The 144179-nt window shown below is 40.6% G+C and overlaps 1 non-coding gene across 1 annotated transcript; it reads left to right on the top strand.

Moving 5' to 3' along the window:
- Positions 1-134339: 134339 nt before the first annotated feature.
- Positions 134340-134412, top strand: TRNAR-UCU (transfer RNA arginine (anticodon UCU)). The gene has a single exon. It is a non-coding gene; the product is annotated as a tRNA-Arg (tRNA).
- The last annotated feature ends 9767 nt before the right edge of the window (positions 134413-144179 follow it).

The raw sequence follows: 144179 nt of genomic DNA, 5'->3' as shown, positions 1-144179 counted from the left end.
CACATGACCCTATTATTCCCCCATTTGTTATCCTTACTTATATTTTTATGTTTTTAACTACAGGATAACTGTTTTACAATATCGTGTTGGTTTCTACCATTCAACAATGCAAACCAGTCGTATCCTTACTTATTTTTAAGTAAAAGATTACTGCTTGGTGCTAGACTAATTAAGATTTTTAAATATCTTAAGAACTGGCTTCTAATTGCCATTATTTATAGGAAGATGAAAGTTGGGTTTTTTTCTTATAAGAAGTGTAAGATAATGTTGGGAGAGTCACAAAAGAAATGAGAGAGTCAGTTCATTGGGAGAAATAAGGAAGAACGGTACAAGAAACAGAGGATTTGGGGGGAGGTTTTTGGGAAAGCAAAGTTCACAGATATATTGAGAGGCCTGAAGTTCTGAAATGACAGAGGGGATGTTCATTACCCTTAAAATGTCTAGTTGCCAGTACTGGCTGAGGCAGCCTACCTCAAGTCAGCATTTGTGAGCAGCACACACATAATGGATCGTTACACAAATATGTTTCCAAGGTACTCGTGGAGTAACATAAAAGTACTCCTCTGAGCAACAGCTATTGCCATTTGTTAATAATCAATCAGTCATTAGACTGCTCCGAAAAAATTATCATAACATACAGTGTGAAGAAATGCCCTGTTTAAAAAATAATAGCTCACAGAAATGCTCTGATAATTTACTCTTGGCAAAACAGAGCAGGTTTGCTACTGCTAAAACTTCAAAATAGTTTTGTCTTAAATCACATGTGATCTTAAATGGGGGAATGGGACCAGGGAGCCACACCCAAGCAGATTTTGTGAAGGTGCTCTGCTTTCTTTTTCCAATATTTCTCTAGAATTTTCAACCTCATTGTATGTGATAATTCCTACCTGACTGTATTGTACTAAACCATGTTCTTTTCTTGCCTCCAGCTGTGGTAATGGGAAATAAACAAGGCTGATATTTACAATTCCATTTTCTTACTTACTGAAAAATTCTGTGATTTTGTTCCCTGATTGGATTCACACAATTACTGGTTTGCTATTTTCCAGGCTATTGAGCTCAGGTTGCAACGAGATCAGAAATTCGACAGCCAGGGTTGCTCACTGGAACGATGCCTTCCTGTGGCATAATTCCCACATTATCATCACTGATTTCCAATCACAAAGGGCAACCTAATTTTTAGATTTTAGAGCTCACTTACATATTTTATTATACCTAATGTGGAAGACTTATTTGAAAAATAACTACAGAGGAACAAGCGAATATTTGTTCATCCATGTGTCATCCAAATTGTCCCTTGGGATGTATTTGCTTCTTCCAAAAATGGGAAAACTATATGAATCCCCATATATTTCATTCTGAGGCTTTGGTATGATAATTTTAGGCAGAGAGATGATTTAGCAGTAATGTTGAGCTTCAAAATACCATTATGTCATCCTGTAATATACAGAAAACTTTTGTATTAAGTGCCAGAGACCAGGGCCTGTTATAATATTTGCAAAGATGGCTGTTGTCAAATTGCAGTAAAAGGGTGCTATTTTTCAAACTTACCATTTACTTTGGTATTAAGAGAGAAACTTTGGGAAGACTTATAGGTGGCAAGAGTTATGGGGCACTACTCTGTGTGTGTGTGTGTGTGTACACGTGCACACATGCATGACTGTATGAAAGTCTGCTGTTGCTACTGCTGCTAAGTCACTTCAGTCGTGTCTGACTCTGTGCGACCGACCCCATAGATGGCAGCCCACCAGGCTCCTCCATCCATGGAATTTTCCAGGCAAGAGTACTGGAGTGGGGCGCCATTGCCTTCTCCAGTATGAAAGTCTAGAGATCACTAAATGAGTTCATGTTGCTGAACTATATATACATCTCTGCCAGCAGATTTACATTAAAATCTGGAAAAAAATAAACTTAAAACTAGAGGCTGTTACAAATAGAAATGAAGTCAAGTTGTGATCTCCAGGACTCAGAATTGTCATATTGTGTTGTTTGGTCCATGAGACACTGGAGAACACGGTGCACTTTTGTTGGTGTTACTAGGCTGCTTTGTTTGAGGATTCTGAGAATTTGTTCAGTATTCTTTGAAGTATTGAGCAACATCGGTTCATCTCAAAGATCACTTGTGTCTAGTAGCAAAAGGTCCAGAAGTCAGCCTCTGATATTTGTAACTTTAAACTTGCAAAAGAAGTGAAATGTGTCCATTCTGGGGCTCACCTTAGGATATATAAATGTTCTCCTATGTTCTTGAATCAGCATGATTTTACAAAGTTTTCAGTGACTAGACTGAGAAAACCACCAAAAATGATACAGAAAATATTTAACACTCACCTTTTTACTTTATTTAGTGTGCCATAGTGTGAACTCTGAAATGCATTTAATGTATGTTAAGAGCTGTCTGATACATTTAGAATCCTCACTTCTTATTTAGAGCTTTCATGACTTGAGCTCTTCTTACCACATTTTTCTGAACCCCATTCCTCTTTCCGCATATCCAACACTTAAAATTTAAATCTTAAGCTACTTCTTTTTACAAAGTTCAAGACTTTAAAAATCTTACATTCTTCAGTAAAAACACTACTATCCAAAATGGTTATGTCACTTACACACATTAAGTCTCCTAAAAATCAGTATTTCCCCAAATGCAAGATTGAAAGCCAGAATTTCTGAATTGGTGGCATTCCCTTCAGCTCTCAAAGTTTTGAATTTGTTGCTAACTCTGCATTTGCAAAGCTTTCGGTTCAGTTGCCCAAAAATGCATTGAAAAAATAAATCCTTTTTATAAGTCCCATTAGGCTCCATTATGAGTCTCTCGAAACAGAGTCAGATTTCCCTGAGAGTGCATTTTTCCATTGTTTTAGGGAGAAATGGATAAAATAAGAAATTGGAGGGGAAAATCAAAATAACTAAAATTAGCTTTATGAAACCATAATTTTTAGAATGCATTTCCAAAAACTTTGCAAGAAACATTAATTCTTCACTTTTCAATTTAATGAGAAAGAGTAAATCTAATATAGTCTTCACAATTTGAAGGTGTCATTAATGATACTGTTTACTAAGGCAGACTTTCTGCCATCCAGATTCTGTACTTTGTGTTCATTGTGGGATGATGGTGTATCTTGAATGAAGAAGACTTAGAATCTGCAGTTAACCACTTATATTGAAAAATTAGGTCTGTATTTGTGAGATCTGACAAGTAGCTTTAAGAATAAACATCTCCTTGGAGCAAGAACTGTGCTTTATTCATAACTGTGTCCCTATCCTTAACTTCTAGTCCAGGATCAGACTCAGAGCAGGCCCTCAATAGCTATTTGTTGAGTGAATGAATCAGTCTTGTTTTTATTTATAACTGTATATCAGACATCTAAACCTAATTATTAGAGCTACCCTCTTACTTGAGGATATATGGATATATTTTTCCTTTAACATTTTACACAAATTTCACATTTTCTTGGCTTGGGATTAAACTCAAAAGTCTAAAAATTGTTAGAAAATACTATGGTTTTAAGGGAAGACTTCTCCTCAGGCAATTTCCCAAGTCTTTAGAGTAAAACTTTTCATCCAGACATTACCAGACCTTTTAAAACCCTGACATGACACTCTCCTGTGTCAATTTTCATGCTTCATCATGAGAACAAGATGGGTGATGTTATTAAAGGACTTTCTGTTAATTCATAAGCTTTGAAAGCCATTGGGTCCCAAGGATAATGATATTACCTCTAAATTTTATTTTTTGATCTACAGTACATTTATCATGAATTTGCACAGAATGAAAGATGAGCATTAAGATCAAATCATTTTTGCATATTAAAAAACTAAATAAGTTGAAATAAGATAATCTAACATTTTTCTTTGGATCAACTATTAGCCAAATGCAAATTGTGGCAGTCACAGGATCAAACTCTCAATTAAAATTTTAAATCTCAATATGTTAACTCTCTTAGTGTTAACATATTTTTAACACTAAGCATAGTGAGATAGAATCATGGAAAACTTAAATAATTGTTTCAATAAGGAAAGGGATTTTGATAAATAACAAACAAACAAACAAAAACTCTGTTGCATAACAAAGGCTTTAAGGTTGATTTGGGTTTGTTTTTCTTTTTTTTTTCTACTCTCATGTATTAGAGTCCCTGAATAACAAAACTAATATCTTATTAATATGAAACCACTAATGCCATAATGAGTGTTATGAAGTATTAAAATCATTATCCACTGAGATAATGCTAGATAATCACTAAGCTGAGTGAATGCTTCAGTCTGAATCAACAGTGTGCTCAGTACATCCATTTGGGAAGATTGGTCCCAAGTGGTTAGGGCTGATTTTTTTAGTATGTTTCCATGACAAAATCTCTAAATAGGAAGAAATGACCATCTTTATTTTATCTCTTAAGGAAATGATATGCAAAAAGCATGATCCATTTACCAGGGCTTCATGGTACCAGAAGAATACTCAAATTCAGTTAGGATGGTTTATTTGGTTCAAGAAAATTGGCAGTTTATTTTTTTCCTTTATGTTTTAGTCTTGTAGCTATGTAGACAATTTAAGGCAGAGTATTGCCACTTGAATTCAGAAATTAGGTAACACAATGTAAGCCCACAGAAATGCTAAGAGCTACATCCATGTCAAGCATAATTAATGCCGTTTATTATGACTAATAATTTGTTTAGTATCACTGATATCTCTCAACAGACCTGATGTACACTTTCAGGTCAGTAGAAGAGCATGTAAGAGCCAGCTCAGCCCTGTCCTCCTGGTACCTCCATTTCTTCAGGTGAAATGATCCTTTGCTCCACTTAGCCCTAAAATCTTGGATCCAGGAAGTCAGAAAGTAAGGGACAGCCATGACCTTCAAAATCAGTAAATTTCACCTGTATACAAATTTTGGAGGATAACTGCTCCTGATACTGCCTTAAATATTGTATATGTGCATATGAAAGTGAAAGTTGCTCAGTCATGTCAAACTCTTTGAGACCCCATGGACTATACAGTCCATGAAATTCTCCAGGCCAGAACACTGGAGTGGGTAGCCGTTCCCTTCTTCAAGGGATCTCCGAACCCAGGGATCAAATCCAGGTCTCCCTCTTTGCAAGTGGATTCTTCACCAGCTGAGACACCAGGGAAGCCCATGTGTGTGTGTATAGTTAGTTCAGTCGCTCAGTCATGTCTGACTCTTTGCGACCCCATGAATCGCAGCACGCCAGGCCTCCCTGTCCATCACCAACTCCCAGAGTTCACTCAGACTCATGTCCATCGAGTCAGTGATGCCATCCAGCCATCTCATCCTCTGTCGTCCCCTTCTCCTCCTGCCCCCAATCTCTCCCAGCATCAGGGTCTTTTCCAGTGAGTCAACTCTTCACATGAGATGGTCAAAGTACTGGAGTTTCAGCTTTAGCATCATTCCTTCCAAAGAAATCCCAGGGCTGATCTCCTTCAGAATGGACTGGTTGGATCTCCTTGCAGTCCAAGGGACTCTCAAGAGTCTTCTCCAACACCACAGTTCAAAAGCATCAATTCTTCGGCGCTCACCTTTCTTCACAGTCCAACTCTGACATCCACACATGACCACTGGAAAAACCATAGCCTTGACTAAACAGACCTTTGTCGGCAAAGTAATGTCTCTGCTTTTGAAAATGCTATCTAGGTTGGTCATAACTTTCCTTCCAAGGAGTAAGCGTCTTTTAATTTCATGGCTGCAGTCACCATCTGCAGTGATTTTGGAGCCCAAAAAAATAAAGTCTGACACTGTTCCCACTGTTTCCCCATCTATTTACCATGAAGTGATGGGACCGGATGCCATGATCTTCGTTTCCTGAACGTTGAGCTTTAAGCCAACTTTTTCACTCTCCACTTTCACTTTCATCAAGAGGCTTTTTAGTTCCTCTTCACTTTCTGCCATAAGGGTGGTGTCATCTGCATATCTGAGGTTATTGATATTTCTCTTGGCAATCTTGATTCCAGCTTGTGTTTCTTCCAGTCCAGCGTTTCTCATAATGTACTCTGCATATAAGTTAAATAAGCAGGGTGACAATATTCAGCCTTGATGTACTCCTTTTCCTATTTGGAACCAGTCTGTTGTTCCATGTCCAGTTCTAACTGTTGCTTCCTGACCTGCATACAAATTTCTCAAAAGGCAGGTCAGGTGGTCTGGTATTCCCATCTCTTTCAGAATTTTCCACAGTTTATTGTGATCCACACAGTCAAAGGCTTTGGCATAGTCAATAAAGCAGAAATAGATGTTTTTCTGGAACTCTCTTGCTTTTTTGATGATCCAGCAGATGTTGGCAATTTGATCTCTGGTTCCTCTGCCTTTTCTAAAACCAGCTTGAACATCAGGAAGTTCATGGTTCACATATTGCTGAAGCCTGGCTTGGAGAATTTTGAGCATTACTTTACTAGCCTGTGAGATGAGTGCAATTGTGCGGTAGTTTGAGCATTCTTTGGCATTGCCTTTCTTTGGGATTGAAATGAAAACTGACCTTTTCCCATCCCATGGCCACTGCTGAATTTTCCAAATTTGCTGGCATATGGATTGCAGTACTTTCACAGCATCATCTTTTAGGATTTGAAATAGCTCAACTGGAATTCCATCACCTCCACTAGGTTTTGTTCGTAGTGATGCTTTCTAAGGCCCACTTGACTTCACATTCCAGGATGTCTGGCTCTAGGTGAGTGATCACAGCATCGTATTATCTTGGTTGTGAAGATCTTTTTTGTACAGTTCTGCTGTGTATTCTTGCCACCTCTTAATATCTTCTGCTTCTGTTAGGTCCATCCCATTTCTGTCCTTTATTGAGCCCATCTTTGCATGAAATGTTCCCTTGGTATCTCTAATTTTCTTGAAGAGATCTCTAGTCTTTCCCATTCTGTTGTTTTCCTCTATGTCTTTTCATTGGTCACTGAGGAAGGCTTTCTTATCTCTTCTTGCTATTCTTTGGAACTCTGCATTCAGATGCTTATATCTTTCCTTTTCTCCTTTGCTTTTCGCTTCTCTTCTTTTCACAGCTATTTGTAAGGCCTCCTCAGACAGCCATTTTGCTTTTTTGCATTTCTTTTCCATGGGGATGGTCTTGATCCCTGTCTCCTGTACAATGTCACGAACCTCAGTCCATAATTCATCAGGCACTCTATCTATCAGATCTAGGCCCTTAAATCTATTTCTCACTTCCACTGTATAATCATAAGGGATTTGATTTAGGTCATACCTGAATGGTCTAGTGGTTTTCCCTACTTTCTTCAATTTCAGTCTGAATTTGGCAATAAGGAGTTCATGATCTGAGCCACGGTCAGCTCCTGGTCTTGTTTTTGTTGACTGTATAGAGCTTCTCCATCTTTGGCTGCAAAGAATATAATCAATCTGATTTCAGTGTTGACCATCTGGTGATGTCCATGTGTAGAGTCTTCTTTTGTGTTGTTGGAAGAGGGTGTTTGCTATCACCAGTGCATTTTCTTGGCAAAACTCTATTAGTCTTTGCCCGGCTTCATTCCGTATTCCAAGGCCAAATTTGCCTGTTACTCCAGGTGTTTCTTGACTTGCTACTTTTGCATTCCAGTCCCCTATAATGAAAAGGACATCTTTTTTCGGTGTTAGTTCTAAAAGGTCCTGTAAGTCTTCATAGAACCGTTCAACTTCAGCTTCTTCAGCGTTACTGGTTGGACCATAGACGTGGATTACTGTGATACTGAATGGTTTGCCTTGGAAACGAACAGAGATCATTCTGTCATTTTTGAGATTGCATCCAAGTACTGCATTTTGGACTCTTTTGTTGACCATGATGGCTACTCCATTTTTTCTAAGGGATTCCTGCCTGCAGTAGTAGATATAATGGTCATCTGAGTTAAATTCACCCATTCCAGTCCATTTTAGTTTGCTGATTCCTAGAATGTCGATGTTCACTCTTGCCATCTCCTGTTGGACCACTTCCAATTTGCCTTGACTCATGGACCTGACATTCCAGGTACCTATGCAATATTGCTCTTTACAGCATCAGACCTTGCTTCTATCACCAGTCATATCTACAACTGGGTATTGTTTTTGCTTTGGCTCCATCCCTTCATTCTTTCTGGAGTTATTTCTCCACTGATCTCCAGTAGCATATTGGGCACCTACTAACCTGGGGAGTTCCTCTTTCAGTATCCTATCATTTTGCCTTTTCTACTGTTCATGGGGTTCTCAAGGCAAGAATACTGAAGTGGTTTGCCATTCCCTTCTCCAGTGGACCACATTCTGTCAGACCTCTCCACCATGACCCACCCATCTTGGGTGGTCCCATGGGCATGGCTTAGTTTCATTGAGTTAGACAAGGCTGTGGTCCTAGTGTGATTAGATTGAATAGTTTTCTGTGAGTATGGTTTCGGTGTGTCTGCCCTCTGATGCCCTCTTGCAACACCTACCATCTTACTTGGGTTTCTCTTACCTTGGAGGTGGGGTATCTCTTCACAGCTGCTCCAGTAAAGCGCAGCTGCTGCTCCTTACCTTGGATGAGGGTTATCTCCTTACCACCACCCCTCCTGCCTTTGAAAGTGGAATAGCTCCTCTACGCCCTCCTGCATCCACGCAGCCACCGCTCCTTGGATGTGGGGTTGCTCATCTAGGCCGCCGTCCCTGGCCTCGGGCATGGGGTAGCTCCTCTGGGCTACCCTATGTCCGAGGTTAGTATATACAGTGTTAAAAGTGGCTTAACAAAAAGTAACTTAATGTTATTCCTCTCTTTATACTCAGAAGTTATTAATATTATATTTTGTTTAAATATTCTAAAAATTCTAAGACATTTAAACTTTTTAAAGAGTATCATAAAAATTAGATTTCAACTTCTCTTTTGAGATTATTTATACTGCAATGAAAATGTACCTGTTTCTCCCCTCAAATTTAAAGCTGTATGAGATTACAGAGGGAGAATAATGACATAATTGAACCAGTTATCTTGAAAAGTTCAGGCCAAAGTTGCTTTTCTCTCAATTCTTGGAACTTTTCCCATTATGCATATATTCAATCTAGAAAAACCTTTTTTCCTTATTATTATATGTCACAGAGCCTCTCCTAAATATATAGATAAAATGTATACATTCATTAGGTATTTCTTGAATGTCATTCAGAAAAATCTTAAGTTCAGTGCAGTTCAGTTGCTCAGTCGTGTCCGACTCTTTGTGACATCATGGACTGCAGCACCCCAGACCTCTCTGTCCATCAACAACTTCTGGAGTTTACTCAAACTCATGTCCATTGAGTTAGTGATGCCATCCAACCATCACTGTTGTCCCCTTCTCCTCCTGCTCTCAACCTTTCCCAGCATCAGGGTCTTTTCAAATGAGTCAGGTCTTTGTATCAGGTGGCCAAAGTATTGGAATTTCAGCTTCAACATCAGTCCTTCCAATGAATATTCAGGACTTATTACCTTTAGGATGGACTGGTTGGATCTCCTTGCAGTCCAAGGGACTCTCAAGAGCCTTCTCCAACACCACAGTTTAAAAGCATCAATTCTGTGGCACTCAGCTTTTTCTTGGTGGCTCAGAGGTTAAAGCATCTGCCTGTAATGTGGGAGACCTGGGTTCGATCCCTGGGTCAAGAAGATCCCCTGGAGAAGAAAATGGCAATCCACTCCAGTATTCTTGCCTGGAGAATCCCATGGATGGAGGAGGCTGGTGGGCTACAGTCCATGCGGTCGCAAAGAGTTGGACACAACTGAGCGACTTCACTTCAGCTTTTTCTATAGTCCAACTTTCACAGCCATACATGACTACTGGAAAAACCATAGCTTTGACTAGATGGACCTTTGTTGGCAAAGTCATGTCTCTGCTTTTTAATATGCTGTCTAGGTTGGTCATTGGAGAAGGAAATGGAAACCCACTCCAGTGTTCTTGCCTGGAGAATCCCAGGGACAGGGAAGCCTGGTGGGCTGCAGTCCATGGGGTCACACAGAGTTGGACACGACTGAAGTGACTTAGCAGCAGCAGGTTGGTCATAACTTTTCTTCCAAGGAGCAAGTGTCTTTTAATTTCATGGCTGCAGCCACCATCTTCAGTGATTTTGGAGCCCCAAAAATAAAGTCTGTTCTGTCACTGCTTCCTTTGTTGCCCCATCTATTTGCCATGAAGTGATGGGACCAGATGCCATGATCTTAGTTTTTTGAATGTTGAGTTTTAAGCCAACTTTTTCACTCTCCTCTTTCACTTTCATCAAGTTGTTCTTCACTTTCTGCCATACAGGTGGTGTCATCTGCATATCTGAGATTATTGATATTTCTCCCGGCAATCTTGATTCCAGCTTGTGCTTCTTCCAGCCCAGCATTTCTCATGATGTTCTCTGCATATAAGTTAAATAAGCAGCGTGACAATATACAGCCTTGATGTACTCCTTTCCCCACTTGGAATCAGTCTGTTGTTCCATGTCTAGTTCTAACTGTTGCTTCCTGACCTGCATACAAATTTCTCAAGAGGCAGATCAGGTGGTCTGGTCTTCCCATCTCTTTCAGAATTTTCCACAGTTTGTTGTGATCCACACAGTCAAAGGCTTTGGCATAGTAAATAGAGCAGAAGTAGATATTTTTCTGGAACTCTCTTCCTTTTTCAATGATCCAACGGATGTTGGCAATTTGATCTCTGGTCCCCTCTGCCTTTTCTAAATCCAGCTTGAACATCTGGAAGTTCACAGTTCACATACTGCTAAAGCCTGGCTTGGAGAATTTTGAGCATTACTTTACTAGCATGTGAGATGAGTGCAATTGTGCGGTAGTTTGAATATTTTTGGCATTGCCTTTCCTTGGGATTGGAATGAAAACTGATCTTTTCCCCTTCTGTGGCCACTGCTGAGTTTTCCAAATTTGCTGGCGTACAGCACTTTCACAGCAACATCTTTCAGGATTTGAAATAGCTCAACTGGAATTCCATCACCTCCACTAGGCTTTGTTCGTAGTGATGCTTTCTAAGGCCCACTTGACTTTACATTCCAGGACATCTGGCTCTAGGTGAGTGATCACACCATCGTGATTATCTGGGTCATGAAGATCTTTTTTGTATAGTTCTGTGTATTCTTGCCACTTCTTCTTAATATCTTCTGCTTCTGTTGTGCCCATCTTTGCATGAAATGTTCCCTTGGTTTCTCTAATTATCTTTAAGAGATCTCTAGTCTTTCCCATTCTGTTGTTTTCCTCTGTTTCTTTGCATTGATCACTGAGGAAGGCTTTCTTATCTCTCCTTGCTATTCTTTGAAACTCTGCATTCAAATGGGTATATCATTCCTTTTCTCCTTTGCCTTTTGCTTCTCTTCTTTTCAGCTATTTGTAAGGCCTCCTCAGACAGCCATTTTGCCTCTTTGCACTTCTTTCTCTTGTGAATGGTCTTGATCACTGCCTCCTGTACAATGTTACAAACCTCAGCCCATAGTTCTTATGTTGAAAAGAACATAGTTCTTATACTGAAATTGGTGCTTCATTCTGATGGTAAACACCTTTAATCAACCTCATAAAATACTGTTGATCTGAAAATGGATTCTGGAATGTAAACATTTCAGGGTTTTTCCCCCAGTAGAATGTGTTCTCTGCAATTGCTCAGAAATCAGAACTGAGAAAAAGGCTAAGCTCCTTGTTGAATACTTCCAAGTATTGGATTAACAGGTAAAATGAGAATCACACTTTAAATAACTGTTGAGCATGTGGGAACACGTGGATACATCTCCAATGCTTTGAGTGATGTAGGTTTTACCACTTCCTTTTACAGTGTAACTTTATGTTTTTGACACAAGAAAAATAAACCCCTAACAAAAACCATTTGCTTTTAAGCAAATCCAGTCTATTTTGAGAGATTTGTGCTGGGCTCTAACATCTGACTTTCTGTAAATGACAATAACAACTTTGGTTAATTTCCTTCTCCCTCCCAAGATTCTGTCATGAAGCTCACAAATTCTGAAGGCATTTGAATGTACTGTGATATCACATTTTTAGCTGCCAACCTAGATTTAACTGAGTGCACATTTTGTGTAGACTGGCTGAAAGTACTTGGCTCAGGCACCTATCATGTTAACATTTTTTCTTTCTCCTTCCTCCCTCCCTTACTTTCTTTTCTCCTTCCTTCTTTCCTCTCCTCCCTCCCTCCTCCATTTTTTTGCAAGTCTAAGTAAAAGGTCATTATCCCTGTCTAGACTCTTCTCATAATCAACTGTGCTTTTCAGAACAAATGTTATGTTGAAGAACTGTGCCCAACAGTGTTCACCTTGGTCTCTGATTTCTCTGCTTTGTGGCACTCAGCCTGCATGTGAAAAATTTTAAATAAATACATGCTTTCATACATTCTTTTTGTGAGGTGACTTTGGGGCCACTTGAACTTGGATTTAAAATATCCTTGGCAGAGAGGGAAGTGGGTGGAGGGAGGAAAGACATAGGTAAGGAAGATTAGGCACAAACTTCCAGTTGCAAAATAAATGAGTCACAGGTATGAAATGTACAGTGTGGGGAATGTAGTCAGTAACTGTGCAATATCTTAGCATGCTGACATATTGTAACTCGGCTCACTGTGGTAATCATTTTGAAATGCCCAGAAATATCAAATCATTATATTGTTTAACAGGAACTAACATAGTGTAGTAGGTCATTGATATCTCAAAAACAAACTCATAGAAAAAGAGATCTGTGTTCATCAGAAGCAGGAGTGAAGAAATGAGGGCAGTCAAAAGACACAAACTTCCAGGTATAAGATAAAGAAGTACTAGAGATGTGATGTACAGCATGATAAATATAATTAATACTGTTGTATGTGATGTTACATATGAAATTAAGAGAGTTCTAATCACAAGGAAATTTTCTGTTTCTTGGACTTTATATCTCTATAAGATGATGAATGTTCACTAATCTTATTGTGATAATCATTTCATGATGTATGTAGGCAAATCATTATGCTGTACATCTCAAACTTATACAGTCTTGTTATATCAGTTGTATCTCAATAAAACTAGAAGTAAAAGCAGACAATCAAATAGCCTTGGCATGAATTTATTTTTTCAGATGGAGCTAGCTAACCAGATCAAGTAGAACGGGTTTCCAGGATGTTTCATCCAGGAATGGGGAATGGGAGAACTTTGCCCAGAGAGCAGAGTCCACAGGTGGTGATGCAGAGGAGCTAGAGACAGCATGTTTTCAGCAACTGTAGCCACCTTGTGGCTCTAGCAGTTTCTCTGTTCTGCTCACATTGTTCATTGTGTGTGCGCACGTGTGTGTGTGTTATCATTTTCCCATTACCAGGTTTCTCTCACACACTGCCATTAAAACCAATCTCAACATTCTTCAAGAAGCCAGAGGGATGCCTCAACCTGTCAAAAGGTCTTGGAGGGCAGATGTACATGCATGTCTGCTAAGTCACTTCAGTCATGTCTGACTCTGTGGGACCCTATGGACTGTAGCCCAGGCTCTTCTATTCATGGGATCATCCTGAAAAGAATACTGGAGTGGGTTGCCGTGCCCTCCTCCAGGGCATCTTCTCGACCCAGCGATCCAACCCACATCTTTTACGTTTTCTGCACTGGCAGGTGGGTTCTTTGCCACTAACGCCACCCAGGAAGCCCAGAGGGTAGATGGAGATTGACTAAAGATCAGAGTCACTTGATCCATATTGGTGTTTTAAGTGGTGCTTACATTCTTTTGCTGTATAAAAGGAGAGAGTCATCTAGATAGTCAGAATACCCTTAACCACCCACCCCCGCGAGGCAGCTGTCAGGGCCCAGGGACTGCAGTACCATTTTTTTATGTTGTGCGTCTTGTAATTAGGGTGACCAGCATTCCATACTGTCTGATAGTTCCAATTTAAAATATTTTATTCTGTGTCTCCATAAGTACATTTATGATTAATATTTCAAAACACAAAAAATAGGCACCCTTTAGCTCTTGAAATTGAATAGAGTTCTAACATGAAAAAGTCCTCTCCCTAGAGGAGTGACTTAGGACTTGTCCCCTGGCCTTCTGGGGTTGGGGGGAGCGGTCCTGCTGTTCCCCGTGGGACAAGGAAGCCCAAATAGAAGCAAAGATAATCACATAACACTTAGGGGCATCATAAAAACATCTTAGAATTGGACAGAAAGACCTGGGTTCAAATCCCCACTTTTCCACTTACTACTATGTGAACTTGGCCTTGTTACTTACTCTCTGAGCCTTAGTTTGTGGGTCTCTTAATTGGGAATACCTACCCATGCCTCAGGGGGTTACTATGAACACTGAATAAGAAAATGGATGTAAAGAACAGTGTCTCTCATACAGTCAGTGCAAACTTAGAGCTATATTTCACTTGCTGGGATGAAAGAATTTCAAATTTATGAAGAATTTAAAAGGCCTATTCAAAAATAATATGACAGAACTTTTCAGTCAGCTTTATGCAATCTCACTACAAAAATGGAGCCTCTTCCCAACTCCGTCTTCACCTGCTACATCAGAAGAAATTGAATGTCTTAACCCCATTTAGTCTTCTGCCCTTTCTATGCCAGTACTAACACAAGTGACCACTTTATACAAACACGAAAGTTGAGCCATAGGGTTCAGTGGTGGTTAGCAGACTCAGAAGTAATATTCTGTTTCTCTAGAGGGTTAAATCCTCAATATCCTATTAATCTCACCTCCCCCATACATACAATCTTGTAACGAATCCCAACTCCCTGTAGTCACAGACATATCCTATCTGAAACTCTTTATGAATTCAGACCTGGGCAGCTAGACTCACCCCGCACTGAAACCTCGTCCATGGATGCCTTCCATGCTGAAGCAAAGACTTTACAGAGTGTTTCAATAGCCGAAGGGCTCACTGTCATGCTTGTTAGCGTCTTGCTCCAGTACACAGAAAAATTGATTCTTTTAACAGGCCAAATTATTTTTGTATTTTTCTTTTTTCATGCACAGTAACTCCATTCTTTTACCTGGTCAGTTCCTTTAAGAAAGACTCGGTTAAGAGAGCTGCATCTTATTATCTTCTGCCACCAATGCATGGTGCAAAGACAGTTTAATTCTTAAGGAGAGAATCATTTAAGTGTGACCTATTGTGTTAGTCTGGATGCTTTTCATATTAAGCACTGTGAGTTAAAGAGGACTTTAATTTGTTTAAACCACATTGAAAATTTACATTGAACTTGAAGTGCCCACTGCCTTTTTCCAATCAGCTCAACTATTCCCAGATCTTCTAAGGTGAATTTTAAATAATACAAAACCTTTAGCTAATGTTACTAAAAGGGATACCCAAACCAGTACAATGGCTCATAGGAAGATTGTTATATGGCTGAAAAGACTTCTCCAAAGTGTATACTAGTTGCCTGAAAAACATTTCACTAAACTGAAACTCTTGGAACTTAACTTCAGCATTGATCCATGTTCATGCATTAACAGCATTATTGAGGCCCAAATGCACAGTAACAGTATAATCCCAGAACTCTGGCTTATAGAGAACATACTATAGTCTCATGCTGGCTCAATTTGTTATTAATAGCTGCAAAAAGAAAACCATGAAACCCATATAGAGAAGGAGTGTTAGAGATGCAACTGATAATGGATGTAGACTCTACCTGCCCACAAGCCATAGTAGTAATTGTACTGTTAGTCGCTCAGTTGTATCCAACTCTTTGTGATCCCGTGGACAGAAGCCCTCCAGGCTCCTCTGTCCATGGGATTCTCCAGGCAAGAATATTGGAGTGGATTGCCATTCCCTTCTCCAGAGGAACTTCCTGACCCAGGGGTCAAACCCGGGTCTCCTGCATTGCAGGCAGATTCTTTACCATTTGAGCTACAGGGAAGACCTTGCCCACAAGCCATACCTGACTCTGAAATGTAGAAAGGTGAACAGTGCTGTGCTCGGTCACTCAGTTGTGCCTGACTCTCTGCAATCATTTGGACTGTAGCCTACCAGACTCCTCTGTTCATGAGATTTTCTCAGGCAAGAATACTGGAGTGAGCGGACATTTCCTTCTCCCGGGGATCTTCCCTATCCAGGAATCAAAACTGCATCTCTGAGTCTCCTGAATTCACAGGCAGATTCTTTATCACTGTGCTACCTGGGAAGTTTGATTAATAATATTATATAAAAAACAATCGGAGAAGGCAATGGCACCCCACTCCAGTACTCTTGCCTGGAAAATCCCACGGACAGAGGAGCCTGGTGGGCTGCAGTCCATGGGGTTGCTAAGAGTCGGACACGACTGAGCAACTTCACTTTCACTTTTCACTTTCAAGCATTGAAGAAGGAAATGGCAACCCACTCCATTGTTCTTGCCTGGAGAATCCCAGGGACGGGGGAGCCTGGTGGGCTGCTGTCTATGGGGTCGCATAGAGTCGGACACGACTGAAGCGACTGAGCAGCATAACAAACAATAAAAATAACAAATATTTTCTGAGCACTTACTATGAAAGATGTTTTCTCAACATTATCTTATTGAATCCTCAACGAGCTTAGAAAGTACACATTATTTTTATTCCCATTGGAAAGAGAGTCTCTGACATGTACACGTTGCTATATTGAAAATAATTAAACAAGGACCTACTGTACACAGAGGGAACTCTGCTTAATATTCTGTAATAACCTAAATGGGAATGGAATCTGAAAAAGAATAGATATATGTATGTGTATAACTGAATCACTTTGCTGTAGACCTAAAACTAACACAGCATTGTTAATCAACTATACTCAAATATAAAATAAAAATTAAAAAAGAAATATTTGCTTTGTATCCACTGAGATACATTGCTATCTTATTTCTGTTTACATGCATACTCTGAATTTAAAGAATGACCATGTATATCATCTAATTTAAAAATCAATTAAAAAAAAAAAAAAAACAGAGTCTCAGACAGATGCAAATTACCCAGGATTCTAGAGACAGGAAACAGCAAAGCTAAGATTCAGATCCATTTGACGTCAATGTCCATGGCTAGAACCACGATGCCGGACGGCCAGGGTTCTGGAGAGAGTGAGCTCCGGGATGGATGCGGTAGTAACCTGGGTTTCTGTTTGCAAACACTGGCAGCAGTGGGCTAGATCAAAAGAGGTACATGGCCCTAAGTCATATATCTAATAACCACAATGAGGCTTCATCCAGCATGATCCTGCAGCAATTTGTCAAGTATGTTTCTTGGCCAAGAAGCACCCTGTCGCGAGCATTGTGCTTTACAGTAATTTTCCATAGGGCGCTCCTTTGATTCTGATCATCTATTGTGATGGAGATTAACATAAAAACCATATTTAAAGCAAAATTGTTTGGGGGAGTTTGTGGGCTTCTGGGTTTCCTTTTAAAGCCTCTGTGGGCCTAAACGTGCCTGTGCCAGCTGCTCAGGTGTTGTATTGTATTATCCTTCTGCTTGTTCTGATACAGGTGGGGTGAATGGGAAGGGATACACATTCACGAGGGACCCCGCAATGTCTCTGCTTTCAGCGATCCGTTTGTAAAGCCCTCTCGTGTAAAGGACACTTCTGCTAGACTTCAGACAAAAGGATTCTGAGCTAGGATTTGATGGAGATACTTTACTGTATCTTTTACTCTCCCACAAACTAAGGGTGGCTTACCTCTCTCCATTCAGGTCTATGCTTACTTAGAGAGACTGAATATTGGAAGAATGGTTTCTATTGCTCTGAGCCAAAAATAATGAAACAATTAAAGTAAGAGCATTTTTTTTTAAATCAACTAAAAACAAACTCAGAAACCAACACAATTAGGGTAAGCCTGCCCTGTGTCCAGTGATCCTGTTGGATATGAAAGAGATTTTAAAGGTATGGAGTGACACAAAAATCTAGGAAAAGGCTGACCTGGAATAGATAGCCAGGAAGCTGGCCATGAAGTTTAATTTCCATTTCCCATCTTCTAATCTCCTTCACCCAGTCCTCAGCTGGTTCCATGAAGACCTGGAACAGAGTGAGAGGAGCAGATAATCCTCCATTGTTTTCTCTTCAGCCCCCCTGCACAGGGCTTGATTTATTTTTTGGCAAATTTCAAGGCTACCACATTGTGGAGCGGGGGGTGGGGAGGAGTTGGGGGGGCTGGGGCAGTGAGACGGGGTTGGGGGAGGCTTTTTGGATCCTCAGATGCATCTTAAGCCCTGCAAATACTATCTCTCTGGTTGCTTCTTTCAGGTGCCACACCTCTAGCTGAAGGTCAATAGACAATTTTCCCTGAATGGGAAGCACAATGAACACACTTTATAATGTCTGAGACAATGACTAACAGTAAGCATCACAGGCTAGCCATGCTCCTTCGGGCTTTTACAATAGTTTGGTGTTTTGCAGAGTTCAGCCTATGAGCGCCACCAAACTGTTCAGCAGGGATCCCTGGCCCAGTGTGGTCTGAGTCTCATCATGTGACTGTCCGTCTTGTTCTTCAGATCTCACCTGATAAGTTGAATGCTGAGAGGGCATTTCATAATCCTCCTATTAGCTTCAGCACCTATTTCTCTCCATCAGAGGATGCTGTTTTTTCTTACATGGAAACAAAACAATTTCATAATTATTCTACTTTTTATGGCCTCTTTTCGGTTTTTTTCTGCTAGAAGATAAAGTCTAAAGGCAGGACCATGTCCATCTTGCTCGCTACTGTTTCCCAGGGCATGGGATATGGCAGGTGTCCAGGAAATATTTTCCTCAAAATAATTTGAAAATGACACTTATGAATTATATTTCTATGTTCTTTCATGTCTGATTTTTATATACACTGTGCCATGTGAGTCTCACAATAATATCATGAGACAAACCAGGAAAATGTTACCTTACATTTATAAATAGAGAAACGAAGTGAGATAAGGCTCCTAGAATCCCCATCCTGGTGTAGTCTCCTCCACCACTACTGAGTGCTGATATGTATAACCAATGGGGTGATGGAAAAATGATGAGTGTAACTTGTGAGGCCAGATCATAAAGATATTTAGGTTCTGCCTCACATTCTTGAATTACCCACATTGAAGGAAACCAATTGCTGCTTAAGAAGGACACTTGAGCCTATGAATTGCATGGGAGGAATTGAGGCCACCTGCCACCAACCCAGTCCAACATATAAGCCATGGAAGTGAGAAGTCTTTAAAGCTGATTCTCCAGCCCCAATCAATCCTTCAGATGACAGCAGTCCTGGCCAACATCTTGGCTACAGCCTCATAAGAGACCAACCAGATAAGCTGTTCCTGAATTCTGGACTCACAGATACCCTGATATAAATATGTATCATTTCAAGCTGCTACGTTTGGAGGGGCGGGGGGTGCAATTTGTTTTGCAGCAATAGATAGCTAATATTTCAAGACTCAGAGACAAACAGCAATTCTTCATCTTCTTTCTCATCTTTCTCCTTTAACTCTAATCCCAACCTTCCTGCCTCTGAGAAAGAAATTTGGGGTATGTGCATAGTTAATAGATTACAATGTGTAATTATATTATTCCAGTTTCTCTCATTACAGCCACTTCTAGCAGGTAAATAATGACCATTCATATCACTTGAAGAGAAGAAAACCAAAGAAGGCTACTCAAGAAACTAGGCAGCTTATTTTGGTCAAAGTCAACTGTCCAACCTTTGTCAAGACCTCAACAACTCTGAACCAAGACTAGATGACCCAGGGAATCCTTCTAAATGTATTAATATATAATATTTTAAAACCTATTTAAAGGCATTGATTAAAACCTATTTAAAGGGGTGTTGTGTAAGTTAGAAGGATACCATTTAATTTGCAAACAGAGCTTTTAAAGAAAACACATGCATAATGGAGTTGATAAAATATCATTCAACTATTTACATATTGGGAGTCTGAACAAAGTCATATTTATTAATCAATATGCTTGACAAGATAATCTATCATGACACGTATCTGAATATATACCTCCAGGCAACATCCCACCAGTTACTCCCTGATGATGCTCTCCAAACAAAAGAGCTCACGAACAGTCCTTGAAAGTAAAGCCCCCTTGAGATCACTTGATCTCTCTATGCCCTTTCTGCACAAATCTGCCTCGTGACAGCCCCTAAAGAGATCATCCAGGCCCAGCTTATACTTTCTCATCTGCCTAGAAGAGAAGATGGCGAAGTTGTGTGCGTTTATGGAGAACTGCTCTGGAGTGATTCCCAGTGATAATGGCTAAGAGACGTGGAATTTTTTACAGTTATATCTTTTCTGATCACAAACATATTTGCCACTATTGAGAGATGAATTATATCAAAGACATGAATTTACTCTTTATAGTCATGCTCCTTCTGTCCTAGTGACACAGGTTCTTCCTGATGAGTGGGTGAGGTTGTCTCTGTAAGTGTTGAGGGGAGAGGGTGCCTCAGGGCCCTGGTTACTGTGTCTGGTTTCACTCTATCAGTGCCATTCTTACTGGTACCCCATGAATTCCAGATACCTTTGCTCATCCACAGGGAGATCTAGTGGCTAAGAGAAGAATCCCATCTACCACTGGTAAACTGTGCTATCTGATACACATTATTTAATTTCTCTGAACCTCAATTTCTCACCACCAGAATTATATCATGACCACAACGCAGGGTCTTGTATATGTGAAAGAATTTTTTTTTATGAGAGGTAGATGTACGAAGTATATCATAGCAGTTGCATGTCTCAGTGAAGTTCTCAGCAAGAGGTATTCATGAATAAATGGTAGACTCTGTTGCAATAACCATGGGAATGTTTGTTAATTCTGAGATTGCTATACTTGTATACTAAGACTGAATAAGTAAGTAAATGGTTAGTGCATGATGGGGACCAGATTTCTCATAGATGGAGTAGGAAGTTACAAATAAACAAAGAGGAAAAGCTAGAAAGAATCATGTGGTACTGGTCAGATTCAGAGACATCAGTATAAACTTATCTTCAGCACACAAAGATATAGATGGATATATACAGAAATAATTACAGATACGTGTATCCAGAGGTTAGTATAGACACATTTCCTCACTCTATCCACTGAGAGGACCTAGAAGCAATTACACCCCAGAAGCAATGAGAACACTAGTACTCATATCTTGATTTTTTTTCTTTTTAAATATTTATTTGGCTGTGTTGGGTCTTAGTTGTATCATGCGGGATCTTTAGTTGCAGCATGTGGGATCTAGTTCCCTGACCAGGGATTGAACCTGGGCTCCCTGCACTGGGAGATGGTCTTAGTCGCTGGATCACCAGGGAAGTCCCCACTTCTAAAAGTGGTATTAGAAGTGAGTTCTAATACCACTTTTCAATTAAAGGAACCAGGGCTCCTTGGAGAAATGATTGATTTTAGGGCTGGGACAGGAAATAACACAAATATACAAGAAGGCCTATCTATTCATAATTCTATATTTAGAAAGAAGGCCCTAAAAGCCATGGTTAAGAGATATCTTTGGTAGACAGTGGTAGAAATGAATTAAAAACAATTTTGGTTACAATAAAAACAATTCCTCTAGTTTACTCTAACCTGGCTAAACTGTAATTTCTTCGAAGAATTTGGGGGTGGGATGAAAGGGTTAAGTCCATGAAACACCTCAGTTTTCAGCCACTAACTGTGGTATCCTGGGTAATTACTGCGGCTTACTTGAGACCACACCTTAGATAAACCTGTAGCACTGGAGTTTTCTGCAAACATTTTCTTTCCTGCAAGCTGTGGCTTGTCCCTTTCATATATTTGTCCTAGGTTTTCAACTTGATTTTCCAGTGGCTAGTTTATACTTGGTTGAGCCAACAAATCAGGGTCTGTTGATTTAGCTTCATATCTTCTTGGTGCTTGCGTGAGACAACCATGCCAGCTATGTGGTAATGAACACAGTCAGACTGGATGAATTATTTTCCTATGAGGGGAATTAAGTTAAAAAAAAAAAAAAGGAGGAACTGGTTCAGGTAAAGGTTATGATTTAATTTCCCTTGTTTTATCCATTGCTTTTAAAAATAATAAAGATTTTCCTTGTGACTGAAATTTTATTCTCATTTCACTTTTTAAATGAGCATTTGATTTTCTCTCATTTTAAGAGCCCAGTACAAGAACAGTAGAGTCAAAGGACAAAGTAGGTACTTGATGTGACAAAGAAAGAGTGTTCTTGAGGAGGCCAATTCTCCATCATAGTGTTCTACAAAAAGTGGAATTATACTAAGAGAACCATCTTGAGGTCATACCAGTCTATAAAGAGTACAAAGCAAAGTAATTTGTGTTTTAGGTTTTAGTGGGTATAAACTACAAGGTACTTCTTGAACCTGCATATCCATTTAAGAAAAAATAGTCATGATATCTAGTCAATGGGGACACATCTTTGCCCCATTGCGGGGTGGGGTGGAAATTATATTCCCTTCTCACCATTTTCCTGCACATCATTGCCGCCGCCACCATTGCCATCAGACCTAGGAGAAAATGTAGTGAGCAATTGCATTCTAAGTACATTTTGAAAGTTTCAAAAACTTTCAGAGTCTTATGAGGTTAGCAAGAGTGGTAGTATTGTTTTCTTAGTTTTGCATGTAAGATAAAGAATTGGGGCCAAGATACAGACATTTGAAATGACATGCTCAAAGTCCTGAATGAAGCTAACAGTGATAGCAGGATTACCACCCAGGCCAACTGCTCTTCAAATGCCCTGCAGCCACTTTTTGGGTAATCATCAATGTCAACATCACCCAACAACACTTCTCACACACACATTAGTGGAATTACTTTAGCCAACTAGTTTGATCATTATCTTGCTGAGGAGGCAAGTATTTGGGAAATAGAAATTTTTACTGGGCTGGAATGGAAGGAACCAGAAGACTTGGCGGAGGGGAGCAGTAGGGGAAAGAAAATGTGTTTATCAACTTTTTATTTTTCATTTCAAAAGGAGTAAATACTTATAGCAACAAGCAATATAATCCAAAAATATACAGAGATTTTAAAGTGAATAATATCCTGCCCACTCCCTCCTAGACTAGCCAGTATTAACAGCCTGGCCCATATCTTTTGTCTTTTTAAAGTCACAAAAGAAATAGAATGGTGGAACTGGAGGAAGTGAGGCAGGAAGGAAGGGAAGGTTCAGGAAAAGGGGTGCAAAAGTCACACCTACCAACATGCTCTCAGCCTCAGCCTGAGGCTGTAGCCAGGATGCTGAATACTCCTCTGGAAGGCTGCAATATCAGTCTCCCCTAGGTCACTGGTCTTGGTTTATAGTCATGAAATCCATGCTCTCCATTTAAGCTCATTTTCTCCATGTCTAATCTCTGTTCTCCCACCCCCACTCCCCATTTGCAACCCCATGCCACACACACTCACCTACGCCTGCCCTGTGGCAACCCGTGAAGACAGAAAACCAAACATACAGATGACAGTTGGTTCTCTTGCTGCTATTCTCTGAAGAGACTGTTGGGGGCATCTGGCTTCCTAAGACCTTGAAATAGGGGTCCTGGAATTTCACAGTTTGCTGTTTGCTAAAATCAGAATGGCCACAAATGTGAGGTGGATGGCTGCTCACTGAGTTTGCAGACCAAATGCCTCTGGAGATGTTTCAGACCCTAATGGGACCTGATATTGCTGCTAAGTCCTCAAGGTCAGCTTGAGGTTGTTGGCTATTGGAGCTCACTTTTGGAAAAGTTATTGACAGTCTAGGATATGGGCCAGCTTCAGGCTGGGCAGCCATATTACTGCCTCCTCTACCTATTCCTTCCAACACACAAGTTTGAACAATGTGCCTCCCCAATGAGGCTTCTGTAATATAAATCCAGCCACAGCAAGAACTGCCTTCTTGTAAAACATCATTTCAGAGTTTAGCCCATCTGCCAGTCTAGGGCAACCACTGGAACCTGTGGTTCTTAAGAAGAGAGTCAGGGCAGTGAAGTGAGTTGTGAACTATGACAATATCTTGGAAAACCTTAAGCCTGGATGGAGGGAAGCCATCAGCAAGACTGCTCTGGATTTTGGGGGGACCAAAATGATGACATACCCCCAGAATTCACCCTTCTGTCAGTGCATGCATGCTCAGTTGCTCAGTCATTTGCAACCCCATGGACGGCAGCCCACCAAGCTCCTCTGTCCATGGGATTCTCCAGGGAAGAATACTAGAATGGGTTGCTGTTTCTTCCTCCAAGGGATCTTACCTACCCAGGGGTCGAACCTGAGTCTCCCATGTCTCCTGCATTGCCAGGCAGATTCTTTACCACTGAGCCACCAGGGAAGCCTTTAAGCTCACACAATTCTTATTGGCATATGGTTGGTGAACAAGGCAAGTCAATGGCCTCTGAGAAGTACTGTGTTAGACCATCCCTCCACAGTAAATGTGAGTAGTAAGGAGGGAGAACTTTCCCTAGTGATTCAAGCAGTTCCAGAGTAATATGCATCGCACACTGGAACACAGCAAAAAAGCTATGGGGGCAGTGGTTGACACCGTCTTCAACTTCTCCCTCCTTTTGATCAGGATGAAACCCAGAGGATTGTTTTAACACTGTTATAACTGTTTTTATTTGTTATTTTTGTGTCCAACTCTTTGTGACCCCATTTGTGCGACTCTTTGTGTGACTGTAGCCCACCAGATTTCTCTGTCCATGACATTTCCCAGGCAAGAATACTGGAATGGGTTGCCATTTCTTCCACCAAAGGATCTTCCCAACCCAGGGATTGCACCCACATCTCCTACTTGGCAGGGATTCTTTACCACTGAGCCACCTGGGAAGCCTCTTGGGCTTCCTGTGTGCCAGACTAATTCAGCACTTACAGATGTTATCTCATATAATCCCATAAACCTGATGAAAAGCTCACAATTCATCCATGAAGTCAAGGACAGATTCATTGATCCTACTTTTGCAAATTTGGGTGAATGCCTTGCAAGAATAAAACTATTCTTCTCATATTAAAATTGCTTATTTATCCAACCTTTACTCTGACTAATTACCTGAGTACTGGTTATTAGTATAAACATTGTACTCATTACTTTTAAAACTCTTGACCATTGAAAATAAACTCTCCCAAAGTTAACCTGGAAGAATAAAGTATATGTTGAGTATAGTGATTCAGTTCAGGAAGGCAAGCAGATCAAAGTGTGAATAATACACAGTGATTTTTTACTTTTATTTAAAAAATAATAATAATTAGAATTATTAAAAGTTAAAAGGCTGAGGAAGGTGAGATAAAGTGAAACATACAACATAAACATTTTCATTGTAGAGTGACTTTCAAAAAGCAGCAAAAAGTATTTTCTGAAAACATTGCAAATATCTAAAAATACCTATAAACAACAGATGGTTCCCATTTAGATGGTAATTTGTTTCTGGCATTTTTATTTCATATGAGAGTATAATGACATTTTTTAAGGTAACTTTTGGGCATTTGTCATATCAGATCATGGTAGTGGGGCCACTGGTGGTGGGACTCTTATTCTGGGTACCAAGCAGAATCTTCTGCCTTCAGAAATCATCTCTTGAAACCACCTCCTTCCTTCTTGAACTCACCAACCAATCAGAGGGCAACCTAGGCAGTGTCCACCTTTGTGACTGTTAGTTCAGTTCAGTCACTCAGTCATGTCCAACCCTTTGTGACCCCATGGACTGCAGCACTCCAGGCCTCCCTGTCCATCACCAACTCTTGGAGTTCACTCAAACTCATGTCCATTGAGTTGATGATGCCATCCAACCATCTCATCCTCTGTTGTCCCCTTCTCCTCCTGCCTTCAATCTTTCCCAGCATCAGGGTCTTTTCAAATGAGTCAGTTCTTCGCATCGGGTAGCCAAGGTATTGGAGTTTCAGCTTCAACATCAGTCCTTCCAATGAATATTCAGGACTGATTTCCTTTAGGATGGACTTCTTGTAGTCCTTGGATCTCCTTGGATCTCCTTGTAGTCCAAGGGACTCTCAGAGTTTTCTCCAACACCACAGTTCAAAATCAGCAATTCTTCAGTGCTCAGCTTTCTTTATAGTCCAACTCTCACATCCATACATGACTCCTGGAAAAACCATAGCTTTGACTAGATGGACCTTTGTTGAAAGTGAAAGTGAAGTTACTCAGTCGTGTCCGACTCTTTGCGACCCCATGGACTATAGCTTACCAGGCTCCTCTGTCCATGGGATTTTCCAGGCCAGAGTACTGGAATGGGTTGTCATTTCCTTCTCCAGGGAATCTTCCTGACCCAGGGGTTGAATCCATGTTTCCCACATTGCAGGCAGACACTTTACTGTCTGAGCCACACTTTGTTGGAAAAGTAATATCTCTGCTTTTTAATATGCTGTCTAGGTTGGTCATAACTTTCCTACCAAGGAGCAAGTGTCTTTTAATTTCATGGCTGCAGTCACCATCTGCAGTGATTTTGGAGCCCAAAAAAATAAAGTCTGTCACTGTTTCCACTATTTTCCCATCTATTTGCCATGAAGTGATAGACCAGAAGCCATGATCTTAGTTTTCTGAATGTTGAGCTTTAAGCCAACTTTTTCACTCTCCTCTTTCACTTTCAGCAAGAGGCTCTTGTGATTGTTAAGGTATCTCCAAAATGGCATTTTAACCTGCCCCATGAAGAATATGAATGGAACTTGTTAAAGATCTGTACTTACCAAGCAGTCAGTCCACTCTTCTTTTCCATATAGCCTGCAATCCAAACTCTCAAAAACTTGAATTGGCCTCTTTCCTTTTCTCTCAATCCAAATGTGTGGAGTTTTAGCATAAAACTAAAATGAGGAGAGCAGAATTCAATCTGGTGAAGAAAATATTGTCAGTTCTATGTGTTCTGAAGAGAATTCTGACTTCCAGGGATGTATTAATAATGTATGTGTATTAGTTGTTCTGTCATGTCTGACTCTTGCAACCCTGTGGACTGTAGCCCGCCAGGCTCCTCTGTCCATGGGATTCTCCAGGAAAGAATACTGGAGTGGGTTGCCATTTCCTCCTCCAGGGGATCTTCCCAACCCGGATCAAATCTGGGTCTTCTGTATGGCAGGAGGATTCTTTAACATCTGAGCTACCAAAAGCCAGTATTAATAATAGAGGCATCTAAAATGGCATTTGATGGAGAGTGATTCAAAACCAGGTTGGAGAGTTGAAGAGGGAGGTCCAAGAATGTGTCTGGGCAAGGGAGGGCTGGGCTCCGGGATGCTCCTGAGCGACATTCACAGGCCTTGGCCTGCTGCCTCCCCACTGGGGTATGAGTATGCACATGTATGGGGTGATGCCTGCTGGAAGGCGGCTGAAGGCCCAGTGATCCCAAGGTGATAAAGTCAACAGGTCAGGCTGCCAAAATGTGCTGCCTGAAACAGACGGACTTTTCACCACACACATGAGGATACCATTCCTGTTCAAATATTTATTTGAGCTTATATTCCAGAAAGACTTATTCCTCTGTTAGGTTTATGCACTTCCCCATTCCTTTCTCTCTCTTTTGAAGGTTAGATGAGGAGTTCCTTGTCATTTGTTCTAAAGGACTGGTGTTTTCTTCCTTGAAATAGTAGCTGGAGCCTGAAAATGGTGGATTCAGAGACACACAAATTAAACATAAAAGTTTAAGTCATGAAACAAACCATATCTTACAGTCATACCCTCAGCTCACCATTCTGCAACCTTATCTTTTTTTTTAACTTACCATTTTTAAAAAAGCAATAATAAAATACCCAATCAGATTTTGTATCACTGAAATCTTTCTCAACAGGAACATTTGCAATGAACTTTTTTCCCCCTTAAGATTAAATTCTTTAAAAACAAATTCACTTTTAATATGAATGTTATGATTCACAGCACAAAAAAACTATAGGCACGTTATAGTTGTGGAAATTATTCAAGAATGAACTATTCTTAGAAACATAGAAGTGATGCAAACCTGAGCTTTTAGAAAATCTGTAACAGCACTTTGGCAGGGATCTCTAGTGGATTCTACTGACCAAAGAGGATAAATAAAGGTCATATTTCTGCCCAGTTCATTAGAATTTACCTTTAATTTTATAGCAAACTATAAAATTGTTTGCTATAAAAACTAGGTGTGTAGTGGCTACCAGATTACAGGGACTCTGTCATAAACTCTGGTCATTTAATCCTTAGAGTAAATCTATAAGGAAGGTATTATTATTCTCAGTTTATAAATGGAAATACTGAGGCTGAATGATTTGTCAGAGTTTTACTACCATGAAAGTTTCAGAGGATGTAAAATCAGGTTTTCTACCTCTAAATTTGGCATTCTTTTCACTACTTAACACCTCTTAAGCTTGAATATTAAGTATTCAGTGGTTGTTCTGGAAATGAGAATTAATTTAAATTTGTTCTTTCTCATATTCCACTCCAAATAAAAGTGTTAAGGACCAAAGTGCAATATACATAATTTATATACATATAAATACATATAAAGTATGTATTTTCCTTCTTAAAGGAGTCTGCCCTAAATCTTTTTTTAAAAATAAAAATGCACATACATAAAAAACATAGAAATAAAAACTGAAAAAAAAAAGTTTAAGTTTGTGAATTGTCTCAAAACAAAATGGAACTGCACATTATCTGTGAATCATTAGAATGCTAGCAGAGGTTCCCAGAATGGTATCATGAATGAAATATCACATTAAAGCTTTACCAAGAATCCTAATTCAAAAAACTTTGGAGAGACCTTGTCGCTTTAGTTTTAACATGTGAAATAAATATGCCAGTGCAATAAATGCTGATCAAGACATTCTGGCTTTGCAGTTATAGTTTGCTATAGAATTAAAGGTAAATTCTAATGAACTCTGCAAAAATATGACCTCATAGCTAGATAAGTAATGATACCCTCAACTATAAAACAGCCCTCAACAAGAGCTCAAACTTAAAGTCTGATATTTTATTCTTTTCTATATGTTTACTTTTTTTAAATGTCTTAAAGACTATTAGAGGAAGTAAGTTAATATCCTTAAATATTCACTGGCTCAAAGCAGTGGCCATTTATATTCCACTAATGTGTTTAGTTTGCTTCAAATAATACAAATAAAAAGCAGAATGTTCTGCCCTGTCAGCCACAGCAGTTTGTGTGTTGTCTGTAGGCGTATGTAAATGCACATGCAAAGGGTAACTGAGAATAATTGATAACTCTTTAGAATATTTGTCAAGGTAGATTAGCTGGGTTTATGGGGAAAATATGTCCAGGAAAAAAAATGTCACTATGGGTAGTGACAAAGCAAAATGTGGTGCTAGTGCTGTGACATTTCAAACATTTCAGAAGGCAGTTGAAACCGTTAAGCCGGGACTCAAGTGTAACTAATATAGTTTTTGATGAGATTGATTTCTCAGCTGTCTTGTTGCCCTAGGTCTTTACTCCTCCCACAGATTTCACAGTTTGTGCATATCAGGTTTAGTCATTTATCTCATGAAGTAGTTATCATATTCCACTATTCCATGGCTAATCATGGCATAAGCAGTTAGCTCTTTTCATCTTCCAAGCTCTTAATAGCAGTTAATGAATATAAACAACCCCCTTAGGAGATAAATTAATCACACTGTAACAGTTTCCTTTTCACCAATTGAGAAGCTGAGGTATAGAGACTAAGTAATTGGCCCAAAGTCATTGAGAAAACAATATTTGAAGATGGTGGTGACCCAAGGAGCTCTGAGATTTCAAACTTGAATAAAACATTTGCTTTTCCATTTGTCTCTTGTACATCATGGCCTAGTGGTAAAGAACCTGCCTGCCAACGTAGAAGAAGTAAGAGATGTGGGTTTGATCCATGAGTCAGGAAGATCCCCTGGAGGAGGAAATAGCAACCCACTCCAGTATTCTTGCCTGGAAAATCCTACGGACAGAGGAGCCTGGCAGGCCATAGTCCCTGGGATTGCAAAGAGCTGAACATGAGTGACTAACACTACTACTTATATCATATATAAAACCATTGACTAACACTACTACTTATATCATATATAAAACCATTAAACCAATAGCCCAGTGGGAAATATGCTTGTTCTGCTACCTACACTAAGAGCACTGGCATGATTCTCCATGGTTTTAAAGAAGCTGAAAGTATTTTATCACCCCCAAATTTCAGTCTTCAGGTAGCATGCTACCTTCTGTTACCTGATTCTATCGAATCAGTCCACAGATCTCTATGTTGTTGTTGTTGCTTAGTTGCTAACTTTTGTCAGACTCTCGGCAATCCCACGGACAGTGGTCCACCAGTTTCCTCTGTCCATGGGATTTTCCAGGCAAAAATACTGTAGTAGGTTGCCTTTTCCTTCTCCAGGGGATCTTCCAGACCCAGAGATTGAATGCATTTCCTGCATTGGCAAGTGGATTCTTCACCACTGAGCCACCAGGAAAGCCAGATCTATATGGTGATGAGTTTTGACCTCAGAAATCAAATAAAAATGAATGTCAAACCTATTGATCATTTGCCCACACCACCAAATGCCTGAAATTGAATGGACTTTAGGCTTACTTATCTGAACCCATAGATGTACTGACATTGTTTAGACTTTGGATCAAATCACATTGGATAATTTTCAATAAACAATATGTAACCAATTCAGTATGTTTGATGTGTAATTCTATGGCACATCATGGGTTTAGTAAATGGGATACCCAAGCTGTCACATTTCTCAGTGTACACTGACTCACAAAATGAATTCATTGCTTTCAATCTTTTCTTCTGATAAAAATCTTAAAGTATCCCAAGCTGTTCTTTTTTCTAAATCATTATTGAAGTACCTACAATATCATGTTAATTTCTGTTGTAACCCAAGCTGTTCTTAAGGGTACATGAAAGAAAATCTAGTCTATGGAAGTATATTGGCAAGGTAAAAAGTAAATTTGGAGAATTATCAAAAATTACTAGAACTCTTACCCATATTGTCAGTCTTGATTCTTTCCAGGTGTTGTTTCAACTGGAAACATGTGAATCCATGCTTGTTAGCAGTCAGTTCATTTGTTATCCACAATCACAGTCCTCTTCTCCCTCTTTGCTTTAGAAAAGTAGTATATAGATAATGGAGATCTTGTTTTAAATAACAAAAAAAAAATACAACATAGGCTTTTTTCAACATATTTTGTTCTAGAAATAAATATCATATCCAACCTTATTAGCAATTGAAATAAAATTGCTGAGAAAAAAAAGCATGTAAAAAAGTCATCTTAGGGAAACTTGGAGAAGAGTATATGGAAACATTCTGTACTACTTCTGAATCATGTCCTAAATCTAAAAGTATTCCAAAGTAAAACACTCTTAAAAGAAAAAGCAATAAAGAATGAGTGTCGTAGACTGAGAAATGGCTCTCCAAAAGATATCCACAGCCTAATCTTTGAAATTTGTGAATATTATTTTATTTTTGGGGGGGAGGGGGAACCTCTTGGAAGGCAAGAATAAATTTAAGGATATTGAGATGGGGAGATTATTCAGGACTATCTGAATGGTCCCTAGATGCACTCACATGTATCCTTACAAAAAGAAGGCAAAGGAATTTTACAGGCAGAGAGAAAATAAGATAATATGAAGATAGAGCAGAGAGCTATCTGAAGAAGATGATCCTGAAGGTCAGAATGATCCACCTGGTGCCATAGAAACTTGAAGAGGCAAGGAATATTTTTACCCTTAGAATCTCCAGAGGGAGGGCATCCCTGCTGACTCCTTGATTTCTGTCCAATGACACTGATTTTTAACTTCTGGCCTCCAGAATGTGAGAGAATAAATTTCTGTTGTTCTAAACCACCAAGTTTATGGTCATTTGTTACAGCAGCCACAGGAAACTGATGCAATTGTTAGAGAAAATAAAAGCATCAATGACAGAAGAAGAAATATAAATAGCCAATAAGCACATGAAAGATGTTCAATGTTAGTAATTTTAAAAACTGTCAATTTTAAAAAGTAGTTACCTTATTCATTGCCTACAAGATCACAGAAATTAAAGAGATGGAGAATTTTTTTAAAGTCCCTTGTTGCAATTTTCATTGAAGACATTAAGGTTCCCAGTCAACCATCATTGCAGCCTGGCCAAGGTCTTACCATCTAACACATTTCATTTGCTTCAGAAAAAATATGGATATATTAAAAATAAAACTCAAGGAATGAGTAAATAATGGAAAACTTTAGCAACTCTTTGGTGCTTTATAAAATATTGTTTATTAACTAAGATTTCAAATATATGCAAACATGAAAAGGACTCATGATCAATCTTGTTTCATCTGTGTTCTTTTCAATCTCTCACAACCTAGATTATTTTTTTTAAAATCCACACAAATCATATTTTATTATGTATCTTGGCCCATAGAGATTCATGCCTATGGATACATATTTTATATATATAATATATAATGTATATTTATTTATGAATCACATATATAACCATAAGTATTCATATATTTTATATATGTGCATGTATCTATTTATCTGTTCTGCTTGGTGCTTTTAATGGAAATCTTTTTTTCCAGAATTAATAATTTTATACAAGGAAGTTTTGAGAAACAGAAGCAAGAGATAAGACTTTCCTGTGAGGGTCAAAAGGAGTCTAATGCTCTTCCTTTACATGGTAAAGAGACTCATATGTCTGTTGAGGGGGTGGGAAAGTGTGTGTGTGTGTCCTATGTTGTTCCTATTGGATCCCAATCTGTCAACACTCCTTCCTTATCTTCAAGCTCTCTCCCACCTCTTTGCTATTCCTATAAACACATTTAGGACACTGCCAAAACACCCACCTCATCTAATTCCACAGTTTCTCTAGCCATCACCCCATCCTCACTCAACCCAAGTTCTTGAAAGAAAAGCCCACATTTGTCTTCATCTTTTCAATTCCCATTTACTTTGCAACTCAAAGCAAGTGGAGCAAAAATGTTTGTCTAAAACCACTCTCACTGATGAGCATTCATCAAGTGAAGTGATCGTGATGGGAAGCAAAACAGACATGGCCCTGCCCTCACGGCTCTGAGACCGTAAGTCTGGATCTCCTGGCTGGATATGGGGGCAAGAGAGTGAAAGACTCAGCACTCTCTTCCTGCTGCCCATCACTGTCTCCTTCATTCACTCAGCTCTACTCCTGCAAGGACAGGTGAGCCATGGCTTGAACGAGGTTGAAAAACATGGGCCTTGTCCACTGTTCTTCCTGAAATGAAACCTCTGACAGGTCATTGAGATAATAACTGAAAATGGCTATTTTTTTTTCAGATCCCTTAATGACTGATATGGAAGGCTCACTTAGGACTCTGGGGGTTCCTATGCTTCCCAGGACTATTCATGTCATGTTTATTCATGTTGCAGGCACAGACAGAGCCAGGTTTCCTAACAAGTCATTCAAATGTTCAGCAAGGGCTGATTTCTTAGCATGTCTGAGTCTTCAAGCTCTAAGAAGAGTAAGCAAAAGCATAAAGGAAATAAAACTAAAAAAAGACTCTAGCGGGAATGTTTGAATTTTTGACTTAAACTAAAATAAACTGGAAATGTCTAGGCCGTTTCCAACAAGAAAGTTTAAGATAATTAGAAGAATGGATTAGTTGACAGAAAAGCAATGCTGAGCAATTACATGATAATGTTACATATTAAAATCAATGTTTTGCACAGCCAGGGAGAGATTCTTTACTGTGAATGAGAGAAAATAGATCAAAAGTTGAATCCTTGAATGCTGACTTTTTAAAAACAAGCTTATGAGTGTTTGAAACTAGTCAATAATGGCAAAGTAAGAAAATGTCTTCATAGATAAAGATCAATCAGAGAAACATCATATAAAATATGATGATGGTAATATAAATATAACACTGATCATGCATGTGCACTGAGAAAACACCAGTCTTAGAGGTCAAAAAGTGCTGTTAGAGAATTATATGAATTGTATTTTGATACTGAAAAGCAAGGTTATTACTTTAACTGTTGTGTTTCAGAAGTTCATATGTGTAAAAGGTCATATTATTGACCTATAGTGTATATAGTAAAATAGAATTTTATTTTTGAGTGAGATGATTATGTACTCATAACTGAGGGAGAGAGACAGAGGAAATCCAGGAAGTGAGAAGGAGATTTAGTCATTCACCTCAAACAAGCAGGCACAAGATACCATAAGTTCTGTGAGGACAGGAGTCATGTTTGTCTTGATAACTTTCATGCCCTCAGCAGTTGATGAATATAAATTCTTTCCCATCTCACCATAAGGTTCGCTTTTTCAGAGGATAGATGATAAGAGCAAGAAATGATGCAATGAAGGTAAGAACGAAGAGGAAAGATGGGAATTGAGAAATATCATCAGCAACTAGTCTTAGCTGAGAAGGAGTGTGTTGTGGAGTGAATGTGAGAATATGGACTCAATGCGAGTAGTCAATTCTTTTAAAAACTATAGATTTGAAGGAAAGAAAAGGAAAAAGCTGAGGTAGTGGCTGGAGGGGGCTGCTGGATCAGGGGAGACTTTGTTTCAAGGCAAAATGGGAGTAGACAAAAGGGCAAAAATAAAGGAGAGGATTCCTGAGGAGCTAGGGGTGGGTCCTATCCGCACACAGTTGGATTGGCTTAGAGGCCACGTGACTTGACCGAAAGAGCAATACAAGGAGAATCAAAGGTGCTTGCCCGGCCTTTGGTCCTCATTCATTTCCTTAGCGAGCTTGGGGAGGTGGCTTGAGTGCTTCGAACGTCAATTTTACCATCTCTGCAGTAAAAACATATAAAAATATGTGGGTTTTTTTAAATCAAAAATTAAACAAGATGAAAGAGCTTTAAGAAAACACAGCATTGGAAGACATAGGAGGCTCTGTTAAAACACACTTAGAGAAGTTTTTGTGAGCTATCACCAGTGACTGTGTCCCTAGGGTGAGCAAGCAATTACCAAGCTGGATAGACCCAACTTCTCTTAGTAGCCCCATTATTTATTTCATCATTGTCCTTTTCTGCACTAATTCAGCTGAGCAGGCCTCTCTGGGAACTCTGGTTTTTAAGCCAGAAAGAACAAACTGAGTAACTACTATTGGTCCTTTTGTATCAAGATTTAGCAATCAGCAAATTAATCATGTCTCGAAGATTAGCATCGGTTTGAAAGGCAAAATTCACACAAAACAATTAATTAAGAGCATTAAAACAAATGCATTGCTGAGGGTGGAATTGGATCCAGGAGACAAAATGGGTTAAAAAATTTTTTTCTTAGAGGAATGCTCTAATTGAAAACTGGCAGCGGCAGAAGACACAGTATAGTTAAAACAGTATCTTATCAGAAAATTAGCAAAATGTAATTTTTATTGGATTTTACAGATGTTATTTTTAACCACATCAAAAATCCCACCTCATGGCTATTGGTACAAATTGTCATAATTACTATAATTTGAAGTCTGAGCGATGGAATGGCTGAGATAGTTATCTCAACCCCAGACTAAGTCTGCATTAGTTGAGCAGCCAGGAGAAGGAGCTCATGTTTTTGTACTTGGTCTGGACTTCATTTGTGTCCTTTATCCAATCTCATTCTTAGGAATATTGAAGAATAATTTTTTTTTCCTACCTGAAACACTGGAGAAAATCAGGAGGTTAATATTAAGAGTGCTGAGGTCACCTTTAATTAACATACCAATCACCTTACCTCCAATCTGCAAGTAAAGTGTTGTATTTTATTCTATTTTTACATTTCCTGGTGAACTCTATCATATTTAATGCATATACTAAATTCTGGGCATAATATATTCCACCACGTATATAAGCATGGCTGATAATGCTGAACTAAGGAAAAAAGGAGCTTTTATATCCCTCCTGATATCCAAGTTAAAATATTTCCTTGCTACTCAGGGAGTAAAACTATGACAAAACATGTCTAAAATATGTCTAACCTATAAATCAGAAAGAGAGATCAAAAAATGCCTTAGAAGAAGTTCTGTAGATAACTCTTACCCACAGATTCACAGTGATATCAAATAATGAAAACAATTATGACTGGGTCATACTTTAGCATTGGGGTTAGATTGGCAGAGAGCCCAGCTTAGAGACTGTAGAAAGACTCAGTCAGTATGAGGGAAGGAGTCTCCAAAAGAGAATAAAGCTCATCAGACTTAAGGAAGCACTTTCCAACAAGAGAAGAATGGCTAATGTGCAGTTTTAGTGATCATCCAGCACTGAGCCATCTGACTGTCATTTTAGGTCATGGAAAATTTTCACCATGGTTTCTTTCAAACTCTCAACATTTGCTTAACTGAAGGATCAAATGAAGAAGAGGCCTAGATTAAATTTATTCATTCAACAGATACTATGTGCTGGTGCTGCTCTAGGCACTGGAGAACAGTAGTGAACAGAAGTGGTACGTCCAGTAGAAGAACACAGACAGGAAGAATGCAGATAACAAACACGTCAAAAATAATTCGGTAATACTATAATGCCAGGTAGTATGTACACTTTGAAGAAAAGTCACACAGAGTAAAGAAATAGGAGTTGATGGAAAGGTGGCTGTTTGGATATGAATGCCCCTCAATTAAGATGGCATGTGGGCAGAGACCTGAAAGAAGTGATGGAGAAATTCAGGTGGATATGTAGGATATTTCATTCCAGACAGAAATTGCATCAATCATAGATATGAAGTTAGGAACATTCTAGGACAGAGTGGAAGGAGGTAAGGTGGGAAAAGGAGGCAGACTACATCATGCAAGCCTTGTAGGCTATGGTATAAATCTTAGATTTTGTTTTAAGTATGACCAGGAGCCCTTGGTGGGTAGGGAGAGGAAGGTTGAGTAGTAGCATAATGCAATCTGACTAAAGTTACAAAAAAGTGACTCTGCTATAGGTGGAGGGTAGGAGCAAAAACCACAGGAAGAGGGATGAGGCTGATATAGAACTAACCAAGAGATAACTGTGGCTTGGACCACTGGTAGTAGTGAAGGGAATGAGAAGTGGTCAGATTCAAGATATATATTAAATGGGGTATCAACAGGACTTGTCAAGGGATTAGATACAATGGAAGACAGAAAGAGAAGAATATGAAATGAAAGAGAAGAATATGAAATGTAATGCCACTCACTGGAATGGGGAAGACTTGAAGAGTATGTGTTTTGGATGTTGGGATGGAAATCAAAAATTAAATTTCAGTCATGCTCAATTTGAGATGCCCATTAGATGTTCAAATGGGGATGACAAAAAGGTAGTTGGATAACAGATCTGAATCCAAAGGAGAGGTCAGGCGAGAGTTGTAAATTTTTAATTTGGAAGCTACCAACTTATATAAACCCATGAGACTAGGTGCATCTATCCAGAGAAAATATGGAGAGAAAAGAGACTCCAAACTGAGATTTGAAAAGAGAATTCCTCAAAAGTAACCGAGAAATATTACTTGACTGTATAAGGCTGTTTCAATACAACAACTCATAGTCAAACAGACTGACTTTGGACAGGTAAGAGGGTAAAATCAGGGGCTTAGAGTAGACCACAATCTAAATTTAATTATTAATAGAATACTAATATGCTACTGGATTTCAGTGGAGAAATAACTCCAGAAAGAATGAAGGGATGGAGCCAAAGCAAAAACAACACCCAGTTGTGAATGGGACTGGTGATGGAAGCAGGGTATGATGCTGTAAAGAGCAATATTGCATAGGAACTTGGAATGTTAGGTCCATGAATCAAGACAAATTGGAAGTGGTCAAACAGGAGATGGCAAGAGTGAACATTGACATTCTAGAAATCAGTGAACTAAGATGGACTGGAATGGATGAATTTAACTCAGATGACCATTATATCTACTACTGCAGGCAGGAATCCCTTAGCAGAAATGGAGTAGCCATCATAGTCAACAAAACAGTCCAAAATGCAGTACTTGGATGCAATCTCAAAAATGACAGAATGATCTCTGTTTGTTCCCGAGGCAAACCATTCAATATCACAGTAATCCAAGCCTGTGCCCCAACCAGTAATGCTGAAGAAGCTGAAGTTGAATGGTTCTATGAAGACCGACAAGACCTTCTAGAACTAACACCCTAAAAAGATGTCCATTTCATTATAGGAGACTGGAATGCAAAAGTAGGAAGTAAAGAAACACCTGGAGTAACAAGCAAATTTGGTCTTGGAGTACAGAATGAAGCAGGGCAAAGGCTAATAGAGTTCTTCCAAGAGAATGCACTGGTCATAGCAAACACCCTCTTCCAACAACACAAGACAAGACTCTACACATGGACATCACCAGATGGTCGACACTGAAATCAGATTGATTATATTCTTTGCAGCCAAAGATGGAGAAGCTCTATACAGTCAGCAAAAACAAGACTGGGAGCGGACTGTAGCTCAGATCATGAACTCCTTATCACCAAATTCAGACTGAAATTGAAGAAAGTGGAGAAAACCCTTAGACCATCCAGGTATGACCTAAATCAAATCCCTTATGACTATACAGTGGAAGTGAGAAATAGATTTAAGGGCCTAGATCTGATAGATAGAGTGCCTGATGAACTATGGATGGAGGTTTGTGACACTGTACAGGAGATAGGAATCAAGACCATCCCCAAGAAAAAGAAATGCAAAAAAGCAAAATAGCTGTCTGAGGAGGCTTTACAAATAGCTGTGAAAAGAAGGGAAGCGAAAAGCAAAGGAGAAAAGGAAAGATATACCCATTTGAATGCAGTTCCAAAGAATAGCAAGGAAAGATAAGAAAGCCTTCCTCAGCAATCAATTCAAAGAAATAGAAGAAAACAATAGAATGGAAAAGACTAGAGATATCTTCAAGAAAATTAGAGATACCAAGGGAACATTTCATACAAAGATGGGCTCAATAAAGGACAGAAATGGGATGGACCTAACAGAAGCAGAAGATATTAAGAGGTGGCAAGAATACACAGAAGAACTGTACAAAAAAGATCTTCACGACCCAGATAATCACTATGGTGTGGTCACTCACCTAGAACCAGACATCCTGGAATGTGAAGTCAAGTGGACCTTAGGAAGCATCACTATGAACAAAACTAGTGGAGGTGATGGAATTCCAGTTGAGCTATTTCAAATCCTGAAAGATGATGCTGTCAAAGTGCTACACTCAATATGCCAGCAAATTTGGAAAATTCAGCAGTGGCCATAGGACTGGAAAAGGTCAGTTTTCATTCCTATCCCAAACAAAGGAAATGCTAAAGAATGCTCAAATGACCACACAATTGCACTCATCTCACACGCTAGTAAAGTAATGCTCAAAATTCTCCAAGCCAGGCTTCAGCAATATGTGAACCATGAACTTCCTGATGTTCAAGCTGGTTTTAGAAAAGGCAGAGGAACCAGAGATCAAATTGCCAAAATCTGCTGGATTATTGAAAAAACAGGAGAGTTCCAGAAAAACATCTATTTCTGATTTATTGACTATGCCAAAGCCTTTGACTGTGTGGATCACAATAAACTGTAGAAAATTCTGAAAGAGATGAGAAATCCAGACCACCTGACCTGCCTCTTGAGAAACCTGTATGCAGGTCAGGAAGCAACAGTTAGAACTGGATATGGAGCAACAGACTGGTTCCAAATAGGAAAAGGAGTACGTCAAGGCTGTATATTGTCACCCTGCTTATTTTACTTCTATGCAGAGTACATCATGAGAAACGCTGGGCTGGATGAAGCACAAGCTGGAATCAAGATTGCTGGGAGAAATATCAATAATCTCAGATATGGCAGAAAGTGAAGAAGAACTAAAGAGCCTCTTGAAGAAAGTGAAAGAGGAGAGTGAAAAAGTTGGCTTAAAGCTCAACATTCAGAAAAATAAGATCATGGCATCCAGTCCCATCACTTCATGGCAAATAGATGGGGAAACAGTGGCTGATTTTATTTTTCTGGGCTCCAAAATCATGGCAGATGGTGATTGCAGCCATGAAATTAAAAGATGCTTACTCCTTGGAAGGAAAGTTATGACCAACCTAGATAGCATAATAAAAAGCAGAGACATTACTTTGCCAACAAAGGTCCGTCTAGTCAAGGCTATGGTTTTTCCAGTGGTCATGTATGGATGTGAGAGTTGGACTATAAGGAAAGCTGAGCGCTGAAGAATTGATGCTTTTGAACTGTGGTGTTGGAGAAGACTCTTGAGCATCCCTTGGACTGCAAGGAGATCCAACCAGTCCATCCTAAAGGAGATCAGTCCTGGGTGTTCATTGGAAGGACTGATGTTGAAGCTGAAACTCCAATACTTTGGCCACCTGATGCAAAGAGCTGACTCATTGGAAAAGACCCTGATACTGGGAAAGATTGAGGGCAGGAGGAGAAGGGCATGACAGGGGATGAGATGGTTGGATGGCATCACCAACTCAATGGACATGGGTTTGGGTGGACTCCAGGAGTTGGTGATAGACAGGGAGGCCTGGCGTGCTGCGGTTCATGGGGTTGCAAAGAGTCAGACATGACTGAGTGACTGAATTGAACTGAACTGAACACCTTATTATTGATGTTACTTTTATTTGTTATACAAAGTGAGATACTATATAATGAATATATGAAGTACAATTTTGAGTCACTTCCCTTTTTCAGTAAATACTGGATAAGTCAGTTCTAATGCATGTGGTCCAAGAATCTTTCTATAAGAAAGGCTTCTCTAATGTGTATCTTGGAAAGGAGCAACAATTAAAGGGAAAAAATAGCAGGTTAGTATATAAGTTCCAAACGTGAAGGTTAAAACACTAATGAGGTTTTTTTTTTTTTTTTTTTTTTTTAGCTCAAAAAAGAATAGACTACAGGAGTCACCAAGTTTTTAAGGTGATGAACTATAATTGGTATTAATGAGGAATCTTCATTTTTCACTGCAAATTGTGCAATTAAGAAGAGGCAAAAATAGGAAACTGTGTTAACTTTCAGAAGCATGTTCTAATGTAAGAGTCATGAGAAATTAAAATAAAAATCACTGAGACTCTTGGAAGAACTTAAAGGAAATGGACAAAGATCTCATCCTAGGATTATTTAAAGCAAAAAAAAAAAAAAATTATAGAATTACTTAGTTCATAGAATCTCATACCTTTAAAACGTTGTATTTTTCCCTTTGCAAAATTGAACTATATTTAGTTTTCCTTTTCAGTTCAGTTCAGTTGCTGAGTCATGTCTGACTCTTTGAGACCCCATGAACTGCAGCATGCCAGGCCTCCCTGTCCATCACCAACTCCTGGAGTCCACCTAAACCCATGTCCATTGAGTTGGTGATGCCATCCAACCATCTCATCCTCTGTCATCCCCTTCTCCTCCTGCCCTCAATCTTTCCCAGCATCAGGGTCTTTTCCAATGAGTCAGCTCTTCCCATCAGGTGGCCAAAGTATTGGAGTTTCAGCTTCAACATCAGTCCTTCCAGTGAACACCCAGGACTGATCTCCTTTAGGATGGACTGATTGAATCTCCTTGCAGTCCAAGGGACGCTCAAGAGTCTTCTCCAACACCACAGTTCAAAAACATCAATTCTTCGGTGCTCAGCTTTCTTTATAGTCCAACTCTCACATCCATACATGACCACTGGAAAAACCATAGCCTTGACTAGACGGACCTTTGTTGGCAAAGTAGTCTCTGCTTTTTATTATGCTATCTAGGTTGGTCATAACTTTCCTCCCAAGGAGTAGGCATCTTTTAATTTCATGGCTTCAGTCATCATCTGCAGTGATTTTGGACCCTAAAGAAATAAAATCAGCCACTTTTTCCACTGTTTCCCCATCTATTTGCCATGAAGTGATGGGACTGGATGCCATGATCTTAGTTTTCTGAATGTTGAGCTTTAAGCCAACTTTTTTACTCTCCTCTTTCACTTTCATCAAGGGGCTCTTTAGTTCTTCCCTTTCTGTCATAAGGATGGTGTCATCTGTATATCTAAGGTTACTGATATTTCTCCCAGCAATCTTGATTCCAGCTTGTGCTTCCTCCAGCCCAATGTTTCTCAAAATTAAATTTTAAGGAATCATTTGACATGAGAATCAATTACAGCAACATGTCCATCTTCTAGAAAGTGGTTTTTAGTAAACATTAAACATTCAGAGTGAAATTGAGTCTATGGTTTTTATTTATTGTTTATTTGTGTTTTTTTTTTAAATTAAGACTTTCCTGTCAGTAGAGAGAAAAAAAGGAAGGAAATAATTGAACAGGGAAAAAAAAAACAGTAATGTAACTAGTCAAAAAGATGCCATAATATGTGTTGGGAGCAGTTGGCTTATGTATTGGGAAAGAAGATGGTATTAGCTCAGAAAATCAGGCATTTGGTTTAAGTTCCTTAAACTAAAAGGAAAAGAGAAGAGAAAAGGAATGGAGACCATTGGAAGTGGCAGAGTTTAGTGCAAGTGCCAGCTACTAGCAAAGGAACCAGATAAGGAGTTAAACTGCCCCCACCCATGAAGATGTCTCTTTCATCTGAGTAACCTAGATAATAGATGACTTAAGTGACCACTCTTCTCCCTTCCTGTGCCCTAATTCCATTCTTATGCTTTAAACTAACAATAAAGAGTGAAGCGTGAAACCCTAGACACCCCACCCTCTGACCATAAATGGAGAGCCCCAGACCTGATATTTCTCTCTCTCTACCCACAAACTGGCTCTGTGGCCCTCGGGTATGCCTTGTTCCCTCCAGGATCTGTAAATAATAAACCCTGTTGCTCAAAATTCCCTGATGGATTTTGCTGAAGAACTTCATGCAGTCATAATAGGAATCATGGGGTCAGTCCAGCCACAATATTGACCCATTGTGGAAATGTTTGCAAGGCTCACTACAAGTAATGTGGAATTGGGGAATGCCCCAGACATTTCTTGCTGATAGCATCACTATTAATAAACAGACAACACAGAGATTAAAGTCAATTACAGTACCAAGGAGCAGACACCTGATTTGGGAGTCAGCTCAATGAATCCCACAAGATTCTGCAACAGTTCTAGAATCAAATGCCAAGAGCCCACCTCCTTCCAGGAGCTTATTAAAATCCACACAAACCTTAGGCAGCTCAGCCATGTACAAGGAGATGGACAAATTCAGAGAGTTTTAAAAACTCTGTGGCTCTTAGTGACAAGTCTAAATTATCAATATTTTTATTATTTTTTGGTGAATTGTATTTAAAAAGGTAGAGAAGCATATGGCCTGTTTTCAAATAGCTGTTATTACATGGTCAATGAATGAATGTCAGTTGCTCAGTCATGTCCAACTCTTTGCGACCCCATGGACTGTAGCCTGCCAGGATCCTCTGACCATGGGATTCTCCAGGCAAGAATACTGGAGTGGGTTACCATTTCCTGCTCCAGGAGATCTTCCTGACCCAGGGATTGAATCTGGATCTCCTGCATTGCAGACAGTTACATGGTGGGACTCTTATCTGCTATGTATGAGACATGGAGTAGTTAAGACATTGAAAGTACAAAGGTGAGCATGGCAGTCCCAACTCCTCAACAGCTGGGGGGCTGGGTGTGATGCTGATGAGAACAAATGAGTAAAACAGATGCTTATAATACAAAATACAAAAGGAAAAAAAAAAAAAAAACAGCGGGGAGAGTAGCATAAAATCTGACCAGGACTGACACAGAGATCAGGGAAAGATTTTCGAAAAAGTCAATGTTGAATTGAGCCCTGGATGCTGAAGAGGAACGTTCAGAGTGAAAATGATTTAAAGATTTGAATTTCATCTATTTACAAAGCAATCCACTTTTTGAAACACCTTGCACCCTCACTATACTAAGTAACAGACATTATTCTATAGAAGTCAATTCAAGTGGACATCTGGCAGTTTTCATTGTCTTAGCAACGTTTTGAATTTTGAATCAATTCTGAAGCTTAATCAGGTATCCACAGCAGGCAGATAATCCACATATCAGGAATGTAAATTTTTATTCAACATAGGATAGATGGAGATGTTTTCAGTTAAGGGAAAAGGTACTATAAAAACAGGTTATCGTACAGTGAGTCAGGATTTACAATGAGTCAGGATTCTATTGGATATTATTTAGGCAACAAAAGGTATACTACATGTTTTCATATTTCAGTCCCTAACCGAACTAAGATACAGAGAAATGTAAACTTTTTCAAATCCGAGGTATTCTGTTTTTTGTTCTGTATTATAATTCTTGCTAGCTATTAAAGAAGATTGGCTGCTCCATTTTTCCTTCTTCATCTGGTTTATTCATACTCAGAAACAAATAAAGTAACACAAAAGCATTTTCCAATAAAATATGACTAATGAATCAGAAAGTGCTATCCAGTGCCTTGTGAACATTTCAAAATACTGTAAGCCTTTTTCTTCATTAAGATATTCCCAAAACAAAACCAAAGGGGAAAAAATGAATTTCACTGCAGAAGCATGAAATATGATAACTAATAAGAACAATTATAATCATTTTCTTTAGAATACGGCAACTATGAATGACACATGTAAATAGCTCCAATATATTCATTTAATATTACTGATAATTAATGTGAGCACTAAATTAGAATTCCTTTATCAGTCAGAGTTGTAAAGCACTGTAACAGCCTAGAGATTACTAGAAAAGCTGATACCTGAGTGAAGAATATACCCAGTCTGCTGATAATGAAGGAGTGTACTGACTTTTAATTCCATAAATAAATAGAATGTTTTTAAGCATCAGACTTCATGAAAATTTAGCTGAATTAATTAGTAAACACATGCTGCATATTTGCCGCAACGCTTTATTCCCTGAGAAGCTAAATACCTTTCCCCATTTGCATCTGTGAGAATATTGAATTGTCCTCATTTTGAGCAAGCCCACAAAATGCATTGGGAGTGATCTCAGTAAATTTTAAATAGTTACATAATTCAGTAAAGTGATATGTTCAATACATTTCTTGACCTTTTTCCCAGATATTATCACAAAAATAAACAAGATCCTTTTTGGCTAGGAAAAACAAGTTATCCCACACCTCTCTTGGAAAACCTTTTCTCCTACACTCAAAACAATATGAATTCAGAATAGCTCCAAATGAAGTAAAATAAATGACTTTGTGGTATATCTAAAAGATGCAAACATATATATTTTAAGTAATTTAAACTGACAGAATGCCAAATCTGGCAGTATTAGAACATCTGATTTGTAATAGGCTCTCAATAAATGCTTGCTGAATGAAACAAGCCTAGCGGAATTTTTTTAAAGTAAAACTTGGATGAAGACATAAAATTAATATCACCTATGTTATTATTTTGGGGGGGGGCAAAATAATGTTTTATAAATTTGCAATTTTAATATCATGCAAATCCAAATGCTTATTTCTTCTTTCCTCTGACACTTTTAATTCAGGCCATCTTCACCTCACTTCTCAGTGACTGAAACATGCATAATGGGCTTCCTGCCCCATTTCTGCCCAACCAACCGCCCCCCGACACTGCCCCACTCCTCCTCCCATTCTTTTTCCATTCTATAAGCTGACCTTTCTAAAACCTTCTGTATCCCCCCACCCATCCCCTCAGGATAAAGCCCAAAGCATTCAGAATACTTCATTATGTGCCCACAGCCAGTCTCTCCAACCTCCTCCATCTCCACAATGCCAACTTCTGGCACTTAGTGCTCCAGTCATATTCAACTCTACAACTTTCCTGCAAGCCATGCCCTCACCCCAGAGCCTTTGCACATGCTGTCCCCTCTATTTGAAAGCTTTACTTCCTGCCAACTCTTGGCCTTCTATCATTTTATCTAGCTTACTCACACTTGTCTTTATGGTTTTGTCTGAGACATTATCTACTCCAGAAGCCTTCTCTGACAGCCCCTCCTCCTCTCTTAGGACTAGATTCATGTCATATCACCCTATGCTTTCACTTAGCTAATGACTCAAAATCATGGGTTTTTTGTTATTACTTTTAACAAATTCCTTGAGTTCCCAACACCTAACATGATGCTTGGCACATAGCTGTCATTAAATAAACACTCTGTGAATGAATTAGGAAAACCTTCAAAACTTCAACTTGATGAAGTTGATCTAGTAATAATTTATATTATAAATGATAATAGTGAAAAAAGAAATGTATCAAAAGAGACCTGGATTATCATCATCCTAGCTCTGCCATTAGCTATAAGTAATTTCTCTGCACCCCAGTTTAATTTGCAAAATAGGTATAACACCTAACCCTCCTACTTCATAATAGGATAGATCCAAAGGGCTCAGTTAAGTGAAAGCACCTTGGAAAATATAAGGAACTAGTCATGCAAGATATTAGTATTACTGTTATTATTAAATGCCTAAATCGCCACTTTGTCATATTCCTGCTCAAAAGTCCCCAGTACCTCCACACTGTCACCCACTCTTCCACCTTCAACAATACTTCCTAGAGCATGGCTATGTGAATTGATTGTCAGTCTCATGGACATTTCTGTGTCTCAGTTGGGGGTTTTCTGCCTGGCAGCCACTCTAATTTCACTCTAGGGGAAGTTCTTCTCTTGGATCTCATCCTTTGGGTGAAGCAGATTCTGGCCTAGGACCTCAAATAGGAAGCCTAAGAAGCCAGTGAGCACCCTGCATTCTCCCAGCCAATGGACATGGTCCCTGGGCCTCCCCAAGCCATGACTCAGCCAGTCCAATCAGAGTGAATTTCAGGACTTCCTCAGGGAGGAGTAGAGCAAAGATGGCCATGCTTCTCTGCTGGGTCAGTTGGTTAGTGTTAGTCGCTCAGTTGTGCCCAACTCTTTGTGACCCCATGGACTGCAGTCCACCAGGCTCCTCTGTCCATGAGATTTTCCAGGCAAGGATAATGGAGTGAGTTGCCATTTCCTTCTGCAGGGGATCTTCCCAACCCAGGGATCGAACCCAGTCTCCTGCACAGCAGGGAGATTCTTTACCGACTGAGCTACAAGGGGTCAACCAGGCAGCAAACCACCGTAGGAAGTGCCAGCAGTCATATTGCAACAATATGCAAAATCTGGTAAGATGAAGCCAGCAAATCACAGCAAAGAGAGACATGAAAATATCTTGTCCTTGGGGCATTCTCTAGCTGCTGAATCATGCCTCGCTTGACACTAGCACTACCCAGCAGTAATGATAATCAGGAAGAGATATTTGGGCATCTTGACAATTAGTGTGACATCTCTGAGCTTTTCCTCCCAGAAAATAGATCTTTAAAAGTTCTCTTCTTCATCACAATAATGCTTTGAAAAATAAATAAAATTTAAATCCATATTCAACTAATGCTTACAGGTCAAATTTATGAAAACAAATGTTGCTATCTTTATAAGTGAAGGGTTTTATTAATTCAAAGTATTACTGTAAGTGGAATTATCAGCGTTGACTTGATTACTCATCTTCCTTCTTGTTCAGCTGCAGGTCTGCAATGTTGTTGAAATATGAAGCTAATGCATAGAAAAGTGGTTTATTTTCTACAAAATCAGTATCCAAGGGGAAAAATATTAAGTCCATGTGATCTAGGAAAAACTACCCTAAGAGGCACTTATTGTTAAAATTCTAGCTTGACTATCCTATCTAAATCTTTCAAAAATGTTTCTGGCTCTACAGTTTTGGTTAAGACCCAGGTTAACACAGGCTTGTCAGAATTGCTTTCTTCAGTAGTAAGCAGTTAGATCAGGAAATAAACCACAAAAATTCCTTAATTGCTATTCATCTAAGTCAGGTCTTACACTTTGGCTGAAAAAAAATAAACCAAAGGAAAGAAATGCCTAGCAGTCTTTTTCTGGGTATTTTTTTTCCACACAAGCTAACAAAAACACCTTAACCAGCAAAGGAGTCAAAGAATAGAAAAGAGATCTCTCTTCAAACCTTCCTTTCTAGGTAGAATTAGCCATTTAAGCTTTGTCCACATTAGCATTAAGCTAGCAAGGCTGGAGAGTGACTTAATTCATATCACTTTGCCAATTTGTTTACTTAATATTAATCCCATGTGTTTTAGAAATTGGTCTGAACCAAATTGCATTGGAATTGCTCCGAAAAGGCTAAGTCACACCTCAGGAGCATCTTTAACTATTTATTATAATAATTTATTCAGTTTTTAAGACTTATAATGAGTTGATTTGTAATGAATTTATAATTCCAAATTTATAGGATGTTAATATATCACTGGGTGGTTGAACATGGGCCATCTCTCTTGTGTCCTTTTGGTATGAACACTGCTGTTTAATATCCAGTCTTAAATAGGAGAAATCTTTTAGAGAATTTCAAATAAGTAGTTTGTGTGTGATGAGTTCATGGTTCAGACACAGACCTCAACAAGGTTAACCAATTAACAAATAGAGACTAAAAATGACAATAATGCAATTGCTATTTATCCCTCCCTATGGGCCAGACACTGGAGAAGGAAATGGCAACCCACTCCAGTGTTCTTGCCTGGAGAATCCTAGGGACAGGGGAGCCTTGTGGGCTGCTGTCTCTGGGGTCGCACAGAGTCGGACATGACTGAAGAAACTTAGCAGCAGCAGCAGCATACTTCTGGTTGGGCCAATACACAACATTCAGCTTGCTATTGGCTTTTCTGTTTGCCAGGATTTGCTTCTTTGTTTTCCTTTGATTATAATGTGTATAATAATGTACATTTAGGTGTGTGAAAAAATTAGCATAGCAATTCAATATTAGCATAGAATTTTAAATTAGCATAGAATTTCAAGCACAACTCTCAAGAATTATTGATGAACCTGGGACTTTCTTCAGATTACAGTTCCAGGACAGAACTCTTTCACTGAATACAGGACAGAAATGAGGCAGAGAAGAGAATACACACTCCTTGGCTAGCCATGGGGCTCACTAGCTGCAAAGGTGAAGTTTGAGCAGCTCAAGAAGGTCATGAGAACCCTTTGGCCTGTGCAGCTGCTCCTCTGAGATGAAGCGTGTCAACTGGCCCCAGGTATTTCATGACAGCAAACGGTGACTGTATATAGGATGTGATTTCTAAGTTTGCAATGCATTCATCCTGGGGTATGTGCATAATCCCATATGATCTTCCCAGTGGTCACGTATGGTAGTGAAAGCTGGACTGTAAAGAAAGCAGAACTCCAAAGAATTGATGCCTTCAAACTATGGTGCTGGAGAAGACTCCTGAAAGTCTCTTGAACAGCAAGGAGGTCAAACCAGTCAATCTTAAAGGAAATCAACCCTGAATTTTGATCGGAAGGATTGATGCTGAAGCTCCAATATTCTGGTCACCTGATGTGAAGAGCTGACTCATTGGAAAAATCCCTGATGCTGGGAAAGATTGAGGGCAGAAGGAGAAGAGGCCATCAGAGGGTGAGATGGCTGGATGGCATCACTAATGCAATGGACATGAACTTGGGCAAACTCCAGGAGATGGTGAGGGACAGAGAGGCCTGTCGCACTGCAATCCACGGAGTCGCAGACAGTAGGACATTACTGGGCCACTGAACAACAACATATGCATAATCATTATGCTTACAGTGTGGTCTGAGTTTTTGTATCCTTAGAGATAATCAAAGCCTGACTTTCTTCTCCACTGAGTCTGCTGCAGGGGAATGACAGTGCTAGGAAGCACAGAAAGCCCATGTTTTAAGGTATCTTCTCCAGGTTGCACTGACCGTTCTAACAAGGGTGGAGGTGGACTGGGAAACTTTTGAAGGGTTAAGATCTCAGCATCTTTCAGCTGCTTTCCTTTTGCTCAAATTTCTCAGGGCCAGGGCATTTGCCTTTCAGTATGACTGTGCTGCTCTCGTTTGGGCTAGACATCAATAGACAAGCATCAACCGATTCCAGGGGAAGCCTCTTCTGCTACTGAGAAAATTCTCTGTAAGTTTCCTCACCTCTGTTTCAATGCCAAACAAGATTTTTTACTGTGAACACTTGGGTATCTTTCCTAACAAAGCTAGCTTCCTGTATGAATAAGAATGCCTCTGACTCAGAATGAGATATAATCTTTCAACGCCCTTTCTATCAGGGATCTTAGTATTGGAGCTCTGACGATCATTAGTGAAATGAAATTTGTCTTGAGAATAAAACCGTCGCAGAGAGAAAAATTATGCAATCTGGTAAAAGAGAGGCCTAGGGAGATGAGTTTATTTTCTAAAATGTTTCAGTCAACTTAAAGAAAAAATTGAAAACTACATTAATTCAAGCTGTGATAGGACTGGAACTTGCGGGAAGTATGAGAAATCTCAGCAACTTTGTAGTCTATCGGCCTGGACATCATGCCCTGAAGAGGACAAGGTGACCTTCTCCACCTAACTCTGAGGATGGGGAGGAGAGAGAGGACATTGAGGCCTTGGCAGGACCTGTGCCCACTGGCTGGAGGTGCTCTGCTTTTATTTACAGGTTGTGATTCTACACTAGATTTATTGGCATAAAAGAGCTTTTGTTGTCACCTAAGAAACTGGTGGCTCACACAGTAAAGAATCCTCCTCCAGTGCAGGAGACCCAGATTTGATTCCTGGGTGGGGAAGATCCCCTGAAGAACTATCCACTACAGTATTCTTGCCTGGAAAATTTAATGGATAGAGGAGCCTGTCGGGCTACAGTCCATGGGGTTGCAAAAAATCAGACATGCCTGAGGGACTGAGCACACACAGGAGAGACTTAGAATTAACAAAATTGATTTGCACTCATGATTAGTGTGACACCCTAATTTTATACCTGGGCAACTGAGACCCTAGAAGATGAAGTGGTATGTTCCAGGGTCTCCCCACCAATAGATGACAGAGGTTTCCTGACTTCATCTATTACTTTCCACCTGCCTATATGATGGAGTGTTTTGCTCATAAGTCACTTTTTTTGTGTATTTCAGCCTTTTTAAGATTTTAATATTTTTCCACTTTTATTGAGATAAATTGACTGCAGCACTGTGTAAGTGTAAGCTGGCCAGCGTAACAACTTGACTTATCTGAACTGTGAAATGATCGCCATATGAAGTGAACACCCACAACCTTTTATGGTGTACCTCAGTCCTACCGCAGCCTCTTGGGCCTCACAGGCTTATGGACCCACATTTAGATCCAAAACATCAATGCAGCAGGGGATTCTCCTCATGTGAGGAGGAGGCGCCTCCCTCATGTTTGTGGTACTGAAGTTAATCAAAGGTCGATGCTCCCTGATGTAACATATACTGCCAAGACATTCTTTGACTGAGGAAGGTACATTCAGTCAATCAGACTCTCTGGCAAGAAGGAAAATGTGCCTCCTGTGTCACCGGGCTTCTTGTACAAGTGGATGACAGTGATGTATTTACACCAGAACCTTGACAAGCGGCTGACAGGGCTTCAGATCTCAGAATTTGTTTTAGAAGGACAAACCTATTAAGAGCACTGTCCTTGACAACCTGGATCCTTCAGACTTTTAGGTCTGAATGGTTTAACCCAAACGGACTTGTTGCTGTCCCAGAGCCCACCTGCCAGCCTGTGTGTATGGCACTTCTGTGTGAACCCATCTGAATCTTCGAGGCTCAGGTTCATCACATCCTGCCCATCCTGAAAGCTTTGTTGACCTCCTGGATCACGAGTGTGGTCTCCTGGTTCTCATTCCACGTGGACCACTCAGGGCATTCATGACTCACATTACCACTCAGACAATACTACTGTCTAAAGATAATAGTTCAAAAAAAGAAGGAAAAAAACATGTATTTAGCACCTACTATATGCCAGAGCTGTGAGAAAAAGAGAAGTGAAAAGCAAAGGAGACAAGGAAAGATATAAGCATCTGAATGCAGAGTTCCAAAGAATAGCAAGAAGAGATAAGAAAGCCTTTCTCAGTAATCAATGCAAAGAAATAGAGGAAAACAATAGAATGGGAAAGACTAGAGATCTCTTCAAGAAAATTAGAGATACCCAGGGAATATTTCATGCCAAGATGGGCTTGATAAAGGACAGAAATGGTATGGACCTAACAGAAGCAGAAAATATTAAGAGGTGGCGAGAATACACAGAAGAACTGTACAAAAGAGATCTTCACGACCAAGTTAATCACGATGATGTGATCACTCACCTAGAGCCAGACATCCTGGAATGTGAAGTCAAGTGGGCCTTAGAAAGCATCACTACAAACAAAGCTAGTGGAGGTGATAGAATTCCACTTGAGCTATTTCAAATCGTGAAAGATGATGCTGTGAAAGCTCTGCACTCAATATGCCAGCAAATTTGGAAAACTCAGCAATGGCCACAGGACTGGAAAAGGTCAGTTTTCATTCCAATCCCAAAGAAAGGCAATGCCAAAGAATGCTCAAACTACTGTACAATTGCACTCATCTCACATGCTAGTAAAGTAATGCTCAAAATTCTCCAAGCCAGGCTTCAGCAATACATGAACCGTGAACTTCCTGATGTTCAAGCTGGTTTTAGAAAAGGCAGAGGAACCAGAGATCAAATTGCCAACATCCGCTGGATCATGGAAAAAGCAAGAGAGTTCCAGAAAAACATCTATTTCTGCTTTATTGACTATGCCAAAGCCTTTGACTGTGCGGATCAAAATAAACTGGAAATTCTTAAAGAGATGGGAATACCAGACTACCTGACCGGCCTCTTGAGAAACCTATATGCAGGTCAGGAAGCAACAGTTAGAACAGGACATGGAACAACAGACTGGTTCCAAATAGGAAAAGGAGTACGTCAAGGCTGTATATTGTCACCCTGCTTATTTTACTTCTATGCAGAGTACATCATGAGAAACACTGGGCTGGAAGAAGCACAAGCTGGAATCAAAATTGCTGGGAGAAATATCAATAACCTCAGATATGCAGATGACACCACCCTTATGGCAGAAAGTGAAGAGGAACTAAAAAGCCTCTTGATGAAAGTGAAAGAGGAGAGTGAAAAAGTTGGCTTAAAGCTCAACATTCAGAAAACAAAGTTCATGGCATCTGGTCCCATCATTTCGTGGGAAATAGATGGGGAAACAGTGGAAACAGTGTCAGGCTTTATTTTTTGGGGCTCCAAAATCACTGCAAATGGTGACTGCAGCCATGAAATTAAAAGACGCTTACTCCTTGGAAGGAAAGTTATGACCAACCTAGATAGCATATTCAAAAGCAGAGACATTAGGTCCGTCTAGTCAAGGCTATGGTTTTTCCTGTGGTCATGTATGGATATGAGAGTTGGACTGTGAAGAAAGCTGAGCACCAAAGAATTGATGCTTTTGAAGTGTGGTGTTGGAGAAGACTCTTGAAAGTCCCTTGGACTGCAAGGAGACCCAACCAGTCCATTCTAAAGGAGATCAGTCCTGGGTGTTCTTTGGAAGGAATGATGCTAAAGCTGAAACTCCGATACTTTGGCCACCTCATGCGAAGAGTTGACTCATTGGAAAAGACTCTGATGCTGGGAGGGATTGGGGGCAGGAGGAGAAGAGGACAACAGAGGATGAGATGGCTGGATGGCATCACCGACTCGATGGATACGAGTTTGAGTGAACTCTGGGAGTTGGTGATGGACAGGGAGGCCTGGCGTGCTGCAATTCATGGGGTCGCAAGGAGTTGGACACGACTGAGCGACTGAACTGAACTGATATGCCAGAGACAATAATTTTTCCAAGTAGGGATTATCCATGTTTTATACATGAGGGAATGTGAAGTTCAGTGAAAATAAGAAACTTTCCCAAGATCAAATAGACAGTAAATGACAGAATGGCTACTTAGAATTCTATAGGCTGAGGTATATATCATTACATAATGTGAGCTTAGCATTCTTTAGGCTGTACATCAACGTCTCTTCTGGGGTATAAGCTACCTGAAGATATGACCAGTTTCTTATTTGCCCCTTATCACCATGAGGTTTTATACAGCCACAGTCAGCGTGGGTCCTCAATAAGGAAGTGTCATGGTCAGCATCAGGGAGACCACGTTCTGCAAACACAAAATCCTTTAGCACTGGAACTGCTGGTTATACACACACACACACACACACACACACACACAGAGCTACCGTCACTCTCAGCATTTGGCTCTCTCTGCCATGTCTGCTGCAGCTTGGCAGTTCTAATATCTGATGGATTAGTGCTGATCTACACTGATTGCTCACACCTGCAATTCAAACTAACCCCTGTTCCGCTTTGTGCAATCAGCCATGCCCTGGTAAGACCATCAGCTTCCCAAATGACAGGCAAACAGAGACCCACCTGACAGGTCGGACCAGACACCTGTGAGATCCGCAAAGTGGAAAGAAAGGGGGAAGGGAAAGGTGGAATTACAAAATTAAAACGCCAAATGTAAACGTAAACCAGTGAGTGCTTCCTCTACTTTTCAGAAAGATTAGAAACTTCGTAGATGGAAAACATCAAAGGTCCCCAGCGAATGAGTAAGTAACTGGCGATGGAATTGTTACAGGCCAGGATTTGATATTTGTGTTTCTATGCAGAGTAAGCTTTAGTCAGAGAAGTTAGACCCTAGATTATCAAAAGTGCCAAACATTGTTGTGCTTTGATTTTCAGTGTTGCCTCCTACCAGCAAATTCTAGACACATTTGCTAACATTGTCCTGATAATCCTCATGGCATTCCCTTCTGGAGGTAAGGGGTGTGGATGGAAAAATGCAATGCATGCAAGGATAGGACAACTTGCTTCTGAATTTCTACCGTGTCCTAGTTTTCAATATGTAGTAACTAATAGAAAAGGAATGGTGTAGATATTTATAAATATATGTATGAAGTATTTATGTACATATTTGTTTTATTAATGATAATAGGCACAGAAGTAAGCCATATCCCCATTTATCATATTACCCTCATCCTTAGTACTTTTGGTATTTTGCTTTCTCAAGGGAATAATAGTCAAATCCTGAGCAACTGGAATAATTCCAGTTACAACCATAAATAATTGGATTTTGGTTTATTTCCTTCTTTGGGGAAAAATTCCCTCTGACTTTTCTAAGTGTCAGACTTTTGCAACAGAAATTTCACTGAATTTGTTCAAGGTATGTGACTATTTTTCAGGGTGTAAAAGAAGAAATATCCGAAGGACAGAGTTGAAGGTGTTAAGTTTAAAGACATTATTTTCCAGATAGAGCTAAATATAAAAGATACCCATCACAATATCTTACATAATAAGTCACCATTTTTCCTGCTGCTACTTATTAAAGAATTGAACCAGGAGAATTTTGTTTTTCTAATTTAAGATTTAGTTTGTGGCTTGATGAGCTTATAAACATTAAGGCTCTGACTTCTTCTCAGGACACGTTAGTGACAACTCTAAGCAGCTGTCCTGGAAGTGACTTCCACTCCCCAAGAAAATCATTCCACAGACTTTCATTAAAGACAGAATGATGCAATGAATAACTAGGGTCTTCTCATGTCCTTTTCCTATTTTTCTCTTCAGGAAAGTTATATACCCTATCTAGTGTTATATGTAGAGTATCATCATTATATTAGGCAGATAGTCAAAGTTGGCTCGGGGGACATATTTGAACTTGAGTGGATTCAAGTTCCAATGAGAATACTAAAGCTTGGCTCTAGAAAACACTCTCTCTTTTGGCCAAGTCCTGTGCCAACCTGGATGATGTGTAAATGTGCTTTGGGGTTGAGGTTCGTCTCACCCTGAGAGAGTGAAATCTAGGGCTTAACACTAGACAAAGTGGCTGGGTGTAACTTCTGAAGACTGATGCTCCCATCACTACACCCTTTCTCCACATATCTTTTTATTAAGATGAGGAAGCAAAGAGGCTCAGGGAGCCAAACCACCAGCCTGACACCATTTGACAGATGAAGCCACTGAGAACGCATGCACATCACCTTCCTGTATCTTGTTTCCCTTTTTTTTCCCTGCCCCAGGTCCTTTTGAGAAAGAACAACTCAAATTTACTACCAGTTGCTACATATATTAATTAGCCATGGGCCAGACACCATAACAATACCTTACACATAATCTCCTTTAATTTCAAAAGATGGCATCAGGGCATGGTTAAGAGCATGGCTCTGGTCCCAAGACTGCCTGGATCAAAATTATGCTTCTTAGCTGTTTGACCTTAAGAAAACTTTCCTTGTCTCAGTTACCCCTTCTGTGATAGAAAATCCTTTCTCAAGAGGTTTCTGAGAACTTCCTCCACTATTTTTGGCTGTGCCACGCAGCATGCAGGATGCGGGATCTTAGTCCCCTGACCAGGGTTGGAACCCATGCCCACCCCCGGAAGTGTGGAGTCTTAGCCATTGGACCTCCAGGGAAGTCCCATCTGTGAGAATTAAATGAATGTAACATGCTTAAGATAGTGTTTGGCTGGCATACTGCTTAAGTGCTTAATACAAGCTGGATATTACTGTCACACAATTCTGTGTGTAATATTAGCACCATTTTATAGGTGAAATTAGCACCTATAATATAGCACCTATACCTGCTAATAGAAGGTAATATTAGCACCATTTTATAGGTGAAAAGATTGAGACTCAAATTGGGTTAATCTGATGGTTCTTGAAGTCTGGTCCCTGCAAACTTGGAAATGCAAATTCTCGAGCCTCACCCAGCACTACTGAATCTGAAACTTTGGGATAGATCTCTGCAATCTGTGTAAATCTAGCCCTCTAGGGGATTCTAAGGATGCATGCTAAAATTTGAGTGTGTGCTTAGTCACTAATTTGTGTCCAACTCTTTGTGACTCCATGGACTGTGGGATTTCCTGGACAGGAATACTGGAGTGGGTGGCCATTTCCTCCTCCAGGGGATCTTCCCAACCTAGGGATCAAACCCATATCTCTTGAGTTGCAAGTGACTCTTTCACCACTGAGCCACCAGGGAAGCCCAAAGCTTGCGTACAACTAGATAAATCAACTTGCTCAATGTTACACAGCTTTTGAGTAATGAAATAAAGATTCACTCTGATTTAAGAGCCAATGTTCTTTCAACTAAACATGGTATAAATTCAGGACCAAATAGGAACTATGTGTTTTCTCCCAAGGTTTTGACCACACATTAATGGGATAACTGTCCTCCTTCCACCATATTCCCACACATGGTTTCTCCTTTGTCAATGCAGCAACCCCTGCCTTAGCTCTGCTATGAGAACCTTCTGTTTGTTTTCCCCAAATCATGAGCTCTCATACAGTGGTAAAATCCTGAGGGTGGTGAGAGCTAGGGTGAAATGTTACACTGTGATCAGAAAACCTCATTATTTTGATGGGTGACATTTTCATGCAGAATTTTCAAATATGTGATTAAAATTAAAAAGAAGAAGTTGATATCTGATTTTTCATTCTACCTCCAAGATTGAAAAGGGCACAAGAATATATGCATTTAAGAATAACTAAGCACAAGTAAAATTCAGTCTAAAGTGACTGTTCAAATGTTAGACTATCCAGTCTAAAAGCAACTATCTGGATGTTAGAAATGCCATAATTAACTGCCACTTGGTCATTAATAACTTAGCCAAAACTTCCTGCTGATCTATTCCCAAAGCCATGACTTCAGAGAGGTAACTATCCCCCTCAAATGCTCCTGCAGCTGTATCCTACTCCAGAGTCCATGTATCTTGCCAATTAATGTAAGCCAAGAGTCATACCCACTTTATCCTCCCCCTCCACTTGCCACGAGCAGCCTTCTTTTCTCACTAAAGGATTCCTGAATAGAAACCATCTCTTCTGTGACCTTACAAAATTCAGATATGCTCTGTTATGTTCTAGTCCCACAGTGACTATCCTCAGATTTGGGATGTCCTATTTCCTGTTTAGTTGTTTAAGACTGTCTTCCTTAAAAGCTGATTAATCTCAGGTCCCTGGAGTGAAGGCCATAAGGCCATGTAATATTGAGGCACCAAGAAGACTTCAATAAGTGGTTTAATGTATTTGCAGTGCCCAAAATTAGAACAGCTTCCTTTTTCTTTAACAGCAGATTTTTGTGCTACAATTTACAGTTCTTCCCCCTCTAACAACTTGAGTTAATTTCTACTCAGAAAAAAAAAGGAGCAAAGGAGCTTAAGTAGAGCCATGGACTGAGATAGAACTGGGCAAGTAAAAGAGGGATGGCTAAGCAAGGCAGATCCTGTTGGTGGCTGTTTCCAGTGACCAAGGCATCACTGGGTGCTGAGCATTCGGGCAGAGGCAGATGAAGAATTGGAGAGACCTGGAGACATGTTCCTCAATGGTGACAGTGGGGAGGGGCTCAGGAGTGGGCCTCCAAGACATAAAAGAAGAACCAGGATTTCCTCCGTGGTCCAATGGTTAGGAGCCCGCCTGCCAATGCAGGGGACAGGAGTTTGATCCCTGGTATGGGAAGACTTCACATGCCGTGGGGCAACTAAAGGCCATGTGCCACAGCAACTGAGCCCACGCCCTACAACTATGGAAGCCCGAATAACTTAGAGCCCATGCTCCGCAACAAGGGGGGCCACTGCCATGAGAAGTTCATCTGCAACTGGAAAATGGCTCCCACTCGCCACAGCTGGAGAGAGCCCAAGCTCAGCAATAAAGACCCAGTACGAGCAAAATTAAATAAATAAAAATTTTTAGAAAAGAAGAATAAACAGAGGCTATGATGATTAATAAATGTCTCCTTCTGCCAGAGCTAGTTAATGTGCTATAACACCATTCCAGTCCCATGAAAATAATATGCACATGTACATGTCTTCTTACAGGTATAATAAAATATAGATTATACCATTCAGAGTTACAAGTATTACTTTATATGTCTTATATATAATTCCTAGGTAAATATTAATATATATGTAAGCTCTTATTACACTGTAATATACCCATCATGTTTAAACCTTGGGTACATAATCAAAAGATAGAAAGTGGAACCTTTCCATTGGAAATGCAACACTCAAAGGCTCATTAGTCCTGAAGCTAAGGAAGCTTAAGCTCCTGGGCCCTAATAAGGCTATTATGATTGTTGATATAATCACTGCTGCTGCTGCTGCTAAGTCGCTTCAGTTGTGTCCGACTCTGTGCGACCCCATAGACGGCAGCCCACCAGGCCCCCCCGTCTGGGATTCTCCAGGCAAGAACACTGGAGTGGGTTGCCGTTTCCTTCTCCAATACATGAACGTGAAAAGGGAAAGTGAAGTCGCTCAGTCGTGTCTGACTCTTAGCGATGCCATGGACTGCAGCCTACCAGGCTCCTCTGTCCTACCATTCTCTAAATGTTCTAAGGTTTTGTTATATATCATTCGCATGCATGTATCATCAAAAATGTTAAAATTTTTCTAGACCTGCAATGATCTCATAACGATTGACATTTCCTGGGTCACTATGAAAGCTTTAGCATGATTAAAAATATCTTGCTTCAACCATAGTATATTAGTTAAATCCTGTAACGTCTGGAGATGAGATTACATACCAAGCAGGATGTTTTCCATTTCTGTTCAGTCACCCTTTCATTCAACCATTACTGTTTACTCTGTGCCAAGTGTTGTTAAGTTTTTAAAACTTGTTTTCACATGTAATTGTTACATGGTTATACTCAAGGCTTAAATTTAAGTCCACATTCAAATTTTTTCATTGTTTTCAAACATTTTTTAGGTCTTCGTAATTACCACTTTTGGTTGCTGCATAACGTTCTATTTAAGAATATCTACCACACTGTAACATTAAACTGTTCTTGGGCATTTAAATAATTCACTGGCGGTAGAAATAATGTTGTAATTGAACATTTTTCTACAGAAAATGCTCTTCTCTGTCTTTGGATTATTTCTTTATGTTAAATTCCTTCAGTAAGTCTGAACTTTTTTTGGACAGTTCTTACATTCCATACTTTTCATCTGAAATTTAAGGATACACCAAAATTTTGCAAACACTTAAATATTGTCACTTTATAAATGCCTGTTAGCAAATATAAAATAATGCCTCAGAACTTCCCTGGTGGTCTAGTGGTTTAGATTCTGCAGTTCCAATGCAGGGGACACAGGTTCAATCCTTGGGTGAGGAACAAGATCCCACATGCTGTGCGATGTGGCCAGAAGATTAAAAAAAAAAAAGCCTCCTTTTTCTTTCAGCTTTGCATTCCTCTGATAACTTGTGAGGTTAAACATTTTCTCGTACTTTTTAAAACACACTTACTACTCTAAATTTTGTACAATAGGGGTATGTGAAGAGCATCAGTCCAAAACAAAATATGGACCAAGCACACTGTGAGTGTTGGGTATTGAATTAGGTATATGCGGGAATATTTCTGTGAAGGTTATTATGGGGATCATACTGAGTGTACTATGACTTGGACTGTCCAACCTTGGGTTCATATCCTTCCTCTCCCACTTACTAGCTGGAAAAATCTGGACCTTACATTCAATGTATATGCAATTGTAATAATGATATAAAGCATCCAAGGTGGTAGAAAAATCAAATAATATAGAAATTGCACCCCCAGCACGTAGCACTGTGCCTAGTCAGGAGTAGGCACCCAATAAATATGTGACCTCAATCAAGTCCCAATAACACAAGAAGTGCTCAATAAATGGCAAATTTTAAGATCTCCCTGATGTTCTGGAATTAATAACCTGGATGAGACAAAAAAACATGATAAAATTGTAGTAAGTTCTTTATAAGGGTATTACCACACAGGAGGCCTTCAGTGTAGAAATAGCACATACAAGGAGAGTGCAAAGGACTCTTACAGAAGACACAGGACAAAAATAAACACTACAACTTAGTTCATCTGATTAAGGCAGGAGTGATTAGGCCAGACAAACCCATAGCGAAAGAAAGTATGTCAGTTATTGCCACGGCTCGAGGAAGGCAGGAAATGCAAGTAACTGCTAATGGGTATGCGGTTTCTTTGGGGATGATAAAAATATTCTTAAAATTCGATACTGGTGATGGTTGTACTACTTTGTAAATATACTAACCACCACTGAATTGTACATTTTAAAAGGTGAATTTTATGCTGTATGTATTTGTTTCATTGTTTAGTTGCTAAGTCATGTCCTACTCTTTTGTGACCCTATGGACTATAGCCCACCAGACTTCTCTGTCCATGGGATTTACCAGGCAAGAATACTGAAATGGGTAGCCATTTCCTTCTCCAGAGGATCTTCCTGACCCAGGGATCGAACCCAAATCTCTTTCATTGGCAGGCAGATTCTTTACCACTGAGCCACCAGGGAAGCTCAAAATAGGACCTATGTTATTTTCTGTGGTTCTTAATTTAGAATCCATGCCAATTAAGGAAATTCTGAAGCAAGATTAAATAGGGAATTCATTCAGTCTCCAATTTTCCATTTTTGCATGTAATTGAGCCCCAAATTCAGAAATTATGGGCTTGGTGGAATAAACTTTGGTACTAGTTGCCCCCTTCATCAAGAAGAAAATGTGAACATCTCTTGTTATCCTTTCCTATCCTAAATTAGCTATTAGTTTCCTTGAATTTAAATGGTATAAGAATTACTGTTTTCAATTATCCTGGGTCTGTTTAATGTTTAACAGTGTCTAAAAAGCTGTTGAGAGCATATTTATAACTAGTGAGCAGCAGATCACAAAGCCTGGTTATTACTCACAGGAGGGCTGATGATTCCCTGGGCAAAGACAGCAGAGATGCCTTTTAGGATCCCCTAACCAACCAGTCAAAAGGCAAAAGAAGGTAACTACAAGAGGAAACACTACCAGTTACATATTGACTGTCTCTTGTTTCTTCTGGTGCTGCCCTTTGAAATGCTTAGATGATTTTTCTCTTGTCCTTCAAAATACCTGAGTATTTCTGGAGAATTTATTTCAGTATCAAGTGGGCATACAGTGGGTACAGTATCTGTCATATTGTGATTTATAATTAAAAAATACATATTTGATCTTTGTCCAGTTTTAGGCACAGAGTTCCTTGATGCTGCTGCTGCTGCTAAGTCACTTCAGTCGTGTCCGACTCTGTGCGACCCCATAGACGGCAGCCCACCAGGCTCCCCCGTCCCTGGGATTCTCCAGGCAAGAACACTGGAGTGGGTTGCCATTTCCTTCTCCAATGCATGAAAGTGGAAAGGGAAGTGAAGTTGCTCAGTCGGGTCCGACTCTGTGCGACCCCATAGTCAGCAGCCCACCAGGCTCCCCCGTCCTTGGGATTTTCCAGGCAAGGGTACTGGAGTGGGGTGCCATTGCCTTCTAAGCCCTTGGAATTTACTGCGTGGTAAGAGCAATAAAAGTGCTGTTTGTGTTTTGTTAATGACTTTGGGCCACACCTAAGGATGGGATGGGGTTCCCTGGAAGTGTGGGGGGAATCTTTGATTGGGGGAAGGAACCACAAGATTAGAGGGTTTGGAGCTTTTAGTCCCACTCCCTGTCCTGTGAAGAGAGAGGGCTGGAGATTGAGTTCAAGAACCAATGGCAAATGACTTAGTCAATCATGCTTATGAAAGGAAGCCTCTGTGAAAATCCAAAAGACGGGTTCAGGGAGCTTCCTGGTGAACACGTGGAGGTTTGGGGAGGTAGCCTGCTCTGAAAGAGGCATGGAAGCTCTGTGCCTCTTTCCCCCTATCTTGTCCTATGTGTCTCTTCCATCTGGCTGTTCCTGAGTTCTATCCTTTTACAATAAACTGGAAATCTAATAAGAAACAGATTTCTCTGAGTTCTTCGAGCACATTTAGCAAATTAATTGAACCCAAGGAGGAGATCATAGGAATCTCTGATTTATAGTAACCAGTCAGTCAGAAGCAAAGATGAGGATCTAGACTCACCGGCCGCTTTCAGAAGTGGAGGGCAGTGTTATGGGACTGAACCTTTAATCTGTAAAATCTGATGCTGTCTCCAGGTAGACAGCGTCAGAAATATATTGAGTTGAATTGCAGGATACGCAGTTGTTGTCGGAGCACTGCTCGGTGTCGGGGGGAAACCCACAATCCAGAGAGGGATGCAGGACCCTGAGGGTCGTATACACCAAACAACTACATGTAGCTTAATCTTACGTATAATCTGTATTAACCTATGTAAAAATATAATTTTTCTGCTAAAAAATTCAAGAGAAATACATTTAAAATATATATATTCCAAGCTTATAATAGACTGTATGAGCAATTATGCAGAACATAATTGTATGACTGCACACACAGTAACATACATTACACACTGTATCAAGCATCAGATTGCCGTGTGTTAAGCATCAACTTATTCTAAAACTGTTCAGTAATAAATGAAAAATGTGATTTGGCCCCTTGCTGTGTGGTTTCTCTTGCCACACGCTCTCCAGCTGTTACCTGCTGGATCACACTCAGAATACCTGGCTAGACACTCTCAAAATTATCAATCAAACATAGAGGAATCAAAGGCTGGCTCATGTTTCCTGCTTGAGCCAACAAGAAGCAAAAATCAGTCCTCTGCTATTTTGTCCTATTAGAAAGTTAAAAAAAGAAAACTTAAGGGAAGCAAACAAAAGCCTTCTGCTAAAACAAGTGATGAAACCCACGCAATAATTAATGACTTCAAATGTCAAATAGGCACCCTAGATTCTCCCCCCTTAACAGACTCAAACGGTAGTTCAATTTGAAAGTGCGTATGTCAGAGGGGAATAAACACAACAAATACATTTGCACTGAATTGAATCTGAGAGCCAGTGGAGAGTCCAAAGTAATGGAGAAAACAAACCCACATTGCATTGTTTCCATTTTATTGTAGGCCATAGGCCATTACAGTTTCTTTTACTGGAAGTTTCTTTCAACCCTTGCTACTTAACAAAAGGAAGCTTACCCTCGGGGAGTTCAAGATTTGGGAAAGAAGTTTAGTCTGCTCACATCATTGATCCCCTCCCCGACCTGTTCTCACTTTCTATATCTTTAAACACTCCCAAGCTCAGTTCCTCCCACCTTAAGAAGATCAGAATACTCTGATAGCCAAGTGAGTGGGTAGATGAGATTCTTAGAAGGAGGTTTTCCCAATCTGAACTATTCCCCAACAGTCCTTTCTCCCGGGAAACCTGGCGTTTGAATGAATATCCTTGTCTTCCCTCTCCTGATCTTTCTCTTCCATCCCCTGTCCCACACTCAAAAGCAGTGGCTGGGGAAAGAATCAAAGGAAGGAAAGTCCTCAGAGTTAAGAAAACCCTTCCAGTTTTCCTTCTGATGTGGCTGAGTTTGTGTAGTGGAAGAGAAAGAAAAAAACAAATAATACCCTGTCCTACTGAATCAAAGAAACCAGAATTTCAAAATTGGCTCAGTTTACTCATTCTTAAATAGATTACTTGAGCCCTGTGGGCCTCAGGCTCCTGATCTATTAAATGGATGTGAAATATTTGCCTTTGCTGATTTACTGTGAGGAAAGTATCTGACAAATGGTAAGTGCTTAGGAAAAGCTGTCTGCCGTCCTGCATGTGTTGTGTGTGTATACCAAAAGAGCTGGATGCATGCCTCTAGCCTCTAAATGGGAAGAGGGCCACATGAATGTGCTGGGTGACCCCCCAAAGTTACAGTCCACTTCAGGCACACTTTCTGAAAGGAGATACAAGATCTCGATTGAAAATCTCAGGTGATACCAGCTTATTCAGGGATCACTTCCTAATACTTTGAGGGCTTCCTTTAAAATGGGACATCATAGAAATACTAGAGGATTTTTTAAGATGGACCAAATTCCTACTGTAGAGCAAACTGTATGCAACAGTGAAATAAACTTAGATCTAATTATGTATACAATAATATATAATACATTTTTGTCTATTATAATCAGCCTTTACTGATAAAAGATGGCAAAAAATGAAATGAGATGAAAAACTATCAATACATAAAAAGTAGATGATAGTAGAACAAAATGCTAATTAAAGTAGAACAGCATTCCCAGACAAATTTAATTTAGAGAACTGTGTGTGTGTGTGTGTAATCTCAGTGGTATCCAACTCTGTGCAACCCCATACTGTAGCCCACCAGGCTCGTCTGTCCTCAGAATTTTCTAAATAAGACTACTGGAATGGATTGCCATTTCTTCTTCCAGGGGATCTTCCCAATCCAGGGATCGAACCCGTCTAATTGCATCTCCTGCACTGGCAGACAGATTCTTTAACAGAACTGTAGAGAACCTTAACATTTCAAGTTTGAAGGCCCCTCAATGAACATGCAATCTTGCCAGAGAGCCAAAGCGTGTTCTACCTTTCAGTGTACATGAGAATTAGAGTCACTTCCATTTTCTCATTTCTCAGATCACTTTTTGAAAGTATCTTACTCAAATTGTTGTGCGTCTACCTATAAATAAAGATACATTTATGTAAATTCATATACATGCCCCTTCAATGCCCTTTCTCCTCTTACATTTTGTTTGACTTGCCCCAGCTATGCTCGCTCACCCATATCAGCACTGCCCAGCAAAGTAACCCTTGTTAACAACTTCATATATATCCATTTATGTTTCTCTAGGATGAGGTAACCCTATGACAGACACTTACATAGGGCTGTTTTTGTTTGTTTGTTTTACAGAAATGGAACCATCTTTACACAACCTCCAAGAATGGTTATTCAGATTCAGCCCAATCTTTATCTACATTCCACATCTAAAACTAGCAGCTTTATAATGTTTGGCCTACTACTAGAAAAATCAACTAACATACTTTAAAGATATTTTCAAAAGTAAGGATGAAATAAATGGATTTTATCGAGCGCTCTGTAGTTAACTTGGTGATTTGCACATAGCGCTTTTTCAGTAAAATTCAATTCTGATTTTAAAACCATTTCTAGTATTTAGAAAGCTTTTTTTTTTTCTTTTTGGTGGCTGCTGTTTGAAGCACTATTTATCTACAGTGGCAAACTTTCAGAAGTTTCTGGGGAAAAGTTTTGGCCAAGATGCGTGTATGTTCTAGGTAGACCAGGCACATATACAGACAGCAAAAGTCAAAGGAAAGAGTGGAAACAGAGTGTGTGAGTCACTCTGAAGGATGTTTGAGTCCCCAGGAAAAATGGGTCAGAGGTTCCACCTCACAGAAGCGCACCAGTTGCCACTCATTAATGCCTCAGTCACCAAGGCTCTTATTTAGTTTATTTTTGACGGGGTGAGATAGGAAAAGACCTCAACAAAGCAAAGAGGCTTCAAGTCTCCGATTCCACAGCTTAGGGCCTTCTTTCAACTCTCTCAGGCTCCCAGTGCCCCTGAGATCTCATCCTCATTCCCCACTAAACTGCTTCAAAGAAAAAAATCTAAGAATTATATTAAAAATGAATAAGAGAGCTGAGGCATTATACCTGTCAGTATTGTTTACCTTTAAAAGAAACCAAAGCATTATTGCTTTTCAATTCCAACAATAGATTTATTGTCAAGGATAATAGAAACATAGAAAGAGGGCCTACAGAACCTTTCCAGTACCCCTGAATATACACATAAGCACCCTAAAAAGCTGGCCCAGAGAACCCATTATAAAGAGCACAGGGCCAGGAGTGAAGAAAGTCTGGTTTGGTTGCCACTCAGCCGTGTACAAACACAGGAACTTAACCAGTCACTTCTCTTGTCTGGGTCCCAGTTTCCTCATTTGTAAAATAAAAGTCTTGAACTAGTTGACTTCAAAGTCACATCCAGCTCCAGCAAGCTGGGATTCTGTGAAGACAGCAGCCCTTCAGAGTGGACCATATGATCATCTGGATTTTGAAGAAGTTGCATGCTTGTCACAGTACCATGAAAGACTTCCTGGCAAATCCTGAGTGAAAACCTTCTACTCTGTTCTGGAACCTCCCCAACCCCTCAGCTCCCCTTTATCCCTGAAGATAGAGAGGAGAGAATGGCCCAAGGAAAAATTTAGCTCCAATTCCATGTAAGTGTGTGTGTGTGTGTGTGTGTATACACACACACATATATGTGCATATTTACACATATATACACATATGTATATGTATATGTGTGTATATGTATATACGTGTGTGTATATATACACATATATGAGTGTATATTGTATACACATATATACATACATGTGTGTATATGTGTGTATACATATATGTGTGTGTATACACACATATACACATATGTGTGTGTGTGTGTGTGTGTGTGTATATACATATGTGTGTGTGTGTGTGTGTATATATATGTATAGATTGGTAGCTTGACTTCTCATAAAATTATTCCATTTGTTCTGTCTACAAAAATAAACTCTACACTAGTGACAGGATTTTTTTTTTAACATGAAGAGCTAATCATGCCAACTCCTGCTCAAACATCTATCATAATTGTTTATCACCTACTGTAGCAAACACTTGATTGCCAACTCTGCAGTCATTTGTCCCCTTTCCCCTACTTTCTCTCAGGCCCGATTTTGCTCCACTTTCCTCTATCTGGCCATATATTTCAGAAGAAGTGGGTCTTTCCCCCTCCAGGGGGAAAGTCAAGGTTAGGGTGAGCCAGTTATGGTGGTCGCATTCCCCTTGCCAGTGAATGGTTTAGGATTGGGTATGTCATGCAGTTTTAGCCACTGAGCCATGAGGATGAGTTGATGGGAGCTTCTTAAGAAAGCTTTTCCTCACTGATTAAAAAGATACACATCAAGAAAGAAAGCAAACAAACAAACCTCTCCTTCTTTTCAATCATCTTCTGCTCAGGAGAAGAGCAAGTCTGAGGATAAACCATCATACCAAGGATGGCAGAGCAGAAAGGTGGAAGGAATCTAGGTCCTTAATGATAGAGTTGAGCTACTGAATTCAGCCTTCTTGAAATATCCCTGCCTTTGAGCATATTATATATGTTGACGGATCTTCTTTAGAGTTTAACCCCTTTGTGTTAGGGATTTCTGACCTTGCAACTGAACACATACTAATACATCTACAGTGTAAAATTAACAGACACTGTGTTCTTCATGTTTTAACCATCTCATCTCCAACACCATACATGAGTTTCTAGCTACCTTAAACTTTGCCTAAAATACCATCCCCAAAATTGTCCAGTTTATTAATAGTAAATGCCATTTACTATTCATTCTAACTTGAAGGTTAGAACCTTCAAGTTCTAACAAAAGTACCTCCTACTTTTCAAAAACTTTGGCCAATCTCCTTGGGCAGACCCTGCTGTCCTAATTTTCCACAGCACTCTGACACGCCTCTACTCTGTTATGATCATTTGCATGCCCATCAACCACACTAGGCTGTGAACTTCTTGAAGACAGGGTCTCAAGGGCCTCTTTCTCTTGTACCACCATCCCCTGAGCACGGGCTTGATTCATGGGCACACAAGCAACATCTACTGAATGAATCTTAACACCTGACTTTATCACTTTAGGAATACTGCATACCCCTAATTTGGAAAGTTTAAATCTTTTTTATCTCAGTATGGGCCTTGCCACCCTGTGGCAACTTCTCCACCAGTTCCTTACTGAGACCTTCCCAGATGTGGAGAGGCAGCTTTGGAGTTGTGTTTGACAGTCTGACCTTCAATCATGTTCTCTTCATTAGAAGAAATGAACAAAGAAGAGAGAGGTGCCCAACTCCCTGTGGGCAGTGGTCACCGTCCTGTTCTCTGGCTCAGTTCCAAGACGAAGAAATGCTAAGGCACCCTGGGCCCCTGGGCCAACCATCCTGAGACCATCAGTGAAGGCTTAGTTGTAAAAGTGACAAAAACTCTCAAAACAGAAATATGAATCAAGGAGATTTCAGACCACAAATCCAAAATCTAAATCTATTCAGCTTGAGTCCTATTCTATGTTGAGAAGCTGCTCAGTTGCAATCAGACATCACCTTCTATGACACTCTGCACTCTGCCACTCCTCCCTAGTTCCCACCCTGCCCCCAACACACACCACACACATGTGCAAACATCTAGAAAATCGGTTCAACTTCCTTCTGTAAAGCTACATTGCTTGTTCCAATAGCTCTGGTGGGTGACTGTAAAAGTCCACATCTGCCCAGATGTGAAACAAAAGACACACCCTGTGATGCAAACGATAAAGCTGTTGAGAACTGGAACCAAACAATTTCAGCAATGCCCTATTCAGGCCAAAGCACTCATTTGGAAATGTAGTCACGTTGAGTGTGACAGGGGGTGAACAATTACACTAGGGTTGAGATGACTCATTTAAATAGCGCAATTCAAATATCTTATTCATCTTGCAATATAATCAAACTCCTGAGGGGCTGCTAAACTCCTCGCAGGAAAGAAAAAAAAAGTGACAAAGGGGGAAAATGCAGAGACATCACAGGCCTGGTTGGCAGTTAGCAGAGGCTAATAGGAGTCAGGGGGAGCAGGTGCCTCCTGCCATCACAGTAAGAAGTCCCCAGCAGACTTTACAGACCAAACTTGCAAATTCCCATCTCCTCTTCCCAGCCTCACGAGTCCCCACTGGCTGCTCACTCTGTCTCCCTGAAAAACACAGAATGCTGGGCTGAAGCTGCTCCATCATCAGAATGTACTGAGTACCGACTATCTGCTTGTTCTGGGGACACAAAGACAGGACACAGTTTCTCCCCTGGGAGGAGCTCCCGCGATAACAGGGAAGAGAGACAAAACAGGGTGCCCAGTGCTAGAACAGAGAGGTAGAAAAGATATTTCTGAGGAAACAGGGAATTCTACTTGAGACTGTAAGGCAAGCCTCACAAGACACATGTTTAAAGTGTCTTAAAAGATGAATAGAATTCTCTAGATGAGTAAGGATGGATACCCTGATCCCTCTCAGAAATAAGGCAGCGTTTCAAGTGGTAGGGTGCTGGGCATGTCTGTTGCAGGGGGCATTGAAGCATATAAGTGGAGGTGGGAGGTTTCAGCTTTTACATCTATGCACAGCCTTGAGCTGCTTCTCCAGCCTTGACTAATAGTCTGGGCGTGCCCCTCAATGCAGCCTGCTACCTCTCCTGGCCTTCCTACCTGAATGTGTGCCCCACCCTCCACCTTGATTCCCTCACCCTGTTCCCTTCTCTGCCTGGAACTTCATCTCTCTGTGAAGCCTCCCCACATCCCTGGGCAGATCAAGATGCCTGCCCCTCGGCACTTCCCATGTGGCTGCTTGGCCACACTATGTCTCCACCCCACAAAGATATAGATGTAGTCTCTGCCTTCAGGGAGCTTGGGCCTCAAAGCCCTAAGACACAAAGCAAAAGACACAAGCTGTGAGCACAATTCCTGGTGTCCAGATGGTCACTGTTAATGATAGAGGCTCCAGAGACCCAAAGGCCGCAGCCTGAAGAGTTCCACTCCAGGCCGTTCCTTCATCTCTTCCAATTCCAGGGCCCTTCGCTGCTTTGTCTCCATCCATGACCCAATTTTGTTTCATCTCTTTAATCCTCCACGTAAGGATGGCTGTATTCTTTTCTTGCCACGTGACCTGTTGTCTTGGGAGATCATACAATGGTAAAGGAGAGCACAAGCTTTGACTTCAGGCAGGATTGGCTGGAATTCCAGCTCCAGCAAAATGATGACTTGCTGTGGAGACTTCAGAAAGTGTCATGGCACTCATTGTTTCAAGACACAGCAAGAACTCAAAAAGCCACAGGTCTTGTGGCTGTTGACTGGCCTTGGGTTATACAATGCGACACCCATTTCCAAGCTTCAGAACTATTTTCCTGAGTTCCACCCCATTTTGTTTCCCCCCTGTCCCTTAACCCTCAACAAGAGCAACAGATCCTACACAACTTCACAAGCTTCATCAAAGTGGTGGCATTTCCGATGGGTCTGAAAGACAGGTATCATTTAGACCTGTAGCTCTGGCAGGAAGAGAGCAGGCCAACTAGTGGGAAATGGTGAATAAAGATGGAGTGAGGAAAGCATGTATCTTGTTCCTACAGGCATCAGAGGGGCTGTCCGGCTGGACTGTGGGATCCACGCCAGAGATATTAGCGGTCAGGATGGGCAGAGTCTAGGACCATCATCAGTGGTTAGGGGGAAACCAAAACATGGATGTGTGTGTGTGTTGAGGGCTTGGGAGTTCGAGCAGGTTGTAGAGTGACAGTATGCAGGATGCCCTCAGAAGGGAAGAGACCAAAGGCAGAGTCTGCTCTTTACAGTCGACCTTCTTGTCATGCGAAGCACACTGGTCACAAATTCAGAAGCCCTGGGTTCCAAAATCTGCAACTGATGAGGCAGGTGATCTAGGGACTACAGTTGATTCATCTGTAAAGTGAGAGGCTTAATTTTCATGTGGGGTCATCCAAGTTCAAATGCCAGCCTGGCCACAACAGAACAGGAGCTCAGGTAAGATTCTGCATGTATTGGTGTCTTCATTTCCCTCATCTGTAAAAAAGATGACAAGAGCAAAATACTCCCTTTGCAACGCTGCTGCAGAGACACCATGCCAACAGCCACGTCTGACACATGGCAGGAATTCTAATAGAAAAAGAAAAACTGTCACTGTCAAAAGTCCTTCAAGTTTAAAAAAAGGAAAAAAAATTCACAGGCCGTTCTATGACAGGAATGACCAGCAAAAAAAACAAACAAAAACAAGTCTGGAACTCAACCCAGGGCTAGTCTGTGATACAACATGAATATTTCTTTCTGACCCATTTTTCAAAAAAAAAAAAAGACTGACTTCAGTACATACTGATCCTTTCCAGATACATGTTGTCTACAGAAAATGTAATTGTATTATCAGGAAGACAGTAAAGCAATTGTAAAAGTCCTGAAAGCAATAAAACTCAAGTAAGCCTTTGATTTCTACCTCTGACTTCGCCTGCATTTTGAAGAACAAGAGCTATCAAACAAGGATGAGGGAACCACTTGTGCCCTTGTGTGACTTGTGGAGACCCTGGAAAGCCAACAGACCACAGAACTATAACCAAGGGTTGGCCAAAGTCAACCCAGCCTCAGCTGTCCCGCAATTTTGTCTGAAACAGATGAATACGGACCTTTCCAGAATCTGGCAATAAAAACATATGACCTATTTGAAGACTCTGGCTAATGAGGTCCTTATTTAGTTCTTAAAAGAAATAATATGAGTCCTAGTCCTATTCTTGGAGAAGGCAATGGCACCCCACTCCAGTACTCTTGCCTGGAAAATCCCATGGATGGAGGAGCCTGGTAGGCTGCAGACCATGGGGTCTCGAAGAGTCGGACACGACTGAGCGACTTCACTTTCACTTTTCCCTTTCATGCATTGGAGAAGGAAATGGCAACCCACTCCAGTGTTCTTGCCTGGAGAATCCCAGGGACGGGGGAGCCTGGTGGGCCGCCATCTATGGGGTTGCACAGAGTCAGACATGACTGAAGCGACTTAGCAGCAGTCCTAGTCTCCCCAGTACACCTTGCACTGATCTGCTGTTAGGAAAACATTCATCACATTGCACTGGGGGTTCTGCATGTCTATCTACCCACAAGACTGAATACGAGGGCATGTCTCCTTCACCCTTCGCTCCCCAGTGCCTCCTGTACATCTGTCACCACATGCTTACTATGCATTCAACCTCTGGAATCCAGGGCAGCTGGACACTAAAGTGCACACTCTTACAATTGCCCCTGTCTCCTAAAGAACTGAAGAAAAAGATGCCTGGAATAAAGGATGAAGGAGCATTCACATCCCATGCCAGTCTTGCCACCCTGAATACCCATTCCTCTCATTTTGAGACTCTTCAAGTCTCCTCTGGAAGGCATTCTTCACTGAGCCCCACTGGATTCTGTCTCTTGCCACTCTGCCTTTTTCAGCGCTTGGGGACTTGATGTGCATTAAGAGGAATTGCTGCCTCTTTTCACTCTCAAGCACTCTGCCTCCTTGAGTAGTCCCTCTCTGGGCTCTGTCCTTTGGCTGTCCTGTCTGCTTGTCCACTCAGAAAGCTCCCCACTTCCTAAGCTTCCCTCTTCCAGCCCTCCTTTCCCCACAAAAGATGTATCTCCGAGGGGGACAGAGCAGGACCCAAATAGGAGATTCTCACCTGACTATTCATTACAATCTTTGACAGAGGTTAAAAATAATAACCGATGGCTATGTATGAACATAGTGTTTGGAAGAAAACAGATTTCAAGGAACTGTTAGAAATGTCTGCCTTAGGACCTCCCTCGTAGTCCAGCGGTTAAGACTCTGTGCTCCTAATAGAGGGGACGTGGAGAATTAAGATCCCACGTGTTGCATGGTGTGGTCTTAAAAAAAAAAAAAAAATGTGTCTGCCTTTGGGGAGTAGGACTGAGAGGTGAAAGGATTTTCTTTTCTGTACTATGAATTTTCACTTTGGGCATGCATGTTACTAAATTTTTAAAAAATGAAAAAATTCAGACCCTGCTCCCAGAGATGATTATTTAGTATATCTGAGAAGCCTCAGCATCTGTATTTTATTTAAAGCTCTGGGTGATTTTGATGCAAAGACAGAGTTGGGACTAGGGGAAAGAAGTGTGAATATGAGTGTGTGTGTGTGGTTTGCGTAGGTGTGAGTGCATATGTGGTTGTGTGTGGCAGTGGGGGCAGAATTCCACAGTTAAAAAAAAAAAGAAAGAGTCCTCCTTCCCAGTATGCCTCATGTCAAAATTTCCCCTGCCATCCTCTCCCAGAAGTCAGATGTCCTTTCATATGGTTCAGCTGGGGCACCTCTTTCTTCCTCCACCAGCCATGACTGACTATCTCCTCTTGCTCGTGGGCTTATGCATTCACCTCCCTTGGAACACTTCAGTGCTTTGTCACCTTAGACTGAAATTCGGTCTCTCCTCCCGGGTGGAGGACTCCTTGGCAATGACTCTTGTCTTTTCCCATGTGACACACTCCAAGATTCCAGTCCATTCCCTTCCACAGCTGACATGCTCTGAAACCCCTGAAGAAAGCAAGGGAGATGTTAACTTGGTCTCCATATCAGTGGGGAGTTGGGGGTGGAGGTTGGAAGGCAGGCTTATCTCTGTGGGAAGAAGTTTTTTTAGTAGAGTCTGCAGACACTTGAGAGAGATTGTGTCCTGGTTCTAAAATCCTAGATAATTCACTCCATCAACAGAGTGGCCCCTTGCTTTTTTATTAGAACTGCACAGGAATAACCTTGCCATGCCATTGCCACTATTAATACTGTGCAGACCTTATCACATTACAAAGTGTGTTATGAAAATTGAGTGCCAACACAGGGGAAAACTGATAGACTCAGCTACCTGCTCTGTCGATAAGAGAGCTGACTTCCTTCAGACCTAAGCTAGCTCCCTCCTGGGCCTGTGAATAAACTGTGACCTCTTCAGGCCCAGCCCCCTCTGCAAACTTGCCCTCATCAGAGGACCGACTACCAAGTGCTCCCAGCTGACCTGAAGAACTGGCTCCGTCAGCATCAGGGCCAGCAGTTGCACTCACAGCAACCGGCAGGCCTCTCAGCAGACAGGGACACAGTCCAATCCATACAGTTTGGGGCTCTTATGAGGACATCTCCCTGCAGTTTCCACTTCAGTCTTCCAAACCATGCTTGTAAATAGGCCATCGTCCTCACTTCTGTGATCCCGTCCTATTCTGTGTGAACTAGGAGTTCTTGGAAGCAAAGGCATGGAGCAGGGGCCGGGGCAGTGGTGATCTTCTTACTAAAGGGCCCTCCACTAGGATTTTAGCCCCTTTCTTGCCACCGTGAGTGCGCACACACAGCACTGTGGGGGATTGGAGGGGAGAGGTTTCCATCTCCAGCTCCTTACCGCTGTCGCTGTGTATATCTTCCATAGGAATGGGGCCACCCAAGTCTAGCAACCCAGAGAAGGACTCAAAGGGTCACCTCCTTAAGGCTTCCCGTGCCCACCAAAACCAAACATGGGCTGAAATCAACAAAGAGCTGGTTTATAACTTTCTAAAATAACTTCTTATTCTTTCTGGGAAAACCCTATCCAATGACCCAAACTGATTCTCATTTCCAATGCAAATAGCACACACATAGACACACACACACACACACACACACACACACACACACATACTGTGGCGTCTTTTTGTGAGGTAAATACTGGCGTCCAGAACGTCCAAGTTCAGCACCACTTTTTAACTTTCCATCACCAGGCCTTATCTTTCCAGAAAACAGATGAAAAGGTCTGACGGGGGAAGGTGATCATAGAGATGAGACTGGCTTTTATTAAAAGAGTGTTTTCCCAGACCTTAACTAAACCTCATCCACTTTTGTCAGTCAGGGCCGACAGTTGAGAGCAATATTAGAGGAGGTAATTGCATGTATCAGTCAACAGCTTTTGTCCCGCGGCCGCTGAGAATTACAGTAAAACGGGCACAGGAAAACAGCATACTGGATTAAAGGCAAAAAAGATCTTTCTCCAGTTTCTCCCTACTCACCAGCTGTTATGTTCGGCTGCAGAGACAGAAGCGGCAATAATATCTGGGGGAAATCTAGCCTACCACAGTCTGGGTTTTTTTCCTCCTCCTGTTTTCCCTCTGCCTTGCAAGTGATTAATCGTTGACTTTAAAGAGAAACTTTTTCAAAAAGCATTCTGTCTCGCCATAGCAACGAAGCTATTCACCATATATGCATTTTTCTCCCAGTAAAGCATATGAACACATATAAACCTGAAGCTTCTACCACTTCTTAGGCAGACTATAAAACCACCACCTCAGAGCCTTGATGTCACTTGGTAGCAGGTCCCAGCAGTTGCTTAAGTCAACAGTTGGCAAGACACATACACATTTTACATACAGTTGATTACAAATCACACCAAGCCAAACTCAAGCTGATGCAGAGGTGGCATAGGGGTCTGACATTTGCCCCAGATGAGGGGTGAGCTGGAGGAGAAGAGAGAGAAGACATTGGCCTATCCCTGTAGCCCTGGCACAAATATCCCCAAGATACGTGTCATTGTTGCCATGTCCCTGGGGCTTCAAACACCATAGACTGGCCCTCACCTCAATACTGAAGGAATGCCCTTTCTCTCCATCATAAGAAAATGAGAAGACTGTCCAAAAAGCTGCTAGAGTCTAGATTTAAAATAGAATAAGAGATGCATCCTTAGGGGTAAGTCAAGGGTACCTTAGAGGGAAAGCTGGCTGCCCCAGAAAGAACAGAGACCATGTCCAGGGACACAGCAGGGGCCAGAGAACTGTGGTCCCGAGGGATTTCCGAGTGAGTGAGTGAAACAAGGTGCAGAGGTGAGTTTGGCCAGCTCTCCTGTGACTCTGACAGAGGTCAGCTGGGACAACGATGTGGTGGGCCAGAATAGAGATGTTGTTATTCATGAATTTAAGTCTTGAATACTTGAAATCTTACAGTATATCAGGGTAGCCAAGGCTGACTTCATGATGCAACAGGGAGCAGTTATTATTTCCATTTTACAGTTCAAGAAACTGAGGTTTACAGAGGTAAGGCAACTCAACCAGGTTAACACGGCCAATGGGTGTTAGAGGCAGTATTCCAACTCAGCAGTCTTGTTCCTGCCACTACAACCATCTTACCTCTGGGGCGGTGCATGTCCAGCACCACTTGACTGTGGACACCAGGGAGCTATGGGAGAAATCCATCATAGTGTCCTGGGCATCAGATTTACTCAAACATTGGTTGGTGTCACCCTATACCAGAAGTAGGGTGGAATAGGATTAAGTAATTGCATTGATTAGTATGTCAAAACACACTTTTTCATGTTAAAGTCAATGGTTATACTGGAGAGCCAGAGGCCATATTCCTATTTTTGAAAACACTGAATAGGTAATGAATTAATATGATTCAGAATTCCAACACTACAAAATGGTATAAAGTGGAAAGTTTTTCTCTCACTTAACCTCCAAGCCTCAATGCCTAATTCCCTTTTCAATAAGCAAATTATTGTCTATTTTGTGCACAGTTGAACATGACTTAGTGACTGAACAACAATAATATATATGTATATAGTCTTTTTTCCTTTTTTAGACACAAATAGTAGCCCACTAGAAATGCTTTTCCACACTTTGCTCCCTCTCATTTAACAAGAAATCTTGGAGTTCACATCTGTAAATAAAGTCCTCCATCATTTTTGTTTACTGCTGTTAATATTTCATGAAATTGATGCATTATTATTTATTTAACCAATCCTATTACTGGACTTTCGGGATGTTCTAAAAACTGTACTACTATAAACAATATCTCAGTGAATAATCTTTTACATGGATCATTTCAGACATTTGAGAATATATATGTGGGTTTCACTACCACAAGTGGAATTGCTCAGTCAATGAAATTGCATTTCATTTTAATAGATATTAACAAATCTATCTCTAGAAGTCTTATCAATTGGCAGAGAACAATCTCTCAATGTTATCAAACTCTTTTTGTTTGCCATTATGATAGGTGAGAAATGAAATTTCACTGTCATTGCAATTTACATTTCTCTTCCTATGAGCATGGCTGAATAGCTTTCGTGTACTTAAGGTATTGCATTTCTATTTTCTGCAAACTATCCTTTGCTCACTTTTTTGTAGGGCTTGGAACTTTTTTTTTTACTGATTTGTAGATTATGGAAACTAGACTTTTGTCTGAGACCTGAGCTGCACAGTTTCTCCATGCCGGACAATCTGCCTTCTCTTGTCAGTGTCCACTGAGAAGCCCAGCCCACAATGGCGGCACTAGCACCAGCAGCCTATCCATCACCATGGTGACCCAACCGTACCTGCATGCATGCGTGCATGCGTATGTGTGTGCATGCGTGCGTGCTCAGTTGCTCAGTCGTGTCGGACTCTTTGTAACCCATGGACTGTAGCCCTCCAGGGTGTTCTCTCCGTGACATTATCCCTGCAGGAAATACTGGGTGGGTTGCCATTTCCTCCTCAATGGGATCTTCCTGACCAAGAGATCTAAACCACATCCCCAGTGGCTCCTGTATTGGCAGGTGGATTCTTTACTGCTGAGCCACCTGGAAAGCTCCACCCATACCTGAACTCTCATGAAACCTACTTGCTGCCTGGCCAAGCTTCCTTCCACAGCCTGGGTTCATCCTCCCCAGTCTGCTCTCCTCCAAAGGACAGCTAAGTTACCCCAATCTAGCTATTCTATCTTCAGGCTCCCCTGAGGAGGTAAAGAGGTGAGGAGAAAAATGAGAACTGATACATGTTTTCAACACTAAACCCCAACCCAGGGTTCATACAAACCACTATTTTTCATCCACTGAGCACTCCCAATGTCATGTAGAGGGACTTGATAATAATCACTATCATGTATCAAACATTTACCAAGTGCCAGCCAAAATACTTTATGTATATTAATTCATTTATCCCCAAAATATTTCATGAATTATCATCAACCTATTCTACAGATGACAACACAAGTGATGAAAATGTTAAATGATCTGCAAAGGGTTGTAAGGCTGGTATGAAGCCAGGATTGAAAGCCAAGCATTCTGGACTATATGTCAAGCTAAACATACTCTGGCTGTAAACTTCATCAGGAACTCTGGCCAGCACTCAAGTCACAGATATCACATGAACATACACACAAATACACACGCTGTATTTAGAGAAATACATAGAAATTTGTATAGAGAGAAATTTCACTAATATTTTATGATATTGAGGGAAACATATCCAAGTACCAACGTGACATGGTTGGTGGTCTTATGGCACTTAAATAAACTATGATCAGATCAGATCACGTCAGTTGCTCAGTCGTGTCCAACTCTCTTCGACCCCATGAATTGCAGCATGCCAGGCTTCCCTGTCCATCACCAACTCCCGGAGTTCACTCAGACTCACGTCCATTGAGTCAGTGATGCCATCCAGCCATCTCATCCTCTGTTGTCCCCTTCTCCTCCTGCCCTCAATCCCTCCCAGCATCAGGGTCTTTTCCAAAGAATCAACTCTTCTCATGAGGTGGCCAAAGTACTGGAGTTTCAGCTTTAGCATCATTCCTTCCAAAGAAATCCCAGGGCTGATCTCCTTCAGAATGGACTGGTTGGATCTCCTTGCAGTCCAAGGGACTCTCAAGAGTCTTCTCCAACACCACAGTTCAAAAACATCAATTCTTCGGTGCTCAGCTTTCTTCACAGTCCAACTTTCACATCCATACATGACCACAGGAAAAACCATAGCCTTGACTAGACGAACCTTTGTTGGCAAAGTAATGTCTCTGCTTTTGAATATGCTATCTAGGTAGGTCATAACTTTCCTTCCAAGGAGTAAGCGTCTTTTAATTTCATGGCTGCAGTCACCATCTGTAGTGATTTTGGAGCTCAGAAAAATAAAGTCTGACACTGTTTCCACTGTTTCCCCATCTATTTCCCATGATGCAGTGGGACCAGATGCCATGATTTTCGTTTTCTGATGCTTTTGAACTGTGGTGTTGAGGAAGACTCTTGAGAGTCCGTTGGACTGCAAGGAGATCCAACCAGTCCATTCTAGTCCTGGGTGTTCTTTGGAAGAAATGATGCTAAAGCTGAAACTCCAGTACTTTGGCCACCTCATATGAAGAGTTGACTCATTGGAAAAGACTGATGCTGGGAGGGATTGGGGGCAGGAGGAGAAGGGGACGACAGAGGATGAGATGGCTGGATGGCATCACTGACTCGATGGACGTGAGTCTGAGTGAACTCCAGGAGTTGGTGATGGACAGGGAGGCCTGGCATGCAGCGATTCCTGGGGTGGCAAAGAGTTGGACACGACTGAGCGACTGAACTGTGGTGTTAAAGAAGACTCTTGAGAGTCCCTTGGACTGCAAGGAGATCCAACCAGTCCATTCTAAAGGAGATCAGTCCTGGATGTTCTTTGGAAGGAATGATGCTAAAGCTGAAACTCCAGTACTTTGGCCACCTCATGTGAAGAATTGACTCAATGGAAACGACTGTGATGCTGGGAGGGATTGGGGCCAGGAGGAGAAGGGGACGACAGAGGATGAGATGGCTGGATGGCATCACTGACTCGAAGGACATGAGTTTGAGTGAACTCCGGGAGTTGGTGATGGACAGGGAGGCCTGGCATGCTGCGATTCATGGGGTCGCAAAGAGTCGGACACGACTGAGCGACTGAACTGAACTGAACTGAACTTGTGTATTATAGCCTAGGTCTATAAAGTTAAACACCCTCAATTCAAACTTTATCAAAGTAAAGTCTAATGCTGTAAAGAGCAATATTGCATAGGAACCTAGAATGTTAGTTAGGTCCATGAATCAAGGAAAATTGAAAGTAGTCAAACAGGAGATGGCAAGAGTGAACGTCAGCATTTTAGGAATCAGTGAACTAAAATGGACTGGAATGGGTGAATTTAACTCAGATGACCATTATATCTACTATTGTGGGCAAGAATCCCTTAGAAGAAATAGAGTAGCCGTCATAGTCAAGAAAAGACTCCAAAATGCAGTACTTGGATGCAATCTCAAAAATGATGGAATGATCACTATTCCTTTCCAAGGCAAACCATTCAATATGACGGTAATCCAAGCCTATGCCCCGAACAATAATGCTGAAGAAGCTGAAGATGAACAATTCTATGAAGACCTAAAAGACATTTTAGAACTAACATCCTAAAAAGATGTTCTTTTCATTATAGGGGACTGGAATGCAAAAGTAGGAAGTCAAGAAACACCTGGAGTAACAGGCAAATTTGGCCTTGGAGTACAGAATGAAGCAGGGCAAAGGCTAATAGAGTTTTGCCAAGAGAACACACTGGTCATAGCAAATACCCTCTTCCAACAACACAAGACAAGACTCTACACATGGACATCACCAGATGGTCAACACTGAAATCAGATTGATTATATTCTTTGCAACCAAAGATGGAGAAGCTCTATACAGTCAGCAAAAACAAGACCAGGACCTGACTGTGGCTCAGACCATGAACTCCTTATTGCCAAATTCAGACTTAAATTGAAGAAAGCAGGAAAAACCACTAGACCATTCAGTTATGACCTAAATCAAATCCCTTATGATTAAACAGTGGAAGTGAGAAATAGATTTAAGGGACTACATCTGATAGAGTGCCTGATGAACTATGAATGGAGGTTCATGACATTGTACAGGAGACAGGGATCAAGACCATCCCCAAGAAAAAGAAATGCAAAAAAGCAAAATGGTTGTCTGAGAGGCCTTACAATAGCTGTGAAAAGAAGAGAAGTGAAAGCAAAGGAGAAAAGGAAAGATATACTTATTTGAATGCACAGTTCCTAAGAATAGCAAGGAGAGATAAGAAAGCCTTCCTCAGTGATCAATGCAAAGAAATAGAGGAAAACAACAGAACGGGAAAGACTAGAGATTTCTTCAAGACAATTAGAGATACCACGGGAAAATTTCATGCAAAGTTGGGCTCAATAAAGGATAGAAATGGTATGGACCTAACAGAAGCAGAAGACATTAAGAAAAGGTGGCAAGAATACACAGAAGAACTGTCCAAAAAAGATCTTCACAACCCAGATAATCACAATAGTGTGGTCACTCACCTAAAGCCAGATGTTCTGGGATGTGAAGTCAAGTGGGCCTTAGGAAGCATCACTATGAGCAAAGCTAGTGGAGGTGATGGAATTCCAGTTGAGCTATTTCAAATCCTGAAAGATGATGCTGTGAAAGTGCTGCACTCAATTTGCCAGCAAATTTGGAAAACTCAGTAATGGTCACGGGACTGGAAAAGGCCAGTTTTCATTCCAATCCCAAAGAAAGGCAATGCCAAAGAATGCTCAAACTATCACACAGTTGCACTCATCTCACATTCTAGTAAAGTAATGTTCAAAATTCTCCAAGCCAGGCTTTAACAATACATGAACCGTGAAGTTCCAGATGTTCAAGCTGGTTTTAGAAAAGGCACAGGAACCAGAGATCAAATTGCCAACATCCACTAGATCATCAACAAAGCAAGAGAGTTAGAAAAATATCTATTTCTGCTTTATTGACTATATCAAAGCCTTTGACTGTGTGCATCACAATCAACTGTGGAAAATTCTGAAAGAGATGGGAATACCAGACCACCTGACCTGCCTCTTGAGAAATCTGTATGCAGGTCAGGAAGCCACAGTTAGAACTGAACATGGAACAACAGACTTGTTCCAAACAGGAAAAGGAGTACGTCAAGGCTGTATATTGTCACCCTGCTTATTTAACTTATATGCAGAGTACACCATGAGAAACACTTGGCTGGAAGAAGCACAAGCTGGAATCAAGATTGCCGGGAGAAATATCAACAACCTCAGATAGGCAGATGACATGACCCTTATGGCAGAAAGTGAAGAAGAACTAAAGAGCCTCTTGATGAAAATGAAAGTGGAGAGTGAAAAAGTTGGCTTAAAGCTCAACATTCAGAAAACGAAGATCATGGTATCTGGTTCCATCACTTCATGGCAAATAGTTGGGGAAACAGTGGCAGACTTATTTTTGTGGGCTCCAAAATCACTGCAGATGGTGATTGCAGCCATGAAATTAAAAGCCGCTTACTCCTTGGAAGGAAAGTTATGACCAACCCAGAGAGCATATTAAAAAGCAGAGACATTCCTTTGCCAACAAAGGTCCATCTAGTCAAGGCTATGGTTTTTCCAGTAGTCATGTATGGATGTGAGAGTTGGACTATAAAGAAAGCTGAGTGCCGAAGAATTGATGCTTTTGAAGTGTGGTGTTGGAGAAGACTCTTGAGAGTCCCTTGGACTGCAAGGAGATCCAACCAGTCCATCCTAAAGGAGATCAGTCCCGGGTGTTCATTGGAAGGACGTATGTTGAAGCTGAAACTCCAATACTATGACCACCTGATATGAAGAGCTGACTCATTTAAAAAGACCCTGATGCTGGGAAAGATTGAAGGCAGGAGGAGAAGGGGACGACAGAGGATGAGACGGTTGGATGGCATCACCGACTCAATGAAGATAAGCTTTAGTGAACTCCGAGAGTTGGTGACGGACAGGGTGGCCTGGAGTGCTGCAGTCCATGGGGTGGCAAAGAGTCGGACATGACTGAGTTTCTGAACTGAACTGAACTGACTGAATTCAAACCCACCTCTCAAAGCCAAATATGCTGAGCTAGACACCAGAATCCCTCATTCAGCCATGTCTCTGCCAGGCCAGATGAGTCAGGCACAAGTCTGCTCACCACTCCCTTCTCCTTCCCTAGATGACTACAAAGGAAAAAATGATCAGGCTGCATCTTCATCACATCAATGCAAACCAAAATAGCTGTGACTAAAGGGATTTGAAAGCCAGAGACCATCGTTGTGACCGGGTGATTCTTTGCAGGAACTGGCAAAACAGAACCTCCTTGCACTAGCTTTGTATGGGATTCCAGCCAGCATCTATTTTTAAAAACAAAGTCAGATTTTGAATACTCGGTCTAATAATCCAGATGGTGATCTAATTCGATTTTTCGTTCCTTCTACCCAATATTCCATTTTGATTAGTTGCCTATTAATTCATCCCTTGGTACTTAATGCATTGCAGTGACTTGAATGGGAAGGAAGTCCAAAAGGGAGGGTATGTATGTACATGTATGGCTGATTCATTTTCCTGTACAGCAGAAACTAATGCAACATTGTAAAGCAACTATATTCCAATAAACATTCATTTTAAAAAATTCATCCCTTGGGCTAAAGGACATTCCATTTATTTATCACTGCAAAAACTTTTTGTGAGTCCCTATTGTTCTATGGGCACTAGAGCTAAAAAAGACTGAAAAAGAAAGAGTTTCTATCTCTAAAGGAGCTATGGTCTTTTAAGATATAGGATTTTTTTTTTAAACTTTATTTTTTAATAAAACTCTTTGTTTTGTATCAGGATATAGCTGATTAACAACGCTGTAATAGTTTCAGGTAGACAGCAAGGGATTCAGTCACATGTATACATGGATCTATCCTCCCCCAAACTAAACTCCCCTCCCATCCAGGCTGCCACATAACAATAAGCAGAGTTCCCTTTGCTATACAGCAGGATCCTATTGGTTATCCATTTTAAATACAGCAGTGTGTACATGTCAATCCTGAATGCTCTATCTCTACCTCTACCCCCAACCCTGTTCCTCCTCCCTGGTAACCGTAAGTTCAAAAAACCAAGAAGTTTTAAGGGCAATTGCCATGTTATGAAACTTCAGCTTGGTGAAAGTTAAGCACAAGTGCACAGCACGGCCCTCAGAGCTGAAACCAGGCAAGACGGCAAAGGACACCCGAGGCAGGTGACCACTGGGTCACCTGGTAGAGCTGAGGCACCACTGCTGCTGCTGCTGCTAAGTCGCTTCAGTCGTGTCCGACTCTGTGCGACCCCATAGACGGCAGCCCACCAGGCTCCCCCGTCCCTGGGATTCTCCAGGCAAGAACACTGGAGTGGGTTGCCATTTCCTTCTCCAATGCATGAAGGTGAAAAGTGAAAGTGAAGTCGCTCAGTCGTGTCGGACTCTTAGCGACCCCATGGACTGCAGCCCACCAGGCTCCTCCGTCCATGGGATTTTCCAGGCAAGAGTACTGGAGTGGGGTGCTGGTCCAAAGGGAGTGCACAGCACACAGGTATTGTGAGCAGAGGCCTCCAAACGAGAAAGCATCGCCCACATGAGCAGAGACAGAGGTGAGGAACGGCTGTGATTTGCAGAGTGAAGGCTGAGAGAGAAGAAGCTCTCAACTTGAGCATGGGCACTCTGCCAAATGTGCCTTTGATCCTGATGGTGGAGAGGACACAGAAATACACTAAGCAGGTGTGTGCTATGACCAACTCTGGGCTTTAGAGGAGGTCTCTCTGATAATAGAGCTGAAGTAGGCAAAATTAATAAACAGGTGACATTTGACTATTTCCCTCTGGTCTCTCTCTTTTCACAGTCTTTTCCTTGCCATCTCCTCTCTGACTTCTTCCTCAGCCAGATGGCTCAGGGGGTTAAGCACTCATGATAGAGTGCAAAGGACTGATAAGATTTAATCAGTTGGCGTTTTGATAACAGACAAGCAAAGGAATGACTCTGGATGTAGAATTTGGAAGAATCAAATTAAGTTGGTGGGATAGATATCTGAGTGGGAGACACCTCATTAGAATTTTTCAAATCACACTAAATGACATCCACTGCTGGTCTCATTAGCACAAGATCACACACCCACACACCTGCAGAATCACTTATAGGTAAGATTATTCAATGCAGCAATATTTATCATACCATGAGACTGAAAATAACCTAAATATTTATCAGTGTGGGGCTGTTTAAATCAATTATGGCATATTATAAAATGAAATACCATAAAGCTATTTTTCAAAGCCTGGGAAAACACATTATAAACTAAGTTAAAAAGAATACAGTAGTAAGTGGAAAATGCAGAACAGGGACTATACTATACTACCATTTTGAAACAAATGATATGGGGAGCTGGGGAAGGGAAATATGTATGTATGTGTTAGTATAGGCATAAAAGAACTCTGGGGAGAGACCCAAGAGAACAATAATATTTGGTTGCTGATGTGAGAGGGAAAATGGGTGGCTGGGAGAAGCAGGCTTCAGTCTATGTAAAGGTAGTCTCTGTCCTTGACTAGTTCACAGCCAACAGAGACAAACACACTTACCATGGGCAAGAGGTCATTACAACTATCTTACAGGCTATAGCACCAAGGCAAGGAAGGGGTTAAAGACTTGGTCTTGGGTCAGAGAAGACAGGACTTAGATGTTATTCCTCCAACAAGAGCCCATATATCCATGGGCCCAGTGGTTCTTCAGACCCCTGCTCCTCAGGCTGTATTTAACTCATGATCCAGCATCCAGGGGGCTCTTCCCCTTGCTTTACAGACTGAGGAACTGAGGTACAGCAGATGAAGGGATTTGCCTCAAGCTTCCCAGGTGGCGTTAGTGGTAAAGAACCCACCTGCCAACGCAGGGAACATAACAGACGCGAGTTTGATACCTGGGTTGGGAAGATCCCTTGGAGGAGGGGATGGCAACCCACTCCAGTATTCTTGCCTGGAGAATGCCAAGAACAGAGGAGCCTGGTGGGCCACAGTCTATAGGATCGCAAAGAGTCGGACGCGACTGAGCGACTTAGCAAGCAAGCACGCAAGTGGATGGCAGTGCGCCAAGTCTGAACTCACCACGGTGTCCCTCCCACCGGCACAAACCCGGTCACTTCGGCAGTGCTCAGGAGTGGCTGTGGAGATGCCACTGAGCCAGTCCTCTTTGGAAGCCCTGAACAAGCCGTGTGCTCAAGAACCATTTAGATGCCGCCTCCTCCCTCCTCAGCTGAGGCAAAACCCAGCAAACACCTGAGGATGTGCTCAGCAGTCACTGACTCCACTTGGTCCTGGCCACCTCCTCAGACCAGTATCTCCATCTTGAAACTTTCAGTCTGGTTCTCATGCAGAACAGTGTGGGCCTTCTGTGGAGTTAACCAACTGAAATCTCAACATTTAGTTATTAATCTCGCTTAAAACAAAACAAAGGTCCATCCACCCGTCATCAGTGAGCGCACTTCAGCCTTTACTTTCTCTGTAGCAACAGATCGATTTGTTCTCATTTGTAAATCCCCACTCCCCTGCCTGCAGCAGTGAGCCAGGCCTGCAGTACTTACACGGCTTTTAGAAACAGAACAGGGCTCAGCCCGAGGCAGCTAAATTCCTCAGGGATTTCAGAGCCCTGACTTGCTAACACTTCTTTAGTTTTTCCGATGAACTGCTCTTCCCATCCAGGACCTTTCATTTGCTCCCGCAACTCCACACAGTTAACTGTTCAGCTCCCCTCTGCCCTCCTCATCAGCCTCTTTATTCTTCCTGCTCCTTCCTCCGCACTTCCTAGCCACGGCCTGGTCCTAAAAATAGCTTCCCCCTTGATCCTGCCTGCTCTTTCATCTGTGGTGTTATTCCTTTTTCCCTCTCGCTTCTAGGTGCCTTTGGAATAGGAGAGAGAAAAAAATTGCATTCGGCAAGTTTAATAATAAAATAGTGATGATGTACAGTAAGTAACAAAAGTGGCAAATATTTATTGAGCACTTACTTTGTACTCAGGACTGAGCTAAATACCTAGCAGGTGTGACCTCTGAATAAACACCTTTTCTGTTTTGCAAGCTATTTTTGTCTCAAATAATAAGTGGTCTGTGGAAACACAGGCTATGGTTGATTTCTTCGCAGCCCACCCTCTAAGATGACAATAGTGAATTGTGTTACCATATGACCACTTTCAAGCAGACTTTAACTGTGCGACAGTTACACTCAAGAACCACCTCTCTGCCAACACTCCAGGCTTCCAATGCAGGGGGCGCAGGTTCCTTACCTGGTCAGGGAATTAGGATCCTACATTCCGCATGGCCAAAAAATAAAGAACCAACTCTCTGGCTATAGGATGCTACGCTGTAGCCAGAAATGGGTGGATGAATAACCACCTTCCCTCCTACCTCAGGGTGCCATGGGACAATACTGTCTCAGTTTTATTGTTAGGCTACCAAACTCAAATTTCAACATCTCTCACCACCACCAAATCCCTCCTGCTTGAAATGCTACCTTCATTTGAAGCTATAAAACATGACAACCCAAGAGCCACAGGATTAAAAGTAGGAAGAGAAAAATGTGTGAAAGTGACTTCTGACAATCTCTCCCTTCAACCTACAAGGTTCTTATTAAATTTCACTATTTGGTATGGGCACCTTTTTTTTTCTTTTTGGCCACATCGAAAGACTTAAGGGATCTTCCTTCCCTGACCAGAGATTGAAGGTGGGGCCTTAACAGTGAGAACATAGAGTCCTAACCACTAAACTGCCAGGGAATTCCCTGGGATGGGCACTTTATATAACATCTTCATTATAAGAAGATTCCACTAGAACTAAGGATCTAAACAACTCATGGAGCTTGTGATACTACATATCCTACTTTTGTACTTTTTTTTTTTACTTTTGTCATATCCTATCCACTTTTGTCTTTTTTTTTAATGGCTAAGTTGCTAAATATTTGTTTTATTTATTCTATTAGTATATCATCCGAACCTGGTCTCCCTTCCTCAAATCTTTCTCTCCTCTAATCAATCTGCCTTCTACATGTTGCTATAGTGGTATATATAATAAAAATCTTTGAGTAAAATTGTCAAACAGATCATCACTATCTATTTTGCCCACTGATACATCCCAAGATTAATAGGCACTCAATAAACATATTTTTAACAAACGAATGAATTTAAGATCAAAACATATTAACACAGGAAGCTTACTATTGCCTACAAATCTATGTTTTTTTGGTTTGGGTTTTTTTATTTGTTTGTTTGCTTTGATAATTCTTCCCCAGTGCTGACAGGAATGTGATAAATTAAGTATCCTCATATCTTTGACAAAAGAGAATTTAATAACATAGCTTTTAAGAGATTTCATATCCTTTTTCTCCTATGGATTGACTCATAAGAACAAGGGGAAGTTCACATAAAAAATCTTTCCAAAATTTGAAAATGTTTAAAGTTTAACAATAATACAGTGTTAAGCAAATAGTGATGTAACCACTCATGAAACAGTATGTAGTTATCAAAAAATGATTATTAAATATATGTAACATAATAGGGAAAAAGTAACAAACCATGCACTGTGATAATACCTATGTAAAATACACAGAGACTCAGGCAGAAAATGCTACCAAGGGGAACTAAATTTAAACTCTGTCTGCCCAGTTCACAGATTGTGTTAATTTAGGTGGGTTCATTTCTGTGGTCCAATTTCCTCACATTAACTATAATGTGATAATAATAATAATTAAATCACTGACTTTAGGAGTGTAGTAGGAGGGAAATGAGTGCTGTGACTGAAGAGGGTAAGCACTCAGCAGATGTGCTGACTCCAGTGTAACTATAAGGGTGATGAAACTACGGAGTTTTGTCTTCATCTCCGAAATCCTCCTGCATGCGTGCATGCTCAGTCACATCTGACTCTTTTGTGACCCCCGTGGACTATAGCCCACCAGGGTCCTCTGTCCATGACATTTCCCAGGCAAGAATACTGGAGTGGATTGCCATTTCCTCCTCCAGGGGATCTTCCCGACCCAGGAGTCAAACCCAGGGGGGCATTGTAGGCAGAATCCCTAAATCCTCAGTGATGGGCTAACAGTACATAAGTCATGATGTGCTCTCATCTTTCTTCCCCTCCTCTGGGAGAAATGCCTGGGTCTGGATCACTTCCACTCATGGTGCTCCTGTTTTCTTCCTCCTAGGACCTCCTGTGATGCTTCCTGCTGGACAGTGCTTTCATGTGGCCTGGAGTTCATCATTACTGTTTTGTGTACATACTGATCCTTGAATTACCCTACATGGCTCTCAGGAAAGGGCCACTTAGGATCCCTCTTCACGGCCCTTCATCAGTTCAGTTCAATGGCTCGGTTGTGTCCAACTCTTTGCAACCCCGTGGACTGCAGCACGCCAGGCCTCCCTATCCGTCACCAACTCCCAGAGTTTACCCAAACTCATCTCCATTGAGTTGGTGATGCCATCCAACCATCTCATCCTCTGTCATCCTCTTCTCCTCCTGCCTTCAATCTTTCCCAGCATCAGGGTCTTTTTAAATGAGTCAGCTGTTTGCATCAGGTGGCCAAAGTATTGGAGTTTCAGCTTCAACATCAGTCCTCCCAATGAACACCCAGGACTGATCTTTAGAATGGACTGGTTTGACCTCCTTGCAGTCCAAGGGACTCTTCAAGAGTCTTCTCCAACACCACAGTTCAAAAACATCAATTCTTTGGCGCTCAGCTTTCTTTATAGTCCAACTCTCACATCCATACATGACTACCGGAAAAACTATAGCCTTGACTAGATGGACTTTTGTTGGCAAAGGAATGTCTCTGCTTTCTAATATGCTATCTAGGTTGGTCATAACTTTCCTGCCAAGGACTAAGCGTCTAACCAAATGCATCACCACAAATTATTTTGATTTTTAAAACACATTTATTTGGTGATCATATAGATAGAAGATGTTATGTAAAGTGAAAGTGAAGTTGTTCAGTCATGTCCAACTTTTTGCGACCCCATGGATTGTAGCCTAAAAGGCTCCTCTGTCCATGGGATTTTCCAGGCAAGAATACTGGAGTGGGTTTTATCCATAATTAATCAACATTAGCTCTTTTTTGTCCATTTCTTCCTCAATCATATTTTATTTCTATAGTCATATACATGCTAAAGAAACAAATCCTGGTTTTCCTTGGCTTTTTATTTCACATCAACTTAATTTTACAACTCAGCAGAGCTTGCAGATTAACTAATTCTGTATCTTTCCTATACAGAAATAAATGCAATAATTGAGATCAGTGATAATTAATTCCTGGGGCGGGGGAGGGATGGTGTACTAAGTACAATGCCAGAATGCCAGAGGATAGGCCATTTAAGACTTCTGTGAAAGAATGCTTTGGAAGGCAGGAGACCTTTCAAATTCAATACAAATGATGCTCCCAATCCGAAGGTAAGTGGTTCTACTCAAAGTTTTTTGTACCCACTGTTTCCCTGGAATAAGAGCACTGCCAGCAAATACATTTAACTGCACCAGTTCTTTTTGTATTTTTCACAATTAGCTTATCTCCAATTATATAAACATGGTACACAATGACCTTCTTCAGTTATGGAGCTATTACTAGAAAATAAAGGTTACTTTAACTTTGAGAGTTGGTTTGAGGACAAACCAGATTAAACTTACGTGGATATATAAAATAATAGACTAATGCTATTGTCTGCTTCCCTTAGATTATTTTATTAGAAGGAACATACTAATTACAATAAAAGCAAACTTGGACTCTGTGGGTTTCTAAAGAAAATTCCTTTGTAGCATCACGACAGGATTTCCCACCATTTTTCTCTTTCTGATGAAATTAACTCCCCATGGTTGGTCAGCAGGATAATCTAATTTTAGCCAATCAGCTTGGGAGCTGCTGTTGACCTCACAAAGGGAGAGAAAGTATCTGCAGTCATAGCAACCACCGGCTCAGCTCTGATCATCTCTGGACCCTTCCGCCTAATGACAGACACCGGCCTGCTTCTTAGATGATTAATCTTTTCCCCTGTGAACCTCCTTGAATACATTAGCCAAACAAGTCTGATAAATTTGTTTATCCCAAGACAATCATTAGCAAATTACCTGCAAAAGTAATTCTCACTAGAGCAGTTTGTGAATGGAAAGCCATATGGCAGATGAGAACAGAAATAAGCTATAAAATCTCTTGCTGTATATTGCAACAGGTCAGGAAAGTTTTCCCCTTTAAAGTTTATCATTTTACATTGGATCACAATAGCACAGCAGCCTAAAGGCCATTTCACAAGAGCAGGAGAATGTTAATCCAGTCACTAGCTATTCCTTCTACCAGCTTTGCACACCTACTGTGCATTAGGCTTTAGGGACACACCACTGAATATGAGCTCTCTCTGTCTTCCACAATCTCAGATCCAGTGGGAGGAGATAGATGTGTAAATAGATAATTGCAGCACACCATAAGGGCCATGAAAGAGAGAACGCAGAGATTGCTGAGAGCATTGGAAGGAAGTGGATAGCTGTCTATTTTCCAGAATCAACAAAAGATGACAAAATAGAAAGAAAGAGACTTAGAAAACAAACTTATGGTCGCCAGGAGGGAAGAATGAGGGGAGGGGACAGTTAGGGAGTTTGGGATGGACTGTATACTTGGTAGGATAGCATCACCAACTCAATGGACATGAACTTGGGCAAGCTCCAGGAAATAGTGAGGGATGGGGAGGCCTGGTGTGCTGTAGTCCACAGGGTTGTACAGTCAGACACAACTTAACAATTGAATGACAACAATGTACATGCTGCTATATGTAAAATGGATAACCAACAACAATCTACTGTATAGCACATGGAACTCTCCTCAATGTTATGTGGCAACCTGGATGGGAGGGGAGTTTGGAGGAGAATGAATACATGTATATGTATGGCTGAGTCCCATCACTATTCACCTGAAACAACCATAGCATTGCTTTTTAATTACGATACCCCAATACAAGACAAAAAGTTTAAAAAAGTATTTTTACTTTAAAAAGAAAACAAAGGATGTCAGTGCAATGACATTCAGAAAAGGCAAAAAAAAAAAAAGAATAAGCAGGACTTTTCCAACATAGGAGAATAGTCTAAGCAAAGAGAACAGCATTAAAAAGACACAGACTTCTGGGCACTTGTGATGGACTCCTGGGCAACAGCAAAATGTCTGGAGCAGCTGGGTCTTGGCCACAGCTTCTTCCAGGAAATGGGACTGGAAATATGGGTTGGGACTAGGTTGACAGAACTTTGTAGCATGGCTTGAACACGTTTTCAGGACTTCAAGAAGACTAGACAATGGGGATGGACAGGAAGGGCCAATTTAAAAGCTCTTCCTGAGCTTGAATCAAGAGAATGTAATTGTTGATATATCCCTGGTGATGCTCCTCATTTGTGGAAAGAATGGGAAGACAGAGAGTGTGTGTTGCAGCCACACAGCTAATATGGACCATTTCCATGTGCAGTCACTGGATCCACTACTAAAGGGTCAGTTCATGAGTGGGAGAAAGGTTAGGGTCCCTGTGTGGTTGAGAGGTTCAAATTTAGAGAATGTATTTCAAGCCCCTGATGAGACAAATATGTGGTCACAAACATACTCATAGCGTACTTGACCCTACAAGCTCTTACAAGCCAATATTAAACGAACCTCTCCAAATCCAGGGATCAGGCTCTGGAAGGCTGGACAGGCAGCCAGGGCAGTCTGAGTCCAGATGGGGACTCTAGCAGAGGTGGGTCAAGCAGGATTACGCAAGAGGTTCCAGACTCTAGTGCCATTAAGAGGGCTTCAGAAACACAGACTAGAATAAAAGAAGCCGTGTAGCCAGGCCAATCATTGATAATGCTCTCCAAACCCATTTGGGAACTCCAGCAGGAAAAGTGCTCCAGGCCTGGGCCAAGGCCCAGGGTCAGAGGATTTCTACATCTACAGGTCTGTCTGAGGATCCCAGTTCTGGTCTCCTATGCTGTCACATCTTCCAAGAGTATCACCCGCCACAAACTCATTCCACAAAAACCTAAGAAAGGAGTCAGTCATTAGGCTGAGCAGTTGGTATTTTCTTTATTTTCCATTTTTTTTCAGCAGTGAGTATGTTAAGTTTAGTAATATAAACATATTTGAAAATATAGAAATTACAAAATAAATGACCTCAAATGCTATGTTTCCATAACAGCAAATACATAGCAAGTTGATCATAATCATCACAAGTGCTTACTGAACACCTGTGTGTGCAAAGCCCTCCTCAGCCCTGAGTCGTTTATCTTCTCACAGCAACCCCATAAGAAAGGAATTCTATGAGTTTCTCCATTTTCTTGATGAGAAAACAGAGTTGGAAGTGTATGTCCTTAAGAAATTTATAAGTGCAATTATAGTTTCAGGTAGTCTGTTCTTTAAAAAAAAAAAAAGAGAGAGAGAGAGAGAGGAAGTGAGCACAAACTGTCAGTTCAACATTTGAAAGAGAATATTGACAGGAGGCTGTTACTGCTAATACCAAAAATTTAAAAAAAAAATGAAATTCTATCCTTTGACCATATTCTGAGCACTTGTGTACCAAGCTGTGGAATATAAGGAGAAGCAGGTAATCTGCTGGGGGAGGCACACAGACAAATGAGTGTAAGATGGTGTGATAGATGCCTTAAGAGGGTGGGCTTCCCTGGTAGCTCAGTCAGCAAAGAATCTGTGTACAATGAGGGAGACCTGGGTTCAATCACTGGGTCTGGAAGATCCCCTGAAGAAGGGAATGGGAACCCACTCCAGTATTCTTGCCTGGAGAATCCCATGGACAGAGGAATCTACAGGTGGGCTACAGTCCATGGTGTTGCAAAGAGTCAGACATAACTGAGCAATAAACACATGCCATAAGAGTGGGCTATGCTAAGTATGCAATGTCCTATGATAAACAATAATGGAAAAGAATACAAAAAAGAATGTGTACAAATATATAACCGAATAACTTTTCTGTACAGCAAAAATTAACACATCATTGTCAATCATCTATACTTCAATTAAAAAAAAAAAAAGAGTGGGCTATGCTAAGAGATACAGGAGCACAGAGGAGGCAGAAGTCAACCCATTGGCAACTTTGTCTGAATGAGAACCATTATAGCAACCGCTCTCCTCACTGAATGCCAAGCTCCACGCTTTGATATACATACATACTTCATTTATATCCCATGACAACCTCAGGGTGTGGGTGCTATTCCCCCCTGCCATTGTATAGATGCAGAAGATAGAGGTCAGCAGTAGGGAGTTTACCTGAAGTTCCACAGTTATTACATGATAGCTCTAGGATTTGAGCCCAGGTCTGTGTGACTCCAAAGCCTGACTTTTTCACTGCATTGTAAGTCGCAAAAATATACTCTATGCCCATCTTATAGGTTTCAGTTCTTTACTACAACAGGATACTCAACCTGAATTCAGAAATGAATTCCCACATTCATATGGTGAATGTTTTGTTTCTTCCCTAAATTTCACTAACTCCCCAGCTTTTTGTTTTCTTCATTCCCTCATACAAGCAGTATTTTCCAGAGGACCAGGGCACAGAAAGCTTCAAGAGAGTACCTGTGTTTCAATTCCAAAAGACACAAACTACATATTTAATTTTTTTTTTGGATGTCTTCAGACCCTGGAAATTTACTGGAGACAATATTCTTTCTCTTCCACTTCTTTCAACACTGCAAGTCCATAGTCTTCTTTTTACAAAGGAGCTCTCCATCAGTAACAACAGGTCCTCTGAAAGGCAGATGGCCAAGAGGCACATGAAGGATGCTCAACATTGTAATCATCAGGGAAGTGCAAATCAATGAGATATCCCCTCACATCTGTTAAAATGGCTATCATTTAAAAAAAAAGAATGCAAATAATAAATGTTCACGAGGATATGGAGGAAAAGGGAACCCTCCTACACTGTTGGTGGAAATGCACAAAGTTACAGTTACTGTGAACTCTAATTACTCTCCGGTAAGCATGCTAATGGAGAAGGCAATGGCACCCCACTCCACTACTCTTGCCTGGAAAATCCCATGGACAGAGGAGCCTGGAGGGCTGCAGTCCATGGGGTTGCTAAGAGTCAGACACGACTGAGCGACTTCACTTTCACTTTTCACTTTCAATCATTGGAGAAGGAAATGGCAACCCACTCCAGTGTTCTTGCCTGGAGAATCCCAGGGACGGGGAGCCTAGTGGGCTGCCGTCTATGGGGTCGCACAGGGTTGGACACGACTGAAGCGACGCAGCAGCAGCAGCAGCAAGCATGCTAATGTCCAGAAATGACAACCATTTCAACTAGTGAACTAGAGAAAAAACCAGGAGCCAAGACAGAAACCCAAACAAATCAAACTACTATCTCTATCACAATCTCCTGTCTGCTGTTTTCTCAGCTCTAAGGTTTCTTCTAAATCATGTTGCATGCCCTTGACAGAATTATTTCACACCCCTGCTCAAGAACCTACTAAGCTCCTCATTGCCCCCTAATGTTATGGTGATCGTACATCCTGGTTTGCTAGATAGTATGGCTTACATTTGTTATCCTGGTGCAATTACTGATGGCATCTCCTATTATCCTCAACAGTGTTCCAACTTGGATAATTATGTGGTCACCCTATCTCCTACCTACTTCAAATCCCTCTGCCCAACTTGTTAGTCTTTCATGCTCAGTAGCTCTCAAATCATTTTGTGTTCATGGTGACCCATTTAAGAGATTAAATTGGATCCACCATTATAACTTGTTTCTCCCTTCAACACTGAGTAGAGCTATTTACTGCCCTGACTGTGGGTAAGAAGATGAAGGAAAAGGGTTTGACATCCACAAGACAGCTAATGGCAGAGGCCATCACTATCCGCTCCCATGGCTGGTGCTGCACAATGCTGTCAAACAGGTAGTTCCCCAGCACAGCATCCTCACTTGTAACAACGGTGCACTGTACACATGATCACAATTTGGAGGCAGATCTAAGGACTGTGTCTTAGGTAGGATTTGATTTATTGGGGGAGTGCTCTCAGGAGAGAGTATATGGAGAGGGAAGAGAAGTGAAGCAGGAATGTAAGCTCAGCTTCAGACAAACTTCCATCTGATCCCAGGGAGAAGCTCTGGAGAACAAAACATATCACCAAGTGAGCCCCCACTTGAGCAAGAGGGCTAGCTTTTTACATTCCATGCATAATGGTCATTGGCCAAGGTCTGGAGGGTGTATCCTCCTGGGACTGAATGAAACTGAAGAGAGAAAGTGATACTCATTAATTTGTGGTACTCTTGTGAACATCTGTACCTCCCACTATGCCCGAACAACCTCATGAAGACTTTGGAGGTTTGTGCGTTTATCATGTGTGACTGAAGACAAGTCACTTCACTTTTCTAAACCTCAGTTCCTTTATCTGAAAAATGAAGTTGGTTATATTTAACCTTGTAAGTTATTCTTAGTATTGAAAAATAACACATGTGTAATCGTGGTAGTACATGTGAAGGAGTAACACATCTCTTTCTCACAGCCTGACCTCTCTCCATGCATTATACACACACAGCATCTAGGCTCTTCCACTCAAGCCTTTGCTCCTGCCATCTCTCTTCTCAACCCTGCCCCCAAGAAAGGGGTGCTGAACATGCATGCGCAAAGAACACACGCAGCATTCCTGTCAAGGGGCACGCATCTCAGAAGAACTGTTAATGTATCCTCTGTTTTAAATTCCCATTTCCAAATCCTTCCCACCTCCTACCCGAGCTTTACCCATTTCCTCAAACTCACATTGTTCTTGCCCTTCGCGGAAATTCCTTTTCACTTATTTCTGTTTTAGCTTAATATTTCATTGATTTCTAATTGTTTGGTATTTGTTTGGTCTCTTCAAACCAGATTTTAAATTTCTACTCCATTTTCACTCCAGAACATAGGCACCCAGGGCATCTAGTGGAAACTCAATAAATCCTTTTGGCTCAGTTAAGAATTGTTTCTTGATCAGAAGAACAATGAAATACTTCAGTTAACCATTTCAATTCTCAGGATTCTTAAATCTAGCCAAATCCTTAAGGTGCTTGGCTGACGACCTGGACCAATAGGGCATGTAAAATGAATGATAATGGCTTCCCCTGTAATTTAGCTCACAGATGAATCTTAGGTGAGATTTTTCTATTGGGTTCTAACAGTTTCTGAAAATTGGTGCCCTAGGAGGTGCAAAGTGGAATGCCCAACACAGCTCTGATTATCTGCAGCCTATGCATGCATTACAATAATAAGGGCTAAGCTGCTCTCAGTAACCTGAAATCTTTTACTAAATCAAACCTTAAGTATCTAACATGTACAGATATGTCCTAATTTATGAAACAGGTATGTTTCTGGAAGTTCAGTTCCGTGCTCAATTGCGTCTGACTCTTTGTGACCCCATGGACTGCATTATGCCAGGCTTCCCTGTCCATCCTCAACTCTCAGAGCTTGCTCAAACTCATGTCCATGGAAAGGTGGTATAGACTGAAGTTTTGGGGGAGAGGAGATCAAATTATACTTGAAAATCCCTTTGAACACTCTCTAGTCAATGGCATTAGGCTACTGGGGATTTTTCCTGTAATAATTATCCATTTATTAAGTTAGTTTTAAAATAGACTTTTTTATCTTTTCACAGCAGGATATATCTATACTTTCTCTCTCTGACTTCTAGAGAAATAAATAAAAATTTTAAATTTAAAAAAAAATTAAAGTTACTATAATCCAATAGTGCTTTCTTGCCATATTTTCCCCAATAAAAAATAGGTTATTTTATCTGTTTACATTAAAATACCATCCACTTTTATATCAGAATCTCCATTTTACATGTAAGGAAGTGAAAATTCAGAGGGAAGATATATCAGAGTTAAATCGTGTATTAGTTTGCTGGGGCAGGCATCACAGAGTACCACAGGCTGGGTAGCTTAAAGAATAGACATTTATTTTCTTACAGTTCTGGAGGCTGGAAGTCTAAGACAGAGGTGTTGGCAGGGTTGGCTTCTTCTGAGGCCTCTCTCCTGAGTTTGCAGATGGCCATCTTCTTCTTGTTCCTTCGTGCCTATAAGTACTAATCTCTTCTGAGGACATCAGTCATATTGAATTCGGGCCTCCCAGTGACCTCATTAGGGCTTCCCAGGTGGTGCTAGTAGTAAAGAACCCACCTGTCAGTGCAGGAGACCTAAGAAATGCAGGTTCGAACCCTGGGTCAGAAAGATTCCTCGGAAAAGGACATGGCAACCCACTCCAGTATTCTTGTCTGAAGAGTCCCACGGACAGAGGAGCCTGGCAGGATGCAGTCCATAGCACTGCAAGGAGTTGGACACAGCTGAAGTAACTTAACACACATGCAGACATACACAGACACTGACCTCATTTAGCCTTAAATGAGGCTAAAGAGCCTTTAAAGACCCTATCTCCAAATATAGTCACAAATAAATCACAGGGTAGGTGGTTAGGACTACAGTTTGGTGCACACAATTCATCCCATAATACACAGTTACTGAGTGAAGGACTTGGACTAGAGTCCAGCAGCCCCAAAGGCCTAATCCAAGGCTCTTGTCCATTGCAACTTTCTGTCCATGTTTATGCCTAACTACATGTTGCTCATGGAATTATTTTAAGATTATCAAGTAAATATAAGGTTTCATTTATATTCTTATGTTCCATCTACAGCATCTCTGCTATACTACAACATATGCATTATTAAAAAATTCCTTGCCTTCTACAAAATTGCACATGAAAAATACAAGTTTATGGGGAGAGCTTCCCTGGTGGCTCAGTTGTAAAGAATCCACCTGCCAATGAAGGCGACATGGGTTTGATCCCTGATTGGGGAAGATCCTACATGCTTTGCAGCGATTAAGCTGCTATACCACAGCTCTTGAGCCTGTGTTCTAGAGCCTGGGAACTGCAACTACCGAGCCCACGTGCTACAACTACTGAAGCCCGTGCATTCTAGAGCCTGTGCTCCACGACAAGAAAAGCCACCACAGTGAAAAGCCTGCACACTCTAACTAGAGAGTAGCCCCTGCTTGCTGCAACTGGAGAATAGCCTGCAAACAAAGGAAGATCCAGCACAACCAAAAATATTAAAAAAACTAAAGATATTTTTTAAAAGAAATTTATAGGGGAAATGGGGTAAGGCAGGCCACTCCACAGCTGTAGACCTTTGGAACAGAACATTAATAAAAACATTAACAGTCCTTAAGAAATCCTCTTGGCATTAGCACCTAGCCTCAAATCAGTCTCTCTCATTTGCAATCTTAAATCTCAGAGCTTGGGAGTCATCTTCCTTCAAGATGTACATATCAAATAACATTTGCTTCTGTTAGAGACCATTTTCATCAAAATGCAATCATCTAATTTTGAGCATAGTTTTCATAAAGACAGTGTCCTCACACTCTCCCTAATTTTGTTATGAATATCCAGTTCCTGGAGACCAGTATCTTAATGGGCAGAATACACACATGCTTCTGTCTGCAAGCACTGGTTACATGGTCATTATCACACTAACAGCTACCACTGACCAAGCAGATACTAGGTGACAGGCCCTGGGCTAAGTCCCTTAAACATCTACAGTCTTCAAGAAAACTCTGCAAAGGAGGTATTTTTATCCTTAATTTTCAGCCAAGGAAACTGAGTCTCATGGAATTTATGAAATTTCTTTGAAAACACAGACACCCAACAGTGTGGCAAGGATTTGTTTCTGGATCTTACTGCAGTGTTCAAAAACCTTTGCCTGTTCCACACTTCACAGGTAAGCTGGCCTGTTAGATTTAGGTCGAACCATTCAACCAGGCAGCAGTTTTAGTTAACTGTAAGAATCATCCTCACCACTTTGCTCCCAAAGTGAACATTCTAATCAAAATGTGCTTTCTGACCAACATAGTGTAGTATGACTTTTTATTTCTCATGAGACAGAAAATGGAGCAGCTGAGGTGCTCTATCAGTGTTTCATATAAACTTTTGCCGTGCTGGACTTCCAGCCCCTTCCTGTATGCTTTGATTTTTATTTTGTTTACCTCAATCCAGACCTTAATAGTAATCTCTGTTAGTTTTCATCATGTCAGTTTAAGCCCATTATTCCAGGCATCAGTAATCTTTTTACACCTTTCTATTAACTCACCCCATCACAATCTGAACCTCTCTGCAAATTTGATGAACATAATATATGCCCCATTTAAGTCATTAATAAAGACACTGAACAGAACAAGATTAAGATTAGGACTCTTCTTTCTTCTAAAGAATCCCTCTCTCTGGTCACAGAGGCATCCGTTAATCCATCCAACTCTCGTATCATCTAGATTTTCATGAGAGCTATCATCTTGCTGAAAAGAAGATACAGTTTGTCAATGCATTTGGTTCTTCAACCAAATCAATAACTATGAATAGCTCTCTTTTTCTTTTAGGTACTTAGAAATCATTAGCTTTATGATTTGTTTTCAATTATTGCCCAGGACCAGCATTACAGTTTAGTAGTCCAACTGTTTTTCCTTTGTTGACAGCAATAGCATATGTCCATTTCCTATCTTCCGGCTCTGCTCACATTGTCAACAATGTTTCATTAAGTTTGATGTCTCACTCAATGTCTCACTCATTATCAGCAGTGGATTGGTGGTCATATCTGTAGACCTGTAAGCTCCCTGCATATGTCATTCAAAAATGGAGGCAGGAATCTATTTGAAGCTATGGACTTAAAATTCTTATTCTAGCCTAGTTAAATGTACCTTTGTCTACAGTGTTAACCCTACATTTCAGAATCTGGGGATCATGTTCCTTAATAGATGAAAAGAGTTGAATATATCTTGCTTCTTTCCAACTTTTATTATTATTACATTTTCTTTCCCAAATTTGTGCATCTTTTTCTTCTTGCTCTGAATGTCCTTTTTTGAGGTCTTTGGTGTTTCATGCAGACTATTGAACATTAAAATTAACCTCTCTTACACCCTTTAAACAAGATTGTATCATTCTTTTGCATGAATCTGCATTTATGTGGCCATTGTCCCATGCTCCTTAACATTTGAGTTCATCAAAGGACTCCCTGGGCAATCACATCTCTCTCTTCAGATACTTCCTCTAATATTTTGAATGATTCCTTCAAGATTCTAGGGCAAAATCTTGTGTTTTTGTCTCAGCTGTCAATGGATACAAAGTATGTATTTGTCTCACAGGCTTGTGGATGTTTGGGAACTATTGTAACACATATACTAGAATTTGCATGCTTTCTTGATTTGCGTAATTTATGTAAGTGCTGAATTTTTTTAAAGAGTATATCAGATCTCATCAATAACTGAATTTGGATCTTATTTTTAAATGTGTTCATGGTCCTAACACATGGCTTTACTTATCAGATACTTTTAATTAATCTATGAATACACATTCTTTATAATTATTAATTGAGCAAAACTTAAAGATACTAACTTTATCATATTTACATAAAAAGAGAATAATCAATTCAGTTAAAATGTTTATATTGTTTTAACAGACACTATACTGATTAAATAGTACATTAGTAGTTTCAGTAACATTTTCAACTCAAAATGTTTCAAGCTCTTGAAAAATTTGAGGGCTTGGCAAAAACCAAAACATGTTTTCTCAATATACCTAGCCTTAATTTTTAAATCCACGTGAACTCTAAAAAGGATTTCATTCATCTGTTTTTTGTTAATTTATCCTGAATTCATCAAAATATAGTATTGGAAGAACTACTTGATGTCTCCAGAATTTAAATTACAAGCCATTTTCTAAGAACTATAGTAAGTAGGAATCAATTCCTGAACATCTAAGATTTATTTCAAAATGTATAATTTTAGAGATGAAAACTTAACTAAAATTGCTTACTTAAAGACACTTGGTGAGTTTAAGAACTTACAGATAAACAATGGGTTCTGCTACTCTTTAGAAGCCTAAAGCAGTATTTGCTAAAAATTCATGTCTATAAACAAAAGCAATCAACTCATACCATGCTCCTGACTACATCTCCCCATTAAGTTAACACAGATATCATAATACAGAAAAATTAAACCGACGTACACTGGGCCTCAGGAATATATCCCAAATAATGATCATTCAAAGTAGTAGGAAGAAGGTAGAATGGGAACTAAAGCTGACACTTGGCTTGGTAGATATCCTGTCCTTGGTCATCTGTGTGTTCTTGGCTGCCCAACACGCACTCATGCTTGGCCCATATAATATCTTCATAAACATTCTTTATAGAAATGTCCTAATAGGGCTTCCCTTGTGGCTCAGTGGTTGAGAATCCATCTGCCAATGCAGGAGACATGAGTTTGATCCCTGATCTGGGGATATTCCACATGCCATGGAGCAACTAAGCCAGTGTGCCACAGCTATTGAGCCTGAGCTCTAGAGCCTGGGAACCACAACTATTGAAGCCAGTGTGTCCTAGAGCCTGTGCTACGCAACAAGAGAAGTCACTGCAAGGAGGAGCTCATGCACCACAACAGAGTAGCCCCTGCATGCTGCAACTAGAGAAAGCTGGTAATAAAGATCCAGCAGAGCCAAAACTAAATAAATAAATAAATTATTCCTTAAAAAAAGAAATGTACTAATGAATGAATTACTCTATGGTCCACTAGTTAGTGGACTTGAGATTGTCCAGAGACTTACTGCTAAAGTCAAGAGTGATTCTGGACCCAGGTGAAGCTGAGCGTACAGAAGATGGGTATCGTTGATGCTGGAAAGAGGTAGCAAGTGTCCAAAAGAATGAAGATAACTGGCAATATGCTAGGAAATGTTTAAGAACCAATTTGGAAGGAAATAAAAATTCCTGATTTGCAACCTTAGTCTGTTTTCATAGTGTAAATACTCCCACTATGGCCAAAGCGGCATCACTGAATGTGGAGTTGGGAAGAGATGAACACAGCCGACTCCCTCTGAAAGGGTATGAGCAGCTGTGCGAGCACCAGTGAGCACATCAGCAGTGTCTAATACTTACGCGTAGGTTATGACCCCTTTTCTTAGCATGTGTGTTCATGATTTTGTTCAAATAAAATGTGAGATTAAATGCTCTAATCTCCAGCTATACAGATATACAATCATTTAAATTGACATAATGGATGCATATTTATTGACATGGAAATATATTCCATATCAATATTTATTGATGAGGTAAATGTCAAAACAGTTAATATGGAATAACACTTTATTGAAAATATAAATACATTATCAAATCCACCCAGAACAGTTCAGAGTAAAAGGGTAGGATCTCAGAGAAAAAGATCAAATATCAAAAGCAATCAGAGAAAATAGACATCTTTTCTACAAAGAACTACATAGATTTCTCATCAGTAGCAAAAGAGACCAGAAAATCATTGAATAGTATCTTCAAAATATTGAAAGAATATACGTGTCACTCTAGAATTCTATAATCAACTAAAGTGTCATGTGAAAATGAAAGACAAATAAGGATTAGAGAGATCATAATATGCAGAAGTAATCACTGAAAGAAATTTCTAGAGGAATCTGAAAGAACTACTTAAAGAAATTAACACAGATGGAAGAAACAGGATGAAAAAAAGAAAGCTAAAATCATATAAATTGATGTTAAAATTTTAAGAGTAACTAATGAAATCTAGAAATCTAGAAATAGATTCCACATCTTATAACTCAGTTAAAAAAATCAACATAATGTATATTATGTTTAGGGTCCTTAAAGATGTGCCATTAAAAATCAGGCATGAACATAAAGAGAAAGTATGGTACAATTAGGGAAAGGCATGTTGGTCTCTTATAACCTTTTCTATTAAAGGGCTTCCAAAGATTGGAAAATTATCTGTCTCAAAAGCACCTTGAACTATCAGAAAAATTCACTTTGTGATTAAAAATAAGTAATAATTACATGTAGACTTTTAACTGAGTGACGATAGAAACAGTCTTCCAATAATTCATACAAACTGTGTCTTCTTCTAAGATTTTTAAAAATAAGGATTTGGATATAGAATGGGTAGCTGGAGACAAGAAAATCTTTGATTTCAGAAACTGCTATATTTTTTTTCTTGTTGTTGCTTACTCAATAAGTAACCTTGTGACCCCATGGACTGTGTAGCTCACCAGGCTTCTCTGTCCATGGAATTTTCCAGACAAGAATACTGGAGTGGGTTGCCATTTCCTCCTCCGGGGACCCTTCATGAACCAGGAATCAAACTAATGTCTATTGCATCTCCTGCATTGGCAGCTGGATTATTTACCACTGTGCTACCTGGGAGCACAGCGATTTCATTGACTCATATGTAAATAATATTTTTCCTCCCTATTGCCTCAGTTCAGTTCAGTTCAGTCACTCAGTCGTGTCCAACTCTTTGCGACCCCATGAATTGCAGCACGCCAGACCTCCCTGTCCATCACCAACTCTCGGAGTTCACTCAGACTCACGTCCATCGAGTCAGTGATGCCATCTAGCCATCTCATCCTCTGTCGTCCCCTTCTCCTCCTGCCCCCAATCCGTCCCAGCATCAAAGTCTTTTCCAATGAGTCAACTCTTCGCATAAGGTGGCCAAAGTACTGGAGTTTCAGCTTTAGCATCATTTCTTCCAAAGAAATCCCAGGGCTGATCTCCTTCAGAATGGACTGGTTGGATCTCCTTGCAGTCCAAGGGACTCTCAAGAGTCTTCTCCAACACCACAGTTCAAAAGCATCAATTCTTCGGCGCTCAGCTTTCCTCACAGTCCAACTCTCACATCCATACATGACCACTGGAAAAACCATAGCCTATTGCCTCAGTTCCCTCTCTTATAATAATTTGGTGGGACATTTTTTTGCCTCTAATCTATTTTCCAAGTTTTCATGGTCTGCTTGTAAAAGTGTTTTTGGTTCTTTGCCCTCCTTTAAGTTTCTCATGTCAGGCTTATTACATCTGAATATTGCTCAGCTATTTGATGGCATAGTTATAAATCCTAAATAAAAAGATCTTCAATAATTAAAAAATTAAATTAAAAGAAGTAAAGTTCTTAAAAAAAAAAAAAAAAAGCAGTCCATAAGTAAAAGTAAAGAGGAAAAGTGGATTGTTGAATACCCTATGTCCAAAATGTCCAAAAGTTTAATCCAATGTGTAGTGAATGTCTACTTAATAAAAGTCATCTGCCTAATAATGTTTGGTTTCAAAATGTACACTTGAGAGTTCTTAGGATCACTTGGGCCAGTATCTACTTAATCAAGCCCCAAAAAGACCAGGAATAGGATAAGAGAAGAGCCAGGAACAGAAAGCAAATCTGACTCATGGGGAGATCATGCTATCAACAGCCTCTTTTCCTCTCCTTGCCCAATATTATCCCCTCCACCTTTCAGACTCTTTGCCGACTCCTGCTACTGTCATTCACTATTACACCCAAAGTGTCACACCTTGCTTTTTTTTTTTTTTTTTTTGTCTCTTCATTTCGCTTTCCACCCCACCTAGATCCCTACATGCAAACTTGGCTCCCTCCTCTGTCCCAGGGATCTTAAACAAATTCCAGAAGCTCTCTTCTCAGTGCTCTATCTACAAGCCAGCAGCAAGTCTTCAAGACCACAAAGCAGTTTTCTCATCTTTGTCTCTTTGGCAAAGTCATCAATTACATGCAAACATGCACACGTGGGTATATGCATGAGTGTACATGCTAACACACATATACACATAAAGAAACACACACACCTACACCTTGCATACCCATGTAATAAAAGCTGATAATGAAACATGTCTCTAGTATCAGATGTCTAAAAATCTAAATGACCATTTTCTCATGGCACAGCATTGTGCTCATTATTATTCATATTAATGATCCTAAGATATTATAAAATATTAATGTCTCTTATGATACATAGCAAAGATTAATCACTTCTGGATAGTTTTCATGATGAACCAATTTGAACGAGGTCAAAGTCTGCAACTCCTGCCTGAAGGATGCTTTCTTGGCTAACTCTATGAAAGCCATCTCTTTGAGACCAAATGTACATTGGTCCCTGAGGCCTGAGGTTTCTCTTCTCAATGAAATTTAAATGGGGTCTCTAACACACACTTGGAGAAGGCAATGGCACCCCACTCCAGTACTCTTGCCTGGAAAATCCCATGGACGGAGGAGCCTGGTAGGCTGCAGTCCATGGGGTCGCTAAGAGTCGGACACGACTGAGTGACTTCACTTTCACTTTTCACTTTCAATCATTGGAGAAGGAAATGGCAACCCACTCCAGTGTTCTTGCCTGGAGAATTCCAAGGACGGGGGAGCCTGGTGGGCTGCCGTCTATGGGGTTGCACAGAGTCGGACACAACTGAAGCAACTTAGCAGTAGCAGCAGCAACCCATGCCTAAAATGGGGTTTACAGGAAAAAAAAAAGAAACACCCTTATAAAATTAATTTCTCTTGTCTATCTGTGCATCTGTTTTCTATACATCATCTATGATTTATGATATATAAAGGTTTAGAACTGCTTGGCACATACTAAGTGCCATGTAAGCATACACATTCATTTTAACACAGAATGTCACAGGCAAGACTTACAGTGCCCTTTGAATAACCTGGCTTTTGACTCCTGGACAAAATCCATAACATGGATTTCTCCTCCTGCTGTCTTCCCCTGTGTCATGTAGCATTGTCTCCTTTTTCTCCTTCCATGTATTTGATTGCCACTAATCTTGTCTTCTGGATTCATGCTGAAATGCTAACTGGACAATCAAAAAGCACATAGTACGACAAATACTCAAAATTCAATCAAGAACATTAAGGTTTTATTAACCTTAATTATAAGAATTTATTCAATGATTTTCCCTGTTATCTATGTAATGTGAATTTCTGCACCTAGAATGAACTCATTTGACACTCTGCAATAACCCTCTCCTAACTTCTCATGAAGTTTCCTCAGGACACTCTTGAAAGCCTGTAATGAGCCCTATCTGATGGTGGAAAACATTATTTAAAGACTTTGGCAGGTTTAGAAAGGAAAGAAGAGCTTCCTGGAAAAAATGCTTTTTCTCTCTCTCTTACTCCCCAGTTCTGCAACTCAAAGATATAGTTTGCTATCAGCAAGAGGGGAGAGAGAGAATGTTATTTTAATTGCTACCTATGTGCTATAAATTGAACAACTTTAAAGTATTTTGTTGATTTATCTTTGCATCTCTATATAACAGATTCACAATAAATGTTTATTTTATGGATGAATGAAAGTCAGTAAAGCAGATTTCATTTATCAGTAGATCTAATCTCATATCATTCTAACATAAATGGAAATTTATTACTCACACCATCATTATTTGGTACTACTTCATGAAGAAAGAAACAAACATTACAAGGTATTCACCACCTAGAACAAATATGTATATTGACGTGTCCCTGACAAGATCAGTTATGAAACTGAATGGTTCAGAGAGAAGAATCACATCAAACTCCTTCCAGCATGACTTGATCCTACTGCTAAAATCATTTCATTCACACCTAAATCAGAGAGCATTTCCTTCTTAGCAGGTGTTACACTTTCCAGGATAAATCAAGACCTCACTTTGTGGCATTTCACAAAGTTAACTCCTTAGATAGAGACTAGCCAAAATAAGATACTGCCTTTCCTTTTTAATTAAACCAACAGACAAAATCTGACTCTTAAAATTAGCAAATAAAAAATCACAACATATTTTTTTGGAAAGAAAATGCCATAGAGTGTGCAGTAAAAGCTTTCATAAAGCATAATCTAGCCAGAAAAGTTGAAATGGAAGCTTTCAAGGAAAACAAGGTAGTCAGTCTAATTTTAGTTCTGCCATCGTTTTATTCTAATACAAGTTTCTTCTTATTTCTTCAAATGTAAAAAGAAGGCTGAGCAGATTAAGGTTCAAAAACAAATAAGCAATGACTTCTAAAACAAGTGGTGAAGTCTGGGTTTTTACCTAGAAATCAGAGCTCGGAAACCTTTCAGTCAGAGGTCACAGACCAACAGCCTCAGGCTGAATCTGGTGCAGTGCCACAGACAAGCATGCATATATGAAATACTGACATTTAAAAATCATGAATGTTGTGTAAAAATCTAGGTTTCTAATTTCTCCAAAAACCTGGGTTCTGGGATCCTCTGATTTAAGAGGTTCCCCTCTATGGGTAGGAGGTGGGAGCTGAAAAAGCCACAAAGACCCCAGGGATCCTCATGTGCATACCGTCCCTTGGAACTGCTTGGAAGTAAGTAGGCTGAATCTGACTGGCTTTCTTGCCAATTCAGAGATCTGGAACAGACTGAAATCTAGATGCAAAGAATGTAATTCTGCCATTTTGAACTTTAGCTTGTTTATCCATTTTACAATCAGTAAAAGCACATGACAATCAAATCTCTAATGCCAAGTCCTTCTTACCATTTTAATCTGTGTTAGTATTTGAATAATATTCAGATTGAAACTGGGTTATAATTTGTTAGAGTTTGGTCTGCTAGTAAACCTCAACAGTTTCTAAGTTCTTTGAGAAGAGGGAACTCTTGTCAGGCCCTCTCATGCCATCATCTTACCCCATCACAGCCCTGCAGGTTGATGAGTAAGGTGGGCTGAGTCTCTGAAGGCAAGAGTCGAAACTCGATTATCCTTCAGTAAAAAAACAAGTTAAAAAGAAGTCAAAACTGGAGTACACAGTGGTTACCTTTGCTTTCATATTTAAGTAAATGACATGTCAGGGCATTGTTTAAGAACATACAAAGGAAGCTCAAAGCACTGAGGTCAGTTCCTAAATTATTCCAGTTAACATTGCTATTTCACAAAACAGGTTTCAGAGTCCAATTTACCCCTAACTGCCAGTAACTGCCTCCATTCATTTCACAGACTACATTACATCAACCATCAATTTCGGATGGGAATATTTAAATAGTAAGGAATGAAATATTTCTTTACCATAATTGATTTTCCTTATGCTTTAAGAGGTTAAATCACCAATACTTTTCATTTAGGAAAAAAAAAAATCCAACTTTCAGTCAATGTGTTTTAAGAACCAAAACCATTTCAATGTAAAACTGAAATTGCTTTAAAGTAATTTATGAAAACAGAAACAAAAATCATAAAGTATTCAGAATCTGAAACAAATTCATTTTGTAAAGCAAAATGTACAGAATCAAATATTTTTCCATAGCAATAAAATATAATTTTCCTTAGGGAGTTGGAAAATTTCCTTCAAACTTCTGATTGATAAGCTTTACAAAAGACCACTTTTTGAAGTAGTAAATCGCCTCCTGACATCATCTCCACAAAGCTTCAGTGTTTAATACCAAGCTGCTTGGATACGAATACAAAGACATCAATTATCCCAAAATAGATTGGGGCAGAGTCCAGTTCACTTATTAGTTCTTTAAGCTATGTCCACAGGGGACAGGGAGAAATAGTGATTTGGCAATCAGCTAGTTAATGTGATCACTGCAGACAACTGCACTGTATAATTTAGGTCAGAAACATACTCCGACCTGGTGTTTCTAATTTGGAACATTCATCAATTAATCAAATAATTGCCAATCCTCAATTTCACTATACTCTGGTAAACAGGGTCTTAGTATCAATGATCAAGTTTTCACTTACAATCATAAACAAAATGTGACATTACATTATCTGGTCATTTGTACCTTTTAGCTGGTGTTCCCCTTGCTACATGGCCCTTCTGAACCCCCTCATTCTCCCCTAAGATGTCAGTCATCTTCCCCAAGATGATCTTGCCTCCTGGCATGTGAAGAAGATGGAGGCTATCAGATCCCACTCTCTCAGTACATACATAAACACTCCTTGTAGCTGCACCCTCCTTAACTCCTGTCCCAACAGGACAGTTTTCTCTCTCCCTTTACAGAACTACCTCCTAGCACCTTCTCCAGATCTCACCAACACTGCGTCTCAGGGACCTTTTTCCATCTTGTCTTCAACATTTCATATTGGTTCATCCAACTCATATAAACAAATGAACCCTCTCTCAGGTGAATTAGTAGGTGCTTTCTGAAAAGCAATTTGGCAAAAGGTATGTAAGTGCCTTAAAAAGGCTCAGATCTTTTACCGGATACATTCCTCCTCTAGGAATCAGTTCCAGGAAAATAGTACAAAATAAATATGGACCAAGCTTAGTTTCAAAAATATTTCTAGCAGCATTGTTATGGGGAAAGAGAAAAAGAAAAACTGAGTATTTAACATTAGCCATTGAGAGTAACAATTCTGAAGAGTTTTTAATGTTGGAGGAGTTATCAAGTGAGAAAGTTATACAAATGGAATTGAAAGCTTGTCTGAAGATCTAGCAGGTGAATGCAGTCCCTGTTACCGTAGGAGGAAGTCAAGTCCCTCTGCAGATGACACTGTTCAAATATGAGGAGATGATAAATGTCTGTCTGCTTCACTGCTCCATCCTTCAGCAACTAACACAGTGCACATGGCAGACAACTAATAAATATTTGTTGAATGAATGAATGAGAAGTTTTATCTCTGTCTAATTAAATTACTCCATATGGAGAAACACCCAGGGAGCAGTGAGGGAGGAAGGGGTCTAGCCAATTAGATCAGCCAAATCAACCCTGGTGATTAATGCAGGGACAGATGCTGGAGCCAATTCTCTGTATGTGCAAAAACAGAGCCTATAATGACTCATTTGGTCTCTTCTCAACTCAGTTAAAATACATGGAGAAGACTGGAAGGGAATAATAAAAAATGGTAGCAGTGTTTGAAATAGAGTGGTGGGATTATGAATGATCTTCTTTGCTTTTTAATACCTCCTGTACTGTCTTAATATTCTGCAGAGACCATGTACTCTACCTTTCATTGGAAAAAAATTAAAAATAAAACCCTGTATTGAGGGCCTGGAATGGGAGGTGTTGGGAGCCTTCGTGAACAGGTTAAGAGGTGACCAGAAGGATAAAAGAGGAGACTGTGGGGCCAGAGCATGCCTCTGAGAAGTGCTGGTGAGAGGGGCAGTGGGACAAGGGAAAGAGATTCGAAGTTAAAAGAGGGTGTCTGATGATGGCTCTGGTCTCCTAAGCACTGTCCCTACCCCTTCTCACCCTGTCCTCAATCTGAACTTCATTCTGTTGCTACAGCAACCCCAGGATCTCCATCATCAAGCAAGCTCCACCCACTGGGCACACAGGTCCCTGGACCCCAGTCTTGCCCACAGCACCCACCATGTTTCCCCACTTACTGCAGGAAGCTGCACAATTCATGCCGGTGTCAAATGAGTGGTCACTTCCAGTATCCCTTTTCCTTCTTCTAGACTCTGGCCCAGGCTTCCCAGGTGGCGGTAGAGGTAAAAAGTCTGCCTGCCAATGCAGAAGATGCAAGAGATGCTGGTTTGATCCCTGGGCTGGAAAGATCCCCTGGAGTAGGAAATGGCAACCCCCTCCAGTATTCTTGCCTGGAGATTTCATGAACAGAGGAACCCAGTGGGCTACAGACCATGGGGTCGCAGAGTCAGACATGATTGAGAGACTTTCATTATATATCAAAAAACTCAGGGAAATCATCAATTAATAAAATATCACATCATGTAGAAAGAGGAATAACGAAGTGTTCACTGAAAGAAAACCATGAATGTCATTCACTTTTTGCACTCAATCCCTCTTCTTATGGATCATTTTTCGAACATTATGTCATAAAATCAGCTAGAAGCTTTATTATAACCTGAAAGGTTTTTTTGGTCACACAGAAGTACCCAGGTTTTCTATTGCTTGAGAGGGACTTGAGTTCTCTTAGCTGTTTCACTGGTTGAGTTAAATGTTGGGAGTATATTTTTCCCATAAACCTTTGACCCTTTAAGCTAATCTGGACATGGACACATGTTGCTTACCTGCCTGGAGCCTGGGGTGTTTGTGCTTGGTTTCCTGGTGCTTCAGCCCCTCCCCCCCCCCACCTCTACCTCCTGGCCATTGGCTCTGACTCACTTCTGGACCATCATGGGGAGGTCCCCAGCATAGTCACAGCACCTCAGAAGCCAACCACCAGATTCAAATGCTGCTAAAATATTTTAAGGCAGAGCTCTGAAGGCTGGCTGGTTTGTGAACAATCAGGAACTCTTGTCCAGGATAATAAACTCAGTATTTAGAACATAAAACTAATGAGACCAAGATTAAAAGTTTTCTCCTAAACAAATCAGTCTGCTTTGACCTTGCCTAAAGTGCTAAAAACTTTTTAAGTTTATCTACACGCTCTCTTTGACTGTAATCTGAAGTAAATTTGTGTCGATAGATATAAAATATCTGTCTAGACATTCGCCCCTCCTACCATCTTGCCAGAGCTTCTCCTTTGCCCTTGGATGTGGGGTATCTCCTCACAGCTGCTCCAATGCTTACCATCTTACTGGGATTTCTCTGACCTTGGACATGGGATATCTCTTTACGGCTGCTCCAGCAAAGTGTAGACTGAAAACCACAATCACAGAAATCTAACCAACCTAATCACACGGACCACAGCCTTGTCTAACTCAATGAAACTATGAGCCATGCCGTGTAGGACCACCCAAGATGGACGGGTCATGGTGGAGAGTTCTGACAAAAAGTGGTCCATTGGAGAAGGGAATGGCAAACCACTTCAGTATCCTTGCCTTGAGACCACCATGAACAGTATGAAAAGGCAAAAGATAGGACACTGAAAGATGAACTCCCCAGGTCAGTTCAGCTCAGTTCAGTTCAGACGCTCAGTTGTGTCCGACTCTTTGCCACCCCATGAACCGCAGCACACCAGGCCTCCCTGTCCATCACCAACTCCCAGAGTTCACCCAAACCCATGTCCATTGAGTCAGTGATGCCATCCAACCATCTCATCCTCTGTCATCCCCTTCTCCTCCTGCCCTCAATCTTTCCCAGCATCATCGTCTTTTCAAATGAGTCAGCTCTTCCCATCAGGTAGCCAAAATATTTGAGTTTCAGCTTCAACATCAGTCCTTCCAATGAACACCCAGGACTGATCCCCTTTAGGATGAACTGGCTGGATCTCCTTGCAGTCCAAGGGACTCTCAAGAGTCTTCTCCAACACCACAGTTCAAAAGCATCAATTCTTTGGTGCTTAGCTTTCTTTATAGTCCAACTCACACATCCATACATGACCACTGGAAAAACCATAGCCTTGACTAGACGGACCTATGTTGACAAAGTAATGTCTCTGCTTTTTAATATGCTGTGTAGGTTGGTCATAACTTTCCTTCCAAGGAGTAAGCGTCTTTTAATTTCATGGCTGCAATCACCATCTGCAGTGATTTTGGAGCCCAGAAAAATAAAGTCAGCCACTGTTTCCACGCTTTCCCCTTCTATTTGCCATGAAGTGATGGGACCAGATGCCATGATCTTTGTTTTCTGAATGTTGAGCTTTAAGCCAACTTTTTCACTCTCCTCTTTCACTTTCATCAAGAAGCTCTTTCATTCTTCACTTTCTGCCATAAGGGTGGTGTCATCTGCATATCTGAGGTTATTGATATTTCTCCCAGCAATCTTGATTCCAGCTTGTGCTTCTTCCAGCCCAGCATTTCTCATGATGTACTCTGCATATAAGTTAAATAAGCAGGGTGACAATATACAGCCTTGATGTACTCCTTTTCCTATTTGGAACCAGTCTGTTGTTCCATGTCCAGTTCTAACTGTTGCTTCCTGACCTGCATACAGGTTTCTCAAGAGGCAGGTCAGGTGGTCTGGTATGCCCATCTCTTTCAGAATTTTCCACAGTTTATTGTGATCCACACAGTCAAAGGCATGGGGTAGCTTCTCTCTGCTGCCGACCCTGACCTTGGGCATGGAGTAGCTCCTCACCCGGGTCAGTAGGTGCCCAATATGCTAATGGCAATCAGTGGAGAAATAACTCCAGAAAGAATGAAGAGACGGAGTCAAAGCAAAAACAACACCCAGTTGTGGATGAGACTGGTGATGGAAGCAAGGTCCAGTGCTGTAAAGAGCAATATTGCATAGGAACCTGGAATGTTAAGCCCATGAATCAAGGTGAATTGGAAGTGGTAAAACAAGAGATGGCAAGAGTGAACATCAATATTTTAGGAATCAGGGAACTAAAATGGACTGGAATGGGTGAATTTAACTCAGATGACCATTTTATCTACTACTGTGGGCAAGAATCCCTTAGAAGAAATGGAGTAGCTATCACAGTCAACCAAAGAGTCTGAAATGCAGTACTTGGATGCAATCTCAAAAATGACAGAATGATCTCTGTTCGTTTCCAAGGCAAACCATTCAATTTCACAGTAATCCCAGTCTATGCCCTGACCAATAATGCTGAAGAAGCTGAAGTTGAACAGCTCTATGAAGACCTACAAGATCTTCTAGAACTAACACCCAAAAGAGATGTCCTTTTCATTATAGGGGACTGGAATGCAAAAGTAGAAAGTTAAGAAACACCTGGAGTAACAGGCAAATTTGGCCTTGGAGTACAGAATGAAGCAGGGCAAAGGCTAACAGAGTTCTGCCAAGAGAATGCACAGGTCATAGCAAACACCCTCTTCCAATATCACAAGAGAAGACTACACATGGATATAACCAAATGATCAACACTGAAATCAGGTTGATTATATTCTTTGCAGCCAAAGATGAAGAAGCTATATACAGTAAGCAAAAACAAGACCAGGAGCTTACTGTGGCTCAAATCATGAACACCTTATTGCCAAATTCAGACTTAAATTGAAGAAAGTAGGGAAAACCACCAGACCATTCAGATATGACCAAAATCAAATCCCTAACGATTATACAATGGAAGTGAGAAATAGATTTAAGGAACTAGATCTGATAGACAGAGTGCCTGATGAACTACAGATGGAGATTCGTGACATTGTACAGGAGACAGGGATGAAGACCATTCCCAAGAAAGGAAATGCAAAAAAGCAAAATGGCTGTCTGAAGAGGCCTTACAAATAGCTGTGAAAAGAAGAGAAGTGAAAAACAAAGCAGAAAAGGAAAGATACATCAGTTTGAATGCAGAGTTCCCAAGAATAGCAAGGAGAGATAAGAAAGCCTTCCTCAGTGATCAGTGCAAAGAAATAGAGGAAAACAATAAAATAGGAAAGACTAGAGATCGCTTCTGGAGAAGGTAATGGCACCCCACTCCATTACTCTTGCCTGGAAAATTCCATGGTCGGAGGAGCCTGGTAGGCTGCAGTCCGTGGGGTTGCTAAGAGTTAGACACAACTGAGTGACTTCACTTTCCCTTTTACTTTCATGCATTGGAGAAGGAAATAGCAACCCACTCCAGTATTCTTGCCTGGAGAGTCCCAGGGATGGTGGAGCCTGGTGGGCTGCTGTCTATGGGGTCGCACAGAGTTGGACACAACTGAAGCGACTTAGCAGCAGCAGCAGCAGAGATCTCTTCATGAAAATTAGAGATACCAAGGGAACGTTTCATGCAAAGATGGGCTCAATAAAGGACAGAAATGGTATGGACCTAACAGAAGCAGAAGATATTAAGAAAAGGTGGCAAGAATACACAGAAGAGCTGTACAAAAAGAGATCTTCATGACCCAGATAATCACAATAGTTTGATGATTCACCTAGAGCCAGACATTCTGGAATGTGAAGTCAAGTGGGCCTTAGGAAGCATCACTATGAACAAAACTAGTGGAGGTGATGGAATTCCAGTTGAGCTATTTCAAATCCTAAAAGATGATGCTGTGAAAGTGCAGTACTCTATATGCCAGCAAATTTGGAAAACTCAGCAGTGGCCACGGGACTGGAAAAGGTCAGTTTTCATTCCAATCCCAAAGAAAGGCAATGCCAAAGAATGTTCAAACTATCATACAATTGCACTCATCTCACACGCTCTAAAGTAATGCTCAAAATTCTCCAAGCCAGGCTTCAATAATACATGAACCAGGAACTTCCAGATGTTCCAGCTGATTTTAGAAAAGGCAGAGGAACCAGAGATCAAATTGCCAACATCCGTTGGATCATCAAAAAAGCAAGAGAGTTCCAGAAAAACATCTATTTCTGCTTTTATTGACTATGCCAAAGCCTTTGACTGTGTGGATCACAATCAACTGTTGAAAATTCTGAAAGAGATGGGCATACCAGACCACCTGACCTGCCTCTTGAGAAATCTGTATGCAGGTCAGGAAGCAACAGTTAGAACTGGACATGGAACAACAGACTGGTTCCAAATAGGAAAAGGAGTACATCAAGGCTGTATATTGTCACCCTGCTTATTTAACTTATACGCAGAGTAAATCATGAGAAATGCTGGGCTGGATGAAGCACAAGCTGGAATCAAATTGCCGGGAGAAATATCAATTACCTCAGATATGCAATTGACACCACCCTTATGACAGAAAGGGAAGAAGAACTGAAGAGCTTCTTGATGAAAGTGAAAGAGGAGAGGAAAAAAGTTGGCTTAAAACTCAACATTCGGAAAACAAAGATCATGGCATCTGGTCCCATCACTTCATGGCAAATAGATGGGGAAACAGTGGAAACAGTGGCAGACTTTATTTGGGGGGCTCCCAAATCACTGCAGATGGTGACCGCGGCCATGAAATGAAAAGATGCTTACTCCTTGGAAGGAGAGTTATGACCAAACTAAACAGCATATTGAAAAGCAGAGACATTACTTTGTCAACAAAGGTCCAATTAGTCAAAGCTATGGTTTTTCCAGTAGTCATGTGTGGATGTGAGAGTTGGACTATAAAGAAAGCTGAGCACCAAAGAATTGATGCTTTTGAAGTGTGGTGTTGGAGAAGACTCTTGAGAGTCCCTTGGACTGCAAGGAGATCCAACCAATCCATCCTAAAGGAAATCAGTCCTGGGTGTTCATTGGAAGGACTGATGTTGAAGCTGAAACTCCTGTACTTTGGCCTTCTGATACAAAGAGCTGACTCATTTAAAAAGACCCTGAAGCTTGGAAAGATTGAAAGCTTGAGGAGAAAGGGATGACAGAAGATGAGATGGTTGGATAGTATCACTGACTAAATGGATATGAGTTTGAGTAAACCCCGGGAGTTGGTGATGGACAGGGAAGCCTGTGTGCTGTAGTCCATGGGGTCGCAAAGAGTCGGACACGATTGCGTGACTGAACTGAGCTGAACTGAGACGAGAGGTGACTAGAGGAAATGCATGGGAGAAAAAATTTTTACTTTGAAAAATTTTATATTTCAGGAGACATTATCAAGAGCTCCGTGAATAGTTTATAACAATTTACACAGTTGAAGGCAAGCTTTTATTTTATCTAAACTGTCCTATACTTGAGAGGAAATTTTTTTAAATGACTTTAAGCTAGGAGGCAAAATCAGAAGTATCAGAAGTTGTAACATACATAATCCTCCTCTTTGAAACTCTCCATGCTCCCTCCAAGAGACACCCATGTGTCCAGCAAAGACAACTTTGCCCAATGGCAAAGCAGTGCTCCAATGAATTTCTAGATAAACAGTAGATGGACAGGGGAGAATGCTGAAATTCAGGCTTAAAGCAATGAGGGAGACCTTGGAGATAAACCAAGAACCATAACCATCTACTTTATAAAAATATATGTGTGTACAAAAATATACAAATAAGAAATTTCACTAAAACAGTTTGCAACATCCCCAAAAGATTGCCTACATGCTTTTCACTATTGGACCAGTTAAATATATTCTTGGTAATGCTCTGCAGCCATCAAAAGGATAGTAGTGTCATGGAAAGATGTCTTGATAGATAATTAAGAAAAGCAAGTGACAAGACAATTTGAAGAGTAAATTTGTTTCTAAATGTGACTGTGCAAGTGTATTCGTGTGTGCCCGTACATGGCTAGAAAGGAAAAGGTCTAGAGCGACACACACTTAATTATGATCAGTGGCAACCACTTAAAGAGGGTGGCAGGAATGGGATAGGAATGCAGCATGGAAGGGCTTTTGCATTTTCATTCTATATGCTTAGGAAACCTTTCTATATAATTACTTGTGTAAATATTTTAAGACCAGTGTGTACTACCACTGTAATTTTTCCATAAAGCACCATTAGACGAATTGCTAAGCTGCTTCCTTTTCATAAAAAAAGAAGTTCTGGGTACCAAGGAGGCTCTCTCTTTCCCCAGGAACGTGGGCCAATGGTTTCCACAAGTGCCGTCAGGTCAGCAGTGCTCAGTGATTAAAACGTGCCTCTGAGCTGCCATTGACCATATAATCTAGCTCTCAATGGGATTCAAATATATCACAGCTTGATTCAATTCCATTTTATAGGATATAATTTCACCCCAAGCCAGGAATCCAGGCCCCCTAGATAACAGATCTTTATTGGGCATCTGCCTCTGACAGCCTGTGCCATGAGGCAGATAGAATTAGTGCCTAAAATAAGTGAGGATGAGGAAGTATTTTTTTTAAGCATATATTGATTTTAAACGGTAAAACACCTTCTCCCTAGAAAGCAATCTAAACTGTAGCACTGTATATGGTGGAAATGATCTCTCTTTAAAATGTTCATTTAGAAAACTCCTTCAAGCTGAAAGCCTCACTAAGACTCGCCAAAGTCGATGCTTCACTGTGTCTACTGGAATGCGACAGCCACTCATAGCAATTGAAAATGCAGAGGCAGCAGTGATCAACTGAGACCAAGGAACTCGGCAACTGAGACTAAGGATCTCGGCAGCCCACAAGGAGCAGCTTGTAGTGTGCTCCTAAGAAAGGCAGTATGAATCCACTAGCCCTTACTCTCAGTTCAGGATCCAAAAATGCTCTAAATGGAAAGGTTTTACAACTCATTTGCCCCCAGAACTGAACTCAAATGGTAGAAAATCTGAACTGATTGACACTTCTTATAGGCTTTATTATTTCACATATTGTAAATATTCAGTATGTTTCAAAATATGAATATGTCCATATTAGGAAATACTAGTCATCTTGACTCTGGAAAAATTAGATTCATTCAAAATATTCATTGTAGTGTCTCTCTAAAGTTTAAAAACCTACACATTTGAAACCATTTTTGACTTTGAGTGTTTCAAATAAGGAATGAGGACCTGTATATGCTATGATCAATGAAGATTTGAAAGAAATGAGGTGTAAGTTCCCCCAATAATCAAGAGCAATGTAACCCTTGATTGTGCACATGTACACAAACACACACACACACACAAGTTCAAATAACTTTTCAACGTCTAATACATTACAGAACGTCTCATTATTAGAGAAATAAAATGAGTTACGAGGAATAAAGAGATGGAGGAAGGCATGGCAGCCCACCCCAGTATTCTTGCCTGGAGAATCCCATGGACAGAGGACCCTGGCGGGCTGTAGTGCATGGGGTCGCAAAGAGTCGGACACAATTGAGCAACTAAGCACAGCACAGGAATAAAGAGAAGCAAGTGAAACTAAGCCCATGTCAAAACCATTAGTAATAGGAAATGACTCTTTCCTGCTTTGGTTTTGAAAGATATTGGCCTATACTTGCTAAATGAAATAACACACCAAGAACATTTTAGTTATGGTATAGGAAATAAATATGACCTCCTCAAAGTAAAACCTTTCCAGATCCCTTTAAATGAGCATGATCTCATTTTCTCCTTGGGAAAAGATTTTGAGGGATCAGTAATAAGGAACACTTAGCTGCTTCTGTGGGTACACAATATAACCAACCTTTGAAAGGCAGTCCTGAAAATGTAGGAAAGATCCCTATATAGACTTAACTCCATCGGCCCATTGATTTCACCCTAGGAAGGGCTTATAGAACATTAGCTTCACCTTATCTTTTAAATAACTTATAAAATCACCTTGTTTTTTTTTAACCAAACTTCTAGAAAAAAACAGAAGATAAAATCTATGTGAGTGGAAGTTAAGCAAAGATATCTTAGATATGACACCCAAAGCATAATCCATAATAGAAAAAGTTGACTAATTCAGACTTCATCAACATTAAATATTTTTGTTCTTCGAAAGTCACATCTAGAAAAAAAGTTACAACTAAAAACCATGAAAAGATAAGTCATAGTTGGGAGAAAATATTTGTAAATCATATTATATATAAATATATATATGGTTTATAGTCAGAATCTATAAAAGATTACAGTAATAAAAAGCAAACGGCCTGGCTTTTTAAAAAATGGACAAAAGATTTAATTAAACATTTTACCATGGAACATATAAGAATGGCTTTACTGTGCCCAACATCATTAGTTGTGCCCAGCATCATTAATTATTAGGAAAATGCAAGTTAAAATGACACTGTGCTACCATTGCACAACCATTAGATGAGCTATAATAAAGAAGATTGACAATACCAAGTGTTAATGAGGAAGTGGAGAAACAGGAACCCTCATATATTGCTGGTAGAAATGTAAAATGAAATAAGCACTTTGAGGAATAATTTGGCAGTTTTTTTTTTTTTTAAGTTAAACATATACCTATCATAAGACCCTATGATTCCACTCATAGGTATTCACACAAGAGAAATAAAAATGTATGTCCCTACAAAAACTTATATGCAAATATTCACAGTATCATTTTTTTGTGACAGGCAAATACTGAAAATAGCTTCTAGCTGAAACAGTTCAAATGAACAAACGAAATGAGTCCACCTATGGGTAATGGAACACTATGCAGTGTTAACTGATAGGTCCATCAGCACACGTGAACCTCAGAAAAACAGTTTGCTACATGAAAGACTCTGGATACAAAAGGCGACATACTGTGATTTTATTCATATGAAATTTCCAGATAAAGGCAAAATTTTAGAGCTAGAAATCAGATCAGTTCTAGAGCTGGAGCAGATGTGTATCTCAGGGACGTACAAAAGGAAACTTTGGGGGTAACATGAATGCTGTAAATCTTGGTTGCGGTGATAACTGCACAAGTGTATAAATTTATTTAGAAATCACCAAACCACCAGAGAAGATCACTTGCTTCATTAACATTTGACGCTATCTCTTTTGGGGCACATATAGATCAAGAAGAATATGTTTTAGGAAGTATGGGTTAAAACAATCTGAGACAATAAAAAATTACTGGGTGGCCACAACTGAATTGGTCCATAAACTTGTCATCTTGTATTCACTGCCCCATTGTTGGCCATAGAAAAACTAGAAATAACCGAATGTTCATCAACAAGGTAATGGTTAAACAAACAAACAAGCAAAAAACTCATCTATATTATGAAAGGCCATGGATATGCAGCTGTAAAAAAGAATTAAAAGATCTCCAAAATATGCTAAGTGACAAAAAAAAAAAAGACATAGAACAATAATGACTAGTGTAATTTAAACCTAATGCACCCACACACAAAGTTACATTAGGCTGAACCCCAGGGAAGACTGAGACAATGAGGGTAGAAGGGGACTTTTATATTTAATAAGTTCTCTTCTGTGATATTGTAACTTTTTCATTTTTAATTTCAAAGTATGTACCACTGTTACAGTTTAAAAACACTAAATGTTTTTTACTGGCCCTTGACTAAATATCACTTCTCTTTTGGCAAGCAGGTGGATGTCCTGGTAGCTTACTAGAAATAACAATGACAGCAAGATTCTCTGTGCACAAGGTTTCTACTATGACACCACGACCATGCAATGCTACCATCCCTATCTTGAGGGGACTGTGAAGCTCAAGGAGTCAAGTCACCTGCCCAAGCCCACCCAGGTAGGCAGAGTGGGAGTGAGGCCTCTTAACTTTAAAACTGGCCTTTTTATTCAGCTGCCTGCCTCATCAAGGATGATGATCAGCATAATGGTGACCCTCAGGCACTACAGTATCCTAAACGCCTTCTGAATCATCAAAGAAAGGTTTAATTATATTTAGTGCAGTTGGGGTTTTACCCATATGTTACTGTGTTTTAATCTCTGGAAAAGTCTTCAGCCGCTACAACACATACCGTCACCCTTAGTTTGAAGACTGTGGCTGACAGGGCCCCTCTGGCCAGGCTGAAAAACAGAGAACTTACTGGGATTCTTTTTTAATTAATTAATTAATTTATTTTAATTGGAGGATAATTACAATATTGTGATGGTTTTTGCCATACATCAGTTTGAATCAGCCATAGGTATACATGTGTCCCCTCCATCCTGAATCCCCTCCTCCCTCTCTCCCCACCCTATCCCTCCTAACACTGAAACATATACATTGCTGCTGCTGCTGCTGCTAAGTCGCTTCAGTTGTGTCCGACTCTGTGCGACCCCATAGATGACAGTCCATCAGGCTCCACCATCCCTGGGATTCTCCAGGCAAGAACTTGGAGTGGGTTGCCATTTCCTTCTCCAATGCATGAAAGTGAAAAGTGAAAGTGAAGTCGCTCAGTCGTGTCCGACTCTCAGCGACCGCATGGACTGCAGCCTACCAGGCTCCTCCATCCATGGGATTTTCCAGGCAAGAGTACTGGAGTGGGGTGCCATTGCCTTCTCCGACATATACATTACCATATGTGAAATAGAGAACTTACTCTCAGGTTGATCCCATTCATGATCTGAGACATTTTACTTTCCTCTAAAAGAGAAGATATTTCTTCCCCCTCAAGTCTCTCTTCTGTCAAAGACCGGGTCAGTTCAGTCTTCCCACAGTCAGAGAACAGAAGGGGTCAGGAGGGGGTGGCCTGAGTCACCACCAGCAGAGGCCTCAGGGTGCTACAGCCTTAAGAAGCCTTAAGACTTCTCTCCCAGCTCCCTCCTTCCAGCTGGGGCACTGGTGACTATCTCCTGGTCACCACACCCTCACTCTGGCTGGTCACTGCCACCATCTGTGAATGGGAGCTCTCACAATGAAAGGGAAGTGCGTGAGTAAAGGAAAGCAAGTCTGAGCTCAGGCTGAAGGCCTGAGGCCACACTGCTTTGAAGAATAGCAAACATGGGCCTTTAAACTACAGAGTGAGCTTCTTTGTGACCATACAGGCTACCGCAGCAAGGACAATGTCCTTTTGGGGGTTGATCTGCTCCACACAGGTTAAAACAGACCTTGCATTTTCTATGTGGAGACAAGAGGTAAAGATCTAAGACTGGGAATCCGGTAGCTCATCCTACAAATAAAGAGACAGAACTGTGCCTAGTAAGAGTCCATTTTAGAACCAGACAAACTTGAGTTCAAAACCAGCCATGGACTCTAACTGGATAATTTGGAGTGATCTATATGCCTCAGCTTCTTTGTCTATTAATCAAGGTAGGGATAATGCTTACTTTGATGCTGTGATTAAAGAGTAATCTATGTAAAGTACTTAGTATCATTCCTGGTACATGATTACTAAAGCGTAGACATTATTACTATCAAACTCTCATCCTGGTTCTGCCACAAAAATGAAAAAAAAAAAAAACCAAATAGCTGATTCCTCAAGATCCTCCTAGGTCTGAAACTTTATGATCCTGTTACTGAAATGAGCAAGAGGGCTAACTAACTTGATTACCATGACAAGCCCCTGGACTCCATAAGTTAGGGATTCATTTCCAGGTCTCCAAGATATCCTGATTTCTGCTGCCCCAGGAGCACTAGAGCAGGCTCCAGACTCCACACTGATAAATCACAACCCAGGTGGAAGACTAGATGTCCACTGTAGGATTCATTAACCACAAGGTGAAATGAAAGAAGCACAATTCCTACCTCTACATTATTTCTTCTTAAAGGCTTTTTCTTTAACCCTCTATTGATAAAAATTACCACGCTCTTTGTGGGTTGGCAAATGTTAAAAAACAAAGAAGAAAACTATCAACTATAATTTCACATGCAGCTGTGAATACTTCATTTTATTTCAGATCTTTTACCTACACATATTCCTCCTTTTGTAAGTGAACTCACTGCATGTTCAACTGCCTGTTTCACTTAATATTTTAACAACCAATTCCCCAGTCAATGGTTCTCTACAGAGCTTGTAGCTTGTGGCTGTAGTCTCTATGTCCTGGCAGACACAACCGCACATACTACTCAGTCCATCTCCTAAAAGTCCTGAAGGAAAAAGAGTGCCAGAGAAATCAGCAGTCACCCTCCTTAAAGTCCTTGATCCCCATGATTTTCATAAAGTCTGACGTTATTCCTAGGACACAGTTCTCCACTGGCTTTTTTGATGGTCTCCCTAAAGAAGAAGGACATTGGGGAGAAAAGGGTTTAATTCTTCTCTGACCCCTGAGGTTCCACATTTGACCATCAGACAATGGATGTAGAAGTCTGAAGGGCGGTAAAGTTGGGGGGGAAGTGAAAAGTTAGGTCACAGAGCAACTAGAGTAAAAAAAGCAAAGATCCTTCTAACACCTACAGTTCATATGATTGGTTTTGTTTAGTCACTAAATCATGTCCGATGCTTCTGTGACCCCATGGACTATAGCCTGCCAGGCTCCACTGTCCATGGGATTTCCCAGGCAAGAATACTATAGTAAGCTGTCATTTCCTACTCCAGGGGATCTTCCTGACCCAGGAATTGAACTCATGTCTCCTGCAAGTCTCCTGCAGACACAGATTCTTTATCACTGAGCCAGGGCCAGGAAATCCAGCTGACAGACCACACCTACCTCTAAAAGTCTTGATGTCATAGAGATGTACTCCCCTCTGGCTCGGTGATCACAGGAAAATGCCCAGGAGAATGCACTTATGATGTTCCTGTGGACTGTTTAAAAAACAAAAGTAAAAATTAAAAAAAGAAAGGAAGAGGAAAGGAAGGAAAGAAGAATATGAAATAAGTGAACATAACTTGAATATTGGCAGTGTCATTGGTGTTAATAAAGTAACAGTGTCAGCTTGGGACTGATCATTAATAGGGAATGGTAGAGTTGGAATGATAGTAGTGGTATTGTAAATAACAACACCAAAGAATTATTTTCTTTTCAAAAATGACATTTGAACCAAACATGAAGCCAAAATTCAAAACTATCCACCAGCAGCATCTCTGGTGTTTAGCTGCTAAAACTCCAGATTTAGAAGCATAGCCAAGAGGGGCGCACTGTTATGTCAGAGCTTGCAGTAGGGAGCAGGCTTCTGTCCATCTGCTCCTTCAAGGGAACCGAAAGATTGGCAAAGAACAGTGAGTTCATGTGGCACTGACAGCCACTGGGGATAATTCAGGAGACAGGACAACACGGCTACCCAGATGAGCTGAATGCGAACAGAGCATCTGTCAAGTGACGTACCTGGCCCCTCCTTCTTACCCAACTTCACTGGGTGCCAAAGGGAAATGATGGCATTGGGGGAAAGTTATTTTCATTGCATAGTAAACACTTCTCCTGGGTTGAATAGAACAGAGTTAGCCTGCCTACAGTATCCATTCTCCAGTGCACCCTGTATTGATCTTAATTGTCTAGTGGGGCTAGTGTTGGGGTGAGCACCTATCTGAAAATTCTCTTAACTTTATAATTATTTTGTATATTCCATTTTACAGGATTCTGTACCTATACCAAAAACCAAACATGAACCAAGTAAAGGTATTCATCTCAGATAGTAAAGTGCACTCTTGTGAATTATGAGTCTCTCCAGTTAGTCAGGACCCATAGTAATAACATTTAGAAAGATGGAGAAGACACTGAAAAATCCAAAGTAAGTAAATCCACTCTTATGGCAGAAAGCAAAGAACTAAAGAGCCTCTTGATGAAAGTGAAAGGGGAGAGTGAAAAAATTGTCTTAAAACTCAACATTCAGAAAACTAAGATCATAGCATCTGGCTCCATCACTTCGTGGCAAATAGATGGGGAAACAATGGAAACAGTGACAGACTTTATTTTGTGGGGGGGGGGGCCTCCAAAATCACTGCAGATGGTGACTGTAGCCATGAAATTAAAAGATGCTTGCTTCTTGGAAGAAAAGCTATGACGAACCTAGACAGCATATTAGAAAGCAGAGACATTATTTTATCAACAAAGGTCCGTCTACTCAAAACTATGGTTTTTCCAGTAGTCATCTATGAATGTGGGAGTTGGAGTATAAAGAAAGTTGAGAAGAATTGATGTTTTTGAACTGTGGTATTGGAGAAGACTCTTGAGAGTCCCTTGGACTGCAAGGAGATCCAACCAGTCCATCCTAAAGGAAATCAGTCCTGAATATTCATTGGAAGGATTGATGCTGAAACTCCAATACTTTGGCCACCTGATGCAAAGAGCCACTCACTGGAAAAGACCTTGATGCTGGGAAAGATTGAAGGTGGGAGGAGAAGGGGATGACAGAGAACAAGATTGTTGGATGGCATCACCAACGTGATGGACATTGAGCAAGCTCCGGGAGTTGGTGATGGACAGGGAAGCCTGCCATGCTGCAGTCCATGGGGTTGCAAAGAGTCAGACACGATGAACGACTGAACTGAAAGCACAATGTATAGTTATAATAGGTGGGAAACCAAAGTTACTCAAAGATGCTTAGACTCAATGTACATCTCAGCTCTTAGGAAGGTTTCTTGCTCCCAGTTATTTCTTCCTCCAGCTTACCTAAGTGTTGTCTCTCTTTTAAAGCTTTTCTATTAAGGCTCCTCTAATCACCTTCCCAGAAATCCCTCCTTCCTCTGAACTCCTAGTGCTCTTATTGTTGCTACAGTTTCAAAATGTCAACTGTATTGTTGGTATGTCCCATCTTTCATGTGGGTTATTCTCTCTTTAAAATTAAAAAGCTTCTTTTGATTCTGAAAAATCCCCACAACTCTCAGAGCAGGGTCTGCCAATGTGATGCTCAGAACCAACTCAGAGCCCCATGGGGTAGCACTGACCCACCTGTGACCTCTAATGACCCTGCTGGGTCAGTTCTCACCCCTGCCTCTACTTCATCACCTGCCTCTTAATCTCCAGCCCTAACACCTCTCTCTACGCAAACATTTCCTTTACTAGTTCCCAACTCCCTCAGGCAGCTGGAACCCCAAATGATATTTGATTTGTCATGTTTTTCAGTTTTATTTCATAATCCTCTCATTCACAAGGCACAGAACCCTCTTAGGGGATAGGGACCAGGTGGGTTCAAAGGCCTGTCCTTGAAAACACCATCTTTCTAGTGACAATTCTTGAAGTTCAGTCCAATCTATCATGCAAAGCTCCTTACTTTGAGTGATTTTTCTCTCAGGAGTGTGACATTCCTGAACAGTGCCCCAGTAATCCATAAGTTACAACCGTCAAGGTCTCAGTTTCAACTGCCAAGAGCATTCAAATTCTCTCCCATGGTGCACCTGGGCACCAGGCCAATCAGATGGTGACAGGGTCATTGTGTAATCCTGAGTATTCCATGGCAATTAGGAAAAGGGCTTTTCCACCTACAGCACAGGGAGGTCCCTTTGAGGATGGGAGGGTACCCCTCAGGCCAATGAATTAGAATCTTGGTGCTGACCTATTCCAAACCTTCCAACCAAGAAATAAGTTCCTGAGAAATTAGGGTAGACAGGTTTTCAGTGGGGGTTCCTAAAGTCACATTGTACTGAGCAATACTTGACAGAATGCTTTTTTAGTAAGCAGTTTGCTACTTTTAAAAAATTTGGCACAATGAAAACAATCATGTGACCCAATATATATCTGAAAGAAAACAACACTAATTCAAAAAGATACATGCATCCCAATGTTCAGTGAAGCTCTATTTACAGTAGCTAAGACATGGAAACAGCCTAAGTGTCCATCAACAGATAAATGGATAAAGAATATATAGAATGAATATAAATATATAATGGAAAACTACTCAGCCATAAAAAAAGAATGAAAGTTTGTCATTTGCAGCTACATGGATGGACTTGAAGAGCATTATGCTAAGTGAAATAAGTCAGACAAAAATAAACACTATAAATTATATCACTTATATGTAAAATCTAAAAAAATACAGCAAACTAAATTTAACATAAAAGAAGCAGACTCAAGATGGAAAGAACAGACTAGTGGTTATGAGTGGGGGTGGGCAATATAGTGCCGGGGAAGTAGGAGGTACAAACTATTGGGTGTAAAATAGGCTCAAGGATGTCTTCTACAACATGGGGAATATAGCCAACATATTTTATAATCACTGTAAATGGACATTAACCTTTAAAAATTACATAAAAATAAAAATAAATTAAAGTAGCTCAAAGAAGAAAGCCATAGCAAAGAAAAGTTTTTAAAAAGTTGTTTTAATACTAGACAGCTTTGTTGAAAAGGTGCATTGGCCAATTCTTATTAGCATTTCTGTTGTTTTTTAATGTCTGTCTTCACTTGGGAGACCGTGTTGACTCTAACAATTTGTGTGCATTTGTGGTCACCCACCCCTTACAGGTTGCCTTGAACAGCTTTGTTTCTCTCCCTGTGATGGGATATAAGCTCTAACAATAACCAGTCTCCCATTTATTATTGCTGAATAATTCCTTCTCCGTGGCTTTATAATAATAATAATATTTTTAAAAAGAATCCACATTGTTCTGTTTAGCTCCTTTGAGATTCTTAGTATCTCATTACATCAGGGGAGTCTTTGTTTCCTCAAGGTAAAAAAACAAAAAACAGAAACCCACATATTACTGGCCTTTTTATTTAGCTGTCACAATACCAGCAGTGGGAGAGTCACTATGAGGAGGAAACAATAGTAACATGGATCACTTCTCATTAAAATGTGGTACCTAATTATTGTTTTTAGGGGCAGTTAATAAGTGGTACTTGTAGGTGATTAAATACATTTGGGTTTGGAAGACCAATGGGGTGAGAAGAAAGCCACTCAGCTTAGTAACAGTGTGGAGCCAGAGTTTGAGTACCGCATCTGCCTACATAGTCCCATCCCACCCCACCCACAGTGCCTTCTCATGAGTTTGACAATGGGCTGAGAAGGCCTGGGAACCACCCAGCCAATAGAGCCCATTCACAAAGGACAACCTGAGTTTGCTATGTATCATCACAGATGCAGCTTAGCATCCACGGAGAACAAAAAAAGATGTTAAGTGTATTTACAGCTGGTGATGCTGAATAGAAGGTCCCTGAAGATGTCAAATATCAGGAGTCCCTACCCTACAGCATGTATTATACCAGATACTGAGGATGAAAAGGTAAATAATAAGCCTCCCCAGCCCCTGGGAAACTCCACCTTGCGGTGAAGATAGACTCATATACATTAGTATAGATTTAACGCTTGAGTCCCCCCAAAATTCATATATTGAATTCTAACCCTCAAGCTGATGGTGTTATGAAGTAGGGTATTTGAGAAGTAATTAGGTCATGATGGTGGAACCCTTATGAATGGGATTGGTGCCCTTAAAAAAAAGCCCCAGAGAGCTGCCTTCCTCCCTTCCACCATGTGAGGATACAATGAAAAGTCACCCGGGAGAAGGCCCTCACTCAACCATGGTGGCACCCTGATCTTGGACTTCCAGCCTCCAAAACTATGAGAAATGAATGTCCGTTGTTACAAGTGACCCAGTCTGTGGTATTTTGTTATAGGAGTCCAGATGGTTTGACAGGCATTTCACTGAAAAAGCACAATGATGAGGAATGCTTTGGTGGTCCAATGGTTAGGACTCAGCCTTTTCACTGCCAGAGCCTGGGTTCAGTCCCTGGTCAGGGAACTAAAATCCAGCAAGCCATATGGTGTGGCCAAAATAACAAAAAACAAACCCACAAAGATGTATTAAAACAGAGGTATAAATAAAACATTGTGGGAGCACAAAGATGAGAATAACTAATCCTGGCCAGTTTGGAAATATTGAAGGGGAAAGAGGAAAAGGTTCTGCGGAGGAAAGGACATTTGAACTAGGCTTTCAAAAAGGAAGAAGAGTTCAGCAGGTAGAGGATTGGAGCCTTCCCCAGAGGAAGCAACATAGCAATGAAAGTTCTGGTTTATATATACAACAGAATATTACTCATTCATAAAAAGGAATGAAGCATGGAGTGTTTTTTAATTTATCAGCATTTTATCATTATTCTATTATGGATCTATATTGCTTTTGAGAAAATTATTTGTTTTAATGAAAAAACAAATGTGCATTGATTTCTTAAGAAGACACTATAAACATATCCATCAAGATTTTTTTTAATTAAAATTTTAGCCCAATAATTTTTCTCCCAAGAGTCAGTGTTACAGACAGAGGAACCAGGATTAAACATGTTGAATGATCACCCACTATGTGCCAGGTACCCAGGCGTGGGACCCCAGTCATACACAAGGCCAGGCCTCGGTAAACTCAAAATTAGAGGTCCTTCATCTCCATCAGGATCACCTAGAGGGCCTTTTTAAAATTTCTTAGAAGCTACCTCCCTTCACTTAAACCTACTGCTCAGGATCCCCAGGGTGGAAGACAGAAATCTCTGGCTTAAAAACTGCATGGATGACTGATATTATCAGCCTGGAACTAGCCTCAGGGCACTATTAGTGAGGTGGTTCATTGCCATGTCCTTTGAATTCTGAAAAATTGCAAGCTAACTATAAAGAAAGCTGAGCACAGAAGAATTGATGCTTTTGAACTGTGGTATTGGAGAAGACTCTTGGACTTCCCTTGGAGAGTCCCTTTGAGTGCAAGGAGATCCAACCAGTCCATCCTAAAGGAGATTAGTCCTGGGTGTTCATTGGAAGGACTTATGTTGAAGCTGAAACTCCAATACTTTGGCCACCTGATGGGAAGAGCTGACTCATTTGAAAGGACTCTGATGCTGGGAAAGATTGAGGGCAGGAGGAGAAGGGGACGACAGAGGATGAGATGGTTGGATGGCATCACCGACTCAATGGACATGGGTTTGGGTGGACTCCGGGAGTTGGTGAGGGACAGGGAGGCCTGGTGTGCTGCAGTCCATGGGGTCGCAAAGAGTCGGACACAACTGAGTGACTGAACTGAACTGAAGGGCTATGGAAGTTCATATAATTAAATGGGACTTGAAAAAAAACAGGTTAGCAAATTTTATATTTAGTATGATCACAGTTTTATTACATAAAACAAACATGGAGAGAAAAAATAAATGACTAGAAGAAAACTGGTGAAAACAGGAATACCAATATCAACTATCTTATAAAATCTATTAATATTTTCTATTTTTAACTTCCCTGAATTTTTCCAAATTCTCTATAAATGAACACACATTGCTTTAATAGAAAAACAAATTACCTTTTGAAACAACAAACAAGGAATTATTATCCCTTCCCAGTGGCAAAACTCACAGGAAAGCAGGATACTATGGCAGCAAAAACACTGGCCTCTTTCTCCAGTGTAGGCCTTACGTGTTTGCAAGTCCTTGGTTTACAGGAGGCAGGACTTTATGAAATAGGTTTCATGATCCTCGTTGTGTAGATGGAGAGGAAGCCTTAGAAAAATCCATTCACCTGTTATTCAAAAGATGCTTACAGCACCCATGAGTCAGTCAGTCATAGAGAGACCAGGTTTCTGCTCTCCCAGTCAGGATCCCACAGACTGGTATTCAAGAGGCAGATTTGCTCAAAGCTGGAGAGTGGCAGAGCCAGGATGTGTACCCAGGTCCTTCTGCTTTCAGGACTCAGATTCTTTTCAACAGAGCCCTGGGGTTCCTAAGCATGGATTCAAGATACATTAGACTATTTTAGGGCCCCCAAAACAGGCATGGAAGGTGTATGGCTGCACAGTTCAGGCTTTCTTATCTTTAATTCATCCTTTGCAATTACCACCCACATCGTTGCACCCAGGGTTTCCATCTTTCATCAGAGGTGGGGAGAGTGAATGAATAAAAGTGAAAGAATTTTTCTATACATCCATTTTCATCATGTGACTCTAATACTCAAAATTTGTTCAAGGGTTGCACATTGCCTACAGGCATGGTCATTCAAGGTCCTCCCCTGACTGTCCCTATACTCCTTCCCCCCATCCCAACCGTGAGTCCCCCTCCCATCCAGTATGTCCCTGCATCAGTCCACTTACTAAGCTACACCTCTTTATCAGCTCCATGGCTTTGGACAGCTTACTTAATATCATTAAATTCCATTTCCCCATTACAAAATGCTTTTTTAATTAATTTGTTTTTAATTGGAGGATAATTGCTTTATAATATACTGTTGGTTCCTGCCATACATCAATATGAATCAGCCATATGTATATGTACGTCTCCTCCCTCTTGAACCTCCCTCCCACCTCCCACCCCATCCCACCCCTCTAGGAATTGTATCTCATCAGGGTTTTTTAAATATTTATTTGGCTGTGTCGGGTCTGAGTTGTTGTACGCAGGATCTTCGTTGTATCGCGTGGGATCCTTTCCATGAAGCACACAGACTCTCTAGTTATAGTCTCTGGACTCAGTAGTTGCTACTCCCAGGCTTAGTAGCTCCTTAGGCTCCATGACATATGGGATCTTAGTTCCCTGACCAGGAATGGAACCCCATCCCCTGCAAATTGAATTATTTTCTTTTTTAAGAAAGAGATTTATTTATAGATTTATTTATTTATCTGGTATTTATATTAGAGCTTAGGATCTGGCTGCACAATTTCTCTTTTCGCAAAGAAATTTCAGAAAAATCTGTCTCATTTTGAGTTTCTTCATATCCACAGAGTGCAGGATGAGTTCTTAACCACTGGACCACCAGGGAAGTCCCTATCCCATCAGACTTTATTAAGAATTAAATAAAATGTTTCCTATGGAGCACTTTGCAAGGTCCCAGCCCAGAGTAAATGATCTATAATGTTAATTTATTGCTATTATTATGGTTGTGACTGTTGTTTGTCTTTTGTTTTTTGCTTTTCCCTTCCCATATCTTTATTTATACCTTTTCCTTCCTCTTCTTCATAGCCCAAACCTAAATCATTTAATTCCCAGGTCCTACCTGAAATCCTTACAGGTAATCCTAGCCCATAGGAAACACTCCCTCCTCTGAATCCCTTTTGTACTGACAGCAATGTTGTAGTGAGAGTTGCAGGACAACCTAGTGACTAAAATCCTCAGGCTCAGGTGTCAAAGAACCTGAATTCAAGTCCCTGCTCTACTGCTCACCAGTTGCAAGCAAGTTTCATCACCCAGAGTTGGTGTCCTGTCACTTTGGGCTGACCTGGAGAGAAGCCAGCAGACATGCCTGCCACCCTCACCCTAAAGTCTGCTGGGCATTGTGGCAGGGCTGTCAGAGTCCTGTCCCCCAGCCCTGAAATGCAGCATTAGGCATTTTCAAGATGGGGCTGCCTAGGGTTCATCAGGGATACTTTAGAGGCTGGAAATCCCCAAGCAAAAACAACCACAGGTCCTTTGAAATCACGTCACCAAAAGTCAATCACAAACTTGTACTGCAATTGTAGCGCAAAGTCCTAAACTGAAAATTACTGTGTTATAATGAAGTAGCCTCCATCAGCTTTATGGCAAAGGCCCATGTCCTTTAATTACTTTAGAGAACACTTTGGTGACAAAGAAAGCAAGATTAGTTAAAAGTTTTGTCTGAAAAGGCCTAGGTTCCAAATGGGATTTACTCTATCTCTTACTAAGACTTGCCTAAAGTTTATGTCTTGCTAAAGCCTCATGCACACAGTAGGTATACAATCTCTGTGCACGTGCTCAGTCATGTCCAATCTCTGCAACCCCATGGACTGTAGCCCGCCAGGCTCCTCTGTCCATGGAATCTTCCAGGCAAGAACACTGGAGTGGGTTGCCATTTCCAATTCCAGGGGATCTTCCCAACCCAGGAATGAAGCATACATCTCTTGCACCCCCTGCATTGACAGGCAGATTCTTTACCACTGCACCACTTGGGAAGCCTATGATAAACAACATATGCTAGAAATTTATTTAAGCATTAAAAGTCATTTAGCATTAATTAATTAATTTGAAAAGGATAGCAAAATTGGCATCTTTGACTGAATAGAAATTTCAGCTAGAAATACATTCCCCTTTTTGAAGTTTAACTGTGATAGGAAAAAAAAAAGAGACAACCTCAATGTCCATCAATGGAGGAATGAGTAGGTGAGCTGGTATAACCCCACACTAAGAAATACTATGCAGACTCGAATATGCACTAACTTGGAACAATCTCCAAGAAACATTTTAAAATTAAAAAAAAAAGTTTCAAAAAGAGGTATTTCTATTTCTATTTATTTTTTAAAATCTCCAAAGAATTTACATTTGTATGTAAATCTGAAAGGAAATTCAAAAAATATGGGGAAAACTTCTGACAGTCAGTCGCCACTTACCTTTTAGGGAGGGGAAGACAGAGTGCATGATTGCGTGTAAAATGAAAGAGCTCAGAGGGGTGGGAATGAAAGTATTCATTTAACCTTTCACAATAATATAATAGTTGTATATTATCTATATAATAAAAAATATACTGTCAAAGGGGAATAAACAATTTAAATTTTGTTAGAAGTAATTTTAGACATAATTCAGGCAAAAACATATTTGCCAAAGTATGACCAACAGAGTAAAGAAATTATTTCAGATTCATTATTTTCCTCTGTGTGTATGTGTGTGTGTGTTTTAAAAGCTGATTTCCTTTAGGTCATTCTGTTTACACTGCCACTTCACTCTGCCTTATCTGAGAATAAATTCCATGGCTAATGTGTTTTTAAAAATTAGAAAGTTTCCTTACTTAAAAGCCACCAATCACCAGGACTGACGCTAGCAAGTATACTGAGCAAAATCTGATTTAGGTGGAATGGCAGGTCCAGGAAATGAAAATTTTGCATCACACGGCGTTTCAGAACATGACAGTAGTCATTTAACAACAGAGGTCCCTTTATCTTTCCTAAGGAGAGCATTTTAGGGTGGAAGTTGTCTAATTGTTCCAGGACATCCAGGTGAAGCCAGGCTCCATTCACCTGAGCCACCCCTTTCATTGTTCCCTTGAGGCTTACCTGCCAGCACCCTGGTGGTTCTACCTGCAGTGGCTTAGAGGGCCGGCCCTGGGGGCTGTTTCTCATAGTCTGCGTGCTGCATCTTGCCCTGAGACCCTGAGGAGGCTTTGTGGTATCACAACTTTCAGACAGACAAGCTGCTAAAGTAAACAGCAGGGGAGAACAGGCCAGGCCACACACCTAAAAGACACCTACATTTCAAACATTAGCACATGTCAAGATGGTTTAAGATCGATTAAGATAGTCTCAATGCCATCAGAAGCCTCACTCGCCATCCCCTGAATGAGTTTCTCTTTCTTTTCCCCACTTCCTCAAAACACAGGTAACCAGAGAGCAATTGTCTGAGAAATCCCAGAAATCCAGGGGCAATGGCAAAGTGTCCCAACTAGAATGCTGCAGGACAGCAAGGAGAAAACGTGCCACCAAACATAAAGCAATCAACTGCCTCACAGAATATCTAACATAGTCATAAAGATGGGGAAATGTGTTTTAGATAGCAAAAGATAGTAACATTATCAAAAGGAGATTTGAGCAGTTTTTTTGTACAGGCTAGTTTTAGAACGTGTTTTCATCTGTCAGATAAATTTTAAACATCAAAATATGATTTTGTTTGAGTCCAAAATTCAGGAAGAGGTTGGTTTTATACATGATGGTGGTATATGGCTCTGACTTCAATGGAAGGGAAGGTTGGCAATTATCCAGACAAATCAGATTTTTAAATCTGAAGAAGGGGGACTTCCCTGGTGGTCCAGTGGCTAAGACTCTGCACTTCTAATGCAGGGGGCCCAGGTTCAATCGCTGGTCAGGGAACGAGATTCCACATGCTGCAACTGAGAGTTCACAGGCAAGTGATTTAAGATCTTGCATGCCACAACTAAGACCCAGTGCAGTCAGATATTTAAGTAAACATTTTTTAAAAAATAAAGTCAGTTTTTCTCACCCCTCAGGTGAAACAGGATCGCTAGATTAGATTGGAGTTGGGAACAGGCATATCTCAAAGAGATTGTAGGTTTTGTTTCAGACTACTACAGTAGAAAGAATATTCTAATTAAAAAGTCACATAAAAAAAGTTAGTTTAAAAAAATTTTGAGTAAGGTGTTATTAACAGATTTCTACTAACTTTAGATCTGTTTTTTACCAGTGTCTTTGATTCCATTTTGCTGTGAATGATTATTTGCTCAGTTGTATACTGTGAGAGTCCCTTGGACTGCAAGGAGATCCAACCAGTCCATTCTAAAGGAGATCAGTCCTGGGTGTTCTTTGGAAGGAATGATGCTAAAGCTGAAACTCCAGTACGTTGGCCACCTCATGCGAAGAGTTGACTCATTGGAAAAGACTCTGATGCTGGGAGGGATTGGGGGCAGGAGGAGAAGGGGATGACAGAGGATGAGATGGCTGGATGGCATCACCGACTCAATGGACTTGAGTTTGAGTGAACTCTGGGAGTTGGTGATGGACAGAGAGGTCTGGCGTGCTTCGATTCATGGTGTCTCAAAGAGTCGGACATGGTTGAGCGACTGAACTGAACTGAACTGAACTGATACTGTGGAAATACATAGGAACACAGATTAGAGTGAGTATATTTTGCTTTTCCTTTCTTTGAGATCTTTTTAGGGCCAAAATAAGTCAGATTGGGGAACAACTGACATGTAGCTCCTTCTGCCTGCCCCTTACCTCCATATAGAGGTCTCCAGACAGCACTTCTTGACTAAATTTGGGGCTGTCTCTCTCAGCATTCATTCTTCCTATGAGAAATGCTAAGAGAACACTCTAGTCTTTCCCTGTAACAATTCTTACACTAAACCTCACTTTCAAGTGTAAGATCTCCAATGAAACTCTAGGCATGGTTATAAGAACACTGGGTGATCAGATTTCCATTCTGGTCTGTTTCTGGCTTGATTTGATTAAAGTCCACTCAGACTCTGCATCCAGAGTCTTACTTTCACATTCTTCCACCACCATTTAATCCTTAATTTCCTCTTCTGCTGGAATGCTTCATGCTGAATGATTGGATTAAACTCACAGCACTTCAGGATGTACCTCAATCAGCTTGGTGGTCCAAGACTCCTTTAATTGATAAGTGGTTTTTCCATATTTATCTATGTTAAATGTTGCCTCCTTCTTATTTTCCTTAGTTAATACAAGCTATTTGCAAAGAAGACAGAATTTTGTAGAAGAAGGAATGTCTCTTTTTCAGGGAAGGAGATGCTGGGAAAATACCCCTTACACTAACATTTTTTTCCCCAAAACAAGCATTGAATCTATTCTTTGTCCCCAGCTTTCATGAACTTTTTGTCTTTTCTCTCCTTTAGATCTGTGTATATTCTCAACACCTGTCTCTCTGGGAAGCACATATCCCATTTCTTCAGCTCACCAGAAGTAGACATATATATTATTTCCCTGAGGGTTAAAGAAAACTATCAAAACTTGGCAACATATAAAGTAAATACCCACTAATTGCAATACATTCATTTAAATCAGGTCTTTATCCTCCTTAGGCATTGTAGTAGGTGGCTTCCTTTGAAGTCTTGTTGAATTGGTCCAAAATTACCTTGCCTGAGGCGGAAGGCTGTTTGGAACATTTGTTCTGAACCGATCCCCAAAGCAGTAAATCTTAGCCTTGGTAACGGCTCACATGCCACAAAGAGGAAATGTCCTGGGTAGGGCATGGATCCAGGCTTAGATCCCCCATTGTATGCAAAGAAAAGAAAGAGAAAGGGAGAGATAACTGCACAACTCTCAGGGATATAATGCTATTGTACAACTCTGATGATGTTATAAACCACAAACCCTATACGTTACTGAAATATATAACCAAAAGCCTGCCAGAGAACTGCTTTTCTCTTCTTCCTGCTGCATCCATGCATGTATGCATCTGTCACTTAACAACGATTTTGTTAGTGTTACTGTTTGTTTGCTTGCTTGCTATAACTGCAAGTAGCTTATACCCCTCATTATCTTAAACTCATCCAGGGAATTTTATTTACCTATATGAGAGAATCATGCTCCATCAGCATCAAGATATCGATATCATAACTTTCATAGACTCCCATCTTCCCCACAAGTGCACTGATAACCTGATGCAAACAATCATGCTCTGAGGACACAGTCAAGCCTTTGTTTAGGCTGCATTTCATGCCTCTACTATGTACATAAAACAACTTGCAAGTTTTTCTAGTCTGTTGCAAGGCTTTGCTTCTGTTATATCAGAAACTACTGTGCAGTAGGCAATGTGAAAGTGAAAGTCGCCCAGTCGTGTCCGACTCTTTGCGACCCCATGGAACTATACAATCCGTGGACTTCTCCAGGCCAGAATACTGGAGTGGGTAGCCTTTCCCTTCTCCAGGGGATCTTCCCAACCCAGAGATCAAACCTAGATCTCCCACACTGCAACGGATTCTTTACCAGCTGAGCCACAAGGGAAGCCCAAGAATACTGGAGTGGGTAGCCATTCCCTTTTCCACGGGATCTTCCCAACCCAGGAATTGAACCAGGGAGGGTCTCCTGCATTGCAGGTGGATTCTTGACCAACTGGGATATCAGGGAAGCCCATAGTAGGCAAAGAGCTATCTGAACGTGGAGCAAATGATTCTCCAGTTGATTAAGTCATGAAGACAGCCTTCAGTCATGCCCTTTTTGACTAAGGGTGGAATCTAAATCAGGTTGTGGAGCATTTATATGTTACATGACTTAGAGCCATGTGAAAGCATATCATGGGACACACCAGGGAAGAACAAGTCATCCAAATGATGCTCCATTGAAATCTCATCTTTGGATGATGGTAGAGTGAATAAGGGAGAAGGCGATGGCACCCCACTCCAGTACTCTTGCCTGGAAAATCCCATGGACAGAGGAGCCTGGTAGGCTGCAGTCCATGGGGTCGCTAAGAGTCGGACACGACTGAGCGACTTCACTTTCACTTTTCACTTTCATGAATTGGAGAAGGCAATGGCAACCCACTCCAGTGTTCTTGCCTGGAGAATCCCATGGACGGCGGGGCCTGGTGGGCTGCCATCTATGGGGTCACACAGAGTCCGACACGACTGAAGTGACTTAGCAGTAGCAGCAGCAGCAGTGAATAAGAATTATGAACCTCATCACAGTATGAGTTAAAGGAGTTCAACTGTGAGTTAAAATGAGGGAGTAAAGCAAGAAAGAAGGTGACAGGAGACTTAGTAAGCAGGCAATTTTGCTCCATAAAAAGAGAAAATTCTCGGATGCTGAAGAAGGGAGATTATAGAGAATGGGATAGCATTGTGCAGCAGGACAGGGGAATCATTCATCCAGATTAGAGCAGGCAGCAGATTCCAGAAGAATGAATCCAAGAATATGAACTTGATTGAGTACCCAATGTGCTTAAATATACTGACAAAAGATTTAGACAACCAGGGAGCATGTGAAGATAAATTAGTGTCAAAAATCTAGAAAAGTAACCCAAACTTCAAAAAAAAAAAAGCTAAATGAAAAGCAATTATTATCAGCTTCAGAGAAGACAAAAAGTTATGAAACATGCTATGAAAAGAAATAAAGAATATCTTTACTCACCACTAGGATCTTACTACTTGTGATCTCCTTGATATATTAAGTTAAATGCTTCCATTGCTCTAAGAATATACATTTGATTATATTAAAAATCAAAAACAGGAAAGAAAAATCATAACATAAAAATTTTAAGATTACCTGTAGGGCAAGTGACATAATAGCTAGAGATTTTTGAATGTATGGGCTTCCCAGGTGGCGCTAGTGGTTAAGAACCCACCTGCCAATACAGAAGACATAAGAGATTCAGGTTCGATCCCTGGGTAAGGAAGATCCCCTGGAGGTGGGCATGGCAACCCACTTCAGTATCCTTGCCTGGAGAATCCTCATAGACAGAGGAGCCTGGCGGGCTACAGTCCATAGGGTCACAAAGAGTCAGATACAAGTGAAGCGACTGAGCATGCACGCAGGCATTGTTTTATAGACTTGACTTTGGATCCAAGTTAACATTTTACACAATCACCGAGCAAAATTAAAATTTAAAATACAATCTAAAAAACTCAAAATTTAAATGAAACAAATGAAGTTCAGTATGTAACCAATTGATGGCATAACCTTACAGATCTATTTCAAATGACTCTTACAACACAGTTGTTTGACTATATGTTCTTAGCAGGATAGACTCTAAGGACAGTAGTTTTCGCTAATTATAGTAAGCATATATTATAGTAGTAACAGTATAATAGCACTGTTGGTATTTTTGTTCCAAGACTATTATATAATCATGCTAGTGTTTTGAAAACTGAAATTTTCAGTATCAATGAAAAGAGATAAATATGTAAGATCAAAGAGGTTGAGAAAAACATCTGAATTGCAACACATGTATATTTTATCTTAAATATATTTTTATATATATATATATATATCCTGAAAAAGCCTAGAAAAAATGACCAACCCAGCAGCAATAAGCACTAGTGTCCAGACCATGCTCTCTAAATACTGCTGCTGCTGCTAAGTCGTGTCAGTAGTGTCTGACTCTGTGCGACCCCATAGACGAAAGCCTGCCAGGCTCCTCTGTCCCTGGGATTCTCCAGGCAAGAACACTGGAGTGGGTTGCCATTTCCTCCTCCAATGCATGAAAGTGAAAAGTGAAAAGTTAAAGTGAAGTCGCTCAGTCGTGTCCGACTCTTAGCAATGCCATGGACTGTAGCCTACAAGGCTCCTCCATCCATGGGATTTCCCAGGCAAGAGTACTGGAGTGGGGTGCCATTGTCTTCTCCGTCTCTAAATACTATTTCCCACTAAAATGGACCAGTGCTCTCTAGAGATTCTCAGTTCTTGGTCTGGGGCAAAAAATATACAAGATGATCTTGTAATATCATGTCATACTAGAAAGCAAAGATGCTATCAAGGATTACTGAGGTTGTATCAGATGGACTCAGAAGCCAACTTCAGGAGGCTTCTACTGGCTGAAGACTGGATAAATTGATCTTCAGTAAGGACAGTGGGCTTCCCAGGTAGCTCAGGAGTAAAGAGTCCATCTGCAATGCAGGAGACACAGGTTTGATCCCTGGATTGGGAAAATGCCCTGGAGGAGGACATGGTAACCCACTCCAGGATTCTTGCCTAGAGATCCCATGGACAAAGGAGCCTGTCGGGCTACAGTCCATACGGTTGCAAAGAGCCAGACACAGCTGAAGCAACTTAGCATGAACTCATCCTATTCTTTGTAGGACATTTTTTAAAAGTATGCTTATCTAAGTTTACACATATATTTATAGATGTCCATTTCTTCTAAAAGAAATTATGAGTAAACTAATTATATATCTATTATTTTGCATTTTAAAAAATCTAAAGCTGTATTTTGAGGCTCTTTATATCCCAATATATCCAGATTCCCTAATTCTTCTGAATGGGTACACAGTATCCATAACAGGTTTATCTAGTTCTACACTGATGAATAGCTAAGCTTATTGAAGTTTTATATGATCTTTTCTATTTGGTGTTCCTGTTTCACTTTATACATTTATAACTTAATTGACTGAACTCTTCATTAAGGTGTAAAGCCTGTTGCGTTTCTTTAATGACACACTGTACGAACTACTGCTTCCACAATGCATCTACTTGGCCCTCCATTTGAAAGGCTCCTTGAAAAATGCCCACAATGAGTTTCAGTACTCTAAATTTCCACAGCTTTACTTTTGAGGTCAGTGACCAGACACTTAATAATAATAAAGAGCAAGAAGCTCTTTACGGGACAGACCATTTAGCGCTTTATAAATCAGAGTTAATACTTGAAATTACACTCAGAGGTGAAGAAACAGTTGCCATAATGAAGAGGACATAAGCTACTTTACACCCCGAGGATTTGGGTCGATTTTGTCTCTGTAGATTTTGTTTCTCCTTAGAGCCATTAGATTTTGTTAGGAAGACAGCACTGTGATTGAACAGTACACCATGTAACAACAAACAAGGCAGCTGCGGTCTCCCATGTTTTCCTCTTCTATGTCATTGGAGATTGTCACTGCAATTGGTTCAACAGCTTAGCAAACCCTCAACAACTACCAAATTCAGGGAGACCCTGAAGGTAGTATATATATATATTAGAGGTGAATACTCCCTGGCACAGGCTTCCCTGGTAGTCCAGCTGGTAAAGAATTCTCCTGCAATGCAGGAGACCCCGGTTCAATTCCTCAGTCAGGAAGACACTGATAGGCTACCCACTCCAGTATTTATGAGCTTCCCTGGTGGCTCAGACGGTAAAGAATCCACCTGCAATGTCGGAGACCTGGGTTTGATCCCTAGGTTGGGAAGATCACCTGGAGGAGGGCATGGCAACCCATTCCAGTATTCTTGCCTGGAAAATCCCATGGACAGAGGAGACTGGCAGGCTATACAGTCCATGGGGTTGCAAAGAGTCGGACACAACTGAACAACTACACACAGCACACCCCCTGGCACACTAAAGGCCAATTGCCGGGACAGTAAGAAGTAAATAATACAAGAAACTAAATTTTAAAGATGAAGCTGTTTTGTCAGATAAAACAGATTCTGCTTTCCCCCATCCCCGTTATTTGAAGTAAAAATGAAAAGTATTAAAGATTTTTTAGAGGATTTGAAAATTATACTTTTAAATATCAAGAAATATTAGTACTTAATTCTGTGGTCATTTGTAAGGTTATTTCTTTGAAATTTAAGTGGGCTCCCTTTACACTCACTCACACTCACACACACACAAGCACACACACACAGGTGTGAGAAGCCCAATCACTCCAGGATTAGCTGTTCCTCAAAAAGCTCAGTAATGATCTGAAATCTGAAGCCCTACTTGAACTTTTCTACTAATTCAGTAATTACTGCTGTGCCTGAAATTGGCCCCTTTCCTGCAATTACTCAACATGCACTTTCAGTCAAAGAGGTTAACACCTGAATTTAGATTCTAATTAGCACCTAAGGTGGAATTTTTTGTTTAAAGCTTATTAAAATGGGGACTTTTCCCAGCATAAGATTTCACTAGTCTACACAGGTAAACGCATGTTTTATAGACTAATCTCTTTCTGGTTATCTTGAAAGCAACAGAGGTTAGAGATAAAACCAAGATCAACATTTCCCCATTTAAGATACTAACTTCAGAATAAAGCAAACTCAATCAATATCTGGAGTTGTCAAACTGGACAGATTCTCAATACAGCCAAAGACCACTGTTTCCAAACCCCCTCTAAAGAAATGATTTCTCCCAAAGGAAGATGTAAACAAATGGAGATAAAAAGAAAAAAAGAAATTAATATTGACATCATTGGCTTTCAGGGTTATCTCTATTTCCTTCCATGAATCTTCCTAAGCACTGATAGTTACAGTAAAAACTCAGAATTATGTGGGGGCATGTGGTCTTCAATTCCTCAGGCAACCATTAGTGTGATTTTAACTTCAACCACTTGTGTATCTTCAAGTTAACTATGTGCCCTCTGCCACATAAGTGAAAACTGGTCACTGGGTCATTCCTTGGATACCTTCAGCAATGGGAGACTCACTACTTCATGAGGCAGCTCTTTATCTTGTCAGGAACCCCTGAAAATAAGGATCCCATAAATGATGGCTTATAAACACACTGAATTTGGGGGCATTCTCACCATTCAGTTGACTCATTATGAGCTTTCAATACACACCACTGTTTAACAACTTCTCACCTCCCCTGTACTTGTGCAATTGACATTTTAAAGTCCAAGTTCAAGAACTTATAGTTAAATCTTTTGAATTTTCTTCTACTTCAGTTTAGCTCTTTGTTCAACTAATCAAGATGATTTGGATTGACTGTGCTCTCTGGTCTCTTGCTATCTAAATATAATAAGCATCCTTTCTTTTTTCCCACTCAAGGATAAACTTCAAGATATATGCAAGGTCTCTCAGCATCAAACCTGACTCAGCTCATACTGAAAGACAGAAATGAGGCTCTTGTGGCTTGTCAGTTATTCTGAGTCATGTCGTTTGCAGAGCCAAATTGAGTACAAGAAGTTGAAACAACGCTCGTGTCTTCCAACACAAAGCAAGAGTGTCAAAGGGTATAATAGTAATAATTTGCTAGGGCTGCCATAGCAAAGTACCACAGACTGGTACTTAAAAACTGGTAGCTTAAAAACTAGACATTTGTTTCTCAGAATTCTGGAGGCTAGAAATCTGAGGTCAAGGGTTGATGTCTTCTGAGGCCTCTTTCCTTGGCTAATCGATGGCCTCCTCTCTTTGTCTTCCCATGCTCTCTCCTCTGTACATGTCTGTATTATAATCTCCTCTTCATATGAGGACACTTGTCATACTGACAACAATCAGCCCACAATGCCAGTTGAGACATTTCTATCATATTCCGAATTATAGATTGTGTTCCTTTAATGTCAGTTTCTCTAAGTGCTCAGTTCTAATCTCACCAGATTTGCAATCTTATTTATTTAATGCACATGTGTTTTCACATTCTTTTTTTTTAAGGACTTCTATCTATACTTTAGAATCTGCCTTCAAATGGGTTGATGTGCAAATGTGAATCTCAAAGTGTTTAACCTCTTTAAATTCTGCAGTTATTTCACAAAAGTTACCTTTCGCTGTTGGACGAATATGTAGTATTCGTCATATGTAGTAAATATTATGTAAGTAATATGTAGTAAATATTACTACATAAATCATATTTTAATCTATGCTTAAATGAGTATCAATATGTAAATATACAAAATTTATAAGTTCACAGCATATTTACTTATATTTCTGCCACTCCACCCAATCTTTCCTTGAGAGCATACAATATGAATGCTACTGCTAAGTCACTTCAGTTGTGTCCGACTCTGTGCGACCCCATAGACGGCAGCCCACCAGGCTCCCCCGTCCCTGGGATTCTCCAGGCAAGAACACTGGAGTGGGTTGCCATTTCCTTCTCCAATGCATGAAAGTGAAAAGTGAAAGTGAAGTCTCTCAGTCGTGTCGGACTCTTAGCGACCCCATGGACTGCAGCCTACCAGACTCCTCCATCCATGGGATTTTCCAGGCAAGAGTACTGGAGTGGGGTGCCATTTATGTAGGTAAATAACCTCAGTTGCCTTGACCCAAGCGTTACTAAGGAAATTGGGTTATTTGACCTCCAGTGAGGTCAAACAAAGGCTATAGATAAATCTCTGGACCAAATATTTTTCTCCCTTAAGTGTGTCTTGGGCTTTCCTGGTGGCTCAGCAGTAAAGAATCCGCCTACCAATGTAGGAGACTTGGGTTTGATCCCTGGGTGGAGAAGATCCCCCTGGAGGACAGTCCATGGGGTCACAAAGAGTCAGACATGCCTGAGTGACTAAAGAACAACAACAGATGTGTCTCATCACAGTGGAACCCTATACTTGTACCAAAAAGCTCAAAGCCCACAGAAGTAAGGCTACAGGAACATCTTAACGGATGTAAGCCACATTCAATCAGTAATATACTCTCTTTATCCTAAAATTCTTAGACTCTAGATATTATTAGCAACTAGTCAATACTGTGTGTTTGTGAATAAAATGATCTTTTAAAAAACAATATAATTCCCTTTTGACCACCCTCTAAATTATCATATTCCTTTATAGTCACTGCCG

Source organism: Bos grunniens, chromosome 1, assembly GCF_055505025.1.
Source record: "Bos grunniens cultivar Pamir isolate PY7600 chromosome 1, Bosgru_T2T1.0, whole genome shotgun sequence".
Taxonomy (NCBI): domain Eukaryota; kingdom Metazoa; phylum Chordata; class Mammalia; order Artiodactyla; family Bovidae; genus Bos; species Bos grunniens.
This window is presented reverse-complemented; position numbering and strand designations above follow the sequence as displayed.